We start from the raw sequence: 128,287 nt of genomic DNA, 5'->3' as shown, positions 1-128,287 counted from the left end.
CTGGTCGTATCATGACGTGATGGATTTGTGTTTCATGAAAAGTAAGGTTAGATAACGGATTTGATTAGGGGAGTTTAGCTGCTAGCATTAAGCTTTCTAATGCTTGCACAACAGTTTCCCTTCAATCAGAGTTCGACAATCTATTTTGGACTGTCTCCTGCAGTAACACATACATTTCACATGGTGACCCATGCACACAAGCATCCACCTGTATCAAACAATATTAAAATTTTCATTAAATGATACTTGCCCTTACTATGTATAATGTATACTGATATTTTCTATTCTGTCAAATTTTTTGAAATCTACTAAACTGATTTTACAACTTGCGAATGGGTCAAAATCTATCTGAAGATCTGTGTAAGAAATAATTTTTGTGTGGTTTCTGTGATGTTTAATCTTACCTATCAACTTGACTGGGCTAAGGGGTGCCCAGATACCTGGGAAAATATTGTTTCTGGGTATGTCCCTGTGGGAATTTTGGGAAGAGATTAGCATTTGAATCAGCAAACCGAGTAAAGAACATCTGCCCTCACCAACATGGGCAGGCACTGTCCAATCCACTGAGAACCTGAACAGAACACAAACAGGGCAGAAGGGAAGTTGTGCTCTTTCTTCTTGAACTGGGACATCCATCATCTCCTGCCCTTGGATATCAGAACTCCCTGTCCTCAGGCCTTCGGGTTTGGACTGAAAACCAACCACCAGATTTCCTGGGCCTCCAGCCTGCAGGTGGCAGATCAGGGGACTTCTCAGCTCCCATAATGGTGTGAGCCAATCCCTCATCACCATTCTTTTCCTGTATCTCTCTATGTATCCTGTTGGTCCTGTCTGTCTGTAGAACCTGGATTTACACAGATTCCTTGTCCAAAACTTGTCATCGCCTTTGCCTTTATTCATCTAACTCTTCTCCACTTTCTGTAAGTCCCTCCCTTCCACGACCCCCCAGGCTACTGCTTCCTCAGCATGGTCACCAGGTCTGAGTTCTGGCAGAGCCACAGGTCTGTCCTGCGTGATGATGGTGCATCTTGCACCATTTTCCTCATGGCTGCTGTTTCAGAAGCATCCCTACTATTTGCACAGCACCATGCCCAGCACATAGCAGATGTGAGACAGGTTCTTTTGAATTGATCTTGGAACAGGAATCATAACCTATAGTTTTTCGCTCAGGTTCTGTAAGTGGTAGGCAGTTAGCTATTGTGAGATGGTGTGTAATATGTTATTGTTGATGATGATGCAATTTAAGTGTCAGCGGGCAGAGATTTGACCAGCATCTCTTCTTCCGGTGTTTTCAGCAAACATATACACCACTGTAATTCCTCACCTCCGTCTTAATGCTTATCTTTCTTGAAAGCTGTTTTCACTTTGTAACAATAAGGTTATTTAAAATCAAAATCCAGAAAATACCTCCCAATTAAAGGTTGCTCTGCCCGTTGCTGCCTGCTGGCTTTGTGGGGCTTTTTTGTAGCTGCTCATTATAAATAATGACCCCAGGACACATTTTGTTACTAGTACCATTAACCACCACGCCATTCTGCTCACATGAAATAAGCCACGCATCTGCTAAGGTGACTCGGGAGACGGTTTTCTTTTCCTGCCATTTTTTATGCTACAGAAAGTGGAAATTTTACGGAAATGTAAATTAGAGCTGCAGCTGATCTTTTGGGCTTTTTTTGGCTTATAGTTTAAAACATTTTTGTCTGCTCTTGGGGCTGCTGTATCAATAAGAGTGCGTTTGCACGTGGTGTCCCATCTTAATCCCATGGCCTCAGATGAAGTGAGTTACCTTCTCTTCAAGAGTAACATTGCGATGGGTAGAGAATGGTTTTTGGTGTCCCACAGACTCGGGTGTTGAACCTTGGATCTGTTTTTTATTAGATGACGAATCAGATGAAAGTTCCTTTAACTCTCTGAGGCCTCGGTTCCCTCATCTGTAAGGTAGGGGTAATAATACATCCCTCGGGGTCACAGTACTAGATTAGAGCTCAGGAAACTCAAAGTGGCCAGAAACCATTCCTCATTCCTTTAAGTGACACCTTGGTCCAGGATGTTCTGTCTTCCTGACTGAAATTGAAGAGGTCGGGACTGATGGCTGAGAAAAAGCAGACCCTGGGAATAGTGATTTTGCTGTGGCCTAACTAGAAAGTCACTAGTGATGAAGGGGCCCAATCATTTAATTAAAAAAAAATTTATTCAAAGAAATTATTACCATAAAAACTCAGATAGTAGGTATGGCAAACAGAACAATGGCCCCCAAAGATGTCTTTTTGTCATTGTGTGTTAGGAATTCTCTATATATTCAGGATATTAAATCTTTATCAAATATATGGATTCCCAATTATTTTCTCTCATTCTGTAGGCTGTCTTTTTACTTTCTTAATAATGCCCTTAGGTGCAAAAATAAGTTTTTAAAATTTTATGGAGTCCAATTTATCTATTTTTTTTTTTTTGCTCAAGCTTTAGGTCTGAGTCTGAGGAGATGCAACAACAGAAGCAGAGAGATTAGAGTGACACCAATCCTAGGAAAGAACTGTGAGCCAAGGCCTCCAGAAACCAGAAAAGGCCACACACCAATTCTCCCCTAAGAATTCAGTGTCAGTGGCCAGGCGCAGTGGCTCGTGTCTGTAATCCTAGCACTCTGAGAGGCCAAGGCAGGTGGATTGCTTGGGGTCAGGAGTTCAAAACCAGCCTAAGCAAGAGTGAGACTCTGTCAGCAAGAGTGAGACCCTGCCTCTACTAAAAACAGAAAAATTAGTGAGGCATAGTGGCAGGTACCTGTAGTCCCAGCTACTTGGGAGGCTGAGACAAGAGGATCACTTGAAACCAAGAGTTTGAGGTTGCTGAGAGCTACGATGTCATGGCACTGTATCCAAGGATGACTAAGACTCTGTCTTAAAAAAAGAAAAAAAAAGAAAAGAATCCAGTGTCAAATCCCAAGTTCTGAAGAATTAGCCCTGTGTTTTCTAAGAATTTTTTATAGTTTTATTTCTTATATTTAGATCATTGATCCATTTTGAAACAATTTTTCTATATTGATTTGAAATGAACTAAGGGGTCTGTCCAAGTTCATTCTTTTGAAAACGAAAATCCAGTTGTCCAATTTGCTGAAGAGACTGCTTTCCCCCCATCAAGTGGACTTGGCATCCTTATCAAAACTCAGTTGGCCATACAAGTATGGGCTTATTTCTGGACTCTCAATTCTATTCCATTGGTCTATGTCAGTGTTTTTCAACCTTTTAAAAAATCTCACGGCACACTTGAACCTATAGTAAAACTTCCATGGCACACTTAAATTACGTTGATAAAAAGGAGTAAAAAATAGAATATACTTACTGTGCTTTGAACTCTTTAGAAAATGACTTAATTAGTGACCTTTAAAACTTTTTGTGGCACACCTAAAACACAGTACAACAGTTGAAAACCACTGATCTATGTGTTTGTCCTTATGTCAGTGCCACACTGTTTTATTACTATAGTTTTATAGGACGTTTTGAAATCAGAAACTGTGAGTCTTTCGATTTTTTTTTTTTTTCAAGATTGTTTTGCTATTTGGAGTCCCTTGCAATTACATGTGAATATGAGAATTGGCTTTTCCATTTCTGAATAAAAGGCTGTTGGTATTTTGATAAGGAGTGTGTGGAATCTGAACATTGCTTTGGGTAGTATTGGGATCTTGACAATATTGTCTTTCTATCTAAAATATAAGGTGTCTTTATATTTATTTATATCTTTCTCCTTTGAACATGTTTTGTGGTTTTCAGTGTATACGTCTTTCACATCCTTGGTTAAATTTATTTCTAGGTATGTTATTCTTTTAGATATTATTATAAATGGAACTGTTTTCTAAATTTCCTTTTTGTATTATTCATTGAATGTATACAGAAACAACTGATTTTTGTGTGCTGATCTTCTACCATGAAACTTCTGGATTTATTTATTAGATCTAGTAGCTTCTATGTGGAGTTTTTGAGATTTTTTTCTAAATATCGGATCATGTTATCAGAAAATAGACTTTTACTTCTTCCTTTGCAGTCTGGATGCTTTTTATTCCATGAATAATTAGGTCAACATGTTTAGCAGTTGATGCCATCCTCACGTTTTTGTCATTGGCCTGTGGGGTAAAAGATGCAGTGAGGATGGCCAAATGGAAACCTCTGAAACTGCTCACCCAAGCAACATAGTCAATCCTAAGCAATCCTGCATGGAGTGGTGGGATTGCAGACATGGATGCAACTTGTAAGGATGTAAAGAATGCAGGAATGGTCCTCTCTATCATACCTCCTTCCAATCAGCGGTTAGACTGCAGGCTCAATCAAGTTGCATCAGGCTGATTCCAAGTGCTGCACTAGTTGTGGTAGCCTTACTAAAGCAAGGTGGTTGTTTTAGCCTCGTCATGCTGCTATACGAAAATACTTTAGACTGGGTAGCTTGTAAAGACAGAAATTTATTTCTCACAGTTGAGAAGTTTAAGATCAAAGCCCTGGCAGATTTGGTGTCTGATCAGGGCTTCCTTTCTGTATTATTGATGTCACCTTCTCACTGTGTTCTCACATGGGGAGAGCAGATAGGATCTCTCTCAGGTTCTTTTATAAGGGCACAAATTCCATTCATGAGGGCTTCCCCCTCCTAACCTAATCACCTCCCAATGGGCTTGCATCCTAATACCCTCACTTTGGGTGTTAGGATTTCAAAACATGAGATTTGGGGGAGAACCAAACCTTCAGACCACAGCAGCGATACCGCCTGAAGGTCATGCTATGAAGCCATTGGTTTAGCAAATACATTCTTTTCCATCACAGTTAGAAAAAAAGAATCAGAACTACTTTGCTTTCACATGAAACACAATAATATACATATGCAGTTCCCCATGGTTATGTAAACTCAGTCATCCTTTTTGCAATGTTATCTGCAGGTATTTGGACTGTCTGGACAATGTACATCAATCCATTAGGTAGATGATGTTGACTAGGCTGGACAAGCCAGAAGTGGCTAGGACACTGGAGGCCTTGGTAAAGTGCATGTGCTCCAGCAGGTGGGAGATACACGCCTACAACAATTCAACACATCGGTATGATTTTTAGGGGTTCTGTGAATAAGAGTGAGCCGGGACATCTCCAAAATGAACAGCAAATCATTCCGTCTTGCATCTCTAATAATGAAGATGGAAGCCCCATATGTAGTGGACCTCTTCAGTTTTCTGAGAGATCTATGCCACAGCATTTCCATTTTATTCCTGCCTATATATGAGGTGACAGAAGTGTCTTCTGGCTTTGAGTGGGGCCTGGATTAAGAAAGGGCTCTGTGGTGGGTCTGGGCAAGCATTCATGCCATTTGGACCATGCTATTGGAATTGAATATACAGAAAGATGATGGTGTGTGGGGTTTGGGACAAGTCCCAGTGGAGAAATCAAGTTACAAGATCCTGAAGTTCTACAGTGATGCAGTGATATCTGCAGTGAATAATTGCACAGCTGTTGAAAAACAAGTTCAGGAGCAATCCTTTGTAAGATGTTAAATTAATGTGTTCAAGATTGAGCATGACCAGGACCAGAGGGCCAACAAGCTGCATGAGCAGGTGTCTTAGACCTCGAAGGCACCTACCTCTGTTTTATCAGTTCCTCTAATCTCATCCTACATCTATGGCTGTGTGTGTGTGTGTGTGTGTGTGTTACAACCAAAAGAAAGAGGAAGAGAAAGCCTGAGCTGGGTCTACAGACAAGTCAGTTTGGAATGTAGATGAAAACAAATAAACTACAGCAAACACACTACTTTCGAGGGTGACCTTAAGAGACAATGGCAAGAGAAAAATCTTCCTAAAGGTCAGAGCTTTCAGCAGTGTACCAATCATTAACATTAATAAGGGAAGTGGCACAGGTTAGATTATATATGGACTCATGGGCAATGACAAATTGCCTGGATGGCTAGTCAGAAGCAAAGGAGTAAAATTAAAAGACAAAGGTCTGGGGTAAAGTCTTATGGATGGATGCGTGGAAGTGATTGTAAAGAGTGGAGAGAATGGTAAAACCTGTTATGGTCCACAAGATTGCATCCACCTTGGAAGAGGCTTTACTCTGTTCATATTATTGATATTTGAGGCCATGTAATTCTTTGCTGTGAGAGACTGTCCTGGGTATTGTAGAATGTTTAGCCGCATCTTTGGTCTCTGACAACTACCTGTCACTAGCACCCTCCCACTTGTGACAACCAAAAATATCTTCAGGCATTACCAAATGTCTCCAGTATGGCCCTGCTCCCCAAAGACTCCCATTGCTCAGGTGATGGGAAGACAATTACATGGGACTTATTTCTTTCTGGAAGAATCAATGAATTGTTTTCACAGGAAAAATACACTTACTCCTTCTGAATATGGGTTTGCTATTCTTGTTCTTGTGGCATCAGCATCACCATCCAAAGGCTTACATAATGTTTGATTCACTGGTATACATCTCTGTATTAAGCACCTGTCTTTTTATTCTGATGTTTTGTCATCCCTTTGCTGACCCTAGGGAAACTGCCCCTCTTAGGGCTAGTCACTTCCTACAGATAGCACCAGCCCAGAGTCCAGCAGCCCCACCTCACATACTCCAGGACAATATTTCCCTGCTTGAATGACCATAACAATAGATAGCCTCTATACTCCATAGCCTGCTGAAATTATTCTAACTAGCCAGTCCTAAACCTGTTTACTACACTTCTCAATTCCTTCCTGTATGAACCCAATAAAGGCTCTTGTCTCTGTTCCCCACCATCCCCCGCCCCCGCCCCACTGACCCTCCTGCTTCCCTGAGGGCCCTCTCACCCACCATGGCCTGGCACTCACCCTCCTCTTTTCCATGGCAGTTGTCTCCTGATCTGTTCACCTCACCATACCTGAACAATAATAAAAGCTGCCTTTTAAATAGCAGATCTCACATAGCATCAGACTAGAGAACTTACTTGATAGCAGAAGAGCAGCGGTTCTCAACCTGTGGGTCACGACCCCTTTGTAACAATGAAAATACATCACGGCATTAGGAAGGTTGAGAACCACTGCAGGAGAGGCGTGTGGAGTGAGTCTGCACTCCTGGGAACCACTGGTTGTATCACAGATGAGTTTTGTTTGAAAGAGAGAGGCCCCAGGATCCCGAAGGAGCCACAGAGATCTGAGCAGGGAATGGGGTGCATGGTGATAGACACTGGAACGTGCTTCTCCCTCCAAGGCAGGGCCCTGCCCAGTGGAGGCAGGGTGGGCCACAGGCAGGGTCCTCTGCAGCTGCCCTCACACAGGGGCAGCCACATCTGCTGACTGAGTGAGGAAGAGGAGGGAGGTACAGCTGTTCTCACTCCAGTGCCCACCTCCCGCCAGATTGGCTACAGCTCTATGGCATTCAACTTCCCTCTCTGCCACTGTCTCTCTACTCTTCCCCTGCCCAGGTCTTTACTTCTGAATTAGTCAGCTTAGGCTCCATACAAAGTACCACAGAATGGAGGGCTTAAACAACAGACATTTATTTTCTCACAGTTCTGGAGGCTGGAAGTCCCAGATCAAGGTGTTAGCACCCTGATTTCTCCTGAGACCTCTCCTGGGCCCCCACATGGTCTCTCCTTTGTGTATGTCTGTGTCTAATCCCCTTTTCTTATAACTTCACTGGTCATAGGGTGAATACCCATCCTAATGACCTTGTTTATCCTTAATTACTGCTTTAAAGACCCCGTCTCCAAATACAGTCACATTCTGAGGTACTGGGGTTAGGACTTCAACATATGAATGTTGGGGGACACAATTCAGCTGATTAAAATCTCAATGAGCATCTTGCACCCCAAGCTCCTTTTTAGTATCTGCCCAGAAAACTCAGGCAGGGACTCCCAGCCACCACGGTAACAGGCCTAGCGCCATCTAGCCTTACATTCTTCCCCATTGGCCCATGACCCTCACGGCGTCCGCCTTCCCTGCTCCTCTTCCTTCAATCAGGGGAAAAGCTGTCTCCTCCTGGAGCTTACAACTGAGGGGGAAGCCTTAATATCTTCCCATGAATGTCTAAATATTTCTTTGTGTCTTTTCTGTTCCACTGCACCTGACGTAGTTAAATTCGCTGTCCCCCTTCGCTGGGCTCTTGCACCAGCACCCTCAATGGCCGCACGGTCTCCCGTCTTGCTGGTGTTTAACTCGTGCCCTGGGCGGCCGCCTGAGGGATCTTTCTGAAAAGCTCTGCAGGCGTTCATTATGTATTTGTGATATTAGACTACTGTGTTTTCCTTTCTTGTAGCTGATGGAGGCTCTGCTAGCATTCAGTCAGTGGCTGTCTGAGATTTCAAGGGAAGCTGCAAATGCCCTGCTCACGTTTGCGTGACAAACCGGCTATTTTTAGTCCATGGCAGGAATGCTTTCTTGTAAACCTGTCCGCCCTGAGAAAGAAAAGGTTTCTTTTTTATTTCCTTCTGTGTTTCCAGAGCCTTCCTTTGCACATCAGGAGCCAAGTGCAAAGTCCGGGAGCAGTTTGCTGAGGCCCCAAGGCCAGACACGAGATGTCACACTGAGAGGACCCAGGCGCGCCCTCTGGAGTTGAGAGGAGGAACTTCAGGAGATAGGGCGGGGCAGGATTCAGATGAGAGGATGCCCCACCCCCACCGGAAACTTCCAGACAACAGGGAGAGGAGAGTTTTGCCTCTATCCCTTGAGCAGAGCCTTTTGAACTGCAGGATCCCTCTTCCTCTTCCTTCCTCCCTCTCTCCTTCCCTCTCTTCCTCCTTCCTTCATTCCTCCTCTTCCCTGCCCCTTCCTTGCTTCTTTCCTCTCATACTTTAGTTTTCATGTATAGAATTGAGCCCTCTGCAGTGTACATTTGATCATGCTACTTTCCTGCCCATAGCGTTCAGTTCTCTCCTACAGGTAACAAACCCAGCATAACCTGAGGGGCAGGGAAGCCAGGAAGGCCTGTGTGGGGGGTGGGGGGAGTGTCTGCGCTTGGTGCTGGGTTATCCCTTCTGAAGGTTGACCAGCCAGGGGAGGGGAAGCACAGAGAGGTGACCTTTCCACAGACTGCTTCAAAATTGTTTGCTTTTTACATCTGTTTGGTTTAACCCATGTGCACATTCTGGCAGACACATGGGTTACAAATGCAGTTATGGTGATGGAAGGACTCCCCATGTCCCCTGATAACTGACACTCAGGATTGGCTGGGAAGGAAAGAGTAGAAAAAGCAGTATCTGGACCCACAAGAAGTAATTGTCCCGAGGGCGAAGATCCCTTCCCAAATATTAGCAGCACATAACGATCCTCGTACCTAAGGTGATGAGCAGGATTTAGGGTGCACAGAGGCCCCAGGATGCCCTGGGAAGTGCTGGCTTCCCTCACCGCAGGAAAGAGGACAAGAAGCTGGTGAGGTTAGAGGAGACATTTTAGTCTCCCCTCTGCTGAGGGGTCAGCAGAGCCCTGGGGCTAGGTGTGAACTGAGGACTGAGGTTCAGAAAACAGGATAGTGTTTCAGGCTTTTCCTAGGTAGATTCTTATCCCGTGATCTGGTTATTTTGTCTGAATTGAATCCCTGGAGTATTAAACATATGCATAATCAAATGTAAGTACAAACCCACATTTGAAAGTCAAATATAAAAGGTTCCTGGATTTGTATGATTTTGCATTATCCAGGCTTCTGCTTTTCATCCATGAGAATGAATAAATAAGAGTTGTCTGAGACCAAAATAATTTTCTGGGCAGAGCAGAATAAATGTGTTAAAATGAAGAAGAAGAAGAAGAAAAATAAACCTCTGGAGATGAAAAGGTTTTCACCCAAGATTGAGCTTGGAGAGTTGGAATCTGCCTGTTATTTTCAATTTTTATCATCTGGCCTTTTATTATAAAGGTAATGAGAGGGGAGGGAAGACGTTGTGAAAGGAAGAAAGGACGCAAAAGGAAACTCACGTTCTCATCAATTAGCCCTGAGCAGTCGCTGCTGGAGCCCCTGACGCCAACCTCTGAGCACATTAGACTCCAATCAGTTCTCCTCAAGGTCCTCATCAAATTCCTTTCTCATGAAAATCAAATTTCTTTGGATAACTTAATATTTTCAGAGGGAGCTTGAGAAAGCAACCCACTTAAGATCCGAAGTTAGCTGGGTGTTAATTCAAATGAAGAAGACTCCATTTCACTTCTTCTTTCCATTTTTGGAAAAGAGTAGACATTCTGTGGCTTGAGGAATTTCCGAAGACTCCTAAAATGAGAGCGCATTCATTATAAAGTCATTTCTCTTCTGTCTCATTTTGAGTTCTCTAAGAAGGCCTATCTGTGGTTTTAAAAATGGCTTTCTTGATAACATTTATGCAAGAATTAGTTCTATTTTTAATTACACATACATCTCCCCTTGTCAAATTTAATAGATGCTTAGATTAGACAGATGGAATCAATGGATTGAAATAGTATTTTGAAAAGGACCACTTGGATTTTTGCTTCTTCTCTGAACATGGAGTGTGCGTTTTTTGTTTGTTTTTTTTTTTTTCTTTTCTTGAAACAGAGTCTTGCTCTGTTGCCCCAGGTAGACTGCAGTGGCATCAGAGCTCACTGCAACCTCAAACTCCGGAGGTCAAGCCCTCCTGCCCCAGCCTTCCCAGTAGCTGGGGCTATAGGCACCCACCACCACTAGAAGCTAAATTTCTTCTATCTTTAGTGGAGATGGAATCTCGCTCTTGCTCAGGCTGATCTCAAACTCCTGAGCTCAAGCACTCCACCCACCTCAGTCTCCCAGAGTGCTAGGGTTGCAGGTGTGACCCACTGTGCCCAGCCATGGGAGCTTTTTATTGTGAAATAACACACATACAGACACGTGCACTTTATCAAATAGTTCTAAAGTGAACACCAGATACAATCACTACGTAGATCAAGAAATAGAACATAACCAGCTCTCCAAACCCCCACCCACACCCCCTGACTTCACTGATAATCATCTCTTGCTTCTCTATCCATGTTTACTTCCTAAATATGGACCCCTAAATAAAGACAAGCTTCTCTCTCTCACCCTCTCTCCCTCTGTCACTCATCACCGGGGTCCCCTACAGGTTTATTTATTCTTACTTTAAAGCCATCATTCTTTTGGATGTTCCAGTTGTCCCAGTTTGACCAGAAGAAGCTCTTCAAGGTGGCTTCTGTGTCCTTCTGATTCCCTTCTTTAGTCTTTAAAAAAAAAATCAACTCAGCTGCAAAAAATAAAATGTGCCCATTCTAACTCTAGAGGTCCTAAGTGTTGACAAAAGTGTTCGCCAGCATGACCACCACCCCTTGTCGAGGCAGAGGATTTCCATCATCCCTCCAAGTTTTCTTGTGCCCTTTGTGGTGAGTCCCCCACCCTGGCAACATGATCTGTTTTCATCACCGTTGATTATTTTGTCTTTCTCAGCTTTGGGGGTGAAATCGTACAGTCCATGTTCTTTAATGACTATGTTATTTTTACAGTTGGCATCCCATTTTTGAGATGTAGCCTCACTGTTGGGTGGGTCTGCGATGGGTTCCTCATGATTTCTGAGTAGCGCTGCTTTCTGGTACAAACCACATTTGTCCACCTGTCGTTGGACATCAGGGTTGTTTCCCCTTTGGGGTAGTGAGAATAAAGCTACTATAAAATTTGTGTACAAACAAGTGGTTGTGTAGATGTAGTTTTCATTTTTCTTGGGTAGAAACCCAGGTATGAGATTTCTGGGTCATATGGTAAGTGTGTGGTTAACTTTTTAAGACACTAGCACATAAAGGCCCCAAGTTCATCTTGCACATGCCCTGCCCTGGACAAACCTGCCATTTCTCCAAGAGACTGAGTTCTTTTTAAATAAGGAGTCGAACTTAGAAATTGAAGTCAGGTGCTTGGTTTGCCCATTTCTACAATTGTATTAGCAGGTAGAAAAATTAACCTTACACAACTAAAATTAATTGAAAATATATCATGGGGCTGGGTACCCGTAGCTCAGTGGTTAGGGTGTCGGCCACATGCTCTAGGGCTGGTGGGTTCGAACAAACAAACAAAAATAGCTGGGCGTTGTGACAAGTGCTTGTAGCCCCAGCTACTAGGGAGGCTGAGGCAAGAGAATCACTTGAGTCCAAGAGTTTGAGGTTGCTGTGAGCTATGATGCCAGGGCACTCTACTGAGGGTGACAAACTGAGACTCCATCTCAATTAAAAATAAAAATGAAGGGAGTTCTGCGGGTCATGTGGCTGCTCAAAGCTGGTGGAGATGACCAAAGCCACATAATGTCTATAGTTCATTCTTCCGTTCATGCCAAATGGATCATGGGGAAGGTGATTGGGACAGCAATGCAAAAAACTGCTAAAGTGAGAGTGACCAGGCTTGTTCTGGATCCCTATTTATTGAAGTATTTTAATAAGCGGAAAACCTACTTTGCTCATGATGCTCTTCAGCAGTGCACAGTTGGGGATATCGTGCTTCTCAAAGCTTTACCTGTTCTACAAATGAAGAATGTGAAACATGAACTGGCTGAGATCATTTTCAAAGTTGGAAGAGTCATAGATCCAGTGACAGGAAAACCCTGTGCAGGAACTACCTACCTGGAGAGTCCAGTCAGTTTGGAAACAAAAATCTAGAAGAACTCAATACCTCTTCCTCACAGTGAAGGAGGATTATAGGAAGAAGCCAAAGGGAAAAATTTACATGTTTCCTTTATGGAAAAGAAATTTTTCTAAGTTTCATCACAAACCGTCCAGTTTCTCTTGTAGTGTTTATGAAGTAGCTAAAGGCAAAGGGCTCGTCATAATTTTTCATAAGATTTATGGCCACATTTCAAATCTTCTTTTCAGTGGACTTACTTTCACACTGCACTAAGTATGCCCAGCAATCTGCTGCATTTTTTGTAAGCTCACTGTTTTAGAAGTTATAGTGGTTTTCTTTTTTTCACTCAAAAAATGTTTCCTGAGCCTTTATTTTGGGGGAAGAAAGCTTTTTTGTATAAACAGATAAGGCCACAGTAAGTGAATATTTTTGATGGTATATATTTAAAATAAATTTAAATATTTTTGTCTGATTTCACCAATTTCATAGGCAAATTAGTCAACATGCTTGTGGCCAGACTTTTTTCAGATTAAGCTATGTTAATAATGTTGTCATGTAGAAAGTAAAATCTTAAAATTCTGTGTCACTTCTCTTCTAGGCTAGATTAAAAAAGAATGAGTTCCTAAAACCTAAAAAAAATAAATAAATAAAAATGAAAACGTATCATGGGCTTTTAGAAGTGCAAAATGTCAAACTAGGAACCTTTTAGAAAAAAATAGGAGAATATCTTCTGGACCTAGATCTAGGAGTTGGAACTTGTAGACTTGAAAGGGAAAGCACCACCTATAAAAGAAAATCAACCTTGTTGAAATGGAAAACTTTTGCTCTGGTGAGAGGATAAAAATTCCAGCTGCAGAGTGGGAGGAAGTATTTGCAAACCCGTGTCTAATAAAGGACTAGTACTGAGAATACATAAAAGACTTTCAAAACTCAACAGTAGCAAAACAAACAATTCGGGTAGAGAATGGGTAGAAGACCCGGGCAGAGGCATGGCAGGTCTTCACCAAGGACACACAGGTGGCCAGAGAGCACAGCGGGAGATACTGAGCATCGGTCCCCACGAGGGAAATGCAAGTTAGAATACAATGAGGTATCAGGACACGCCTGTGAGGGTGACACACCAGAGGCTGGTGAGGATGCTGGGAAGTGGGATCACTCATACTCTGCTGGGGGAAGGTAAAATGGCACAACCAAGTTGGGAACCAGTTTGGCAGGTTCTTCACAATCCTAACCAGGCAAACACCACATGACCCTGCGATTGCACCGTGGAGCAGTTATTCCGGAAAACGAACACCTATCCTCACCCCAAAACATGGACGCAGATGTTCATGGCAGCTTTATTTATTCCTAAATTGGTATACAATGCATTTTATGTGAGAGAGAAAAAAATTAAAGCCATATGCATCAGCACTGACAAAAACACCTCCCAGAGACACACGCTTAAACTTTTTTAAAAATGCCATTGATACAGTTCTCTCCTGCTTTGTCTAGAGCACAAATCGGTGGGTACATCGAGAAAAGTTCTTATATGACAAAAAGATAGTTTTTCTATTTATTAATATTCCAAGAATATTTTCTAACATACGAAATGGCCTTTTGAGAAATCTCTCGGGTTGAAGTCCAGAGGCGCTGCCAGGCCGCAGCCAGAGCAGCACGCTCCCGCGCTAACACCGTCCTCACCGTCCTCACGCCTCTCATTGTTTAAAGGAATCGTCAGAGATGACCACCCTGCTTCATTTCTTGACTCTCATCAGAAAAACTCACAAACTTTACATTCGACGTATGCTAACGTTTTGAAACATCTTGCTGTCTTATGTGCATAATATCAAAATATTGTTTGAAATTTAACATTCATGTATCTTGGTTTGTTCCAGGAACAGAGGTACATGGACACTGAGATGAACTAGGACCTCCTGTGACCTCCAGACTCCTCCAGTGGGTCAAGCCTGGGTCTGTAAGAGCGACACACAGGTATTTTTGTCATCCTTGCTGCAGGGCAATGCCAACCATGCTGAGAGAAGGGCCTCCAGGAGACCAGCCTGCGTGTTCCTTCCTCCCAAACTGGAGGTATTTCTCCTGCAATTCGGTGCTGCATCAAAGACTTCCATGCAACTTGCTATGAACACACAGTTCATTTTATGAAAGTGGAATTTACAGTGAGGCCGTCTCGATGCATTCTGCCGCACAAAGTGTCTTTGTAGAGGCATTCATCATCCGTTTCAGAGATCCTGGTGTGAACATTTTAGGAGAAAAGCTGCAGCCCAAATGGCTTTTCCCTGAAGTCCATCCAGTTCAGCTTTGCAATTTCTGGGATGAAAGTTTTGCTTTTTATCTTTACAGGTGATTCAAGTCGGGGGAAAAGAGAAGTTGCCTCTTTTTTTTTTGTTTGTTTTCAGTTAACAGGGGTGTGAGGACAGGGAACTTCCCAGCACTCACGCTTAGCCCCTGGTTCGTTCCTGTTGTTAGGGACTGAGCTGTGTTGGAGTCACCAAAGAGCCCGAACACACTGGCCATGTAAGAAATGACGCTTAGCATTCTTTGGTGAGTAGCTCTTCCATTTCCTTGCTTACAGCCGAATTTAAGGTAACAGCTGTGGTTGTTGCCCCACTTCTGAAGAGAGAATATATAGGGGAATCAGATTATTCTTACTTGTGACTTTTGCCCAATTTTCTCTTGAGACAGCTTCATCTAAACCAGTCTTCCTGGCAAGGGAGCAGCCGGGATGGCCCCTCGGGCTGCCATCAGCGTCAGAGATGTTTTCACAATGAAACAAGCAGCTGTGAGGACCAGAAGCCCTCTCTTGTCATCATCGTCATCACTTTCCGTGCCACCAGGCAGATCTTTCTGAAAGATCTTTACAATCATGTCCTGCTCAAAACTCTTTGGCACAGATATCTGTACCCCTGTGTTCACAGCATTATTCACCACAGCTGAGAGTGAAACAACGCAGCTGGGACTGGAGAATAATTATTATAATTAGCCTTTAGAGAAATTGAAAACTACAGTTTATGCCATAGGCAAGGTACATGGTGAGACAAAGGAATGTGTCTGGCCTCTTCAGCTCTTGTCCTGAGAAGAGATTCCTTTCTTCATTTCCTCAGTCGCTGAATGTGTGCTGATTTTTGACTCTCTGTCGTGAAGTGGGCTGGGTGAACTCTCAGCCCTGTAAGGGATGGGCACAGTCAAGACCTGCCGCTGTGCCCATGGCTCTGCCTAGAGCTGCAGTCGGGTCAGGCTTCCCAGAGGAGGTTTCCAGGGGGAGGGGGGAGCCAGGCAATAGCTGAGTGCTGCCCAAGTTCATGGCCCCGGAGACCACAGAGGCCTCCTGTGACAGCCACTTGGGGAACAGCAGAGACTAAGGCCTGAGAGCCACGTGGAGACAGATCCTCCAGGCCTTGGGCACATGCTGTGGCCCCTTGATTGTATGTATAGCTAATGTGGAGACACTGAAGGGATTTTGTTTAAATTGAATTCTTCTTATTGTGATTTAAAAAACCCCACATAACAAAATTTACCCTTTCTAACATTTGAAGGGTTGAGTTCAGTGACACTGTTACGCCACCGTCACCAGCCTCCGTTAAATGACACCTCCCCGTGCCCCTGTCCCTAACCCCCATTCTACTTTCGGTCTCTATAACTTGATGACTCTGGGTACCTCACATAAGTGGAATCGCACAGTACTTGTCCTCTTGTGACTGGCTTAGTGTCCTCAAGGTTCACCACACTGTAGCATGTGTCAGAATTTCCTTCCTCTTCCAGGCGGGGTAATCTGCCGTTGTGTGGATACGCGCTGCTTGTTTACCCACTCATCCCTCAGCGGCCAGCTGGGTTGTTTCACCTTCAATTACTGTGATTAATGCTATGAACGTGGTGAACAGACGTCTGCACCAAAGGGTTTTGAGCGGGATAGCCATTGGAAAGACCCTTTAGGAAGATCTCCTTGGTGGTGCAGAAGGTGATGACGAGGATGATGATGACACAGCTGACATTCAGTGAGTGCTGAATATGTGCTCTCCTAAGTGCTAGGCATGCATTGATTCATTTGATCCTGGCACCTGCCCCATGCTCACACTCACCCCATCCTTACACTGACCCCTTGAGGTCAACGCTGCCATCATCTCCATCAGAGTTATGAGCATAGGGAGCCACAGTGCAGCTAACGAATGTGCCTGGGTCTGCAGACAGCAGGAGGCCGGGCCAGAGTGGAGCCCACACAGTCTGCCTGCGGAGCCTCCCCATGCACCATGTGCCTCTCCTGGTGGAGGAGGCTGGAGGCCATGGGCTGGGTCCCTGGAAGAGCCCAGACAGGAGCTGGCCAGTGCTGTACAGGGAGCTCAGGGAGCAGTGCAGAGTGCATGGGAGAGCCTTGAGAGTTTTGAGAGGGGTGAAGTGACCACCGGTGTGAGGATGGGAAAGGGGCCTGTGAGGATGGACGGCTTGGGAGCTTGATTGTGTAGGCAGGGAGTGCGCCAGTCGCCGAGAGGACATACTGATTCTGTTCAGTAGCAGCTGAAGCTGAGATCCAGCAGGACGTTCACAGACTTGAGTCCACTGCAATAGGAAGATCTTGTTGGAGACACAGATCCCACTGTGCAGTGTCACCTGGCGATGACTGGAGAGTCAGGAGTGTAGAAGAGAGTGTTAGACTCTGTGGAAGCCGATGAGCTTCTGTGTAGAGTGAACGGAAGAGGTCGAAATGGAAGCCAGGAACCGGGGAGGTGCCAAGCCAGGACAGAGGGCAAGTTAGAGTTTGTAAATTTTAGAACCGACATGACAGCACACGAGTCCCCACTCTGTCACACCACCATTTTCCTCCACTGTGCCCCTCTTTTTTTTTTTTTTGTAGAGACAGAGTCTCACTTTATGGCCCTCGGTAGAGTGCCGTGGCCTCACACAGCTCACAGCAACCTCCAGCTCTTGGGCTTAAGCGGTTGTCTTGCCTCAGCCTCCTGAGCAGCTGGGACTACAGGCGCCCGCCACAACGCCCGGCTATTTTTTGGTTGCAGTTCAGCCGGGGCTGGGTTTGAACCCGCCACCCTCGGTATATGGGACCGGTGCCTTACTGACTGAGCCACAGGTGCCGCCCACTGTGCCCCTCTTCTGAGAACCCTGAGAGCTGGGGGGCTTGGGTCAGCAGGGAAGGGATGGCATGTATTGGGAGGGATGTGTCAGGAGGGCAGCAGGACATAGAAGCCAAGGTGGAGAAGTCTCTGGAAGGATGGTGTTGAATGCCTCCTCTAGATCAAATGAATCATGTTCAAAAGGTGACCACTGAATGTTGCAGACACCATCATTGGTGACCCCAGAAAGAGCCATTCTGTGCCGTGGGTGGGACTGAGAGCCAGGTTGCCCTGGACTGAGGCAGGAGGAGAGTGAGGAGCACACACGTGGAGGTCAGAAGCGTGCTGGGGGCTGGGGGGTGACAGGGGGACACAGGGCAGTAGCAGAGAGGGCCTGGCTGCTGGAGGCTGAGGGGCAGGTAGAACAGGAATGGGGCAGAGGGTGGTGGCCCTGGGGCCCAGGCCTGAAGGGCAGAGATTGGGTGTGTGTGGTGAGGATTTGCTTTTAGTAGAGGAGGGTCACTAAGGACAGAGAAAAGAGGGGCTGTTGGGACCTTGTGAACACACAGGTGCTCAGTGATGACCACGACACAGGGAGGCTGGGACACTCTGTAGAAATGGCAAAGTGCTTATGGGAAATCATTTGGCAATGGAGATGAACCATTGCTGGTACCCATTGACTCAGTAAAGTGAGTTTCAGGAATTTAGCCTAAGGACAAATGAAAGAAAAGGCAAACATACAAAATATGCTCGTGGCACATTATTCCCCATATTATTTTTAAAAAGCACATGTGGCTAATGGTATGGAAACTAGTTAAGTAAATTATAGAACATATGCTCAATGAATGGACTATTATGCGGTCATTAAAATTATAATTATGAAGCTTATAGCTATGCAGAAACATGGTTATGATAGTAAATGGAAGATTAGTTTTAAAAGTGTATGTATACTCGAATTGCAACTGTGTTGAAATATGCTTTGAGGTGGGACTGAAGAGGAAGGCTAACTTGACAGCAACGCTTCTTTCTTGGCTAGTCACCGGCCCCTGCCCAAGAATGCCTGTGTATATGTAGCCTCTGCAAAGAGGTCATTCTTCCGGAGTCCAGAGGGGCCGCCTGATCTTCTGAGAACTCAGGAAGAGCTGTCCCAGCCATGAGCCCCTGCGGGAACCTGCTGGGGGGCAAGTGGCCTGGAGTCCTCACTCTCCTCCAGCTGCTCCGGAGGGAGAGGTGAGCGTGAGCAGGCAGCCCGCAGCCAGAGGTGCCGGGAGCCCTGGGCCCCGGGCCTGTCATGGTGGCCGTCTGCAGCCAGCTTGAGGCACTCCCGGATGGGTTTGCAGCTGAGCCTATTTGTCTGGCGTGGGAAGAAGATGGGGAGTTACTTATCAGTCCCTGCTTACGTCACCTCCAGAGACCCCTTTCGGTGTTCAGAATGCCAGGATTCCCTCACCAACTGGTACTACGAGAAGGATGGGAAGCTCTACTGCCACGAGGACTACTGGGGAAAGTTTGGGGAGTTCTGCCATGGGTGCTCCTTGCTGATGACAGGGCCCGTCATGGTGGCCGGGGAGTTCAAGTACCACCCAGAATGCTTTGTCTGTATGAGCTGCAGGGCGATCATTGAAGATGGGGATGCTTATGCCCTGGTACAGCACGCTACCCTCTACTGTGGGAAGTGCCACAATGAGGTGGTACTGGCACCCATGTTTGAGAGGCTATCTATGGAGCCTGCTCAGGACCAGTTGCCCTACCCTGTCACACTCATCTCCTTGCCAGCCACCACTGAAAGCACTCAGGGCTTCACCATGTCTGTGGAGAGTACCTGCTCCAACTACGCCACCACTGTGCAAGTAAAAGAGGTCAACAGGATGCACATCAGTCCCAACAACCGCAAGGCCATCCACCCTGGGGACCGCATCCTAGAGATCAACGGGACCCCCGTCCGTACACTCCGACTAGAGGAGGTGGAGGATGCCATTAACCAGACGAGCCGGACGCTTCAGCTATTGATTGAACATGACCCTGTCTCTCAGCATCTGGACCAGTTGTGGCTAGATGCCCAGCTTTCTCCCCACATGCAGAATGCTGGACACTCCCACACCCTCAGAACCCTGGATACCAAGGAGAATCTGGAGGGGACCCTGAGGAGACGCTCCCTGAGGTGCAGTAACAGCATCTCTAAGTCCCCTGGCCCCAGCTCCCCAAAGGAGCCCCTGCTGCTCCGCCGTGACATCAGCCGCTCAGAATCCCTTCGTTGTTCCAGCAGCTACTCACAGCAGATCTTCCGGCCCTGTGACCTAATCCATGGAGAGGTCCTTGGGAAGGGCTTCTTTGGGCAGGCCATCAAGGTGACACATAAAGCAACAGGCAAAGTGATGGTCATGAAGGAGTTAATTCGATGTGATGAGAAGACCCAGAAGACTTTTCTAACAGAGGTGAAAGTGATGCGCAGCCTGGACCATCCCAATGTGCTCAAGTTCATTGGCGTACTATACAAGGACAAGAAGCTGAACTTGCTGACGGAGTACATTGAGGGGGGCACGCTGAAGGACTTTCTGCACAGTGTGGACCCATTCCCCTGGCAGCAGAAGGTCAGATTTGCCAAAGGTATCGCTTCTGGAATGGCCTATTTACACTCCATGTGCATCATCCACCAGGATCTGAACTCACACAACTGCCTCATTAAGTTGGACAAGACTGTGGTGGTGGCAGACTTTGGGCTGTCACAGCTCATAGTGGAAGAGAGGAAAAGGCCGCCACTGGAAAAGGCCACCACCGAGAAACGTACCTTGCGTAAGAATGACCGCAAGAAGCGCTACACAGTGGTGGGAAACCCCTACTGGCTGGCCCCTGAGATGCTGAATGGAAAGAGCTACGATGAGGCGGTGGATGTTTTCTCTTTTGGGATCGTTCTCTGTGAGATCATTGGGCAGGTGTATGCAGATCCTGATTGCCTACCCCGAACACTGGACTTTGGCCTCAACGTGAAGCTTTTCTGGGAGAAGTTTGTCCCCACAGACTGCCCCCCAGCCTTCTTCCCCCTGGCCACCATCTGCTGCTGGTCTGCTGGAGCCTGAGAGCAGACCAGCATTCTCAAAACTGGAGGACTCCTTTGAGGCCCTCTCCCTGTACCTGGGGGAGCTGGCCATCCCACTGCCTGCAGAGCTGGAGGAGTTGGACCACACTGTGAGCATGCAGTATGGCCTCACCCGGGACTCACCTCCCTAGCCCTGGCCCAGCCCCCTGCAGGGGGGGTGTTCCACAACCAGCATTGCCCCTCTGCGCCCCATCCCTGCTGTGAGCAGGGCTGTCTGGGCTTCCTGTGGATTGATGGCTTGTTTTGAAGCAGAATAAGCCATCCCTACTACCTCTCCAGGAGGTGAGCAGGTGCAGCACCAGGGAAACATATCTCCACAGTTTTGGGGGCCTGGTTACCGTCTGTAAATCTAACACTCGCCTGAAAGCTGTGAAGAAGATTAAAAAAAAAAACCTGGCCTTAGGGCCGGGAGGAATCTTACTTGGATCCACTGCGCTGTTGCTTACACTAATCAGCATAACCTGGGCCTGCAGGGCAGGATCCCAGGCTAACCCTGCCTGTGAGCTCTGAAGTCTCTAGTCCAGCTGGGTACATAAGGACATCAAGTGAGAATGTGAACAAGAAAAAAACTGATGGCCAGATGGCACTCAGTGTGACATGACAGTGGTGCTCCCCCTTCCATCACAGCCAGATCCTGAGCAGAGATTGAGGGAATAGGTTTTGAAGAGTCCCTTAGTCCATATTGGTGGAACAGCCAAGAGTCAGGAAAAGGGCTGGCTTCTGTTCACTTGCTAGGGGCTCTAGCCAGCCCAGGGACCACATCAATGTGAAGGAAGCTTCTACCTCATGTTCTCCAACTTACTATTGGAGATTGGCGAAGAACTTCTGGGCACCATCCTTTCTGCAACAGTCACCCACCAGCACAGGAAGAGGCTGGGGGCTAGAAGGAAAGAGGCTCTGCCCTCTAGACGTCCCATAACCTGGCTGTTACTCATATCCTGGTGGGCTCCTAAGATATTTGCCTAAAGGTAGATGGGTTCTGGAGGATAGTATGGCTTGTCACAGTCCTAGGGTCTGAGACCAGGGGAGTGGGCGTCTCAGCATTCTCTCAGCCTTGGCCTTGTGGCACCCATTTCTTACCCTTCAACATACCTGTTCAGGCAGCAACTTGGGCTGGGAAGAGGTGGTGGCAGAATCCCAGAGCTGAGATGCCGAGAGAAAAAGCTCCCTGGGCTGGGCCATCTGGCTTCTACCTCCCTTGTTTGGCCCAGCTCTTAGCTCCTGGCAGCAGCCTCATGAGCCACAGCATTGGGCACCCTCTATCTTGGCTCCCAGAGCACCAGGGATTCTTCAGCACAACTAGATTTGCCTCCTAAGTGTTTGTGAGCTTACACCATATTTAACAAATTAGGAATGGGTTTAGGGTATTAATGCAACGTGTGGTGGTTGTATTGGGGTAGAGGCAGTGATCCAGGAGAGTGGTTGCTGTTGATATTATCTTGTTATATCAATTGGGTGATATATGAAATATTGTATATAGATCTGTTGAGTTGTGGAATCAGATGTCATCTCTCATCAGAGTTTACTTGCTGCATAGACTGTACTTCTGTGTGAAGTTTGCAAATTTGCTGTAGGGTTAAGCCCTGGACTCCCAGTAGCAGCAGCACAGTTCAGCATCAGCATCGTGTGGCTGGCTGTACCTCAACTGTCCCCAGCAAGTGTGGGAGTGGTGGGCCTGAACTGGGCCATTGAGCAGACTAAATAAATTAAGCAGTTAACGTAACTGACAAAAAAAAAAAGAAATATGCTTTGAAGTGCAAGTATGCTACAAGAGAATCTCTGAACCAATACTAGCTGTCAGCTGGGGATAGTGGTAAGGTTATGGATGATTTTTTTTTTTCTTTCTCCATTTGGAAAGCTCATTTTGAATATTGCAATTCTGGTTAGAAGAACAATGTAGTCTTGAATCTTATCAGTTATCACCTTATTTAAAACAGAATATCACTGCATTTTCCCCTCTATACCTGAGAGTACCACGGTCTAATAAGATGGATTTTGTGCAGTGTAGCAATTCCATTAGAATCTTCTCACCTTCAATGTTGAGAATGATTGTTGAAAGTAATGGGTGTCTTCACTTTGCAGTTAACAGCTTACTTGGATGCTTTTGATAGAAAAAATATTGGCTAAATCTTAACATCATTCCCAGCCCAGGCATCATTGGCCAGACAGGCTGTGGGTGGGAGGTAAGGGCAGGAAGAGATGTTCTTGTTAGTCCTGGGCTCAGCAGAGGGGCACATAGCTCTCGTCTTACTGGGCAAGTCCCTGGAGGAGCCCACCAGTGTGTTGCCACATGACCTCCACATCCCTTTACCCATCTCCGGATGGACTGCAGTCCCAAGCGTCATGTTCTCGAGTCTCAGTCTCCATCTATTTTGCCTTAAATTCTCTCTGTTTTACTCTTTTTGTGCTACACTAACATTTGGAGAGCTTATAAATAGTTCCAAACATTGCTACCAATAGGCATTTTGAAGTGGTGCCTTGAAGTCACATCTAGCCGTTCTAGATTGGGGACAGGGCAGCTTGAGGTGGGGCAGGTTGCACATGGGCCCTCCATCTGCAAGAATTTCCTTTCGTTAGAAGAGACGCCAAGCACCCTAGCTCTGGTTTCTAGTCTTGTCTAATAATTTACTTCTTTCATTGAATGGAATCAATTTGATGGGTAAGATAATTGTAGGTTCAAATGTAAGCATAAGAAAAATAAATCAGAATTTAGAGATTCATCTGCAATAGATGAATTTAAAAAGATAATTAATACACCTGATGTTTTCAAGAGGCATTAAAATGCGCATGAATCACCCAGATTAAATTCAGGAAGGGGGAAGGAATCTCACCCTGCTTCCTCCTGCCTCTGGGCATTCTGCTGCTTATTCTGTTGTCAACTGCTCCATCTTGTGGTTAAACACAGGTACTAATGCCTAGCGATCGGCATGCTCTTACTTTTCACAGGGAAAAATCACTGTATTTTCTCTTCTTGAAAATCATGAATGAGCTTTTAAAAATTCCAATCACACCTAAAGAAAGAAAGAAGAAAGTAAAAATTGTCCATGATCTCATTGTCTAGCGATAGCTGCACACTTCAAAGGTCAAATACAGGCATCTACTATGCAGTAACGTGCATACTCTTTCAGATAAGAGGAATAGCTATGGTGTGCCTTTTTTCACTTCAGATGAATCATGGTTTCAAAACAATTCAGGAATGAGAGCTGGTCACCACTGGCTCAAATCAGCAGGTTGAACTTTCTAGTTGCTATGATATTTTCACAGCAGTTAGGGTAACCACAGCCTTCTCAGGTCTGGGCTTCCTGGTCTGTGAAAGGGGGGTGGGGGCAGATGGCAGAGGTCACATAGCTGTGGGGCCTTTAATCCTGCCCCAGACCCCCTGGCTTCAACGTGCCCCTCCCTGGTCTTACACTGCTTAGGTTGCAGGCCTGGGGAGCATTTGGCTTGTGACAGTGGGATTAAATGCTCCCTAAAAAATGAAACATTTCGTGATGCTGTTTCTAGCCTGAGAATGCTTCACCAGCCAGAGCAGTGGTTCTCAAAGTGGGGTCCCTGGACCAGCAGCATCCACCTCAACTGGGACCTGGTTAGAAAAGTGGGTGCTTGGGCCTTCCCTTGGTTATCTCAGGGTGGGGGGCAGCCGTGTGTCTCAAACCCTCAGGTGACTCCAGGACTTTGCTTACTTTTGAGAGCCACCAACAGAGAACATCAGGAGGGCAAAGTCCCAGTCTTTGCCAGTCACATGTCTTTCATCCTCTCATTACTAATTTTCCCAGTCCTCCCTCCATACCCCTTGGGCTGTTGTAGTCTAGCCGATCATGGTACAGGTTATAATAGCCACCAAATGGGCAGTTGCCAGCAATCTTGATCAAGTAACAGGATGGAGATAACATACACTTTAATAAACCAAGAATCACTTTCATTTCATTTTGGAATTGGCTTTCAAACTGACAGAGTCAGACCCCTTCCCTGCCCCCGTCCCGCCCCATGCAAGCACAGTGGTCCAGGCCACGACCATCTGTCACCTGACCCGATGCAGCAGCCTCCTACCCAGCCTCGTTGGTCCCATCTCAACCCTAGTAGTTATCTCTGCTCAGAGTGCTCCCATGAGACCCCTCATCCTGAGACACACCACTGCCTGCAATAACAGTGAAGGTCCTCCAGTTTGCCCTCAGCCTCTCAGATGTCATTTCCTACTATTCCTCCTTCTCCCTCTGCCCTACACATTTGCCCCTGCCTCTTCCTTGTTCTACCACAGGGCCTTTGCATCACTAAGCCCTTTGCCAATGCCCTCTGGCCCAGGTGTCTGCAGTGCTCAACCATCGAGGCAGTGAGGTCTGCGTCCCATTTAAGTTGTATCTCTCCACCCCCACCCTTTGCTGCTTCACAGCACTGCCTACCAGGTGGAACTCCCAGTATGTGACTTAGTTTAATGTTTGCCTCCCTGGCTGGAATGTGAGCCCCGTGAGGTCTGGACTTCTGTCCTGCTCTCCTGAACATCCTCAACACCTACCATAGGGCTGCAGAGAATAGTGACTCGTAAATATTTGCTAGAAAAAGACAGATGCTTATTAAGGGACCATGCACCCTGATGTGGAAGGAGGCCCTGTCAGGGGTCCTCAAACTGCGGCCCACGGGCCACATGAGGCGGTGTGATTGTATTTGTTCCCATTTTTTTTTTTTACTTCAAAATAAGATATGTGCAGTGTGCATAGGAATTTGTTCATAGTTTGTTTGTTTGTTTGTTTTTTAACTATAGTCTGCCCCTCCAATGGTCTGAGGGACAGTGAACTGGCCCCTGTTTAAAAAGTTTGAGGACCTCTGCCGGATGGTTCTCACCCTGCCACACTACCTGTGAGTGACCAAACCACTGAGAATGGGCCCTGGAGAGGCTCCTGCAGCCCTGCTCCACCCTCCTGGACCTGGTGGCTACCTTGGGTCCAGCAGGGCTCTTTCCTGCCTAGTGGAGCTTGGGTTCTGAACCCCCTCCTTCCCCCTCTCCTACCCCCCTCCCCCCCCCGCCCAGTACAAAGGTCCAGGCTGCCATGCCTAGCAGACACATCTGTGAACAAGGCCCAAGACTGGCCAGAGAGATGCATAGGCAAAGACAAGTTTGTATTGGGTTTGTATTTGGAACATCTCTCGGCCCCCCTGCCAGGCACTCTGACTTCTCTCACTAGCCTGATCTCATTCCTTTTGTAATGGCTGAAACACAAAACCACCAGTCTCCATCCTCTGGTATAAAAGTAACAACAATCTGTACCTGACAAACATCTGTATTACTTGTCCATGGCTGATGAAAGAAATTACCACAAACGCAGGGGCTGGGAAGCAACACAAATGTATTATCTTATGGCACTGTGAACTTAGCCTCGCTGGGCTAAAAGCAAGGTGTGAGAGGCCATGCTTTCCTTCTGGAAGCTCATAGCATCCAAAGATTTCCTTCGGGGGGCTCCAAGCACCTTAATATGGTGACTAGGGATTCATTTTAATGGTTAGGTCAAAACCATTGAAGAGCCTGAAGTAGACTCATGGCTAAATTTTTTTAATTTGATTTTTCCATTTTAAAGGGAATAAACAGATTCATGGAGCCACAAGCAAATTATTGTTATTCTGTTTATTGTACACACAAGTTAACGGAAAAGCCTCAGATCAACGTGAAAGACTTCAGGGCTCTAATGTAACAGGTCACAGCCGTACACCAGGTTGTGCTAGAATTACCCTGTGCTTCATCGTGAGCCGCTCTTGTCTGGTTACCCCCTGGGTCCCACAGGCCTGGAGCCACACTCCCTGCATAGCAAGGCCTCAAGACTTCCATTTTCATGGGGCCTTGAAGGCTCCATTTTGTGCGGGCAGCTAAGTTTGCAAGTTCAAGATTGGCTTTTGCATTTTGGGTGGCCTGTTACGGGTTTGCAGATTCTCCCACCACATTCTCTGAGACCCAAGAAATCTGAGACAGGGTGATCTCTCAGAAGCAGTAAGGGCAGGACTGCACAGGTGGGCTGCCCCCTTACCCAGCAGCCACCCTTTTCCCCTCCAGGTCTGCGTGCTGGGGGCAGGCTGAGAGAGCCAGTGGAGGCAGAGCCCTCAGATGGGGGGACCGCACCATTGCATGCCATGAGATCGTACCTGGGGCTGAGGTTCAGCAAAGTTACGCACAAAGATAAAAATTAATACACTGTGCTTTTTAAGGAAGTGAGTATTTTAAAGTCAGGGTGAGAGAAATCAGAAATTAAATAAGTTGTGATAAAATTTGACTATACAATTTTGACTGCATCCTACCCTAGGAGTGAGCCGAATGGGAGATTTTACCCCGGTGCTGTGCAGAACCCCTAGATGGACGTTTAGGGGACCATGAGCCCGTGGACGTGACTTCACAGTCTTGCTCAGATAAGCCATTTTCCAGGGTGAAGGGCCTTTGCTTTCATCTGATTTCATTACTGCAACATGGCTTAATGGAATGTGGGGTTGTTGAAAGACAAAAGTGCTGACAGGGAGCACGATGGCCTGCAGCTTGGGTGGTCTTAGTTTGTGAAGATGTCTGTGGAGAAAGGCCCCCTAACCTGCATGCTGGGCCACAGCCACCTCACCCAAGACATGCTGTGTGAGAGGGGCAGGGGACAGGACCTGCAGGCCCCAGGCAGAGACGAGGTCAGTGGGAAACCAGACAAGCTGGCGAGCTAACCAGTTTCCACGTGGAGAAATAACCATGATGCGGACGAGACCCAGTAAGAGATCAGGGTTAATACTGTTTTCTGATTGGTTCTTACGAGGAAAAGGCCCAGGAAGAGCCGAAGCAGGAGCCCTTGGAAAGAGTCAAGGTAAGCACCAATGTCACTCTCCTGTGGGTCAGGTTCCTTTCCCTGGAGGCAGTTTTGGCCAATGCTGGGCACACAATTTACCTGTGGCCCACCCTGTGTCAGAAACTCACTGGTCTTGCACTTACAACCCTGGGTGGTCCACAGAAACTTGAGAGAAGGGATTTTTGTCCCTATTTTTGACAGGGAAGTGAAGGCTGCGCAGGCTCAGGGAGTTGTGTCCTGGCACCTGTGATGAGCGTGGGCCCTGCGAGGTTGTCACCTACTCCCAGACCACAGGTGAGGCTGTGCCCCCACCACACGGGGACCACCCCTCGGCCTGAGTGATTACGCTGCACTCGCAGCACCTCACAGCCAGAACTTAATTGCCTGCTAATTGTTTTCTCTGTGTTTGTTGCTTTCTCTAATTAGACTCCAAGCTCTGAGGACAAAAACTCTTTTTCTTTTTTGTAACCTCTTACTCTTTGGCCCAAAGGAGTTACTGGTAAATATGGATTGACTGATAGAAGAATCCAGACTGCTCAAGGCAGCTGGACGGGCAGATCTCCCAATTCTAAATTACTGGAATGTTTTTACGAGGTATCTGTCATGAGGTTGTCCTTCAACTATTAGGCAAATACTTATTTTCTGTGCTTTCTGTGTACTAGGCCCTGGGGATGAAGAGCAGAGCACTGTCCCCGCCTTTGTCGAGCTCCCAGTCTGAGTAGAGAACACAGAAGTGACTGTCTGGTGGGACGAGCGTCCAGATAGTGTTTGTGACAGGTGCTGCGGGTGCAGGGCAGGGGGAGGGAAGAATGGGGCCAGGACTGCCTACGGGAGGACGGAGAGCATGGTCTGGTGCAGTCGGAGCCCTTAGAAGAGGCAAAATTTAGCCACCCCCTACTGGGTGGGTAAGGATAGGTTACCTAGTGTTCGTACAATGCTGAGGGGCTGTCACAGTTAGCCCGTCAGACAGGGCCATTATAAGGACAACACGTGGCCAGATGACCGGGTGAGGGGTAGGAACAGCTCCGAAATGCCAGAGTAAGTGACTGTGCCACAGTATGACCCCACCCAGTTCCCCCTCTGACTCCCAAGAGTCCATGTCCTGATTTGAATAAGACATCACACATGGTTACTCTGGCCTTTGAAGGTCTGTGAAACATTGAAATGGTTGTCAAAGTGCTCTGTGCATGTGTTTTGTTTCTGGGCCATTGCTCTCGGAAGATGCCCAAAGGGGTCCAGCCCTACTGCCTTACAGAGTCTTTTCTTTTCCGTAGGAGTCTGGCCTTGTGTGCAGCACAGTGCCTGCAGGGTGTGGGAGCAGCCTGCAAGGCCCCGGCACAGAGGCTTGGTGGTGATCTTTATCCAAAGCTGGGATGTGGGCACGAGCATCCACTATGTTATACCTCCCAGAGGTGACTCATGTGCTTCTTATGACGGACAGTTGTATGATGCAAGCAAATAAGAAACCACCCAAGGCAGCACATTGGTGGTTTGTAACTCAGGTGCTGGAGTTCCTGTGTGCCTCTGGACAGGCTGGCCTCCTTCAGCCTCCAAGGCTCGTTCGTGAAGTGGGGAGAATAGCGAATTCTCCAAGGATTTCAAGGTAAAATCCACGTGAGTCACTTAGCCCATAAGAAGAGCTGTATAAATGTTAGTTTTCAAAACATTCCCTTCTCAATATTGTTATGTGGTTACGTATCAGTGCACAGTGATCCAAGAGTTCGTAAGAGGGAAGGAGAGGGGTGACGGTTCACATATAAGTAAGCGGTTGCCTTGAAAATGACAAAGTCATTTGGCACGGTTTTCCTCTGTTTTTAGCATGAAGCTCATTGACCCGACTACTCAGAGGCAACAGAAACATGATGGTGTAGATGTTGGAGCAATTTGACGTTCGAGTCAAGGTGTTTCCATTGCCAGTCTAAATACGGAGGCTGGTCTGCATTCAGGCAACCCCGCGGATGTGGGGTGTGTTCAGCTTCTCCATGGTTCAGAGCCACCTATATGGTGGCTCCCTCAAAGAACTCCCAAAGATTTGTAAGGAAGGATTTGTGTGCTGTATTTTGCAAATATTGAAGTTTAATAGGCTGTAACACAGTCTCCAAAATTAAGAGGCAAGCAACAATAATAATCTCAACAAAAACGATTGTCACATTGTCTGGTGGACAGCTTTGTAGGCTACACAAAGTTTTCTTCTTATTTTCAGTCTTTGGTTAAAACACTTCTTACACAATGAACCCATTAAAATTCAAAGTAATCTTTAACCACTAAGCTGAAATAACTACTGAACTTCATACAAAAGCAAAATCTTAACAAAGGATTTTTTTCTTTCATTTCACACAAAATATAAATTACCCCTGAGGTACAAAATATATGAAAAAAATATTTTAAAAGGGAAATTCAGCTTGTCAACAGCTAGCTAAGTTCCTTCTAGGAAATTTTTCAAAAAGGAGGAGAGAAGACCCTGTTTTTAGAGTGATAAATCTGTATTATTAATACCATTTGTTAAATCATTGCTACTTAAGCCTTAACAAGTTAGGATAACTTTTGGAACTCCTGTGAGAACTCTTCAGGAGAACATCAAATTTCTTCCTTTTTCATTTTCCCAGGATTTGATTGTACTTCTCGCCCAAAGATTGAAAGCTGTCGGTGGAGCTGGCCTCAGTGAGGTCTTTGCCTCCGCCTGGGGAATGGAAGATGGATCAGAGCAAATGGCCTGATGCTTTCACACTTTCTTACCTGTCAAGGGCAGCAGGGTTGGTGGGATTCGGATTTGATGTGAGGAAACTGAGCCCGGCAGGGGGCACCGTGACTTGCCAGGTCTCACGCTGGTGCCTCCTCCAGATCTGGATCCTCATCTCCCTGTGGCCCTGACTCTATTGTCACTGGTTTCCCTTCCTCCTGTCACTCCTCCTTCCTTTGGTCTTTAAACTTGAAAGGTGTTTCTCCAGAGCTGAGCTTGGTAGGTTCCTCCTTGCTGACTCCAGCCCTCGTTCCCAATCCCCGTTCTACATGACAGCCTCCCAGATCCATCAGTGACTTGACCTGTGCTCTGAGTCACAGCCCTGTCTCCAGCTGTGTGCCACACTATTCCACGTAGGTGGCCCTAACACCTGAAACTCAAGAAATCCAAGTGGACCCTGAGCGGCACCGTGTGCTCATTCTTTTGCATTCCTGGCAGCCTGCTCCGTCTCGCATTTCACACCTGCCCCTGCAGGTCAGTCCCCACCACACCGTGTCCAGGGGAGCTGACATCACCTCTCCCCACACCCCTTTCTGTTCTCCACAGTGTGCCTGTTCATGTCACAACAGTCTCTCCAACAGGCTTCCTCCTGACCCCCTGCTCCCGCAGGGGCCAGGAGATGTTTCTGAAGCAGACGTTTGTGAAGCCTTTGCCCCGGAGCTCTGGGTTCTTGGACATGCCTCACAAAAAGGTGGGACCTAACAAAGGCCGAGTGTTTTTGTTACATTATGTACAGTGACCCCACTTAACATTTGTTTAAAAAGGGTCCTGTTGATAAAGCTTGAAACCGTCATTCTGATCTCAACTGTTACTGCAGTTCTAACAAAGGAGGGAAAAAAAGGTTTAGTGATTCCCCATTGGCCTTCCATGCCCTCCACAAGCCCACCTCAGCCTCATTCCCAGCCAGTCCTGTTACCCACAGGGGTGAGCTCTGTGCCCAGTGCTGTGCTGTTCTTCCTCCTGCCTCCCTGCCCGGGCCTCCATCTCAGCTCCCAGGGCCTCTTCATCAAAGTGGTAGCATATATTCTTCAGCCCCCTGCTGGGTTTTCTGTGACAGCATGCAGAAGCAGCTGGTGTGGGAGCAGAAAGCATCCTCTGCAGTCAGCTCGGCACTGGCTCCGAGGGCAGTGGCACGGTAGAGCTCAGCTAGCTGCATGGGCGAAATGCCCACACAGCCCCACCATCCACGCTGCAGGGAGAAACCACTGGTTGCTTTTCCCTTGTCAAAGTGGTAAAAAGCACACCTCAACAGACAACAGGCTAAATCAGTGCTAGCAACCCAAACCTGATGGTGTGATCTCACTACAGAATGACACAGAATCATGTTATTTTACTTGATAAGGATTTAATATACATGTCTCAGTATATGCAAGACTTTTAAAAAACAGAATTCATTTTGAAATTAGCGATATACAATTTCTGCATAAAAGAAAATTGAGCATTGAGGGTCTAATTCTTGAAGCAGTATCTTAATTAAACTTTTAACAATTGCACTGAAATGGGTTTTAGTATACCCTTGTCACCAATTGTCCTTTCCCCACGTCAAAAACCTACTGCAAAATTGCACTAAAATGAAAATGCCCATGTTTCTTCACGTAAAGGACTTTAGGAGTCAGTCCTGCAGCAAACTCAATTTAACACTTACCTAAGACTGAGGATAGCTCCTGACCAAACAGCTATGTGTGACCTTTCAGGTCTTTGTCAGTGACAGAGACTGTGCCTGGTGGGCCTCACCGGGGCCAAACTGCTCTTCCCACACCTGACTGGTGCAGCGAGTCCATGCTGGGCTCCGGGGGCTGCAGTCAGGGACTCAGCCCACCGCCTGCTGCCCACGCTCTTCCAAAGTGTCTCTGCACTCCTGGCAGGTGCCTTTTCCAGAGGCCTCCATATCTGTTCCCCTTGGCCAAGTCCTTCCTCAGGCACCTCAGCTGAGATCCTCTAGGGAAGGGGCAGCTTAAAGACACCTTTCTCCATATCTGTGCTGATCCAAAATGAAATCCAAAATTGATCAAATAAACTGTGGCACATGTACAATATAGCCCTGAAAAAGGAAACTCTGACAATTGCCTCAATGTGGGTGAACTTGGAGAACACGACACTAAGTGAAATAAGCCAGGCACAGAAAGACAAATAACACATGATTTCAACAAGCTGTGGGGTTTTAAAACAGCAAACTCACAGACAATAGAATGGTGGTTACTGGGTGGGGGGGTTGGGCTAGGGGAAGTGAGATGGTCACAACATAAGAAGTTGCACTTACATAGGATGAGTAAGTCTAGAGATCTAATGAGTAGCCTGTGAAATATATTGATTGTATTGTACACTGGGAATTTGCTGAGAGAACACTTTGGTGCTTTTCCACACACATAGAGGCATCTGTGGCACATGATAACTAGGTAACATGACAAATATGTTAATTTATTTGACTGTAGTAATCACTTCACACTCTGTGTATCAAAATATACTGTTGACTAGCCTGAGCAAGGGCAAGACCCCACCTCTACTAAAAATAGAAAAATTAGCTGGGTGTTGTGGTGGGCGCCTGAAGTCCCAGCTACTCGGGACACTGAGGCAGGAAGATCACTTGAGCCCAGGAGCTAGGCTGATGCCACAGCACTCTAACCTGGGGCAACAGAAGGCAAAAAAATCTTGTTATACACCTTAAATATATCAAATAAAACAATTTTTTTTAAAGGATCCAAACAGGGGCTTGGGCACTGCCCCCCCGTGTGAGCGTGCCCAACTAAGGCAGTGAGCAGTCACAGCCCAGCAACATCTGTCTGCACCAGCCACTCCCAGCTCTAGCAGCTCAGCTTCCTCCCACTCGGCTGAGCCTCTGACACAGATGCACACTGCACTGGGTTCTTCTGAATAAGCACTCTCACTTCTTACTCTGAAAAAGATGTTGTGGGTAAACAACAGAATCAAGAGAAATGAGTTCTAGTCTAGCTGGAGCATTAAATTAGCAGGATTCTGGTTCAGGTTGCTTTGCATAATCTTTGGAGCTTAGTCTTCTCATATGCAAAAGGAGGTAACTCCACTATAATTTGCTGAATGTTCCTCATATCTCTAATATGCCACGGTTCTATGAATTATGCTCCTAAAACTATCTAAACCATCTTCTGAAAAGGTTTGAAAAATAAAGCAGCAGGACTGGGTGCAGTGGCTCTTGCCTGTAATCTTAGCACTCTGGGAGGCCGAGGCAGATGGATTGCCTGAGCTCAGGAGTTGGAGTCCAGCCTGAACAAGAGTGAGACCTTATCTCTAAAATTAGCTGGGTGTTACAGCAGGCGCCTGTACTCCCAATGCCTCGGGAGGCTGAGGCAAGAGGATTGCTTGAGCCCAAGAGTTTGAGGTTGTTATGAGCTATGACATCAAGCTCAACAAAGTGAGACTATCTCAAAAGAAAACGAAAAAATAAATAGGGCGGTGCCTGTGGCTCAGTGAGTAGGGCACTGGCCCCATATATGGAGGGTGGCAGGTTCGAATCCAGCCCCAGCCAAACTGCAATTAAAAAAATAGCTGGGCATTGTGGTGGGCGCCTGTGGTTCCAGCTACTTGGGAGGCTGAGGCAAGAGGATCGCCTAAGTCCAAGAGCTGGAGGTTTCTGTGAGCCATGATAGCACGGCATTCTACCAAGGATGACAAAATAAATAAATAAATAAAAATAAAAAGTAAAACAGCAGAATAAAGAATAAAGTTAATTTTTTTTTTGGCTTATAAATTGTGCTTTGGTGTTTACAATCAGATATAATGCAGTGAGATACAAGTATAAACTTTCATTGTGCAGCTAGAAAATATATAGTACATTTGTCCAGATTTAGCCCAATAGCTTATTCCCTTACAAAGAAAGAGTCTGAAATTTTCTCCACATTTTTAAAATGGATATTTATTCATGGAGTATTAAGTACAATTTTGTTACGTGGATGCAGGGCATGTGGTGCAGTCGGGACCTTCAGTGCATCCACTGCTGAGAGGGCACACTGCACCCACCTGCCACTATCCCCACTCTCACCTCTCTGAGTTTTCAGTGTCCAACATTCCATACTCCGCTTCCATGTGTACATGTTTCTTTTTTCATTTTTGAAAGGTCACTTTTACAAAGCAGCATTTAAAAATAAATCTTCTCACAACCCCAAACAATCTCTGACAGTGCTCCCCTCACATCGGTCAGCCACTTTTTCACTGCATGTCTGTCACAGGCCAGGCACACACACAGCTCTTCCCTCTTCCTGTGAAAGCACCCTCAGCGCTTCTTCCAGGTAAACTTTCTACGGGCTCCCTCCTGGCCTGGCTTCTTCCGTTCTCTGACTCGGGGGTCAGTAGTCAGCAGTCCAGCTGGGGCAGGGAAAGAGAAGCTGTTAGGAATGATGGAAAATGCATGCTGCCAAGCAGAAAAGCAGGTAAAGCTCATGAACTTATTATAGGTGCTGTTGTCAGAGAAAAAAAACTGGAAGAAAGCAAGCAGATCTACTGTAATTTACCAGCCTGGGGTAAATCTTGGGACAGCAGTTTACTTCCACTGTCTTAGGATATTTTTCCAACTTCTGAGACAAGTACCAGTGACAACCACTGAATCTGTTTTCCTTACCCTGTAGGAGTATGACTCCTTTTTGGTTTTTAAACTTGTTCAGCTTAAGAGCAAGCTGCTCTAGTGTGGGTAGTCACTATTCACTGGTTAAAAAAACTCACTCTGCATCCTTATTATTGCAGAGATGAGAGTTTTAATGGAGACGAGAAGATGAAAACTTACTATAGGATGCAGGAAGAGGAGGTACAGACCCTGTATGTTAAGTGTACACACACATGCACACACACACAAATGTGACTTGTCAGACATATGTGAGAAAAGAAACTTTAATTATTCTAATTTGTATAACAATACTATTCCTTGGTATTTTGTTTCAGAATTTAAAAAACAAGTTTTAGAGTTATATTCTCAGCATGAGCAGCTTTTTCTAGAACAATGACTTTCAACTGGTGTACCTCTCACACTGTGAAAAAAATATGCATCCATGTAACAAAATTGTACCATATATCTTAGCTATGCTGTGAAAATTTTTAAAGGTCATTAATTAAATTATTTTCAAAAAAAGCTCAATGCACACTAAGTATGTTCTTTTTTTTAACTTAAAAAAAAATCAACATAATTTAATTGTGCTCTGGAAGTTTAACCATAGGTTTAAGTGTGCCATGAGATAAAAAAGCTTAAAAAACACTGATCCAGAATAAAGTCAGTTGAAAGTGGCAATTTCCACTCTCCTAATGGGCAGAAGCAACTGTGTTTCTAGGCAGTGCTGAGTTAAGTAAGATTAGCACACAGTCCACAGGAGAGCACCCCCCAGAGGCTGGAGCCATGGCAGGTTAGTACGGACCACAGACTCCAAGAACACTGCTGACGAGAAACCTCTTAAATTGCTTTTATAAATAAATAAGTAGACCATAGTTTGTCCTTGTCTTTTTACTCTAATGTAGTCCTTCTCTTCACTGTACACAAGGCTAGAGTATTTTACTGGGGGTCATTTAAAGGCCACACAGCAAAGGAAACCTTCAGTCACCTATTATATACCATAAGCTTTTGCACTTACCTAAAGGGCATGCATGGAAGGAAAAAACAGTATTTTGGACAAAATACAGACAAGTCTTGTCTAAATCCTAGTTTAAGTTATAAGTAATAGTGCCTTTTTCCTTTCATATGTGTACAGTAGCTGAATCTAATAGAATTGTTTGGTAAGGTCCTAGAAAATTATTTTAATGACTAGGTATAGCAAATCAAATGGATTTTTTTTTTTTTTTTGTAGAGACAGAGTTTCACTTTATGGCCCTCGGTAGAGTGCCATGGCGTCACACAGCTCACAGCAACCTCCAACTCCTGGGCCTAGGTGATTCTCCTGCCTCAGCCTCCCGAGTAGCTGGGACTACAGGCGCCCGCCACAACGCCCGGCTATTTTTTTGTTGCAGTTTGGCCGGGGCCGGGTTTGAACCCGCCACCCTCGGTATATGGGGCCGGCGCCCTGCTCACTGAGCCACAGGCGCCACCCCAAATGGATTTTTAAAAGGCTAAAAACATTAGTAGTGTAAACCATAGGTAGTGCTTATTCTGAACCTCAGTGGCTCATACTGTGGGGGAGCACACAGACCGTCTTACTTGGCCAGAGAGGAACTTTCGAGCAGAGGTGTTAAGTGATGTGTCCAGGGCCACCCACCTGGGTTGCAGCACACACAGCACTTTCTTCCTTTCATAAGTAGCACAAAGACAATCTTCAACTTCAGTCTGCCTGATTTATTATAAATGTTAAAGCAACGCCCTAATTTAAGAATCAACTGCATGTTCTTTTCCATTCCATGCAGGAACTGCTGTATACACATCCATGTTGTGGTGACCCCCAATCATAAAATTATTTTCATTGCTAAAGTAGCAGCATTAGGAAGGTTGAGAACCATTGAGCTAAGAGCTTTGTTAAGCCAGACAAAAGAGCTTTGTTAAGCCAGACAAAAGGCTAAAAGAAACTTAGCCTGCCCTGACACTGAACATTTTAGCAGGACCCAAATACTCATTGCTGGAAGTGCCCTGCTTTCCTTTTTCTTATTCTAGTTTTCTTTGTAGAAATCAAACCTGAAAAATACTGTTATCGTTCTGTAGTGTGAAAGATGCAGCCAGAACACTGTAAATTCTACTACGTATGTAACTTAGCACTCTCTAAATTCAGGTTAGTTACTGTGCGGCTAGTGTCCAGCAACCACACCTCCCCGCTGCTCATACCTTGTCTCATCCACTCCACCTCATCCTCAGAGACAAAGCTGCACAGGGCTTTGGCCATTGCCAAGCGGATGGCTCCAGCCTGTGCTGACCTCCCACCCCCAGAGACTGTGCAGGTCACGTCGTGTTTTCCAAGTCGGTCAAGGAAGTGAAAAGGGAACATCAGCTGTTCTCTAAAGCATAACACAAGAAAATGCGGTTATATTTACTGTAAAGGTACACGGTTTTATAAAGAGTTGACATTCTGAATATTTATAAAAGCCATATTCTGCATGCCAATGTTATAGTGTTCATACTTCTCAATCCATTAAACCAAGACATAGAAACGCTGATGTTTCTGACATTTGGAACACTTTGTTGAGAGCTGTAAGGTTTCTCTTTTTCTTGGGTATAGCAATAAACATATACAGAGTATAGCAACATACTTGACCTTACTGTTTGTTAATCCCCTTTCTCTCACAAGAACCTCGCCAGGCTTAAAAACAACCTTGTAAAGAAATCTTAAGGTTGGAAAACTCCATTAATCAACTATATCTAACGTCTCTGGATTCAATGATCAGATACAAAATTAACAGATCTTCCCAAACAATTGCCAAATGCCATTTGGATTCACCGAAGAAAGTATGTGGCTGTGAATATACAATGGTCAACTTAAAATAGTTTTTAAGGTCACTAAAACTATGTTCAACATCCTCCCCCCCAACACAAATTCCTATTTAGCTCTCTACGCTGCAGGGTCCTGCTCCCTGCCTGGGGCCAGGTGATACCCTGACGACCTCAGTCGGCCTACTCGCTCAGGGTCAGTAGTGCCCCCGGACCCAGGCAGGTACTGGAGAAGGCACCACAGACACAGCCTGGCCCTGGGCCTTCTTTCACTCAGCTGAATAAGTATTTGTCGAGCACCCATTTTTCACCATTACCTTTGTCAAGCACCTTGATTTTGCCTTAATATCTATCTCTGCTAAACTTTGACTTAGATATTTCATCCCTTGTGGTAGTGTCTCCCTCTAGCTTTTCCTAAGTAAAATAAGAGTTTCCTCCATCCCTTTCCCTGAGAGAATAATAGCAGAATTAGTTTAATTCATCTTAAATAGAGTTAAGAGTAAGCTACTTCTTGACACAGGCACATGTACACAAAAACAAACATACATTTACTAAAATGTTTACTGTGGCCAGAAGCTTATACTGTGTTAGAAGGGGCCTCTTTGCCTTACATAAGTGTTGGGATCAGAACAGTTCGGGCTCTATTAACCTTAAATACCATAACACATTCAGGAAACAGAAGGATTAAGAAAGGAGGACCTCTTCATATAGTAACTGCTGGAAAAAAATGTAAGTGTCTCAAGAAGAGGCCTTTATATAGAGAGAGACTCAGAGAGATTTAAGATGAATATATTTAGAGGATTAGAAGAGCTGTGGTATCTATTTATGATTAATGTCTATTTCTCCATGGGATACAAAGTTTAAAAAGTAAAACTGCTGTATTTAGCCCTGGGAACTAAGCAAAGTGTGATGAGCTCTTATCTTAACCCATAAATGCCTGGTCTCTCTGCTTGCTCAGTATAGACACAATCAAGCTTCTCTGAATAGAAAAAACCCAAAATGATAAGGCAGACCTTTACTAATATTTATGATCAGGAAAACAAAAACCACAAGAAATCCACTCATACTTTTCATTACTTAGTAGCTTGAGTCATGAAAGCTAAGGTTAGTTTCTGTGGTAGTGGTTTTGCTTTCTGTACACCCACTTCTAAACCAGAAGGTGGGAACCTACTTTTCTTACACTTTGGCATAGTCTGCATGTTAGAACGTCAGGTATATTTAAGAATACTCAAATTCCAGTAGGATCTGATGAGGAAGTGTCAATTAATGAAGAATTCTAGAGATTTTAAAAAACATCTATAGGCTACATAAAAAAAAAGCAATAGCTTCCATTTAGCTACTTTTACACGTTACACTGGTAAAGAGAAAGAATTGTCCTAACAAATAGAAACAGAAAATTATAAGCCATCTTAATTGATCATGATGTATTACCAAGTGTATTTCATTTAAAAATCAAAATCAAAGCCAACACCAAAAAACGAACCTGTCCTGTGTGACTGGGAAGTACAGCAGATAGTCAATTCCATTCACATTTATTTTCCCACTTCCACGTTCATAAACAATGGCTTCTGCTTTTGCACTCTTTCTTTTACCTTTAAAAATATAAAATTTGTACTAGTAAAAATCTTAAAGACCAGGTTTTTACCTGTCTCTTCTTTTGAGACAGGTAAAACCACCCTAAAATTTGTTTTCCCAGAATATACAACACTCTTCCTAGGAAAGTTCTGTAATTCTCACAAGTCAAACAAAGATAAAACAGGTAAACTATATACCACGACAGACATAATAAAGCTTACTGTGAGACAATTTTGTTCTTCAGTTCCATTTCAGAAACATATAGTGATTTTAAATCGGTTTTAATAACCAACAAAGTAATTCATATTCATTTACTTTACTTGAAAAAAACACACAACCAATTTACATAGTGTTTTTTATAATCGATAAGAATATATCTAATAATATAACCTTTACAAATATATGAATAATATGAAATACAATGGGCAGAAATGAAAGAGGAAAGATCACATTTCTTTGAAAACCCTATAGTCATTAAAAATGACAAAAGAATGATATTAAATTTTTTGAGTTGCAAATGTATCACTTAATAGGTAAATTCTTTTTTTTTTTTTTATTAAATCATAGCTGTGTACATTAACGCGATCATGGGGCACCATGCACTGGTTTTATATATAATTTGATAACAGGTCAATTCTTAAAAGCCAGACTATGTCTAAAAGCCAGAATGTCTCTGAACACACACAAGGAGAATGCGGACTGAGGACCTGATGTTTTCACATGTTCCATCTGACACGCAGATTCATTGAGCATTTTTGTTTTTTGAGATGAAACCTTTATTACATATATTTTATGAATTCTACCAGTTTAAAGTGTGAAAATAAAAACACTTAATATAGGTGTATAAAAATAAGTGTTAATAAGATCGTATGGATATGCACTCTCATCTTTTTCTTGGGACAATTTAAAGTTCAGTTCTCAAAATTTTTCAATGATACCTTAAAAATTAGGAAATCCAATGTGTAGTTAGTAGCACACATAAATAGATAAATAGAAAAACTAAATAGGTACCAGAGAGCAATAGCAAATAAAAATAATTGTAGTTTTTCAATCTTCCCTAAGTTTATTTTCTGACCACGGAATGTCATTACCTTCACTTGTGCTGAAGGCCATTCCCTGCTCGTCATACTGCACGGGTTCAATCAGCTGTTTTTTTGATTGAATAGTTACACTTCTGCGAAACCTCTGTACAAATTCTTCCTCAGCAGCACCACACTGCAATGTCAGTAACTTTTCTAGCAGCTGAATGAAGTGCATATACTGCAAACAATAAAAATTCATTAGAAGACGCAAGTGTAATTGCATTTGCTAAACTTTTTCTATTTTTGCCTACTTGATCTTTCCAATGTTGCTTTTCTTGATGAATTTTGACAGGATGACACTTCCGCATCTTCATGCTGCTTTTAAAACAGCATGCAGATGCGTCACTTTTCCTGTGTATCTTCAGTGCAAAATCTTTTCTTTCAAGAAACAAAGAGATTTATCATTCAAAGAAAAATCAATTTCTGTGTATTATGATTATGAAATTGAGATTTAAATTCATTTTCAAAGAGTATTTAAGATGATCTTCAAGTGTAATTTCCACTTTTATTAAAACTGCATCAAGAGGAACTTTGCAAATAATTTCCAGTAAGTTATGTATAGTAAAATGGAAAGGGTTTGATTTTGAGAAAATGTACCTCTTAAATAATATTTCATAGTACATTTGGCAAATATATCTTTGGCTGTTCAAGCTGTGTTACTTTAATGTTTATGATTTCCTTTAAAACCGAACAATCAAGCTATTTAAAAATTCAAGAGATACTTGACTTAAAGGGCAACCTCTTGAAATAAATTATCCTTGCTCCTCTGTGCATTTTTTTTAATAGTTCTTGAACATGTGATTAGAAAGTAAACAACTTAGAATTAACCCCTTAAAATTAGAAGCCAGAATAATCATTCTAAAGTGTTTATGGAGAAGGAAACAACTAATACTTGAGGTCTTCAGTTAATATGCATTGTGAAACCCAGTTTTCCTTATGTTTTTTTGCTAACCCTAAAAATTATACTCATCTTAGTCGCCACTGCCTTAGTAAAGACCACGCCACTCTCAGTAAAGATCTGACATAAGTAGCTGGAAATATTTAAAATATCAACAATAAGATTAATATCTTAAAAACTGCTTCAAATACAGCTTTCTGTGATATAATAATAAAAGGGAAGGCAATTTTCTAAGGAAGGGTTGAACACGTGGCCACCTACAGTGCTGGGCTAACAGCTCCTTGTGTCCCCTCCAGTCACTTGCTCAGGCGCTCTGCGCTTAGCGATTCTCTCACGGCCACCTCACACACTCTCAGTGATGACTGTTGTATCTACAAAGGGGCCTACAGGTAGGCCGTAGCCTTGCTTGTGAACTAAGTTGGAAACTTAAGAAGCCAATATTCACCACTACCTCCTGCATCTTGATACCAGCAATAAATGCCAGGATTTCTTCTGATACCCACTACCCTAAATACAGAAGATTATCATGTATAATTTGTTTTGTTTTCATAGCTGCATGCCCATATTAAAGTCCCTGGGATATTTCCAAAGTAGGGGGGTAAAAAAAACCCACAACGGGACATGCGTTATAAAGATCACAGAGCAAACAAAATGGCACATTCAGGGAACAAGCAAAGAAATCTCTCAGATAGATGAATGTGCAGCAATACTTAGCAGTTAGGGTTAGAAACTAACTCCAGATCTACCACGAACCAAATGCTTGATACCTTGTTTAAGCAAATAGCAACTTTTCCAAATCATTAATTTCTCTAATATGTTAAATGAGAAAAAAGAGCAACTGACGTGCATGCATCAAAATCTCTATGGTGGCAAGGCACTAATGATGTTAACCACTGCCACAGGAGAAACGTTCCTTCCTGAACATTCGGTGAAATTTATCAAGATTACACTCTAACTTCAAGAGCAATCTGCTTAGAACATCAACATATTTAAAATATCAAATTTCCATTGATAATATTGGGGTATATTAGAACATTTAACAAAGTAAGAACCGAGAGAAGACCTAAAGCAAGGGTTACAAACTTTACTGGGCATGAGAGTCATCTGGAAAGTTGGTTAAAAAGATGGATTCTCCTTTGGAGGCCAAGGTCAGTGGACTGCTTGAGCTCAGTTCAAGATCACCTGAGCAAGAGTGAGACCCTGTCTCTAAAAAACAGTTGGGTGTTTTGGCCACCACCTGTAGTCCCGGCTATTTGGGAAGCTGAAGCAAGAGGATCACTTGAGCTCAAGAATCTGAGATTTCTGTGAGCTATGATACCATAGCACTCAATCCCAGGGCAACTGAGTCAGACTCTCTCATTTAAAAAAAAAAAAAAAAAAGATGGATTTGGGGGAGGCATAAGACACAGAAATTAGTAATGAGCATTCCAAGCAATTCTGATGCAACTGGCTTCCACATCCCAAGATGAAACCACTGACCTTACAGATGGCATACAAGGCAAGGCAGGAAGCAGTGCATAGCATGAAGGTAACCACATGCTGCCTCCCTTTTCCACGTAACCTCTAATGGTTCTTACACTTACCATTAACTTGTAAAATTAGCTATTGGCCTTACTGAAGGAGATGAAAAATGACATCTGCTATGCTCCCCTAAAACAACTGGCAGAGGATGTGAGGGTACTTGTAAAAGGGAGATCTGGAGACTTGACGAATCACCTTCGTGAGCTCAGAGAAGGTCTTCCCATGGCAAAAATCAACAATGAGAGGAAGGAAGGAGGGAAGGTGGAAAGGCAGGATGGAAGGAGGAAGGGAAGGGGGGAAGGGGGGAAGGGGGGAAGACTGTTTTAGGAGCAGCTGCCACTGAGGAACATTACTATTAAGATCCTAAATACAGCAATTGTCTGCATGCTTATGGCACAGGTCCCCTTAAATTAAAAAGATTAATTACTCACATCTTGATCTGACAGTTTTTCCACTAACATTTCTTCTAGTTCCTCCTTAATCAGCCATCTGCTGCCAATCAGGTCTCTGTTAAAATATTACATATATTCTCTTTGTAATTAACCGTGCAATTAGTTATATCACAAAAGATCCCACATATAGTAGCAATTGAAGATTTGAAAACAAGTTTTTATTTTATATAGCAGTAATTTCATCCATGTAACCTATTTTTGAGAAATATTCCATTTTCTGTATCTACTTTAGAATAAAGACACCTACTCTAACAAATGTTTTGTTCGAAGAGTTAAGTACGCTGCTATAGAACTCACTTGAAATTAAAAGCCACCAGGTTTCATGAAGATTAAAATTTTGCCTGTATAATTTATTTCAAAGGAGATGTTATGTGCAAAGTTAACCTGTCAATGGACTGAAGTAACAGGACTAGGAGTGCATTTACAACTTAAACCAGGTGCACTAAAAGATGTGTGTCTTTCGCATAAGAGGCAATATCTGAGTCAGTCAGCCACGATTGAACACTGATTGCTCTGGTTGATGGATCTGATCTATCAGTGTTTGCCAAGTGGGAGCAGAAGCCTTGAAATATTTAATACAAAAAAAAATTAAAGCATGTACCTATATACGTAAAAATTCCAAGGACATCATATCCAAATATAGTAAGTCAGTATCATGTAATAATACATCAATCTGGGATAAAGTAACATAAAAATGACCTGAATATTTGCCTCCTCCTAAACAAAAACCACTTACTGTTTTAAACATTAACTTTAATGATTAATGCTAAAATATAAAACAATTTTAGACTTCAAGTATGCCTTTACAAATACCAATCAGTAGCATGTTTTTGATCTCAATTTTTATACATAAGAGCTTACTTGGTTTCATTTTTTTCTGGCAGGAGATCTTTGGCTTGCAATTGATTTTGATGTTTTTCCATTTTGAGTAACTTTCCATATACATCCTAAGGAAAATACACAGTACATGCTAAAATAAGAGAGACAGCACATTCTAAGTCATGATATAATCTGTAGTTTTCCTGAGAGTGCTCCTTATTTCTAACGTGGCCTCTTCAGAGAATCCAGCTGCAGTGTAAATAAAGCTGAAAATGGTTTTAATAATACTATTTCTTATTCAAACTAAAGGATGATGGAGTAATTTTAATGAGAAGTTTGTATCATACATCATTGCACATTTAACTGATTTTAAAGTAACTCTACAACTCTACTTCTGTGAGGCTGGTTAAAAAACAAAACTAAAAATAACCCCTATAAGCTATTTGCCTTAGAGTTTTACATACAGGATAAAAAATATTCCTTAAGGAAAACTGTAATGTATATGGCAATGTACAGTTTAAACTTAGAAAAATATCTAGTAAAATTTATGGTATTTATAGGTGAACTCATCTAACATTTTATTATTTATATAATCTGTAAGCTTTCACCATGAAGTATGTATCTTAAAGCATTTCAATTGCATTTATTTTTTATTATTGGACTTCTTTCTGTTAATTTTCCTTCTAACAAAATCTGTGAATGTGTGTCACTTGTTAAATTGCAATGAAAGTAGGAGAAAGTCTGTACATTTGTTAGGAATTATAAAAAACAATAATATAGCAATAAGGGTTACAATAAAATATATTTTGGGGGCAATGGGTTTATAACAAGCAGAATAATGCAATAATCTTCCAATATTTTTGACTGAGGGGTTTTTGAGAACACCTAGTATCTCTGTATTTATTCATTTATAATTGATACATAACCTACTGTACTAATACCTTTATCTGGTAATCATGATAACTTCATACCATTAATGTCAGAAGGAACAGCTTGTTACTGATAGAGATGTCAATCCATAACTCAACAGTCTTTAATTTTTTTTTTTTTTTTTTTGAGACAGAGTCTCACTCAGTCACCCTGGGTGGAGTGCCATGGTGTTGGAGCGCATAGCAACCTACCTCAAACTCTTGTGCTCAAGTGATCCTCCTCCTTAGCCTCCTGAGTAGCTGGGATTATAGGAGCCCACCACAATGCCAGGCTAGTTTTTCTGTTTTTAGTGGAGACAGTGTCTTGGCTTTTGCTCAGGCTGGTCTCAAACTCCTGAGCTCAGGTGATCCACCTGCCTTGGCCTTCCAGAGAGCTAGGATTACAGGCAGAAGCCACCAGGGCCCACCTCAGATAGCTTAATAATTTCAAGCCCACCTTCTTGTGGGGGCTGGCTAGCCATAGTACAGCATAATGCTGTCAATAAAGTTTGTTCTAAGAAGAGAAATGTCCCTTTGTTACCATCACTGTATTTGCTAGTGCTTGCATTTTTGTACTATCTTTATTTTGCAACCTTTTTGCAGGGATCCATTTCTCTTATGGGGAAAAAGAATGGAAAAGAAAAGAGAGATGGGAAAAGAAAGGAAGCAAAAAGACTGAGACTTTCAGTTTCTGCAACATAAATATACGGGAGAAAAGCTGAGATTATACTCAAAGGGTAGGACTTCTCAATGTATAAAGGTGTAAAAGTTCATTTGGCTGGGGAGACTCATAAGAGTGTTTTTTTGTTTGTTTTGCTTTTCATTAAAGAAAGTAGACTGCTAGTTTAGAAGAGAAAAAAAAAGCAGAGAGAAAAAGAAGGAAAGTAACACTTCTAAGTTATCAAACTGGAGGTGAGCTAGACTAACAGTGGGCATGAGTACCTCAAACTGAAAGTGAGTCCATCACTCTATCTCAGCAGTTCTAAAGGCGCAGTCCCCAGACCAGCAACACCCTAGACTGGCTGGAAATTCAAATTCTCATACCTGCTCCAGACTTCCTGATGGGGTAGCGCCCAAGGACCTGTTTGAACAGTGCCTCAGAGTGAAATGCACTGAAGCTTGAACATGATGGAGAATCCAGTTCAACACAACAGCAAAGGGCAAAAGGAAGGTAATGTAATCCTTCCTAGTATCCATATTAAGTGTCACCGCCCCTACAGCTACATCCCAAATACAAATGTATCACCTGTAGAATCTGACAATATAAAACAAAACCCCATTCCAGCCTAAAATAAGGAAGCACTAACATGAATCACCATCTATAGAATATATACCTGTTATTCAACTTAAAGTGAGATTTTACAACTTGCCTCTCAAGAATTGCTAGCCTCATCAATTGTTGTTAGGGTATTTTTAACTTATTTTGAAAGGCTAAAATACTGAGCTGTGACTCCAATTGGCTAATATGCAGAACATTTTTTATGCTCCTGTTTCTAGGAAGCAATTCTCACGTGCTCCAAACTAGTAAAACAAAGAACCCTTTCCCAAATGAATCCTCCCCACCTGTATAAAGTGGACAGAAATGGGCAGACAGCATGTCACTGTTGAACTCTCCACCAACAACAGAAATACGGTATCTTCCTCTACTAATAAGTGCTTATATACTTTTATGGAATATCCAAGTCAACTGTAGTAACAATAAGTGACCTGCCTTGTATATAAGTTTTACATTAAAGTACAGGCTGCTAATTAACCATCATTTTCCAATGACTTTTGATCAATTTTTTCTTTAAGTCTGTTTTGTTGAAATATTCTTCCACTATGCCATTTCCTTCCAGTGCTATACTTAGATCCATATTAATTTATCAATTGTACAATAATCAGAAAAAATGTGGAAAAGGAGAAAACCCATGAAAAGTACATGTCAGATTTCAAACAGTAAATTCTATTTAACAAAAATGCTTACAGGTGCTAGACTCTAGTGCTTGCACATCCCCTCCAGCCTCTGTCAAGAACTGGTGGCTGCTGAGACCCTTCCGAATCCTTGGTCTCCAGTGTGGACCTCTGTAAGAGATGTGCTGTGACCTGCGACCCGTGATCAGTGCCTGCCTGGATGACCTCTGTAAGAGCTGCGCCATGACCCGCCACCCGTGCCACCCTTCCTGACCAGGAACTCCAGAAGCTGTGCAATCCCACGTCCTCCCTCCTGTACCCTCCCTGCCTCCACACAGGCCTGCTCATCTGGCCAGGGACTTGGGTAGCCGCGTGCCCTCCAAAGCCCTCCCTGCCTCTGCGCAGAGACCTTCTCCTGGCCAGAGATTGCAGGAACCTTGGGCTCTCTGTGCCAAAGTCACTGGGTGCCAGACACTCCCAGAACCGTGTACACCGCCCCTCGCCCTGTTGCTGGATCTGGGTGTGTCACACTCCGGAGCTGCTCCCACAACCAGAACTCCCTGGCTGGCGCAGCCCCAGAGGAGCTACACAGGGTCACTCCCTAAAAAGATCCAGCAACAATAGAGTGATCCCGCTGGGGTCTAATCTTGGAGAGACACTTCCCCAACTCTGAGGATGGCCAGAGGCAACGGTGAAAAACAATCATGAGGTGAAAACAGTCATGAGGCGAAATCAACGGAAATACTCTGGCAATATGAATAATCAGAATAGATCAACTCCCCCAAGGAACAATGGGGCAAGACACAGCACAAGATCCCATGCACAAACAAATAGCTGAGATGTCAGAAATCGAATTCAGAATCTGGATGGCAAATAAGATCGAATTAGAATTCCAAGCAGTAACCCAAAAGATGTCTCAAGAATTCAAAGAATTCAGAGACCAAATGACCAAAGATTTTGACACACTGAGACAAGAAGTTGCAGCCCTCAAAAATCTGGGAAACACAGTAGAAGCCCTCAGTAACAGAATGGAGCAAGCAGAAGAAAGGATTTCTGACATTGAAGACAAAGCTTTCGAACACTCCCAAACTCTCAGAGAGGAAGAGAAATGGAGTGCAAAAACAGATCACTCTCTCAGAGAGCTCTGGGATAATTCGAATAAAATCAATATTCGTGTTATAGGGATCCCCAAAAGCGACGAAGTGGCTTCACAAGGCACAGAGTCTCTTCTCCATGAGATTATGAAGGAGAACTTTCCAGACATGCCAAGAGATTCTGAAATTCAGATAGCAGACAGTTTCAGAACTCCAGCACAACTCAACCCCAATAAGACATCCCCCAGACACATCACAATCAATTTCACTAAAGTTAATATGAAGGAGAAAATTCTGAAAGCAGCCAGACGAAAGAAAACCATCACCTACAAGGGCAAGAATATTAGAATAACTGCAGATCTCTCTGCTGAAACCTTTCAAGCTAGAAGAGGATGGTCATCGACTTTAAATCTCCTAAAACAAAATAACTTTCAACCCAGGATCCTGTACCCAGCTAAATTAAGTTTAATTTATGACGGAGAAATTAAATACTTCAATGACATTCACACGTTGAGGAAATTTTCCATAACTAAACCAGCTCTCCAGGATATTCTCAGACCTATCCTTCATAAAGACCAGTGTAATCCTCCACCACAAAAGTAAACCCACACAAAAAATTTTGATCAAATTCCAACTTCCACAGTCGCAAAAGGATTAAATGTCCATTGGACTCTTGAAAGGCTTATCAATACTCTCAACTAATGTGAATGGTTTAAATTGTTCTCTAAAGAGGCACAGGTTGGCTGACTGGATACAAAAACTCAAGCCAGATACCTGGTGCATACCAGAATCTCATCTTATATTAAAAGACAAATATAGACTCAAGGTGAAGGGATGGTCATCTATACTCCAGGCAAATGGAAAGCAGAAAAAAGCAGGCATTGCAATCCTATAAGCAGATGCAACAGGCTTTAAACAAACCAAAATAAGGAAGGATAAGCATGGAGACTTCATATTTGTTAAAGGTAATACTCAATATGATGAGATTTCAATTATTAATATTTATGCACCCAACCAGAATGCACCTCAATTTATAAGAGAAACTCTAACAGACATGAGCAACTTGATTTCCTCCAGTTCCATAGTAGTTGGAGATTTTAACACCCCTTTAGCACTGCTGGATAGATCCTTCAAAAAGAAGCTAAGCAAAAAAATTTCAGATTTAAACTTAACCATTCAACATCTGGACTTAACAGACATCTACAGAACATTTCATCACAACAAAACTGAATACACATTCTTCTCATCAGCCCACGGAACATACTCCAAATCGACCACATCCTACGCCACAAATCTAACCTCAGCAAATTTAAAAAAATAGAAATTATTCCTTGCATCTTCTCAGACTATCATGGAATAAAAGTTGAAGTCAATAACAACAGGAATCTGCATACTCATACAAAAACATGGAAGCTAAACAACCTTATGCTGAAGTATAGGTGGGTTATAGATGAGATTAAAAAGGAAATCACCAAATTTTTGGAACAAAACAAAAATGAAGACATGAATTATCAGAACCTCTGGGATACCGCAGAGGCAGTCCTAAGAGGGAAATTTATAGCACTGCAAGCCTTCCTCAAGAAAACAGAAAGAGAGGAAGTTAATAACTTAATGGGACATCTGAAGCAACTGGAGAAGGAAGAACATTCCAACCCCAAACCCAGCAGAAGAAATAACCAAAATCAGAGCAGAATTAAATGAAATTGAAAATAAAAGAATTATACAACAGATCAATAAATCCAAAAATTGGTTTTTTGAAAAGATAAATAAAATAGTTAAACCTTTGGCCAACCTAATCAGGAAAAAAAGAGTAAAATCTCTAATCTCATCAATCAGAAATGGTAAAGATGAAATAACAACAGACCCCCTCAGAAACTCAAAAAATCCTTAACAAATATTACAAAAAACTTTACTCTCAGAAATATGAAAATCTGAATGAAATTGACCAATACTTGGAAGTACGCCACCTTCCAAGACTTAGCCAGAATGAAGTGGAAATGTTGAACAGGCCTATATCAAGTTGTGAAATAGCATCGACTATACTAAATCTCCCTAAAAAGAAAAGCCCAGGACCAGATGGCTTTACGTCAGAATTCTACCAAACCTTTAAAGAAGAACTAGTACCTATATTACTAAACCTCTTCCAAAATATAGAAAAAGAAGGAATATTACCCAACACATTCTACGAAGCAAACATCACCTTGATCCCTAAACCAGAGGAAGACATAAGAAAAGAAAATTATAGACCAATATCACTAATGAATATTGATGCTAAAATACTCAATAATATCCTAACAAACAGAATCCAACAACACATCAAAAAAATTATACACCATGACCAAGTGGGATTTATCCCAGGGTCTCAAGGCTGGTTCAATATACGTAAATCTATAAATGTAATTCAACACATAAACAAACTAAAGACCACATGATTCTCTCAATTGATGCAGAAAAAGCTTTTGATAATATCCAGCATCCTTCATGATCAGAACACTTAAGAAAATTGGTATAGAAGGGACCTTTCTTAAACTAATAGAGGCAACCTACAGCAAACATCATATTGAATGGAGTTAAATTGAAATCATTTCCACTTAGATCAGGAACCAGGCAAGGTTGCCCATGGTCTCCATTGCTCTTTAACATTGTAATGGAAGTTTTAGCCATTGCAATTAGGGAAGAAAAGGTGATCAAGGGTATCCACATAGGTTCAGAAGAGATCAAACTTTCACTCTTCGCAGATGACATGATTGTATATCTGGAAAACACTAGGGATTCTACCAGAAAAGTTTTAGAAGTGATCCAGGAATACAGCCATGTCTCAGGCTACAAAAGCAACACCCATAAATCTGTAGCTTTTATATATACCAACAATAGCCAAGCTGAAAAAACGGTCAAGAACTCTATTCCTTTCACAGTAGTGCCGAAGAAGATGAAATATTTGGGAGTTTATCTAACAAAGGACATGAAAGATCTCTATAAAGAGAACTATAAAGCTTTAAGAAAAGAAATAGCTGAAGATGTTAACAAATGGAAAAACATAGCATGCTCACGGCTGGGAAGAATCAACATTGTTAAAATGTTTATACTATCCAAAGCAATATATAATTTTAATGCAATTCCTATTAAACCTCCATTGTCACATTTTAAAGATCTTGAAAAAATAATACTTCATTTTATATGGAATCAGAAAAAACTTCAAATAGCCAAAATACTACTCAGAAATAAAAACACAGCAGGAGGAATCACGCTACCAGACCCGAGACTACTATAAATCGATAGTGATCAAAACAACATGGTACTGGGACAAAAAACAGAGAAGTAGATGTCTGGAACAGAATAGCGAACCAAGAGGTGAATCCAGCTACTTACCGTTCTTTGATCTTTGACAAGCCAATTAAAAACATTCAGTGGGGAAAAGATGCCCTATTTAACATATGGTGCTGGGTGAACTGGCTGGAAATCTGTAGAAGACTGAAACTAGACCCACACCTTTCACCATTAATTAAGATAGACTCTCACTGGATTAAAGACTTAAACTTAAGACATGAAACTATAAAAATACTTGAAGAAAGTGCAGGGAAAACTCTTGAAGGAATCGGCCTGGGTGAGTATTTTATGAGGAGGACTCCCCAGGCAATTGAAGCAGTATCAAATATATATTACTGGGTCCTGATCAAACTAAAAAGCTTCTGCACAGCCAAGAACATAGTAAGTAAAGCAAGCAGACAGCCCTGAGAATGGGAGAAAATATTTGCAGGTTATACCTCCGATAAAGGTTTAATAACCAGAATCCACAGTGAACTCAAACATATTAGCAAGAAAAGAACAAGTGATCCCATTTCAGGGAGGGCAAAGGACTTGAAGAGAAACTTCTCTAAAGACAGACACATGATCTACAAACACATGAAAAAAAAGCTCATCATCCTTAATCATCAGAGAAATGCAAATCAAAACGCTTTGAGATATCACCTAACCCCAGTAAGAGTACATAATAAAATCCCAAAACCAGAGATGTTGGCGTGGATGTGTAGAAAAGGACACACTTCTACACTGCTGGTGGAAATGCAGACTAATACTTTCCTTCTGGAAGGATGTTTGGAGAATACTCAGAGATCTAAAAATAGACCTGCCATTCGATCCTATAATTCCTTTACTAGGTATATACCCAGAAAACCAAAAATCACAATATAACAAAGACATCTGTACCAGAATGTTTATTGCAGCCCAATTCATAATTGCTAAGTCATGGAAGAGGCCCAGATGCCCATCTACCCACGAATGGACTAGCAAATTGTGGTACATGAATACCATGGAATATTATGTGCAGCCTTAAAGAAAGATGGAGACTTTACTTCTTTTATGTTTACATGGATGGAGCTGAACATATTCTTCTTAGCAAAGTATCTCAAGAATGGAAGAAAAAGTATCCAATGTACTCAGCCATACTATGAAGCTAATTTATAGCTTTCATATGAAGGCTATAACCCAACTACAGCACAAGACTATGGGGAAAGGGCCAAGGAAGGGGAAGGGAAGGGGGAGGTTAAGGTGCAGGGAGGGTAATGGGTGGGGCCACACCTACAGTACATCTTAGAATGGGTACAGGAGAAACTTACTAAATGCAGAATACAAATGTCTACATACAATAACTAAGAAAATGCCATGAAGGCTACGTTGAACAGTTTGATGAGAATATTTTAATTGTATATGAAACCAGCACATTGTACCCCTTGATTGCACTAATGCACACAGCTATGGTTTAACAATAAAAAAAAAGAAAAATGCTTACAATCTAATGATTGTAATCCATCAAATCACATAATGCTCGTTAAGCCACACCATACACTTTTTAAAATAGAAAAATATATGTAAAGTGCGGACTTAGCACAGTGCATGACTTATGGTAATGATCAAGAATGATAGCAGGGGTGAGGTATGGCTTTCAGGAGTCAAACAAAACAATTTTACTGGTGCCCCATTTCTATTTATTCTTTTTCTTTTGCATAATAAAATCACTCTTGAGATTCTACCTTGGTTAGTTAGAGACAACAATATTCTGGAAAGTAGATTCTATAGCTTCAACTCCCTGAAGAGATGTGTACTAATTTACATCAAAAAATCCTTGAGGGTAAAAATATGCCAGGAACTGTCAACATCACGGATTATCACTGGTAGCTTCAGTTATATTGTTAAGTTTCCACTTAATTTTTAAGGGACACTAGAGAATTAGTATGACCCACCCACACTAAGTTTATATACTGTATTTAATAGTGTAATTTTCAAATATGACAGGAATAACCCAGATGTGAAATGCTGAATCATTAATCATAGCCATGATTAATATTTCATAAAATCAAAGCAAGCCTATCCACCCCTCGTGTCATCAGATTTCCATAATGTATGAGTCAAATTTAGAAGGTGCCTAATTTGAAAATACCAGATGCTCAGGTTGCAGGAAAGAAATGCTTAAACTAAACCTTTTCAAGAACATGAGCAGTCTGATTTTTAGTATCTTTCTAAACTCTGTTTTGTTTATATTAATCATGTGGAAATTCCAATATAGGAAGGGTAAACAAGTAATGTTTCACGGGGCAGGGTTGGTATAGAAAAAGTCAATTGTATAAATAGTAACACTATTAATTGCCATCTTAGATGCTAGTTCAGTGACAATAAAGTAACTGCAAATTTGTGTTTGTTAAAGAAATCAAAGAAAATCAATTTTTAAAATAATCTTCTTGGCAGCACCTATGGCTCAAGGAGTAGGGTGCTGGTTCCATATGCTGGAGGTGGCGGGTTCAAACCTAGCCCTGGCCAAAAATAAATAAATAAATAAAATAAAATAATCTTCTCCATTTTATGGCCACTGGCATATACAAAATCAAATCAAATAAATATAATTCATTTATCACTAAGAGAGGTTCTGCTATATATCTATGGTTCCTAGTGACACAGTCCTTTTGTAGATCCCTGCTATTACTTTGTGAATACCATAGGCTATATAGTTTATACATCAAGTAACACTATTTAACTATTTCCAAAGAGGAAATTAAAAAAAAAAAAAGGAGGAAATAATCTCATGGACAGGTCATATGAAAAAGGACTCTGAGGAAATTCACACCCAGAAGTTATGATCTGAAAGTGTTTGTAATACAGATACCATATATTCTTACTACTCGAATTAACACCTCATCATATATTATAATGATACCATTACAAAAGAAGCAACCTAATTAAAATCAACAGAGAAACAATAAGTTGAATCCGTTTAAAAAAATAATTTTCCTAACTGGTACACTTGGAGCCTACCAGAAATACAATGGTAATTATTCATATGGGAGGAAAATGGACATTAAAGAGACCTCTAGAACAGCAATTTCTACCACTGAATTAATTAATGAATTAACTCCTGCTGTCCAGAAAAGTCTTAAAACAGCATGCAGACATATTCCAGCACTGGTCTATACCTTTTTAAAAATAAGCACTTTACATGGCTGCAAAAGTTACTTAACAATGCCTCCCTGTGAGAAGGGTCACTATTTTAATTCCATTTTTAAAGATAAGAGCCCTACATCCAAGAATTTTAAATATTCCCCACAGGTCACAAAGAGGATCTAGAAGCATCTGAACTAAGTAAGAATTTCATGATCTTCAGTCCCCAGGACTTTTGCTTATTGAGTCGGGAATCTCCACATAATGAAGCAGCAGACTTCTGGGGCTGCTGTGCTCACGCTTTAAGAACTCAGAAGGTTACTTAAGTCATTTAAAATGAACTGGGGAATCTCTAAATAAGCCAGGAGCTTCTTTCACAAGGCAAATTAACCCTGTTTATTCATAACTTGCAAGAATTAGAATTACCTAGTTTTCTTTCACATTTTAAACTTTTTTTTCTAATTCAGAGCACTTTAATTATATAATGAACTACTTATCTCTTCATTATACATAATTTTCTTCGTATAAACTTCATCCGTGGCCATGCAATTCCTTCAATGTAAAGAAATATTTTGAATATACTCCCTTGTCTACCGTAAAACTAGTCCTAAAACATAAACAAAGTTCTTAAATGGTGCTAAATTCCCAGTGAGGTTTTTACAGCTGCATACCTCCCTCATCTTAAAGATTGGGGTGAGGTAAGCTTTTGTAAAATTCCAATAAATGCTTAAGCTGTTGGGGCTGATACCAATCCTTGAAGTGGTAAGACTTTATTAACCTGCATTGAGAAAAATCTGTTTAAAATGAGGAGTGCCTACAATGACAACTTAGAAAGCATTTTCAGTATTCTGTACTATAGCCTTCCCCAAGACCTGGTATCACGGGCATTAAACAGTATTCTGGGGAGAAAGGGGTCTGGGTTTATTCCGCTTGAGCAGCAGAGGGTTAAAGCAGTGTGTTTACTTATGGATGTCACAGAGCTTTGATCCTGCTAAGTTTCACTGTATTTACAATTCCCCAGGACACACTATGCAACATTCCAAAACTAACATTACTTCAAAGCTCCTTTCTTGGAGAATATTTCATAACCTGTGTTCTGCAGAAAGCACTTTGGGAAAAGCTCCACTGCAGACACCCCTTGATTTAAACGAATCAGATTTTACACAAAGGTTCCCACTTCGAAGTCAAATAATCATCTCCCATAAAGAGTTTTAAAAGAGTTTCAACTTCCTTTCAGTGAATTAATTTTACTTTTCCTGAAACATATGTAGTGGTATAAACAGTAGACCTGAATTAACATTTTTCTTAAAGTTAAAAGACCTATACAAACTAAACTGCGACTGCTAAGCTCACAAATGTCTACTTGCTCATGAAGACAGTGCACTGTTCCCTTTGCCCTGGACAGGCTCAAGCTGCTATAGGCAAGGGGCAGCCATGGCAGGTTATGCCATGGACCCCAAGGGCAGCCCAGCCTCTGACTGGGTCCTTTACCGCACTTCCTTTGATTGTGCACCAGGGTCTTCTCCCTAGACCAACCCAAGGCCAGTCACACCTCAGGACCTGCCGTGCAGCATTTCCTTTCCAGATCTCCATCTTCCTTACAAGTCTTCCCTTTCCTTACTCCTTTGCTCAGTTATTTCGGGAAAACTTCTTTTATTCTTTCATCCTTCTGTTCCAGAAACCTAAAGCCTTAAATCATGTCTGAAAAGCATACAGGTTCTACTGGTTAAATGTCTTCTAAGGAGATGGGAAGCCACCCACTGTGGGCAGAATAAGCTGGCCGTGCCAGTGCCACCAAGCAGGGGACCCCTGTTATGTGCTCAGCAGTGCTCTGAGAAAGTCAGGAAGTCTCTTATTCTTACTTAAGCTCCTTTTTTTACTTAAGAAATTATTTGTTATTACTGTCTTATACTTTTTTATTCTAGTATGTGTATGTTCATCTTCTTAGTGACACTATAAGATAAACGGGATTTTACTGACTTTCCCAAGAAGCTAAAGATTGGTGGATCCATATCCATAGGAGAACGGGAGTCCTGACTACCCTGGACACAGAACAAGCCTCTGGAGTGTGAAGCATGTGCAGAGTGAGATGGACCAGCCTGGTGTCTTCACTTTGTCCCTTCCTAAACGCATCTAGGCAGGGACAATAAACGGCATCTTTTGGCTTGCTGGCCTTTTCCTTCAAAAAACTCCCCACTTCTCCACAAAAATTAGATGGGCTAAACATAGGTTAGTTGGAAAAGGTAGTCATTAAAGCACTACATATTGCCCTTGACTGCAAGCTGTGCCAGGACTGTATTTCATCAGTTGCAAGGAAGTAATACAGAAGCTTAATATGCAAACAGTCACTACATATGAAAAAGAAGACTTGGCATCATTACAGATGATAAGAAAGGTTAATCGACATCAGAAGGGTCTCCTCACACAACTGCACATGGGCTCGAGATGTGTTTTCTTGTCATAAAGCTTGGCCAATGGCAGCTAGGCCTTGAACAATTTTAGTTGGCCGACGAAGTGGGAAAAACAGTTTGGCTTAGTGTCTGATATCCTGTCATACAGGGAAAATAATTATATCAACCAAAATAAACAGGAGAAACAAGGATGTATTTCCAAGTCTTAAAAGCCTGCCGCAGTCTTCTAGGGGCCACTTCCCATACCACAGAATTGAGAGTATCACAGCGAGAAGGGGACAGCTATCCCCCAACACACACACACACACACACACACACACTAAGAAAAGGCAGAACAAAGGCAAGAGCAAACACACTAAGGCTCCAAGTTTGACAGCTGGACTTTATATGCAGTGACCGACTTAGCTACAAAAGTGCTTCTGTGAGTTGAACAGTGACTATTTAGTCACTATTTCAAAGTAACAGATCTCAGCTGGAAGATGGTGATTTGCGTCATCTAGCAAATGAGACTGGGGTGACTACAGTTGTAATTGGTGTCATTTGCCATACTGAAATGTATGAAATATATACATGAGGTATATATTTAGGAGTTACTGAGTTGAACTAAGACATTAAAGCCCCCAAACCCTTTAATACCTAACAAAATCTAAATTATTCAAAAAGAGAGAATGTTTATGAATCAGCAACAATTTGACATTTTAGCCACAGAGTATGGCTGGCAAAATTTTATCCACTGAGAAAAGAGATCAGTTTCCTGAGCAATACCTTTTAAAACACATACAAAAACTGAAAACTAAAGTTAGGCTTCCTATACAATGTATAATTTCTTCATTATGATGGAATGCAACAAAATATCTTGCCCTTGGGTTGCTCAGTTTCAGCCAAAACAAATGCAAATGGCTTGTCAGATGACAGCTGTTTGATAAGGCTCTTCTACAAGACCTGCATACTTTACTTTTTTCCGTGAAACTTGGGATGAAAGGCAGAAGGCAGGAAGGGAATTAATGTAGCATACAGTCTAAAGGCAATGCTACAACCGTGATTAAGTAGAAAAGTTAAAAGGCACAGATTTTCCACAGCTTCGCTGCGTGCAACCCATCCGTGTAACAAGTTGACAGGCCTAGCGCATCAGCTCCATCATCCCCTCCGACAGCTAAAACGCAGCATTGCATCCCTTTTCAGAGAAAATTTGCGTCTGCACCATGAAGCGTTGTACATTATTTCTTAGCACTGCAGGGGGCTCAAGTCCATATGGAACCTTCACAAATATTACCACAGATCAAACCAGCGGCGTTTGGAGGCAGATTTGACATACCTATTTAAATGAACAGCAGGGGTCCTCGGGCAGCCTTGGGCTGTGTGGGAGAGAACCTCCATGGCAGCCTGAGCCTCAGCTCCATTACTCAGCAAAGACACACTCTACATTTATCATTCATTTCATTTCTGCCAGGGCAAGAAGCTCATTTGCCCAAGGTCAACAAAAAGCGAAAAGAAGGTTTTCTTTTTTTTTTTCCCCCTCAAGAAATAAATGTACCTGACAAGTGGAGATTTTTGTCCTTTGGGTTTGTGGAGCACAAATAAACACCTGATAATTCTGAAAAGAAGAGTAAAATGTGTGCATTGATTTAAGCCGGTGGTTGGGAGATGCCCCATAAATAATTCTAAAACTTATAAAAAAATAGAATGAATAAAATAGAACTTGAATCATGTTCTAAAAATAAAAACAAGACACTGGCATACAGCCTTTTTTCTATAGTAGTTCTGGAGAACGCTCTCAAATGTGCACACTATAAAACACTTATAGCTCTGAAAACAGGACTGTTCAGAGTACCCTCAAATGCAGCTGGAAGTCAAAGTTGAACAATCATTTGTTAGGCTGTTTTGGAGCTCAAATCCTAGATTCACATACTACATTAACCTGTGAACAGCAAAAATTGTATATAAATAACAAAACTCTAAGTAGAGAGAGCTATTTTTTTCTCTCAAGGTAAAGGCTTCCATAGCCCCTCATAGCATCACACACGTGGCCTTGGATGTGGTGACACATACTGTTATTGAAGTGAACACCTTTCTCCTAACTTGATTTTAATTTCCAAGTAAAAGCATTTTAAGGAAACCATATTGATATAGATGCTATAAACTGCCTTTAGCAAAAGTGAATTAATAAAATATAAAAAGCCTTTCATCAACATACTATCTTACCCCTAGAAGTCTTATTTTCAAGCATTATAAAATACTAGGTAAATTCTGAAGCTGAGAAAAGTCTCTAGTACAATTAGTTTTGTAGCTTATAGTTCATATTATTTATCATAAATGTAATATACTTACATGCATTAATGAATAATAGGATTGTTTGCCAGTATAGAAGAGAAAATGAAACGGGCGGCCATCTTCTCCCCACTGGATTGCTAATAAAAAGGAAGATGAAAACAAAACAAATGCAATTACATACAGAGACAGAACAAATATCTGTATTTAAGGCAGTTAGGAGACATACTTATAGCTCTAATTAACTTTTAAAATAACAAAAATATTAATATTTAGAATTTTAATATTTAGTTCAGCATTTTAACATGCAAACATTTAAGATATTTACTCTTTTATACCCATTAACATAAAACAATATTTCTATTTAATAAAATATTTTTAAATATTTCACCATGAGCATCTTTGTAATTTATTTCAAGGAAAAACTCAGAGCCAAAATTATCTTGTTAGAACACACAAAAAAATTAGGTTTAGTTAGAAATACAGTGTCTTCCTATATTTTTAAAAAGGAAAACTGTTGAGAGTCAACGACACTGGACACCCGGAGAATTCACAACAGGAAAACACAGCAAAGAAAAGCACTAAAGAACCTATTTTTCTATGCCCCATCACTTGTTTCAACTCTGTGGTCATCCACCTCTGAGGGTTTAAAATGTCTGTAACATTTAAAGAAGGGGCCTCCAAGAGGTGCTCCGTGTAATTCCTTTTGAAATACAGATGGTCATTCACATCTAACCACCACCAAATAAACCAAGAAATGGAGTCCCTATAGTAAACAAACCAAATGCTAACTCCATAGCCTTCGCCCATAATATTTTTATTGTTTCTCTGTTAACCATTTGTAGGAACTGCTGTACATAAAGATTATTATACTCCATGGACCATTCCATAAGTTCTAAGTCTTTCCTCTCAGTCTGCCACTGTCTTTTAGTTTTCTTTATGGCAACTTTCAAAATCAAGAAGTTTAAAATATGTATATAGTCTAGTCTGTCATTTTTCCTAGTCTATGGCATGTTTCTCAACTTTTTTTTTTTCAATTACTACCCCTAAGAAAGCCTTTTCTAAGTATTTTTTTTCCTTAATTGCGCCCAGTCTCATGAAATTTTAATACCACAGGCCTCTGAAGGGCCACAAACTACTGTCACAATTATGAACCAACCTTCACCCCCACTGAGAAAGCATGCTAGAAAGCTTTGGGCTCCTGTAACTATATTTTCCTCTAGAATTTTTATAAGTTTTCATGTTTATATATCTACTCTACCTGGAAGTAATGTTTGTGAGGCAGAAATCTAAGAATTATTTTGTCTTTATTCTTTATCCTTCTACAGTTTTTTGAATAGTATACTCTTTTCTATTGAAATACTACCTTTATTGTTTACAGGATATATTTCTTTTCTGAGGATAATTAGCATTAGACAGACCACTTTAAGTGAGGTGGATTAAAAATGAAGATCAAAATTTCATAATAAGTGGTGACAAAAAATTCTGATTAGGCAGTTAGCTTGAAAGATAAAACCAGATTCTTTTATTTACTAATGGTTTATGATGATTCAAATACTTTTCCAACATCATCTTCACAGACTTCATAAAATCCTACAAATTTCCCAGTATTTTCACCTTTAATATGCAACGGATTTTCACTGCGTTGGTGAAGTACCCAGAAAGTGATAAAAAAGACAAGCATCAGGAGGCTGAGGCAAGAGAATCGCCTAGGCCCAGGAGTTGGAGGTTGCTGTGAGCTGTAAACGGCACTCTACTCAGGGCGACAGGGCGATAAAGTGAGACTCTGTCTTTACAAAAAAAAAGACGAGCATTATGGTTGCAGACAAGACACTGTTACGTTTGGAGAGATGCTGCAGTTGGGTCTCATACCCTGGAACTGATTTAATAATGTATGTGTGCACACATACCTACACACAGGACTTCACTGAATCTAAGGTATCATAGATTTTACGTTTAGTTAGAAATACAATGTCTTCCTATATTCTTAAAAAGGAAAACTGTCAGAACAAAAACTGTGCAACAATGGACAGTTTATAGCATAGTTTATAATAATGGTAAAGTGTATCCTGTTGTCAAAAATGTTAAAATTCGAGAAAACATGCCTTAGAATTCACAAAATATGGCATGAACACATGCTGCCGCCGAACACTCCACTCTGTCCAATGGTCTGCCTACTCGGACGGCCAGTACGGCCATTTTAACCAGCTAATTTTGATGCGTTTTCAAGTATGTATGGTAAGCTCCCTTCTTTATTCCTTTTAAAAATTTCTTGCCACTTCTTGTGCAATTCAACATGACAAGTTTCCCCCAAAAGTTGTACCAAGATGTTAATTGAAATCATGTTAAATTTACTAAATAATTTAAAAAGTAGCAGCTTTGAAGTACTGTCTTCCCTTAAAGGAACAGGGAATCGTTTTTCTTTTTTTTTTTTGTGGTTTTTGGCCGGGGCTGGGTTTGAACCCGCCACCTCTGGCATATGGGACCAGCGCCCTACTCCTTGAGCCACAGGCGCCGCCTAGGGAATCGTTTTTCTAACCATTCAGGTTTTCGCCTACGATCTTTGATCTGTAAGATGCATTATTTTCTATATTAATTTCATATATTTTGCAAGTTTAACTAGTAAGTATCTTAGTTTTTGTTGGTTTTGACAATGCCCCCCCAATTCAGTTATCTACAAAATTAACTTTACACAAGTAATATGTACTTCTTATAAAGGTTATATATTAGAATTCCTTTGTCCGAGGCAAGGTGAGAGTTTGTTCACTGTGTAGGTAAAGCATGGACTCTTGCTGTGTATTTACACATATACACCTGCATGAAATAGATTGGAGCCACACAGTATGCTTTGTGTGGCTCCAATCTGATGGGTAATAACAGTCTCTTATTGCTTTAGAGGATATTATTTCTGATCTGTATGTTTACTGGCCATTTTTAATTTCTTCTTCTATGAATTGCTTACTTTTCCTTTGCTCATTTCTCTATTTAGTTGGTTTTCTCTCTTATTTTGAACTCCTGACCTCAAGTGATCCTCCCATCTTGGCCTCCTAGAGTGCCAGGATTACAGGTATGAGCCACCATGTCCGGTTGTTTTCTTATTAATTTGTAAGTAATTTATTCTAGTTATCAGGTCTCTGTCTTGCTTTAAATTTTCTAGTGTCTCTTTTTCAAAAAGAAGTTTTTAGTTACAAAATAGACAATTTATCATCTTTGTCCTTTGCTTTATTTGTGTCTTAAGGGCATAATTTCAGTTATTTGAAAAATACTGAAAACTGTACATTTATTCTTCTATCAGCTACTTTATTTAATTCTGTTCTAGAGTTTGGATTTCTTAATTCCAAAAGCACCTACTATTTTTTTAAGTCTTAACTCTGGACACAATCTATTTTTACAACACTCTATTAAATAAATTAAGAAACAGGTGGTATACATGGTACTGGCACAAAAACAGAGTAGATGTCTGGAACAGAATAGAGAACCAAGACACGAACCCAGCTACTTACTGTTATTTGATCTTTGACAAGCCAGTTAAAAACATTCAGTGGGGAAAAGATTCCCTATTTAACAAATGGTGCTGGGTGAACTGGCTGGCAACCTGAAGAAGATTGAAACTGGACCCACACCTTTCACCATTAACTAAGATAGACTCTCACTGGATTAAAGATTTAAACTTAAGACATGAAACTATAAAAATACTTGAAGAGAGTGCAGGGAAAACTCTTGAAGAAATCGGTTGGGCGAGTATTTTATGAGGGGGACCCCCCAGGCAATTGAAGCAGCTTCAAAAATGCACTACTGGGACCTAATCAAACTAAAAAGCCTCTGCACAGCCAAGAACACAGTAAGTAAAGCAAGCAAACAGCCCTCAGAATGGGAGAAGATATTTGCAGGTTATGTCTCTGACAAACGTTTAATAACCAGAATCCACAGAGAACTCAAACGCATCAGCAAGAAAAAAACAAGGGATCCATTGCAGGCTGGGCAAGGAACTTGAAGAGAAACTTCTCTGAAGAAGACAGGCGCACGGCCTACAGACATATGAAAAAATGCTCATCATCTTTAATCATCAGAGAAATGCAAATCAAAACTACCTTGAGATACCATCTAACTCCAGTAAAATTAGCCCAAATCACAAAGTCCCAAGACCAAAGATGTTGGCATGGATGTGGAGAAAAGGGATCACTTCTACAATGCTGGTGGGAATGCAAATTAATACATTCCTTTTGGAAAGATGTTTGGAGAACACTTAGAGATCTAAAAATAGATCTGTCATTCAATCCTATAATTCCTCTACTAGGTATATACCCAGAAGACCAAAAGTCACATTATAACAAAGATATTTGTACCAGAATGTTTATTGCAGCCCAATTCATAATTGCTAAGTTATGGAAAAAGCCCAAGTGCCCATCGATCCACGAATGGATTAATAAATTGTGCTATATGTACAACATGGAATATTATGCAGCCTTAAAGAAAGATGGAGACTTTACCTCTTTCATATTTACATGGATGGAGCTGGAACATATTCTTCTTAGTAAAGCATCTCAAGAATGGAAGAAAAAGTATCCAATGCACTCAGCCCTACTATGAAACTAATTTATGGCTTTCACATGAAAGCTATAACCTAGTTACAACCTAAGAATAGGGGGAAAGGTGAGAGGGTGCGGAGGGAGGGTGATTGGCGGGATTACACCTGCGGTCCATCTTACAAGGGTACATGGGAAACTTAGTAAATGTAGAATATAAATGTCTTTTTTTTAATTATTATTTTTCTTGCAGTTTTTGGCCTGGGCTGGGTTTGAACCCGCCACCTCCGGCATATGGGACCAGCACCCTACTCCTTTGAGCCACAGGCGCCACCCAGAATATAAATGTCTTAACGCAATAACTAAGAAAATGCCAGGAAGGCTATGTTAACCAGTGTGATGAAAATGTGTCAAATGGTCTATAAAACCAGTGTATGGTGCCCCATGATCACATTAATGTACACAGCTATGATTTAATGAAAAAAAAAAAAAAGGAACAGGTGGTAGAGACACATATATATTTATGTACTTGTCTATATGTACATGCAGGTAAATATTTGTACTGTGGGAATGATGTTTGTAAAATAAATAGTTCTTGTCTGCCAAAATATACAAAAGTAGAGAAAGACTGCAATGCATTGATTATTTCGGAGACAGAGTCTCACTATGTTGCCCTCAGTAGAGTGCTGTAATGTCATAGCTCACAGCAACCTCAAACTCTTGCCTCAGCCACCCAAGTAGCGGGGGCTACAGGAGCCCACCACAATGCCCAGCTGTGCAATGCACTGATTAACAATAAGACAACGATGACACTCAATCACCCTTATGATCCACTCCACCCTGGTTTCTCCGTGTGTGGATCTGGCCACCATAATGTTATCAATTGGCAGGTGCTCATGTGGTCTCTGCATTAGCAGCATTTCACTCTTTACCTCTATTGTGGGATATTTTTATAAAAGGGTATCACTAAAAGAAAATTCAGAATAATTCAAATGTTTTGAATTCAGATACTCAAAAAACAATATTCCTCTGACATTCTAACATAGTTCAGTTTTCCATTTTCTAAGTGGGAAATCATATATCTATGAATAATAATCAATTTTCCTAACTTCTTTGGGGTTTTTATCCATACATTTTTATCCACATTTTAAAAAAGGTATGCTGGTTAAAACTTCCAAAACAACAATGCTGAATAACAGAAGTAAGTGAAGGCTTACCTGTCTTATTCCTGAACTTAGTGGAATCTAATAATATATTTCTAAGTTGACATTGATGTTTCTTGTGATAGTCCTTCTCTTAACTAAGAAAATTTCTTTTTATCTCTATATTAACTTTTTAACAATGACAAAAGAAGAGAATGCTTAATTTTATTAATTAACTTTATTATTTATCTATGGAATTATTTTGCCCTTAAATTCCCAAACTTTAACCCATCCTTACATTCCTGGGGGAGAAAAAAGGTTATCTGGTATATCCTCTTAATATAATGCTTTACTTGGTTTGCTAGCATCTTATTTAGTGAGAAAAGACTACAGGTTTCTTTTTTATGCAATTTGTGTCCAGATTGTGTGACCCTTCAGTGAATTTGGAAAACCTCCTTCTTTTTTCTCCTCTGTTTATAAGTTACCTGCTTTCCTTGGAGGTAAATGCTATAATACCCTGACGGTGGCTCTGGGGCCGTGCCTCTTTCACTAGACCTTTGATGACCTTTGACTTCCTCTCCAGGTTTTAGTTTAACTAGCAATCTCCTGATTCTAACAACTGTGGCAATGACAGTAGAGTCTAGTGGTCACATACATGTGCTCTAGATCACAGCCGGATGAGCCTCCCTGTGTTCTGGCTCAGCTCTTCCTGGCTGCATGTCCTTAGTAAGGTTAAGCTCACTGTGCTTTAATATCCACATCTGTAAAATGTAGAAAAGGTCTATTCAGCAAAAATGTTGTGAAGATTCTGAGTTAATACATGAGAAGCACTGAGAACACTGCCTGGCCTACTCTGTTCCAATAAATGCTAACTATTATAATTCAGGAGATTTTCCCAAATAATTAGAATAAAGTTACCTACGACAACCTTATGCTATAAAATTATCCTTTGAATGCTATTATTTAAAATTCTTAATACTGTCCTCTGTGTTTCCTTTTGTCCTTGCCCGGACTGGCCAGGAGCTGACTGATTTCACTGGCTTTTTCAAAGCACTGCTTGGTTTTGTTTACCATGCCTCCCTCTTTTAAATTTCTTCACTATGCTCATTAATTTAGTTTTTCTTTTTCTGGCTTCCTGAACTGGATACTTAGGTTATTTATTTTCAGTCTTCTTTAATTTCTAATAAATGTATGTTTCTCTTTGCATAATACAATGTCCATTCCACAGAATTTGACAGGAACTGCTCTCACTGTCACACATTTCTAAATAGTCTGTAATCTCAATTTTGATTTCCAACAGTGATATGGTTCTATTGATTTTAAGTCAGGAAAATCTAATTGGTATAATTTTTACTATTTGAAAGTCGTCAGATTTTCCCTATTACCTATTACATCATAATTATATTACTATTCCATAGGCAGCGGCTTAGAAAACATATTCTCTGTATTTGTACCTGTAGCTATAAAATTATACTGCGTTATTCAAATTCTTTATAGGCACAGTTAACAGCTTTTGTTTTAAACATTTTAATGCTAAATGATTGGTACAAAAAGGTTCATAACCATCAAATCCAATTAATGGAGATTAGGTTTTATCAATATAAATTAACATTTTGTCTCACGGAGCCATTCTCCACCCTCCTTGAATTCCATTTTATCTAATATCAGATGCTACTCCTTTCTCCCACCATCAACCCAGTATATAGCTTTGTTTTTCTGAATATTGTTTTCACTTGCTTTAAGCAGTACAGAGCAGGATTCTTCTGTTAACTCAATCTATAAGCTTTCATCTTTTAATGAGAAGTGGTCGTATATTACTACAAGTGTTATCATCTATCCAAATCTAAACTTCACTAATTTTTGTTTTAGTTTTTTATTTTTTGAGACTGGGTCTCTCTGTGTCACCTGACTACAGTACACTGATGTCACTGTAGCTCATTGCAAACTCAAACTCCTGGGCTTAAGTGATCCTCTGCCTCAGCCTCCTTAGCAGCTAGGATTACTGGTGCTCACCATCATATCCAGATAAATTTTTTAAAAAAGGTTTGTAGCGGGCAGCACCTGGGGCTCGAAGGAGTAGGGCGCCGGCCACATATACTGGAGGTGGCGGGTTCAAACCCAGCCCTGGCCAAAAACTGCAGGGAAAAAAAAAAAAAAAAAAGGTTTGTAGCAACAAGGTCTCACTATTGCCTAGGCTGGTCTTGAACTCCTGGGCTCAGGTAATCCTTCTGTGTTGCCTTTCAAAGTGCTAAGAATACAGGCATGAGCCATTGTGCCCAGCTTGATTTTTTTTTAAACACACAAAATGTCAGTTTGTCTTATATTTACAAAGTACAACAAAACTGAGAGGGAGGTAGCAGCAAAAAATATTTTACTAATTCTGAATTCAGGAGTACTGCTTATGTAGTTATATATAGTTAACTGCATATCTAACTGCATATAGTTGGCAGGATTTAAGATAATCCTACAAACGCTCGGATTTTCAGCATTTTGCAGGGATGTACAGAAATTTCAGTTGTTAGAGAAGTTGATATGATTAGAAAGACTAAACCAGTCTTAGATGGGAAGATGTATAAGAGATATAACTAGTAGACATATAAAGAATAAAGAAAGGGAGAGACTTACATGGGGAGGCTGACAGAAAGAAGTGAGTAAAAATCAAGAAAAGGAATCACTGTCATTACAAATACAGAAAAGCCACTAGGTATAAGTTACTGTGTCTTGCGCATAGCTTACTTTTATAACCCTGCACTGTATCTTAAAATTGACACGTACTTCTAATGCGGCTTTCATTTACAACCTCCCCAAAAGCTATTATTAAATTGATGCCATATTTTATAATCAACTATGTCCAAGAATTGAGAAAATATGAAACACAGAAAATATTTACAAAAAGATTCAAAACATTTATAACATTAAAATGAAAGTTATCATTTCAAAGAATGAAGTGGAGCAGCAGAATATTAGAATATGATGCTTTGAACAGGGGAAGCATTAGCAGAGATATTACAGCAAAACAAGTTAAGTTTTCTATGAAAATATCTGCTGTTACAATCTCTATCTCATTAACCCTAAAACATACTAATCATGCTACCTGCATACTGATCATGCTACCTGCATACCTCCAAACCTATTTATTACTAATGATCAATTGCATTTACTCCCAAACATATTAACATTCATTACAGTTTACTTATTATTTCTATAATTACATAATAGATAAAATATTAATGTGAGTCAAAGAGAAAAGATAGTTGCTATGTCTATAAAAATTAAGTTGAATCTAAGACTCAATGCCAACTTGCTCAAAAAAGGTTGTGTTCAACTTCAGTGTGGTTGAGGGAAAAATTCATGGAAATATAAAATCATTCTGTGCCCAGATTTCTTAGGAAACTTCTTTAAGTTCTTTGCTCCACTGTAAGGAAACCAAAACTGAAAAACTTTGATGACACATCAGTGACAGGATTATACAAAAGAAACAGGAAGGAACAGGCACATATTCCTCTCCACCCTCCCTGCAGAAAGTCCTCTTTTGGGTTATAGTGAAAGTGTGATGAATAAATGTAAGTTTATATCTTAAGTGCTTTTAAATTAACAATGTCTGGCTTTAATACTTTTTATTTATTTTTATTTTTTATTTATTTATTTAATTAATTATTATTATTATTTTTTTTTTTGGTAGAGACAGAGGTAGAGTGCCTTGGTGTCACACAGCTCACAGAAACCTCCAACTCCTGGGCTTAGGCAATTCTCTTGCCTCAGCCTCCCGAGTAGCTGGGACTACAGGCACCCACCACAATGCCCGGCTATTTTTTGGTTGCAGTTCAGCCGGGGCCGGGTTTGAACCTGCCACCCTCGGTATATGGGGCCAGCACCTTACCGATGGAGCCACAGGCGCCACCCGCTTTAATGCTTTTTAAATTAACTGATATCTACTACTAGTCCACATTGGAAGCTTCAAATGTATGGTAAATATATTATTCAACTGGGGGACAAATTTAAAGCTTATTTATATTTTCTTCAAGATTTGTTTTTACACATTTAAAAGATAAAGTCTTAAAAGAAGCCAGAGAAAACAGGAGACTTAATTAGAATGAGGGCCAACTGATCATCAGAAACAATGCAAGATAAGACAATGGAATTACATCATTAAAGCTCTGAAAGAACAAATAGAAAATCTACAGGCAATGAAAATAGGCTTCCAAAATAAAACGAAATTAAAAATTTCCACATAAACAGAGTTGAATTAGTTACTAGTATATCTGCACCAAACTCTTCCTTTTAAAAAGGCATACTGGAATCCTAAATAACTAGTGATATCAGCATACACATAAACTCTATGCTGATCTAACTTTAGTATCATTTAATTAAAAACAAGTACTTTGCAACCCCCAATTATTGATTATTGAAATAATATTTTTCACCTACTGCACAACTACCATAAACAGGAGAGTAACAACGGTATATGAGCAATGCTGATACATTATAACCTACCATGGTAGTGAAGAAAAAATTGTTTATTTAATTCTTGAGTAAACTTACCTCTTTGTTTTGGAAAAATCTGTTCAGGATGCTGCAAAATAAATTTAAAAGTATATTATATAATTACTATAACATAAAACTATGTGAAATTTAAAAAAATAGTAATTAAGAAAACTACCTTCATCACTGGCCTGGCTCGCTTCTCAAACAAACCACTTGGAAAAAGGTAAGCAATAGCTCTCTGAAAATACACACAAAGGTTAATTAGCAACTGTTACAAAAACAAGTTAAAGTTATAGTTATGGAATGGTTACTATGTGCCACACATTAGAGTTTCATCTGCATTATCTCACTTCATAATCTTTAAAATGGGATAACAAAATTGCTATACACACCCCCCAAAAGAAAAAAAATGGTAACTAATAAACTAATTCTTGACAATTTTCAAGTGCTGGCTTTAAATGTTTCATTTCTTGAATGTGATACCACAAATAATCTATTTTAAAAGGAAAACAAGAGGTGCTCCTATACCACTTCCATGGTAATGTGCTCATGAAAATCATTCCAACTCCCAGTTGGTCATGTAAATATCAAAGAGCAGGCTGAAAAGAGCACCCTTTAAGTTCTGAAAAAACTGAAAAGAGCAGGCTCTAAGTTTCACCCACTATGACACCCCTGATGTTTTTAGATGCTCTTTCAACTTTTCCCAGAGTTTTTAAACTACAGTCTTTTCAAACAAGTTCCAAGTGTCTGTTTTCCAGTAGGGATGCTATGGGCATCTGGGCATGCCAGCCCTGGCATGGGCACCCTTCCTCCATGTGAGCCATGAAACATTCCTCCCAGGAACACTGCAGTGCTTAGGACAAATCTCACACTCACACCTTCCAAATAACTCCACCTCCCAAGGGCAGCACTGGCTCCCGCGTGAGGGTAATTGCTTAAGCCTTCACAGGGCCTTCTCTAGCATCCTACCCACAAAGGAGAACAGCAAGGCAATGTGCACCGTCCTTCCTGCTGAACAGTGTCAGGTGAAAAGTCCACGGCCTGGGATCTGGTGGAGCATTTAAACACTGCTCTTTAGAGAGCCTGTTCTCAGGATGGGCCTTCTTTGCCCATCCACACAGTAAGTGTGATGGATCAGATTCAGCTCCTGAAAGGAGGGGCCTATAATTTTGGAGCATAAATTCAATTATATTAGGGAGCCTAATTGCGTCTACAGATCAAGTTTTATTCTTTCATTCAGCCTTTCCACAATAAAACTTGACACTTAGATCAAACATCAGCATGCTCAGCCAACAAACTTTCTCTTAAACCAGGCCTTCCCTACTTCCTTCACTGCAGGAGAAAAGGTACGCTTCTTAATAAGTGATACTGAGACAACTGACTGCCATTTCATCAGAGATATAAAACTGGATTCAAACCTCACACCACATAGCAGAGAATACTCCAATTAAGTCAGAGAGCTAAACATTCAGAATAAAACCAAACAAGGACTATCATACAACATGGGTGAATTCCTTTATATAACTAAGATATGAGAAAGTATTTCTTAACTATAACTCAAAACTCAGAAGCAATTAAAAAAAAAAAGACTGAACAATTAAACTATATAAAAAAAACAGAAAGAAAAATAAGGCTCACATGTACTCACAATGAGAGAAGTGCAACTTAAAACTAGTTGAGAATACTTCTTATCTAACAAGACTAGCAGAAGTTCAAAAGCTTGACAGCACACTGTTGGTGAGGCTATAAAGAAACACTCTGCCACATTGCTGGTGGGAGTGCCAAATGCTACAACCTCTTCAGTGGGAAGCTTGGCAGTCTCTAACAAAACTACGTATACTTTTCCCCTAGCAATTGGATGTCTATGAATTTACCCAGAAGATACGCCCCCACAGATACCAAACAACATAAGCAGAGTCTATTCATTGAATTATAAGAACGAAATATCAGAAACAACCAAATCTCCACACGTAAGAGTGTGGCTGAGTAAATGACGGCACGGCAGTGCAATCAAATACTACATAGCTGCAGAACAGAGACAAGCTGTATGCGAGAGAAATGGACCTTGAATGCTGCTTTGGTGTCAGAAAGAGACTTGAAACAGAATGTACATCTAGGTAGAGGGACAAAATACACATCAGCTGCTTTTTGTGAACACAAACATAAGGATAAAGCAGAAACTAATAAAAATCATTATCTCTTAAGGGCTAGACAGGAGCAGAGTGAGGGACACAGGGATGAGGGCAAACTCCTCTGGGCATATGGCTAAGCTTTGAAGCATGAAACTGTTTTTACATCCTAAACAAAATTTTCAAAAGAAACTCAAAATACAAACAGAAACAAATAAATCTAATTTCTGAAACCAAAATAAAATAAAATGGTAATGAAATCTTCAACTTTACTTGGTAGGCTAATAGCCTTAATGCTGATATTATAATTCTGACATATTTTGTGAATAATGTAGCCTACTGCAAATAAGTAAATGCATTAATTTCATAGGGACCAGAATTTTATTGTAGAAGAGATACAAATATAAGGGAAGAAAAGGGAAAACCCTATAATGTTAAATAATATAAATTCATAATCTTTAAAAAATATTATCTCCTAGTTCGGTCCCTGAAAAAGCATAAATGCAGGGAACCCCAGGAGCAATGGGTGTGCCAATTGGTTTCTAGATACAGTTTCCCAGTATAAGGAACCAAACACCAGGGAGAATTGGCTGACTCTGGGCCAACGGCAGAGAAAGTACAAAATGAGCCTGAGCATCTTCCTGTGCCAGAAATCCAGGAAGTGCTCAAAAGGATGCAGAAGCCAACATTAAGTGGCTCCCGCTGGCCAAATGTGGGACAATTTGAGCACCAAAAAGAACAATGACACACTCATTGTGGGTCACAGATACGTTTAAGTGTATGTGTGGGAGGCTTGTGTGTGCACATGCACACACATTCTCAAGGGGAAGGGCAAGGAGAAAGAGAAAGCTTTATGCTTTCATATCAGCTGTAAAAGTAGAAGGAATGACAGAAGTAGATAATTACTGGTTTATAACTTCTAAGTTAATCATTAATTTCAGGCCAGGATCATGAACGGATGCTAAAATTACTGGCTGAAAGGTTACTGGAAAACAGAGAATTCACATGGACTCAAAACATTCCTTACTAGTTACTAGTTACAAAGAGAAAAAGCGACTTTTGTAATAAAGAGGTCTAGTGGTTACTTAGTTCTGTCCCCTGAAATAATATCTTAATCAAAGAAGGCATCAGTCACATCATCACCAACTGTGGGACAAACTGACATCTTAATCAGCGCCTCCTAGAGGATGCAATGAGAAGCACACATATCACTTTAGTATCTTTCCTACCTAACCTTCCTAAACCTGACCACGAAGAAGCAATCAGAAAGGCAGAATGTGGGACAATCATGCAAGACAAGCAGCCTTGATTCTACAAAACAACTAGTTAGCCATAAAGACAATGGGGGAAAACTGAGGAAGTTTAAAAATAGTTTATATAACACATGGCATTACAGAATTATTATAATTGTTATCAGATATGAAAATGATATTGTGGGAGATAATGGTATGAAGATAACGGTATGTATTCAGGGATTAACTTAAGTACATGCTATTTAGGGGTTAAGTTTACGGCATCTGGAATTTTCAATGGATCAATAAGAATTGTTTTATACATGTAGAAAGACAAAATTGGTAAAATATTACAGATTGGCAAATTAAAAAAAAAGATTGGCAAATCTATGTGAAATGTGTGTAGTTATATTCACGAATAGTCCAATTTTCTGGAAATTTGAAAAGCTTCAAAATATAAAGGTAGGGAAAAAATTAGAATTTTAAAAATAATGAATAAGATCTTCCCAAACCTAGCCTGTCTCAGCATGGCCTCAGTAGCCTGCAGTACCTGTGGGTCACCTTGACTGCAGGCCCCCTTCTCAGTCATGAAGGACAGCCTAAGGCTGGCCATCCTTTAGCAAAGGAGCTACTGAATACAAGGTCTGGTACAGAACATTAGATCACATGGAAGACGGAGCAAAACCCCTCAACTTTGGGCAAACTCCCATGATCACAAAGGAGACAATCCAAATGATTCTCAAATGAGTGTTAGGCCGTCACTGGCATAATTTTCAAATAAGAAAATTATTGTTAACTTAGGCGACCACTGAATAGAATCCTATAGGGAAGTAACAGTTTGAAGAATTCCATCCTATAGTTGGATTTCTCACAAATCTAGGACTTAGAAAAGTCATAAAGAAGTTAGTTGGCAGAACCTGAAAATAAAGCATCGACTACCGAGGATGTCTAGGACTTACAAATAATCTCTGCTTTAAAAAAATGAAAATAAGCAAAAAGAATTTGCTGGAAGTCTTCTGAAATTCAACTGAGTCAGGAAATGTGGCTTTCCCTTTAAGAAAAATCTCATCTAAAAGTAAATTAACACACATTTATTAATTTATAATCCCTCCCTACATTAGGTATCATAGTATTGGGTTTTGTACCAAATACAATGAAAAAGATCCACGAAACAAATGTCAGATAAAAAGCAATCTGGCAAATTCGGTAAAAACAATGAAAAACAAAAGATGGAAGAGAAAGGAACAAAAGAGGTAACAGTAAATAAAAGAAGCCAGTTGTTTTTAGACCAAATAACAAAACATACAAAACAGAAAAAGCTACCTTCCCAGCATGCTGTCTGCCATCTGTTTAGTATGCATGGAACAGTACGAACATGACCTAACCTATTACTTCCATTTATCTCCTATGGGCATTTTACACAGATTCTGAAGCAAACAAAGGACTACCTGGCTTTTCTGAAAAAAATAATTTTGTTGCTTTCTGTGTCTGTTTAACTCCCAGTTAACAAGCAGTTGTTAAAATGCAAGTCGATGAACGCCCTTTTGAGATGAATAGTGAATATTTATAAGAACAAGGGAATTCTGAGTGTGAGTACTGAGTTAAACAGCCTATAGATGTGTTTTGGGCAGAGCATTACATGCCATACAAGAGGAATACTTTCACTTTTACTACACTGCAGAATTCTGAAGAAAGGGGAGATAAACATGAAAATAGGATAAAGGTGTAAATAAGATTATTATTTAATCTTTATCGTGTCTTAACTATAATCACAATAATATGTTTCAAATCACTCCCAGTGATTCTGATTTATAAGGACATCAACTGTACCTGGTTGTTGTGAGGAGTGAAAAAGATTCATAAAAGTACAGTACAAAGCAGGCAGGCAGCAAATGTTAATTAACTATATAAAAATTTTCAGTTTTGTAAAGCACATTATTTTACATATTATTTTGTTTTAAGCTTTATAAAAGTTACGAATTTATCCCCTCTATTTTACAGACAAAGAAACAACACTTAAGTAGCCAGCTCAAGATCACACTGAAATAAATGACAAAGCCAGAACTTGAACCTTACGGAATTTAATTTTGTATTGTGCTCTTCTTTGTCTATGAGAGAACCAATTTAGTTCTCTCAGCTAACAGATTTACTTCTTCACTGACATCAAGGACATCCAGTTATTCAGTAGTAAAATTAGGAGAAAAAGCCAAAGGCACTTCATTTACTTTAATGAATTTTATTAAATAAATATTTATCCCTCCTGAGTTCTAGGCACTCTGCTAATTTAGAAAAGATGAGTAAGATTTGGCTTCTGACCTCATTCCGTCAGTGGAGGCAGATGCATATGTAATCGTAACACAAGGGCTACCATAAAATCATATATAAAATAATATGGCACAATAAAACAACATACACAGGACCTACAACAGAACTACATACAAGTTACATGAAGGGTATGAAGGAGGGTGGCCAGCTACCTTTCTCAGGGTTACTTCTCATCTGTCTTTTCTTACCACTCATTTCTTCCTTTCTAAACAAGTACCTTTACAGATTGTTTTGTCTGCCTGAATTCTGCTGCTGTGCTTCTCTACTCAACACCTGTTTGCCTTTCATGACCTAGATCAAAGGCAGCCTTGCCTGGGAAGCCCTCCCACTCCTCTGGGCTCTCAGCTGCTCATCTTCGTTTATACCCTATAGCAGTGATCTCCAAACAGGAGAACAATCCTCTTCCAAGGTCCACCCCATCTGACCGTTCCATTCTCTCCCAATCCTCATCAATGCCTTCAACTTACGCATCACCCACAGCAATCACAAAGGGCTGATGCTCACCTTTACTCCGTTAAATACCGACTCTTGCATGTTTGTGAGCAACCTCAAGGACCACAAGCCATCTAAACAAGATTGTGTGAGACTCCTGGCATGGTTCAGGCCAATGAATAACTTTCAATTCCCCTTCCTGTCTTTAGAAGCATTTGCCCACTCACTCAAGTACCCTCTTCTTCCTTCCATAATTCTGGTCCTGTAATTGCTTTGTCAGGGGTCACTCATGTCTCCTTTCAAATGCTATGACCTACTTTCAGGTCTCATCCATATGAGGTTGCTGTCTCCCTACTCCCTGGCAGCTACGTCCCCCTCTTACCTCTCTGCAAAGCCCTTCTTGGTCTCTTCTAAACACACCTCTGCTCCTCCTGTAAATGCTGTTCCGTCAAGAGTTCCGTCTTTGAACCTCTTTTTCTCAAATTTATGTAGAGAGACACCAAAGCTATTTCTGCAGCTCCAAACTATTTGTCAAATGCCTTTAGGATTTTTCTGTTTAAGTATCCAAATAGCACATCCAAAGCTGTTCTTGAAATAACTTATTTTGCTTTCTTCCAGTTCTTCTTTCTCCAATGCTACCAAATCTTTCATTCTACCATGGTCATATCTACTGGTGTGTTTTTGAAGGCAAAGAACTATGTCTTAGTCATTAATTTCTCACTATGAAACTAGAACACAGCAGATACTCAAAGGATAAATCAACAACCAAAAGGATTTCAGAGCCTTTGAGTAACCCAACTATAAAAGACATTTTGTAGACAACTAGGGAAAGGTAAATATAAAACTCATGTATAAACATTCCTACTCCTGCTATAGACCAGACTCAAATTAATTTTGTTAGATGTGATAATCATATTGTGGTTATATAGGAAAATATTCTAATTTTTTGAAGAGGTATATACTCAAGTATTTAGGGGTAAAGTATGATGTTTGTAACTCACTTTGTATTTTACTGTAAAATAAAATGGGTTAGCCAGAAATCATCCAGTTGAAACAAATATAGCAAAATGTTAAAAGTTAATTTAGCACTTGAGTATGCATTGTACAATTTCTCTTTTTCTGTATGGGTATGCATTGTATAATTTATCTTTTTCTGTATGCCTGAAAATTTTCAGTATTTACTGTTATTGTTAACTAGAATGTTCCATCATTCCATCTAATAGGCATACATAAATGTTTTTTATATTATTTTATCGTATATGTATACCGTGTATATTATTTTATTGTGCCATATTATTTTATGTATGATATTATGGTAGTCCTTGAGAAGATTATGTATGCGTCTGCCTCCACTGATAGAATGTATTCGTATATACACAAGTCATATGAATCTTTTGCCGTTTTATAATTTGCAGTTTTAAACAAACCTTTGGGTTTTTGTTTGTTTGTGGAGAGAGGGTATCACTGTGTTGCCCAGGTTGGGGTGCAGTGGCTGTTGACAGGTGCGATCACAGTGCACTACAGCCTCAAATTCCTGGGCTCCTGCTCTCTCCAGCCTCAGCCTCCCAAGTACTGAGACAATAGGCATGTGCTACTGTGCCCACTCCCTTTGCTGTTTTACTCCAATAAAAACAACCATTCCCTACATTTCTCAAGTGCTATTTACTCTTTTGTAATATTTTTTAACTCTTTCAAAACCAAGTCTTCAAGTATTTTAGATTGTTTCAGTGAAAGACAATATAAAAACAAAACTGCAGATGAATATTACCTATACTTCTAAGTATTCTCTTTGAAATAACACAAAGCAAAACCCCCAAATTTTTATTGGGAAAAAAATGAAGGAGCAATTCTCTAAATCAACATGCACAGCAGAACTTCGTCTGATGACAAAAATATTCTACAACCTGTGTTGTCCAATGTTACAGTCAAGTAGCTCATGTGGCTACTATGTGCTTGACATGCAGTTAGTGGGACTGAGAAAGTAAATTTTATTTATGATTAATTTTAATTAAAACAATCACAGATGGCGGTGTCTGTGGTTCAAAGGAGTAGGGCACCAGCCCCCTATGGTAGAGGTGGTGAGTTCAAACCCAGCCCTGGCCAAAAAAAAAAAAAAAAAATTCACAGATAGTTAGCAGTAGCCATGCAGCTCTAGGCTATTGTTAAGTGAAGCTCTCATACAGGACAGTGCTGTACTGACGTTACCCAGGTGCATTTCAGCAAGGTATTTAAACTTCATTAAATGGTTACGAAGTTAAAGTCCATATTTTAATTTTATGGATCTAAATTAACGAACTAATATCCACTGTTACAAGAGAGTATTAACAGAGCAGTGTCTGAATAGAGGGTTTCTACTCGTAGCCAGTCACAGTGCCCATTCATTCTGAGTGTCTCTGTCGCGCGGCAGCATGTTCATGCTGCTGCTCTATGACTTAACTTTTTCAAGGCTTCACTGGTAACTCAGTATCACAACAATCATCTGTAAGGACATCTCTCTTGGTATGCAGAGGTCCTCTACTAATCAGAACAGCCAGACTTTGTATAAGGCAAGAGAACTTGGTCTTCACACCCCATTTTGGCATGGATTTCATAGCTGAGGAATATATATACAGAAAATGATAGGAAAATGTGACTGTGTGCGTGCACATGTATGTATACCAGAAATGTGTGTTAAGGATGAAAATGAGATAACATCATTAAAGACTCTACTATCCCACTCAGTCATCTTTAGTTGGTATTAATTCAGAGATCCTAACTGGACCAACTCCAGTTGTCTCCCTACCCTCTGTTACTCTTTTCTGTAATCTTAACTAGGTTACAGCAAGGAAAAGATATAAATATTCAATTGTGACAAACACTTGAAAACTCTGCTTTTGATTGTAGCTCCTTCCTCCTAAATACAAAGCATAAGAAAAAAACAACAAAATAAAATGATGCCAAATAACAAGCACATACCTTGATCCTCTGTCCTAGGAAGGTCCACCTAGAGAACCATGCCCTCTTCCAGCACCCACAGGGCAGTGCTTTATGAGCAACATGCCCTCCAGTGAGCACCCACAGGGCAGTGCCTTATATGTGATGTGCCCTCCAGTGAGTACCCACAGGGTGGTGCCTTATATGTGATGTGCCCTCCAGTGAGCACCCACAGGGTGGTGCCTTATATGTGATGTGCCCTCCAGTGAGTACCCACAGGGCAGTGCCTTATATGTGATGTGCCCTCCAGTGAGTACCCACAGGGCAGTGCCTTATGTGCAACATGCCCTCCAGGGAGCACCCACAGGGCGGTGCCTTATATGTGATGTGCCCTCCAGTGAGTACCCACAGGGCAGTGCCTTATGTGCAACATGCCCTCCAGTGAGCACCCACAGGGCAGTGCCTTATATGTGATGTGCCCTCCAGTGAGCACCCACAGTGCAGTGCCTTATGTGTGATGTGCCCTCCAGGGAGCACCCGCAGGGCAGTGCCTTATGTGTGATGTGCCCTCCAGTGAGTACCCACAGGGAAGTGCCTTATGTGCAACATGCCCTCCAGGGAGCACCCACAGGGCAGTGCCTTATATGTGATGTGCCCTCCAAGGAGCACCCACAGGGCAGTGCCTTATATGTGATGTGCCCTCCAGGGAGCACCCACAGGGCAGTGCCTTATATATGATGTGCCCTCCAGGGAGCACCCACAGGGCAGTGCCTTATGTGCAACATGCCCTCCAGGGAGCACCCAAAGGGCAGTGCCTTATATGTGATGTGCCCTCCAGGGAGCACCCACAGGGCAGTGCCTTATATGTGATGTGCCCTCCAGTGAGTACCCACAGGGTGGTGCCTTATATGTGATGTGCCCTCCAGTGAGCACCCACAGGGTGGTGCCTTATATGTGATGTGCCCTCCAGTGAGTACCCACAGGGCAGTGCCTTATATGTGATGTGCCCTCCAGTGAGTACCCACAGGGCAGTGCCTTATGTGCAACATGCCCTCCAGGGAGCACCCACAGGGCGGTGCCTTATATGTGATGTGCCCTCCAGTGAGTACCCACAGGGCAGTGCCTTATGTGCAACATGCCCTCCAGTGAGCACCCACAGGGCAGTGCCTTATATGTGATGTGCCCTCCAGTGAGCACCCACAGTGCAGTGCCTTATGTGTGATGTGCCCTCCAGGGAGCACCCGCAGGGCAGTGCCTTATGTGTGATGTGCCCTCCAGTGAGTACCCACAGGGAAGTGCCTTATGTGCAACATGCCCTCCAGGGAGCACCCACAGGGCAGTGCCTTATATGTGATGTGCCCTCCAGGGAGCACCCACAGGGCAGTGCCTTATATGTGATGTGCCCTCCAGGGAGCACCCGCAGGGCAGTGCCTTATGTGTGATGTGCCCTCCAGTGAGTACCCACAGGGCAGTGCCTTATGTGCAACATGCCCTCCAGGGAGCACCCTTCCCACCGCTCCGCTTCGCAGTCCATGGTGGGGAGGGAGTAGGTCCACTGATATCTTTTTCTCTAAAACCTGCTGCTGGGAGTGATGCTATTATTGGAAATTCTACATGTCTGAAAAGCATCAAAACGTACCTGCCACAGCCTGCCTCTCAGTGCCAGGAATAATCCTCCCCGCACTGTCTTGCCAAAGTTACTGCTGTCTCTTGTCATTAGAGGCTTGTCTCAGGCACGAGACGGAGTTGTCCCTACCTTACCTCTGCAATGGGAGCAAGTCCCATTGGGGGAGCACGACAGCTTTCTAGCTTTCTTCCTCTCAGCTCGCTTCTCCCCAGCAAGCCCCAAAGTTAAAATTCCACCTTCCTGAACCAGAATTACATACATCTAACTCAAAGCTGGGCTAGGAGACAGTAGCTCTGTAGCACACACCCTACTTACTATATTAGTTTTGTCTGCCCCTAAGCTGGTCTATTGTGACTTGATGTTTATTTCAATAGAAAGAGATTTGTTCCAGTTAAATACAGTATTTAACTTACCTTCTTTACTCTTACCATCCCTATCCCCTAAGTTTTGCCCCTTGGCTTCCTCAATTTCTCTCAAAATCCAAAGGATCCAGAGACTGCCCCAAGCTCTTCCTGAATATGGTAGACAACTTCATTCCCCTCAAACTTGACAGACAGCCTTTGCCCCACAAAGGGAAAACACTTCACTGAAGATCAGACTTCCCTGGGCTGATCTCCCGAATCCTTGGCACTTCCCCAAATGCGTAATAAGTCATTTTCCAATCCAAAGTAAAGCATTAAATTTAATCAATAAAATTCACACTAAGGAAAGTATTTCAAATAAGATAATTATTATAAAGAAAGAATAACAAAAATGGCTCAGGGTAAAAGGGCTATTTTGCATAAAATTTTAGATTAGGGTAATGATTTAGTTGGGAAAGGTTTAGACACACAAAAGAAAATGAGAAACATGAAGGCACAGAAAATGTTACAATATTTCAGTATTTCTTAGCAGTTTTCCTGGTATGTTATTCAGAAAAACCATCTCTACCAGCATAAGGAATTCAAAATGAAAATATTATGTAAAATGTAAATATTATGGCTGGTGAAATTAATTCAACCAGAAAGCCCGTGGAGGAAGGTACTGAGGGACGTATTCTGTTAATGTTAACCTATCTGCTGGCTGTTAATGTTCTTCGGCCCCAGTGTGCACGTGGTACGTACTAGGCACTACAGAAAAAGCAAGTGGTTTAGACTCCAAAGTATCTTAAAATTAGAGGGAAATTGGCATTTCACATCCGAATTATTGGCTCACCTGGATAAAATTTACCAACTATGCCAGAATTAATAGAAATTTCATAATCATCTAAAATATTCTACTTCTAAACAACCTGCATAAAAAATTATTCAATGGGCGGTGCCCCGTGGCTCAATGAGTAGGGCGCTGGCCCCACATACCAAGGGTGGTGGGTTTGAACAGGCGCCGGCCCAACTGCAACAAAAAAAAAGCCAGGCATCATGGTGGACGCCTATAGTCCCAGCTACTCAGGATGCTGAGGTAAGAGAATCACCTAAGCCCAAGAGCTGGAGGTTGCTGTTAGCTGTGATGTCACAGCACTCTACCCAGGGTGGAAAAATGAGACTCTGTCTCTAAAAAAAAAGAAAAATTATTCAAACTAAGAAATACCCAAAGCTTCCATGAAAACAAAAAAATGAAAATACATATATCAGTTGGGACTCAATTAATGATTTTTCAAGAAGCTTCAAAACAAAATAGCTAGCCAAGTATTTCTGTTTATTTGCTTAGCATTTGTGTCTTAAGAAACCTTTTCTCTCCTAAGAACCAGACTTTGGATTCGCCGATAGTAATCACACTGGTATTCAAACATCCTTACCATTCATGTCCACATCTCTGAACTAAACACAAAAATCACTGCCTTACTCTCGGGTTTAAGCCTGCTGAATGCTTTAATCTTTCAGTTTTAAATTCACTCAGAAGAAAACGTAAGCCACAGGAACAGAAAACAAAGGGCATTTTCCTACAGTAAGTTCTAGCTTAATATTTTCTTTGTTAAGTTCTAAAACTGGTAGGGAATTTAACTTAGGAAAGTTCTTAGGTATTCTAAACCAATGTCACATTTTAAGAAATTGTTACACATAATAGTTTAGGTTCAATGGATCTTTGCTCATAACAAAACAAAAAAACTCATTTCTCCCCCCAACAAAAGAGCATACATTTAGTAAGCATAGAACCCCTCAGCGGTTCTCAGTCTGGGAGTTGAACGACCCTTTCACAGGGGTTGCCTAAGACCATCCTGCATATCAGATATTTACATTACGATTCATAACAGTAGCAAAATTACAGTTATGAAGTAGCAACGAAAATAATTTTATAGTTGGGGGTCACCACAACATGAGGAACTGTATTAAAGAGTCATGGCATTAGGAAGGTTGAGAACCACTGCTTTAGAAACTTATTAAACAACAGCATGCCATGTATGTTAATCTAAAACCAAAACCAGTGCTGCCAAACAACAACAACAAAAAAGAACAAGAATGTAAATTTTAAAAATTTACTTCAATAAGAAATGGCATGAGTAGACATGTTTCTTGTACTTTTAGGTTTTTAAGTAGAATACTGGTAAATTTAACAGTTCCCTAAAATGAAGGCAAAAGTCCTTGACTATATTCTTAGGCTTAAGTCAAAGTATGAAAGGACTATAGACTCAACCCAGGAAAAGCACTGGGTCAGGAATGCAATCTCTATTAATTAGGTATCCCAGCTGGGCAGTGGGTTTGCAGCTGTTAACTTGATCAATGACTTACCTAAATGTCATCTCTACTGATTCGCTTATAAATTACCAGCAAGTGAGACTAATGTACAGGTGCTAATTTATTTAAACTGTTCTCTACATTTCTACATAGCTTTATAAACTGCATCTGGCACCTAATGTTAGCTGTCAGTTGTATTTAGACATGCCTGTCCTAACGACTCTGTTCATTAGAAGTGAGCACAAATTATGAAATATTGTGAAAAATGATACATCAAATGGAATGGGCACAGCAAATCAATTAGAGAAACTTCATACAGCATATTCACACTTAGGAGAATAAAACATTCTGGTTTCAGAATGAGGTCTATAATACCAATTAAAAAGTAATTGGTAGACTTCGGCAGTGTTATACATCAATTTGCTGGCTTTTTTCCTGAAATTCCATAGTAATGTAGAACTTAACTTTTAATTCTCAAATAAAGACATTAGTAAATGCAAGTATGTAGTTAGAATAGTTAATGTAACTGAAAGGTCTCCAACTAAACTTTAAAACTACTACAAGCTTAATTCAAAAGGGAAAATGCAAATTATCAGTGGTCCTCAACTTTCTGGTATTTATAGCACAATTCTGAGTTAAAGAATTTTTGGATGGGTAGAGGGAGGGTAACTGGTGGGACCACACCTATGGTGTATCTTAGAAGGGTACAGGTTAAGCTTTATAAATGTCTGAACACAATAACTAAGAAAATGCCACAAAGTCTATGTTAACCAGTTTGATGGAAATATTTCAAATTGTATATAAAACCAGCACATTGTACCCCATGATTGCATTAATGTACACAGCTATGATTTAATAAAAAAAAAAAAAGAATTTTTGATGGTATACATGAAAGGATTAAGAAACTTCACTAAATAGAGTACCCTACCTCTGCTCTAGTGCAACAGGGAGTTATAAGGTCTATGAAATTCCACACTTATCTACATGCTTCGCCTGATGGTCATCTTTTAGCCTTGGGGTCAATGAGGAAAATTGCTCTGTCCTCCTCAATCCTCTGTTACACACTCATGAGTTTAGTCTTACATAGTTTCTATACACACAGAATCTTCTTTTTTAACTGCTTTACCCTGATTGACAAAACCCACTCAGCTCAATGCTCCATCTGACAGACACCTCAACAGTAATGTACACTGTTACAACCAAACATAATTTGTACACACTGATCAACACGTGGTAGTATCCTGTGAAAGATTTATGAAACAAGAATTGAGAACCACAGCATTAGGGTCTATTTTCATACTATACTTTAAAGTTTTAGCATAACACCATTATATACTCCTAGTTAGAGACTACTTATTTTCCTCCTGTTAGATCTTTTGAAGGTTATTAATAATGCCAAAGTGGTTCAGTGGGTAAGAGACATAAGTAGTTTATAACTCTGCAATATAATTTAAGAAATCAGGCAAATATTAAACTATTTTGAATTATGGAGAAAATCTATGCCTGCCAATGACTAATTTCTTTTTAGATACAGTAACTTGCTATTTTACCAACTAAAAATAATATTTTTATCACATAAATTTAACAAAAATATTGAGCATTATAGCAAATTAATTTTAAAAAATCAGATATGTAATCCTGTAGCCTTAGTAATAAGCCTTTTAAATGATATAACTTTAAACTAAATATCAATGGTGACAAGCAGAATTATTTTTATTCAAAAACTATATCTGTTATTTTTCTATTTTACCAATTCACACTATACTTTTTATTTTTAATAAGCCTTATTAAATTAAGGAAATACTAGCACATAAAATTAGCCAGGTCTAACTTTTGCACATAAATTATACATGCTGTATTTGGTGACACCAAATTTGTATTTAAATTCAACCCTATGAAGCAAAGTTGTAAACCTAGAAATCAATGCAAAAAATCTGGAAGAGCTGAAGGGCATACAGATCCTCATTCAGCCTCCAATGGCTATCAGTTTTAATTCACAGTCTAACAAGTTTAGTTATGCTAGAAGGCTGACAGACAGTGAAGGCATCTAGAGGCAGACACACAGACGCGAGACGTCTTGGCAGCAAGGGAGATGACAAGGTCAGGAATACAGCACAGCCAAGCCTCGCAGTACAGGGACAGACGCACACTACAGGCCAGTCAGGGGCTAACAACCACACTGAAGAGGAAAATCCAAAAGCTTTGTAAGGCTACATTATACTCACTATATCCTGCCAAATAAGGTTGGGAAGAATGCTATTTGTTTTGGAAAGTGTTATCCAAAATATTATCTTCAAAATTATGGAAAAAACACAGAAGGATACAGAAAGAACTTGTACAGCTGTGGTATCACCAACAATTAATAAAAAAAACAGATACCTACTCCAAGAGGTTTTTACAAAGATTAAAATGTAAGAACATTTATCTGGTTCTTAGATACCATCTCCTGCACACACAAGAAGCTTTCGGGATACCGTAATAGTTTTCTTATAAATAACACTTAAAAATAGTGTTTCCTTATCTGGAAAATGTACTTTTGTGGAGGATCATATTTCCTGATACATTAAATAAGAGAAAAGCTACTGTACCTGCTTTTAATTTATATATTAAAAGCCAAGCATATTAAAAAGCATTTTAAATATCTAACAGCAATATATTTGCTTATTATATAACACCGCTGAAGTCTACCAATGAAATAAAAGCTTAAAATATTTTCCTTATTTTGGACAAGTTATTTATTTTTGTCTTAGAAATAAGATATTCTTCTTTCAGCATGGAAATGCTGACTTATCAGCCATACTGTCTTCTTTTCAGTTTATATGCATTACTGAACCTTTAAAAAAATAGTTTCAAAAACATAAATGAAAACAGAAACTGTATGGGTATGTGATTTTAATTCTTTGGTAACACTTAGCTGTCACTGTCCTCTTTTGTTTTTAAATCTACTCAGCTGCCAAAGGGGACCCACTAAATTTAGTAAGATGCAATGCCAAAGGGGGTCCGCTAGATTTAATAAAGTGCCAAAAGAGTTAATTGATATAAAATGTGAGACTCAGTGAAGCCGATCAATCATTTGCAGCAAAGTCGAGTGCAGCAGAATTATGTCACCGGTGTCAAGGAAAATGGTTAACGCTTACTTTCACGTGGGCTTTTAGATCCCGAGCAAGGTGAGACAGTATCAACCTACAGGAGATAAGGCTATCTCCGCTTTAAATCAATCAGTGATAAATCTATGTGCTCTACACTATTTCAGATGATTCTGCCCCACATTCAGTCTCAGGTGGCATGGAAGATTTGTGTGACAAAGCAAATTAGAGAACTAGGGGATGATTCCAATTATGGTAGACCATATTGAGAAAAATAACACATTGCATTAATCACCTGCTTCCAAGCTATATTCTGGAAGTAGGCAAGCCAGGTATTATTATTTTAGGGATAAGAAAATCAAGTGACAGAGAGCTATGACTTGCTTGTCATTACAAGGCTAGTCTGTGACACTGCAAGGAATCTCCTAATCCCAGGTCCTGCATCCTTCTACAAGATGACTTTAACTATGTGGAATTTATCAAAAGAAAAAGAATCAGTGTAATAACAAGGTTCTACACATTCTGCATTTGTACTCCTCCCAACACAAGAATAATTCAACTTTATTTTATAAGAGGCTACATACTTTAACGCAATTGAATGTTTTTTCCTATTTTTTTATTAAGAATGTTTTTTCATATTAATTCATCATTTCATTACTTCCTTTGCAGTCTTCTGCTCTACCAACTGAGCTATCAAAGGATTCACCATGATTTAATTACTTAATTGGCTAAATCTAAAGGAAGATTTTTTTTATAATACTTTGTTAGCACATCCACATAAAATGATATCAAATTACTTTTCCATACATACACAGTTTTAAATGTACAGAGTACTTGCCATAGCTCACAGTTATATAATGATGATAAATATTTCTCCTATGGAAAATAATTCTGTATTTTGGGGCCAACTAAGTATATTGTTAAAATTTGCATCTGTCGGGCGGCGCCTGTGGCTCAGTGAGTAGGGCGCCGGCCCCATATACTGAGGGTGGCGGGTTCAAACCCAGCCCCGGCCAAACTGCAATAAAAAAATAGCCGGGCGTTGTGGCGGGCGCCTGTAGTCCCAGCTGCTTGGGAGACTGAGGCAAGAGAATCGCGTGAGCCCAAGAGTTAGAGGTTGCTGTGAGCCGTGTGACGCCACGGCACTCTACCCGAGGGTGGTACAGTGAGACTCTGTCTCTACAAAAAAAAAAAAAAAAAAAAAAAAAATTTCTAGAAAAACTCAAAAAAAAAAAAAAAATTTGCATCTGTCTGCTTGAATGACAATATATTCACTTAGCTATAGGATCCTTTTAGATTTCTCTCAATAATATTAAGGAGTCACAAATACGTGTCTGTTGTAAACACCTTAACCTTAACCTTTTTTTAAAAGAATTGTTTTAAATGTTAAATTTTGTGCTTAAATGTACTTCATAAGTGATTTTGGCTATCATTATTCAGCAACTGGATAACTAGTATGAAAAAACTAGTTTCTAACTATATAAAATAACTGAAAATTGAATCTGAATACAATGGTGCCTCATTTATCATGTAAAAATTAGAGTCAGAAAACAATTTTAACTAGGTAATTGGGTTAAATTAGGCCATGTCTACTCTGTATAACTTAAATCCTCATGAAAATAATTTTAACATCCCAAACTCATATTCTGAGTAAACATCCAAGCAATGAACTCACTAGTCCAAACAACATGATTCACTTTTACTACTTACAGTGTGAAAATTCTTACGCCTTTAGATAGAATTATAAAACTGTTGAATGATTCTGCCTCTCTCAATAAGCTAAATGTGCCCCATGTATATTCAAGAAGGTAAAGAGCTTCTCGAAAACACCTTAAATTCAGTTGGCCAGTGAGCAGCTCTTGCTGAGATCATTTACTCAGGGACACACAGGCCACAGGGAGAGAGACAGGGGCATTTTAACAGCAAACAATAAAAACAAACAACAACAAAAAAAGAAAACTAAACTACTCACAAAGAAAAGTACAGCCCCCAGACAGCCTCACAACTAAACATTTGAGGATACTATGAAACTAATTTAGGGTTTTCACATGAAATCTCTAACCCAGTTACAACCTAAGAATAGGGGGAAGGGGGAAAGGGAGGGGAGGGAAGGAGGAGGTGGGTAGAGGGAAGGGGATTGGTGGGATTACACCTGCCGTGCATCTTACAAGGGTATATGTGAAACTTGGTAAACGGTCTGTGAAGCTAGTGAATGATGCCCCATGATTATTTCAATGTACACAGCTATGATTTAATAAAAAAAAAAACAAAAACAAAAACATTTGAGGAATGATTAATATGAATTCTTCACAAACTCTTCCAAAACTAGAAGAGGAGAGAACACTTCCCAACTCATTCTATGAAGCCATTATTGCTTCTGTATTAATATCAGACAGCTATTATAAGAAAAGATAACTATAAATAAATTTTCAACTTAGAGATAAAAATCCTCAACAAAATGCTAGTAAACCAAACCCAGAAACATATAGAAAGGATTGTACATATTGATGAAGTGGGGTTTAACCCATGAATGCAAGGTAGGTTTAATATCTGAAAATCAAGTAATGGGATATACCATACCAATATATCAAAAAGCAGGAAAAACACTGGACAGTATCTAACAACTTTTTACCATAAAAACATCAGCAACAAAAACAACGAAAAAGTTCAACAAACTAAGTATGTAAAAGAATTTACCAAACCTGATAGGACATCTATGAAAAACCCATGCCAGCAGCGTATTTGATGGTGAAAGACTGAATGCTTTCCTGTAGAATCAGAAAGACAAGGATGAGCACTCCTGCCACTTCTACACACTGTTGGAGGTTCTAGCCAAGATATTTAGGTAAGAAAAAGACACAAAAGATATACAGATTACGAAAAAAAAAAAAGTGGAACTATTTTAATTTGTAGGTGACAATACCCTATATATAGAAAATACCAAAGAATCCACTAAAGAACTGTGAGGATTATTAAATGAGTTCAGCAAGGTTGAAGATTCAAAGGCAATATACAGAAAAATACAAAATATGTATAAAAGTCAATCATATACAACTGCAATAAAAATATCGTAAAATAAAATCAAGAAAATAATTCTATTTGCAATGGAAATTTTAAACAAGAAATTAATGCTTAGGAATAAATTTAATAAAAGACGCACCAAACTACGACTCTGAAAAATATATAACCCTAACCCTAACATCATTGAGAGAAATTAAGAAGATCTAAATAAACAGAATAGTCCACGTTCAGAGATGAGAAGACTTAACATCAGGATGGCAATACTCCAAAAATTGATCTAGGCTCAGACTCACCATTATCCCTATCAAAATCCTAGCTGTTTTTTTTTTTTTTTTTGTAGAGACAGAGTCTCACTTTACGGTCCTCGGTAGAGTGCTGTGGCCTAACACAGCTCACAGCAACCTCGAACTCCTGGGCTTAAGCGATTCACCTGCCTCAGCCTCCCGAGTAGCTGGGACTACAGGCGCCCGCCACAACACCCGGCTATTTTTTGGTTGCAGTTTGGCTGGGGCCGGGTTTGAACCTGCCACCCTCGGTATATGAGGCCGGCGCCTTACCGACTGAGCCACAGGCGCCGCCCAAAATCCTAGCTGTTTTTTTTGCAGGAATTGACAAGTCAATCCTAAAATTTCATATGACAATTCAAGGAGAATAGAATAGCCAAAACGATCTTGAAAAGAAGGAACATAGGTGTCCTTGCACTTCCCGATTTCAAAACTTACTACAAAAGCGATAGCAATCAAGACAGAATAGTATTGGCTTAAGGATAAACTATCAGATCAATGGAATAACATTGACAGTCCGGAAATAAACCCTCACTTTTACAGTCAATTGATTTTCAGTAAGGGCGACAAAAGGATTCAATGGGAAAACAATAGTCTTTCCAATAAATGATGCTTGGACAAATAAATGTCCACACGTAAAAGAACAAAGCTGGATTCTTACATCACATCACATACGAAAAATTTACCTCAAAATGAACCAAAAAGTGTTATGAAAATACAGATTTCTTAATCTCCCAATGCTATCCAGATTACCAAGAGATTTATAAAGAGGCCAGCAAATTCAAGGTCCCTAACTCTAAATCAACTACCTAGATGGGCAATAAGAAATCCTTTTGGCTGAGACAAAAATGTTGGTCTGGGGCCTTAAAGGTGACGCTTTAGTACTACTTACAAATAGGAAAGGGATACAAAAAGATGGGAATTAAGCTAAAATGCCTAAAATGATTAAAAAATGATAATATATTTTAAATAACATAAAAATGTTAAATCTACATGAAGATGCTATTCTTCAGTTTAAATACAAAATATCATGGAATGTTAGATGTTACTCTAAATAATCAGAACAAGCTTCAGTGTTGTTAAATGTTATGTTCCTCTGCTATTTACCTTGGGACATCTAGCAAAAAAGTATTATTGAGCTTTATTATTTTTATCAGAAATATAATTCAAGAATGATTCTGATCCTAATTCTCAAATAACTCAGAACATGCCCTCATTTTGAAAATTCAAATATAGCCTGGGCACAGTGGCTCATGCCTGTAAATCCTAGCACTATGGGAGGCCAGGGCAGGTGACCTGCTTGAGTTCAGGAGTTTCAGACCAGCTGAGCAAGAGGGAGACCCCTCATCTCTACTAAAACTAGAAAAACTAGCTGGGTGTTGGGGTGGGTGCCTATAGTCCCAGCTACTTGAGAGGGTGAGGCAAGAGGATTTCTTCTTTTCTTTCCTGAAACAGAGTCTCACTTGTGGCATCACAGCTCACAGTAACCTCAAACCTCTGGGCTTAAGTGTTTCTCTTGCCATCAGACTCCCAAGTAGCTGGGATTACAGGCACCCGCTACAATGCCCAGCTACTTTTTTTTTCTTTTTTTAAAGATGAGGTCTCACTCTGGCTCAGGCTGGTCTCCAACTCACGTGGCTCAGGCAATCCACCCACCTTGGTCTCCCAGGCAATCCACTCCCACCTTGTGAGCCACTGCGCCTGGCCACAAGAGGATCTCTTGACCCCAAAAGATTGCCGGTGCTGTGAGCTATGATGATGCCATGGCACTCTACTTAGAGGAATAGAATGAGACTCTGTCTCAAAAAAAAAAAAAAAAAAATTCAAACACTGAGCCAAGGTATATTTATGGGACTTCCTATAAACTTGACTATTCCATTGCCATCTGTTTCTTTCATCATTTTGTAAGAAAGCTGAGTATAAGACTACACAACACGATTAACAGTTTCCATTAGAGTAGAAGCATTCACACTAGCTCTTATGACCTTGAATCCCAAAAAAGTAGCAATTTCCAGTTAAAATCAAAAACTCACCATACTTCGTAGTGCTTCTAATACAGTGAATCTCTCATGGAAACCATGGCTACAACTTGCAATGTATAGTAACATTTTATCCTTATTCTGACGGTTTGATTAAAACTTACACAGTGCTAAGGGGCTCACACTGAAGAAAAGTATTTTCAATAGCTAAAACTCTAGAGCCAGGCGTCCTCAAACTGCGCCCTGCAGGCCACATGAAGCAGTGTGAATGGTATTTGTTCCCGTTTTGTTTTTTACTTCAAAATAAGACATGTGCAGTGTGCATAGGAATTTGTTCATTTTTTTTTTTTAAACTATAGTCTGGCCCTCCCACAGTCTGAGGGACAGTGAATTGACCCCCTGTTTAAAAAGTTTGAGGACGCCTACTCTAGAGCAATTACTTCTAAAACAGAGTAACTGTACTTACATCAATATCCTCTTGGGTAAATTTTTCTGGATCTTCTCCCATCATGTTGGCTAAATGTCTCTTCCCTATGTTGAACTCTTCAATCTGCTTTTTAATAAAATCCTCTGTGTAAGTTTCATGTCTTACAGTTGCAACCTTTTTCTTTGTCGTTACAACAGTGGCATTTCTTTGCCTTAATATCTAACAAATAAATGGAAAGAAAAGAAAATATTTTAAATTAAACATTGATCTTGCATGCCATTGTCTCTAAATAAAATAGGATACAGGCAGTTTCCAGGTTACGAATGAGATAGGTTCCAAGGATTTGTTCTTAAGTTGAATTTGTATGTAAGCTGAAACAGGTACATTTACCTATTGCCTGTAATAGATTCCATTTGTAACTGTGAGTCATACATTAGTTGTGTCTTTGTAACCAGGGGACACACTGTAATAGCCTTCATTTGTAAGTATAAGTTAGATGTAAAATGGATATCTGTAACTCAGGGACTGCCTATATTCAAGTAGTTGTCTTTTTTATTATGGTTCGGTTCGTGGTTGACAGGAGTCCAGAAACAAAGTAAAAGGCTAGTTCAAAGAGTTGTGAAGAATTTCTGCTGTACTGAAAAACTTCATTACAAAGTAGTTTAAACCACTAGCATTTCAACACACTAAAACCAAAAATACCTGTAAGTGGTTTGGTACCATCTTATCTATTTTAAACATCCAAATTTAATGATTGTGATATTTAACACACATGGAATAGAGTAAAATGCCACTTCCTTAAACAGAAACAAATGCAACTGCAGCCAGAAACCAGCAAGCAGACCAGGGAGCCAACAGGCATATACTTGGGCATGCATCTTGTTTAAGGGTAAAAATACAGCCTATCTCTAATGTCTTAAAGGAATAAGTTTAGCTTGGCTTGAGACTTTATTCCACGGTTTTACTGACAAAATAAAAAAAAAGGTTTCACTAAACACTGAGGGTTTTTTATCATTAATTTCTTTCAACACACTAAATGTAAAAATAAGGGCTTTTATATCTTTTTAAAGCATCAGTAACTACATCACATTTCTACTGCTTGTCCTTTTACGCTGTGGCATTAGGAATTTCCTTCCAAGGCAATAATATTTCACCTTCAATACAAGGTGCTGAAGAACCAGAAAAATGTTTTCAAATGACATTTAGCTGTATTCAGTAACTACAACAGCTCCTTCTGGTCCTGGCTTTTCTTAAGATCTTATATCTGTGGTTCTTAAGATTTTATATCTGTGGTTCTAGACCTTCATCCCTGTGCCAACAATTCTAGATACTCTTCAAGCAATATTCAGACTTCAAAACTACAATCCTAGTCAGTCAATTATTTCTCTTTTCATAAACATAAAAATCTCTCTTACACACACTTCATCTGCCAGCACATTTGAGAATCCTAAAATTCAGAAGACTATAGAAATTTGTCCCCATCATTACAACATAAAATACAAGAAATATAGGACAAATATTACAGTACCCAATTAATGGTAAAGATTATGTTCTTAAACTCGTCCAAATAGTTTATAGAAAAAATAGTTTCTTCCTACTCTTTAATAGGTAAGAGAGGAAAATTTAAAATTCTTTGAAACTTTACAGTTTATTTTCCTCAGAAGGGCAAAGAGAGTTTCTCCTTTTAAATTATCAATCAACAATTATATTTTGGGGTGGCGTCTGTGGCTCAGTGGGTAGGATGCCGGCTCCATATACCAAGGGTGGAGGGTTTGAACCCAGCCCCGGCCAAACCGCAACAAAAAAACAGCCGGACGCTGTGGCAGATGCCTGTACTCCCAGCTACTCGGGAGGCCGAGGCAAGAGAATTGCCTAAGCCCAAGAGCTGAGGTTGCTTTGAGCTGTGACGCCACAGCACTCTACTGAGGACGACAAAGTGAGACTCTGTTTCTAAAAATAAAACAAAACAGGGGTGGTGCCTATGGCTCAAAGGGGTAGGACATCAGCCCCATATGCCGGAGGTGGTGGGTTCAAACCCAGCCCTGGCCAAAAACAGAACAATTATATTTTCTTACGATGCTTTGCCAAGAAGTGTTGTTGTCAATGAGTAAAAGATTGAGCACAGCTTGCTTATGTGTAGTTGTTGCCTCTTTTCTGGACACAGCCTGTTTTCATTTCCCTGCTCCCTCTGCTCACAGCCAAGCACCGCCAACAACTCTCCACCCTAGGAATTTTATTCTCTTATGCTTTTTACTGTTTTTATTTTTTATTTTTTAAGAGACAGGGTGTTGCCCTGTCACACAGGCAGGGAGATTATCATAGCTCACTGTAGGACTAGAGGGATACACCACCATGCTTCACTATTATTTTAAAAGTATTTTGTGGAGATGGCACAAGCTATGTTGCCCAGGCTGGTCTGAAACTCTTGGGCCCAAGTGATCCTCCCACTTCAGTCTCTCAAAGTGCTGGGACTACAGGTGTCAGCTACTGCACCCAATCTAAATTGTCTTTTTTTGAGCAATGGAGAACATTGCTGCTCATATTCAAAATGAAGAGAAAATGCCTTTCTGCCCCAAGAATCACGGCAAAGGCATGAATTTGGGGCAAAAAAGTCACAGAGTAGAGGGGATTCTCCCCAATGTTACATTGCTAAAAGGATGAATACATTGCTGGTTTTATAAATAAAAATAACAAAACGCTTTTTGTTCACAAGCCAAAGTAGCATAATTCAGGTGAGCTCACAATTCAAACAAAATCTTAAAGATATTCTTTTAGGTTAACTACCACAATGCTTTTCACCACTCACCACCCACAGCCCTCCGGAGGAAAAATGAACCTCCTAGTGAATATGGCTCCATTTACTGAAGGAAGGAATTCTGAGGAAGAGCAAGAGCAGGGAGAAGAGGGGGGAATTCAGTGTGGGGAATGCTGAGTTTGAAATGTTTGATGGACATCCAGGAAACACATGTCCAGGAGGCAGATGGCTCTCGGGAGCGTGCACAGGGGAAAAGTGAACTTGAGAGACAAGTCTGTTAATAACCCACATGAGACAGGATGTTGACACCATTAGCGTAGCTAGGGAAATGGCAAGCATCAGTGTTTAGTAGGAGAAATGACTCCTAATACTGTGGAAAGAAACAGTTCACAGGTGAGGTAGGGTAGAGGCAGAAAGATAAGGTTACTTATGTTTTCTCTGTGAAAAAGGAGATGAGATAGATAGTCTACTGAGGGCAAGGTTTCACAGACTGAATACTTCACATTCAAAAAGCAAGGATATGGGGGTTATAAAGTATAAACAGAAAACTAAAAGAAAATATTCCTGAAAAATTTTAAAGTATCCATTCGTGCTGGATTTGAGCCAGGGGAATCTGCATTCATATAATATCTGTAATATTTTCCTTGTCAATTATCTCCTCTTTTCCTGTAGATTTCCTTTGTATGATTCAATGGTACTTTCAATGCACTGTTTACTTCCAGAGTAACATCTTAGAGCAGATTGTCCCATTCAGCATTACAGAGTTTTCCGTCCCCATATACTTCTATCTTGAATTCAGTTCTGCTGAATCACAGTATTGCAACCCTTTCAACCTTCCCTTTACATTTCCCTGGGATATCATTGACCATCTTTTTTCATTTAAATTTTAGGCTATTTTAGGGTTTTTTTCTTTTTTACTCAATCTGAGTTTTTAATAGATGAGAACATCCCATTTAAACAGGCTTTAATAGTTATTCTGTCTTGTAAGTCATCTTATTTTATCTTTATTTTTATCTTTCCTTCCTATCTTCCTTCTTTTGCTTTATGGAAAAGATTTGTTTCATTTTTAAAAAATTTGTCCTTAAATCTGGCAATTTAGATAGTATATAGCCCACTCTTATTTTGCTAGTAACTGTATATCTCTGAACAAAATGTTTAAATGTATTTCTCCTATGAACTTCAGAAATAAAACAATACCCACTGAATTCTAAGACCTACTCTGCTCTCTTCTCCAGTCATGGCAATTACTGTTCTTCTACTATCCACAGTACACATCAGCTTCTTGTGGTCTTATGCCTTATCCCCTGTTTCTACATTTTAAATGATTTTTAAATCTTTACTCCATGTTTTTTCCCCTCTTTCTGTAGTGTCCATTCTGCTTTACTACAGATAATCTAATTTTTTTTGCTTTTTATATTGTTGGTGTATTTTAAAAAGTCTTACCTTGGCTGGGCACGGTGGCTCATGCCTATAATCCTAGCACTCTGGAAAGCTGAGGAGGGTGGATCATCTAAGCTCAGGAGTTCAAGACCAGCCTGAACAAGAGAGGCCCCATCTCTACTAAAATAGAGAAACTAGCCAGGAGTCACGGTGGGCACCTGTAGTCCCAGCTACTTGAGAGGCTGAGACAAGAGGAAGCTTCAGCCCAAAAGTTTGAGTTTTGATGGTTTCAGCCCAAGAGTTATGAGCTATGATGACATAGCACTCAACCCCAGGGTGACTGAGGAAAACTCTTGTTTCAAAAAAAAAAAAAATTCTCACCTCAACAGTTTGTTTTAATCTATCTTTTCACCTTATCTTACCTTATCTTTTCACCCTTCACCAAACCATTTTTTTAAAACATCCCTGACAATGTGAAGTAGTTGTGGTAAAAATAATTCTTCCATTTTGTTGAGTATATATCCCTTTGCATTTTTGAAATTTATTTCTTCTACGTTGTTCCTTTTCTTCTTTTGTTCCTACATTTTAGCATGTTCTCAAGCAAAAGAGATTAGTGGCTTGAAGACTCATTTCTTCATTTGATTTAAAATTTTGTATCGGTCTCTATCTTCTAGAGTTTGTGACGTGAGGTGGCAGCTTTCCTTGTTAAACATATTTATAAATAGTTTTATTGTTCATTTAGAAAAAATGTGCTTAATGTGCTATTTTTCATAAAAATCTCTTTCGGATCTTTTTCAAAGATATTCTATACATTGCGTAAGAATATGACATTCTGGAAATTCATAATATTTGTTAAATTCACAAAGTTATTACAGCATCATTATCAGGCTAATGAATATATTTATTAAATATTCAGAATCATTTCAGCAATAAATTCATACAAAAATGTTTACATTCAAAGGAATCCATCATTAACTGGTACAATCCATTAAGTAAGGTGTGGCAAACAGCGTGAGAAAACTGTATCTTCAGCTAAAAACACTAAGAATTCCTGGAGAGAATTTACTTTGCCCACTGGTAAAAACAATTTGCAACGTGATTTTTCTACAGATTCTATTTCCAACTGAAAAGGTGACAAAAGAATTTTCCTCAGACTTTGTGTTTACAGAATAGTATGGATATAACTTGTTAGATTTGTTTCGTTTTCTAGGTAGTCAATGGGTCAGACAACTATAGTTTCAATCAAGCAGGCTGTTCAAGAAGCAGACACATTCTGAAAGAGCCATGATGTACCAAATTTGGCCCAATGCCAGTGTTACACTACCTTGACGGTATTATAGCAGTATGAGTTTCCTTTTAGATTAGGATAAAAAGGGAACAATGATGGAACATGATGCTAATCCGACTAGAAAAGAAAAAAATATTTTGAGGAATAAAAAAGTTAAAGACTAAAGTCAGATTATAGAACATGTGAATAGAAACAACATAAGGACTCCCAAGAGAAGGATTATGGTAACCTTTTTGAACAGTTATATTGCTATCAATCTCTGGATGGAAGCAAAAGAAACTGACTGTTTTACCTGAGCAAAAGGGACAATTCTTAGAAGGCTATTAAGAGTTCACAGAACTATATTTGAAAGCAGGCAGAGCCACAGGAATCTCTGGTAGCTAAAAAACAGGAATTCCAATGATCCACAACACATTCAATCAGAATGTGGCCGTTAAGATAAAATGGTATTCCAACAGTCTTGTCTCTATGCTCAGGATTTTAGGAACAGAAACCTCTGATAGGGATACCTTGGGTCAGGTACCCCAGATTATTCTAGACTATAAGTCTTCTGGGAAAGACCTAATTCCTGAGCAAACTGGAGTGCTGCTCATGAAGGGGAAATAGATGCTAGGTTAAATAAACAAGAAAATCCACCATATTATTTCAGCAAAATCTAACATTTATATTCATTCCATAATTTACTATAAATGAAGAGACTTAACATACATACCAACCAAATAAAATGTAAGGACTTTACTTGAATATCAATTAAAATAAATCAACTATAAAAACTTAACTGGGGCAGGCTGGGCGTGGTGACTCAGGCCTGTAATCCTAGCACTCTGGGAGACTGAGGCAGGTGGATTGCCTGAACTCAGGAGTTCAACATCAGTCTAAGCAAGAGCGAGACTCCGTCTCTACTAAAAACAGAAAAACCAGCCGTGCATTGTCGCAGGTGCAGGTAGTCCCATCTATTCAGGAGGCTAAGGTAAGAGGATCTCTTGAGCCCAAGAGTTTGAGGTTACTGTGAGCTATGACACCATTGGCACTCTACCTAGGGCGCCAAAGTGAGACTCTGTCTCAAAAAATAACAACCTCCTTCCCCCAAAACAGTTACTGGGACAATCAGGGAAATTTGAACATGAAATAGGTAATAGATGGTATTAAGAAATTATTGTTTGGCTGGGTGCAGTGGCTCATGCCTGTAATCCCAGGACCCTGGGAGGCTGAGGTATGAAGACAGCTTGAGCTCAGGAGTTCAAAAAGAGACTGAGCAAGAGCGAGACCCCATCTCCACTAAAAAAATAGGAGTAGGTACCTGTAGTCCCAGCTACTTGGGAAGCGGAGGCAAGGGGATCACTTGAGCCCAAGAGTTTGAGGTTGTTGTGAGATATGATGCCATGGCACTCTATCCAGGGCAACAGAGCAAGGGAAGGTGGGAGGAAGGGAGAAAGGAAGGAGAGAGAAAGAAAGAAATATTGTTCGTTCTATTAGATATGGTGGTGGCATGAAAGCTATTTTTTTTTAAATCTTTATCAGTTGTAGATGCATATTCAAGTATCTATAGATAGAATGTCTGAGATTTATATTAAATGATTTGAGGGGAAGAGAAATGAAACAAGAATGGCAAAACATTCATAATTGTCAAAGGTGGTTGATAGACCCATGAAGTTAATTCTATTATTCTATTTTTGTATAAACCTGATTTCTCATAACAAAATTCTAAAAAGCAAATTATTATATAAGTTCAGTTAACAAATTTGAATAACTACTATGGACCAGGCTCTATACTAAATTTTATCAGAAATAATTGCAAAGCAGAATTGAGTGAGGTTAAAATGAGAATGTGGCAATAATGAGATAAGGAAACAAAACATGGTAAAGATAGATATAGTTTTAAGTTACTAATTCTATCTGACAAAAAGAATAACATAGCAGGTGTTCACATGTGCACACTTGTGCATACATGTCTGCACCCACACTTGCCCATATAAGAACTCTTCACATGTTTAATTCAAGAAACAAGTTTAAGTCAAGAAACCAAGTTCGTAAGTATCTATGGACTATTTGCAGGTACTATCCTAGGCACCACAGTGAGGATAGCAAAGTTTATGTCATTTTTCTCCACAAGAGGTTTTACAAACCAATTGTAGGGGAAAGATCTAAACATGTGAAACACGGAGATAATAACAAAACAAGTAGATGTGGGTCTTGCATGGGTGTAAGCTCCCTGAGATTCTGCCTGGTGTTCAATCCCTCCCCTGAGGGAAGGCTGGACCTAATGACTTGCTTTTGGTGAGTAGATCACCTTAGAAATTAGATTACAAAAAGACTGGTTTTCCCTCTTGCTCACCTTCTCTAGATCAACCTGATGCTAGATGTGATGAACTTCCCTACAGAGATGGCCATGCTGCAGGGTGAGGGAATACTCTGGCCAACAGCCAGCATAGAACTGGGCCCTTAGACCTATAGCCTGTGAAGCTCTAAATCCTGCTAACAGCCAGACTGAGTGAGCTTGAAAGAAGATTTTCCCCCTTCAGTCCTTGAGATGACTGCACCCCAGCCAACACTTAAGACTGCTGCCTTATGGGAGGCGGAGCAAGATGGCAGCCGAGTAACAGCTTCCTTGCATCTGGGCACCGTGAGTCTGGGGAGATAGGACTCCAGGCGTCTCTGGCTGGTGGGAACTGCCTATCATCACTCCTATGAGGATACAGGGAGTCAGCGAGAGACTTCTGGACCCCAAGAGGAGGACTAAATCCGTGGAAAACCGGCAAGTGGTCGCGTGTGTTCAATCCGTCTAAACCCGCCCACAACTGTAAGTTCAGTAGCAGCGAGACTGCAAACCAGAAAGGCCTTACCTGTGAACTGTTTTGATGTCCTTGGACTTGGCACTGAGTTGAACTGCCTTGGGGAAGGCCTGAGCGGGAGTGCGAGAACTTTGGCCGTTGTCTAGGGCCCCAGTCTGAGCCGCTGAGCCAGACGGAGCTAATAGTGTTTGGCGGTGGGTCACACGGATCCATTGTCAGCGATCTGCCCTGGCAAGCTCCGCCCTCAGGGTCGCAGAGCTAGAAACGGGTGGGAGCTGGTAACCCAGCAACCAAGTAGCCTAAGGGTGGGGTCTGAGCCGCCTTGCAGCCCTAACCCTCAGGGGCAGAGTGAGACCGGTTTTGGCACACTGAGTAAGTGGATAGCCACTTCAGCAGCGATTCCAGCAAGAAAGCTGGGAAAGCTTCTGCTCAACAAGTTTACAACTTCGAAGTGCCTTTTAAGTAGGCTGAAGAGAGATTCAGGGTGTCTACCTGCTGGGGTTTGAGTAATCAGCAGCCTCCAGTCGTATCTGAACTGTGACTAACATCTCATACCCCAGAAGACCACGTGTTGCCCAGACAATATTCAATAACATATACAAACTGCTTTGTTTTTGGTTGTGTATTTTTTTCTTTCTTTTTTTGCTTGGTTGTTTTTTTTGTTTGTTTATTTTGACGTTGCTGATATTCTTTTGTTTTTTTAATTTCAATCTTTTCCACACAGATCCCTTTTTCTTTCTCAATTTTCCTAGTTTAATTATAATTTCCCATTGCTGCTTTTTTTAATAACTTCAACTTCATTTTTGCTAGTGTTTCTACCGATATAATTTGGTTTTTCACCCAATTTTATCCCTGTAAAGTTTTCTGTTTGCTTCTTTTGGTTTGATTTATAGCATTTTTGTCTTTCCTCTCTACTTGGTGGAGGTGGGGTACTGTGTCTGATCAGGTTAGCAAAGAGCTGCTGACCTCAAGGGAACCACGCAACTGGGCACCCCCAGAAGGTGGGGTTTTTTAAGGTTGTGTCAAAGTACCCTACTGTACACCTATATTGCCCTGTCTGCCTCTTTCTGTGCCTCTCGTCTTTTTGTCAATATTCCTTATACCCACCCCCTCTCCTTTCTCTATCTTTCTTTTTTTCTTATCACTCGGTCCTCCTTTCTTTCATCCCCTTTTTTTTTGCTCTTCAACCTTCTCACACTTCTGGTCCTGTAACCTTTAGTCCACAGGCACAAGAACTTAAAGAGCAAGAGGAAGTGAAAGGAAAATTAGGGCAAGCAAACAGATAAAAGAAATCACTCATGAGGAAGAATCAGCAGAAAACTCCAGGCAACATGAAGAACCAGTCTAGAACAACCCCACCAAGGGACCATGAGGTAGCTACTGCAGATGATTCCACCAGTATAGAAATGTTAGGAATGACAGAAAGGGAATTTAGAATACACATGTTGAAAACAATGAAAGAAATGATGGAAACAATGAAGGAAACTGCTAATAAAGTGGAAAATAACCAAAAGGAAATCCAAAAACAGAATCAAATAAGAGATGAACGATATGAAGAATATAAAAAGGATATAGCAGACCTGAAGGAACTGAAACAGTCAATTAGGGAACTTAAAGATGCAATGGAAAGTATCAGCAACAGGTTAGACCATGCAGAAGAAAGAATTTCAGAGGTAGAAGACAAAGTTCTTGAGATAACTCAGACAGTAAAAGAGGCAGAAAAGAAGAGAGAGAAAGCAGAACATTCACTGTCAGAATTATGGGACTTTATGAAGCGTTCCAACATACGAGTTATAGGAATTCCAGAAGGGGAAGAAGAATGCCCCAGAGGAATGGAAGCCATACTAGAGAATATTATAAAAGAAAATTTCCCAAACATCACCAAAGATTCTGACACACTGCTTTCAGAGGGATATCGGACCCCGGGTCGCCTCAACTCTAACCGAGCTTCTCCAAGACACATTGTGATGAACCTGTCCAAAGTCAAGACAAAAGAAAAGATTCTGCAAGCTGCCAGGAGTAAGCGCCAGTTGACCTACAGGGGCAAATCCATCAGAGTTACCACAGACTTCTCTAATGAAACTTTCCAAGCAAGAAGACAATGGTCATCTACCTTTAATCTACTTAAACAGAACAATTTTCAGCCCAGAATTCTGTACCCTGCTAAGCTAAGCTTCAAAATTGACGGAGAAATCAAATCATTTACAGATATACAAACATTGAGGAAATTCGCCACAACAAGACCAGCTCTACAGGAAATACTTCAACCTGTTCTGCACACTGACCACCACAATGGATCAGCAGCAAAGTAAGAACTCAGAAATCAAAGGACAGAACCTAACCTCCACACTGATGCAAAAGATAAAACTAAGCAATGGACTCTCACCAAATAAGATGAATAGAATACTACCACACTTATCCATTATCTCAATAAATGTTAATGGCTTGAATTCCCCACTGAAGAGACATAGATTGGCTGACTGGATTAAAAAACACAAGCCATCCATTTGCTGTCTGCAAGAAACACACCTGGCTTCAAAAGACAAATTAAAGCTCCGAGTCAAGGGTTGGAAGACAATTTTTCAGGCAAATGGAATTCAGAAGAAAAGAGGAGTTGCAATCTTATTTTCAGATACATGTGGATTTAAAGCAACTAAAGTCAAAAAAGACAAAGATGGTCACTTTATATTGGTCAAGGGAAAACTACAACAAGAAGACATTTCAATTCTAAATATTTATGCACCCAATTTAAATGCTCCCAGATTCTTGAAGCAGACCTTACTCAGTCTGAGCAATATGATATCTGATAATATCATCATAACAGGGGACTTTAACACACCTCTTACAGAGCTGGACAGATCCTCTAAACAGAAATTAAACAAAGATGTAAGAGATTTAAATGAGACCCTAGACCAACTATGCTTGATAGACGTATATAGAACACTCCACCCCAAAGATAAAGAATATACATTCTTCTCATCACCCCATGGAACATTCTCCAAAATTGATCATATCCTGGGACACAAAACAAATATCAACAGAATCAAAAGAATTGAAATTTTACCTTGTATCTTCTCAGACCATAAGGCACTAAAGATGGAACTCAACTCTAACAAAAATGCTCAACCCCACCCAAAGGCATGGAAATTAAACAATCTTCTGTTGAATAACAGATGGGTGAAGGAAGAAATAAAACAGGAAATCATTTACTTCCTTGAGCATAACAACAATGAAGACACAAGCTACCAAAACCTGTGGGATACTGCAAAAGCAGTTTTGAGAGGAAAATTCATCGCTTTAGATGCCTACATTCGAAAAACAGAAAGAGAGCACATCAACAATCTCACAAGAGATCTTATGGAATTGGAAAAAGAAGAACAATCTAAGCCTAAACCCAGTAGAAGAAAAGAAATATCCAAAATCAAATCAGAGATCAATGAAATTGAAAACAAAAGAATCATTCAGAAAATTAATGAAACAAGGAGTTGGTTTTTTGAAAAAATAAATAAAATAGATAAACCATTGGCCAGACTAACTAGAAATAGAAAAGTAAAATCTCTAATAACCTCAATCAGAAACGATAAAGGGGAAATAACAACTGATCCCACAGAGATACAAGAGATCATCTCTGAATACTACCAGAAACTCTATGCCCAGAAATTTGACAATGTGAAGGAAATGGATCAATATTTGGAATCACACCCTCTCCCTAGACTTCGCCAGGAAGAAATAGACCTCCTGAACAGACCAATTTCAAGCACTGAGATCAAAGAAACAATAAAAAAGCTTCCAACTAAAAAATGCCCTGGTCCAGATGGCTTCACTCCAGAATTCTATCAAACCTTCAAGGAAGAGCTTATTCCTGTACTGCAGAAATTATTCCAAAAAATTGAGGAAGAAGGAATCTTCCCCAACACATTCTATGAAGCAAACATCACCCTGATACCAAAACCAGGAAAAGACCCAAGCAAAAAGGAGAATTTCAGACCAATCTCACTCATGAATATAGATGGAAAAATTCTCAACAAAATCCTAGCCAATAGATTACAGCTTATCATCAAAAAAGCCATTCATCATGATCAAGTAGGCTTCATCCCAGGGATGCAAGGCTGGTTTAATATACGCAAGTCCATAAACGTTATCCACCATATTAACAGAGGCAAAAATAAAGATCACATGATCCTCTCAATAGATGCAGAAAAAGCATTTGATAAAATCCAGCATCCTTTTCTAATTAGAACACTGAAGAGTATAGGCATAGGTGGCACATTTCTAAAACTGATTGAAGCTATCTATGACAAACCCACAGCCAATATTTTACTGAATGGAGTAAAACTGAAAGCTTTTCCTCTTAGAACTGGAACCAGACAAGGTTGTCCTCTGTCACCTTTACTATTCAACATAGTGCTGGAAGTTCTAGCCAATACAATTAGGCAAGACAAGGAAATAAAGGGAATCCAAATGGGAGCAGAGGAGGTCAAACTCTCCCTCTTTGCTGACGACATGATCTTATACTTAGAGAACCCCAAAGAGTCAACCACAAGACTCCTAGAAGTCATCAGAAAATACAGTAATGTTTCAGGATATAAAATCAATGTCCACAAGTCAGTAGCCTTTGTATACACCAATAACAGTGAAGATGAGAAGCTAATTAAGGACACAACTCCCTTCACCATAGTTTCAAAGAAAATGAAATACCTAGGAATATACCTAACGAAGGAGGTGAAGGACCTCTATAAAGAAAACTATGAAATCCTCAGAAAGGAAATAGCAGAGGATATTAACAAATGGAAGAACATACCATGCTCATGGATGGGAAGAATCAACATTGTTAAAATGTCTATACTTCCCAAAGCAATCTACCTATTCAATGCCATTCCTATCAAAGTACCTACATCGTACTTTCAAGATTTGGAAAAAATGATTCTGCGTTTTGTATGGAACCGGAAAAAACCCCGTATAGCTAAGGCAGTTCTTAGTAACAAAAATAAAGCTGGGGGCATCAGCATACCAGATTTTAGTCTGTACTACAAAGCCATAGTGCTCAAGACAGCATGGTACTGGCACAAAAACAGAGACATAGACACTTGGAATCGAATTGAACACCAAGAAATGAAACTAACATCTTACAACCACCTAATCTTTGATAAACCAAACAAGAACTTACCTTGGGGGAAAGACTCCCTATTCAATAAATGGTGTTGGGAGAACTGGATGTCTACATGTAAAAGACTGAAACTGGACCCACACCTTTCCCCACTCACAAAAATTGATTCAAGATGGATAAAGGACTTAAATTTAAGGCATGAAACAATAAAAATCCTCAAAGAAAGCATAGGAAAAACACTGGAAGATATTGGCCTGGGGAAAGACTTCATGAAGAAGACTGCCATGACAATGGCAACAACAACAAAAATAAACAAATGGGACTTCATTAAACTGAAAAGCTTCTGTACAGCTAAGGAGACAATAACCAAAGCAAAGAGACAACCTATACAATGGGAAAGGATATTTGCATATTTTCAATCAGACAAAAGCTTGATAACCAGGATCTATAGAGAACTCAAATTAATCCACATGAAAAAAGCCAACAATCCCTTATATCAATGGGCAAGAGACATGAATAGAACTTTCTCTAAAGACGACAGACGAATGGCTAACAAACACATGGAAAAAAGTTCATCATCTCTATATATTAGAGAAATGCAAATCAAAACAACCCTGAGATATCATCTAACCCCAGTGAGAATGGCCCACATCACAAAATCTCAAAACTGCAGATGCTGGCATGGATGTGGAGAGAAGGGAACACTTTTACACTGCTGGTGGGACTGCAAACTAGTACAACCTTTCTGGAAGGAAGTATGGAGAAACCTCAAAGCACTCAACCTAGACCTCCCATTCGATCCTGCAATCCCATTACTGGGCATCTACCCAGAAGGAAAAAAATCCTTTTATCATAAGGACACTTGTACTAGACTGTTTATTGCAGCTCAATTTACCATTGCCAAAATGTGGAAACAGCCTAAATGCCCACCAACCCAGGAATGGATTAACAAGCTGTGGTATATGTATCCCATGGAATACTATTCAGCCATTAAAAAAAATGGAGACTTTACATCCTTTGTATTAACCTGGATGGAAGTGGAAGACATTATTCTTAGTAAAGCATCACAAAAATGGAGAAGCATGAATCCTATGTACTCAATCTTGATATGAGGACAATTAATGACAATTAAGGTTATGGGGGGGGGAAGCAGAAAGAAGGATGGAGGGAGGAGGGTGGGGCCTTAGTGTGTGTCACATTTTATGGGGGCAAGACATGATTGCAAGAGGGACTTTACCTAACAATTGCAATCAGTGTAACTGGCTTATTGTACCCTCAATGAATCCCCAACAATAAAAAAGAAAAAAAAAAAAAAAAAAAAAAAAAAAAAGACTGCTGCCTTATGAGATCAGGACCAAAAGGACCCAGAAAAGTTTGCCTAGGAACATGACCTATAAAAACCATGAGACACTGCTCTTACATGCTTATTTATTGCAGCACAATTCACAATTGCAAAGAAGCAGAATCAACTTAAGTGCCCATATGATGAGCAGATAAAGAAAATGTGGTATATGTACACCGTGGAGTACTACTCAGCTATAGGAAAGAATGAAATAATGTCTTTTGCAACAAGTTGGATGAACTGGAGGCGATTATTCTAAGTTAAGTAACTCAGAAAGTATACTACATACTACTCAGGTGATAGGGACACCAAAAGCCCAGACTTCGCCACTATACAATATATAGAGTGGACATAAAGTTCGTGTTCATAAAATCACACATGAACTTTATGGACACTCTGTATACATGTAACAGAATTCAACTTGTACCCCCTAATTCTATTAAAATTTAAAAAAAACTTGAGATAACAAAGGTCTGTTGTTTGGGGATAATTTGCTATACAGCAATAAATAACTAATACAGTCATCATCCTTATTACAACAATGAAGCACAGTATAACAAAGTTTACTGCTTTCTAAGGAAAACAGGTTGAAATGATAGTAGCATCTATTATCAAGCTCTCTTTACACAAGAAAATTTTTAATTTGCTACATAAACACAAATTTTAATGTAGACATATTTTCCATAATTAAACCAATGAGGAACACATTAAATTCTATCCTAACAAGGACCGGATTAGATCTTAAAGGGAACTTACCCTACCAAACAGAGATTACAATATATATTCAAAAATTATTGGAGAGGCATAAGTAATTTATAGAGCTGTATAAAGCATCTGATAAAAATGCAAGTCAATTTTAAAATTTGTTTTTCAGGGGTGGTACCTGTGGCTCAAAGGAGTAGGGCACTGGCCCCATATGCTGGAGGTGGTGGGTTCAACCCAGCCCCAGCCAAAAACTGCAAAAAAAAAAAAAGAAATTAGTTTTTCAAAGTGGTTTTCCTCATTTACCAACCACATTTATTAAGACACTATTGTACACCAATGGAATGCTGTGATAAATATGGTATATTATAACCTCCAGGAATCCATGAGAGATAAATAGAACATATACTTTCTTTTTAAAGAAAGAAACAGGAATGTGTTTACAGTCAAACCAAAACATGTAGAATTTAGGCTATCAAATGTTAAGTGTCATTGAAATGTTAAATGTTAAGTTCTGGCTGACATAAAGGCATATTAGGTCAGTAAAAACTGAACACTTAAGCACTAAGAAAGTGCTTAGTAAAAAATAAAAATTAGGAAGACATCCTGTTTTGTGGCAGTATTTTTCAAAATAGCAACTGGCCTACTTTTTTTTTAATGAAAATCATAAATGTTACAGAAAGCTAAACTAGTATTCCTATATTAAGTTATACTGATAGAGGATTTAAGAATTCATGGGTAACCTTTGTAGTACACCATGGAAGGGAACCGTCAACTGCTCATAATAACGTCAACACTATTTTTCACTGGTGACAGATAAAAAAATTCAACTACCTTAGCATACCAAAACAGATCATACTCTGACCCCTGCAAAACTTTCTAGCCTGTTTTTCACCACTCTCTCGCCCAAATCCTATGGTACAACCAATTATTTATTGTTGCCTATTACCCCCAATTACATTTCTATATCTTTATGTACTTGTTACATCTTTCAAGAACATAATACCTCTCTTTTTTCATATTAACTCCTAATTGCTGCTGAAAATTGCTCTTTGCTATTATCTTCTCTGGGAAGCTGCGCGTGGCCATGACTCCAGCCTTTATCACTCTAGTCTGAATTAGGCATTGCACTCCGTTTTTCTGTATTTCCCTCTGTAAATTTCACAGTACGCTGACATCCATAAATATACAATCTGAAAAGTCTGGCCATGCACGAGTAAGACTACTCCTTTGCCCCTAACTTGAAACAACAGACATGTGCAATTGTATCAATGTATTAATATGCAACATGCATACTACAAGATTGGCATGCAGGCGAAAGCAAACTAGTAAGGGTCGCTACTGAGAACCCAAAAATCGCTTAAAAAGACTTCTTTTGCCCTGTTGCATTAGTGTTTCTGCAAAAACCGAGAAAGAACCCCTGAAGTGGCCTCTGAATGCCAAAACCCACCACTACACTCCCAACCTCAGAAAACTACTAAATACCTAAGACCCCTCCTCAGGACACAGGAAATATCGAGGGAAGGTGGCGGTGCCGGCTTTACCTCCCAGCACTACAGAGACCTCTACTTCCAATTTTCCTGGGCCTTACCCGGGGTCCGGTACATGTCTGAAACTCAGCTACCGCGATTTTCCAGAATCCGTGGTTCCGGGCAAGGCTAATCTTACCCCCAAGAAAGAGTCGGTAGGAAACTGCTCCGCCATAAGACACACAGGGAGCCGCCATGTTGACTATGGGAAAACCCGGCCAGAGAGGGAGAGGGGGCGGAGCCCGGGGACTGCGCAGGCGCTGACAGCCGCCGGGTCCCTGAGGCTGTCGGGAGCAAAAGCTTTAGGACCAGGGCACCGCCTGCGGCCTGGGTAAGATTGTGGCTGATTGGGTACGTTCGTGGAGCCCGCGGGACTTTATTGGACTGCAGCTCCTGGTGTTAACCCCCGAGGGAGCAGAGTTGTTGGTCTTCAGTGTATTTCTTCTTTTTCTAGTCTTGGGTTCTGTTGTTCTAGGCGCCTTGGTACTCACTCCCACGTGACTCTTTAACCACCCCTTCCTTTGCGTGCCCCCGGCTGCACCTCTGTTGGGCTGTTCCGGAACCTTGGCTGCGCAGCTGGCCGCGTCTCCCTACCTCCTCTTCGGACATCTGGATTCTCCAACAACAACGCTCACCTCCGGCGGGTCCTCTCTCATGCTCCAAGCCTTGGTTTTCTCCTAACTTTCCACAATTTTTTGGATCCAGGTCAAGATCCTTCTCTGAGAGCTGCCAAACCGCGCTAGGTTCCCTGGCACTGAACGCTTGTGTCGTTCCTTAACTGTATAATGCACAGGCTAAACCGTACCAAAGAGGACGAACGCTGCATTGCTCACGTGTTTGTGGTGATGCCGGTATAGACAAAACTACTGCATCGCTTGTGTTGTAAAAGTCCAGCACATACAATTATGTATAGTACATAATACTTGACATTGATAATAAATAACTTTTACTGGTTCATGTATTTACGTACTATACTTTTAACGTTATTCTAGAACATGCTACTTACAAAAAAAAAGTTAACTGTGAAAGAGCCTCAGGCAGGTCCTTCAGGAGTTATCTCAAAGGAGTTATCAGTTATCAGTTGTCATAGGAGATGACAGTTCATGCGTGTTTTTGCCCCTATAGACCTTCCAGTGGGAACAGATGTCTGCACGCAGATGTGGAACACAGTGATAGTGATGACGATAGCTCTGGTAGGCTTAGGCATAGTTGTGTGTTTGCATCTTCATTTTTACAAACAAGTTGAAAAAGTAAAAAATAAAAATAAAATTTAAATAAAAAAGCTTAGAGTGTAAGATATAAAGAAAATATTTATGTACAGTTGCACAATGTGTGTTTTAAGCTAAGAGTTACTATAAAAGAGTCCAAAAGTTAAAAAAAAATTAAAAGTTTATCAAGCAAAAAAGGTACAGTGTGCTAAGGTTAACTGATTATTAAAGAAATTGTTTTTTTAAATTTAGTGTAGCCTAGTACACAGTATTTTTAAGCCCAGAGTCATGCCTAGTAGCACACTAGGTCTTCACATTCTCTCGCTACTCACTCACAGACTCACTAGAGCAATTTCCAGTCCTTTAAGCTCTATTCATAGTACCTTACACAGGTGTACCTTTTTAAAATCTTTTCTGTCATATTGTTATAGTACCTTTTCTGTGTTAAGGTACACAAGTACCCCTGTGTTATAACTGCCTACAGTACTCTGTACAATAACATGCTGAACAGGTTTGTGGCCTAGGAGCAACAGGCTATATAGCCTAGGTGTATACAACTAGGTTTGCTGTGGTAAGTACACTGTATGATGGGTATACTTACACACCACTTCTCCACCTTTGGCTAAGATCAAGTGTATGGCGTGCACTATGACAAACGCTGCCCTATGACACACAGTGACAAAATCACATATGGACAGGTTTCTCAGAATATATCCTTATTTAATGCAAATTTAGTACATGTTCCACCCCTCGAGGCAACATTACTGCCCTAAATTTCTTGGATAGCCTTTGAGTTTGGGAACAAATATTCTGCTATCGGTTGACACTCCATAACTTGGAGACAGAATGAAAAATTGGAATGTGCCGATAATCATTTAAAATATGGAAAAACATCTGTAGTTTACCGAATGGCCAAAGTGTAGATTCCTTTCCTTTTTTTTTTTTCTCATTTATTGGGCACCTATTAAGTGATAGACATCAGGCATCCTAGGGTGGGGAGTAATGTGGGGGTTTGGTTCTCAAGTCAGCTTGTAAGATAAACTTCAGGAGAGTGAAAATGTTGGATTAATACCGAGTGTTGTTGAGATCTGGAGTAGCAAGAACTGATAGATGTTACTGACAGAAGTGCAGATTGGTTACAACCCTCATGAAATTAAACAACTTATCAATGACCTATAGATACATTCATCCACAATCTATCAGTTATATTCCTAGGTATATACCTTGCAGAAAGTCTTGCACAGTACACCAGGAGACATTTCTAGGAATGTTCCTAGCAAGATGTTTTTTTTTTGATAACAACAAAAATAACCTATCTGTTAATAGGAGGACGGACGGATGGTCAAGAGAGTAGCACACGGCAATGGCAATGAATGAGTCTCAGCTCCACGTGAATATGTATGAGTTTCCCCAGGGGAGCAAAGAATGGAAAGCCACAGATGCCTAGACACATTTGCATTAAGTTCAAAACTGGGCAAAACTAAGTAGGATATTGTTTAAGAGTTTATTCTAAAAAAAAAGTTTATCGTATGTAGTAAAACCATAAAGAAAAGCAAGAGAATGATAAATACAAAATTGAGAATAGTAAATACTCTTGAGAGGAAGGAGAGAGATGCTGAGAACATCCCAGTATTCTTTATCTCTAGGTGACTGGTGGATCATAGCTGTGCATTTTGTTATCATTCTTGAAATGCTACAAATATATGCAGGTACATCTAACAGGAAGGGTTTATTTTTATCTTCCATCTTACTCTGACTTGCACTGAAAGTTGTGGCAGAGTGTAAATTGGCATGATTGTTATTTCTTTTTCCTATGTTGTTCGTATTTCTTTCTATAGTCCTGTTTCTTTTATCACTTTCTCTCTCTCTCTTCCCCCTCCAGTGTGTATAGCTTAAATTCTGAATGATGTAGGTCCTAGAAAATTGATCCCCCTTCCTCCACTTTTAAGGGATTCTTATAAAACATACCTGGAACTGCAGAACTTGGTGGATCAATATGAAACTTTTAGCTTGGGAAAAACACAAAGCTTAATGCATCCCACAGATAATAGATCTTCAGGGAACTTTGGATCAAAGATGGCTGAACCCTGGGTGGTTTATCAAAAGTGCATTAACTAGATCTGGTCCGGGTTTGGCTGGGGGTCCGGGGCCCCAGCAGCAGTGACAACCGCTGGCACAACTAGTGGGCCCTGCTCAGAGCGGACTTCTGCAGCAACAGGACTTAGATCCTGTGCAGCGTTATAAGATGCTCATCCCGCAGTTGAAAGAGAGTCTACAGACTTTGATGAAGGTTGCAGCCCAGAACTTGATTCAGAACACTACTATTGACAACGGACAAAAAAGCAGTGATGGACCCATACAACGCTTTGACAAGTGCCTGGAGGAGTTCTATGCACTCTGTGACCAGCTGGAGCTCTGCCTGCGCCTGGCACATGAGTGCCTGTCACAGAGTTGTGACAGCGCCAAGCATTCTCTGACGCTGGTGCCCACAGCCACCAAACCAGACGCAGTGCAACCTGACAGCCTACCCTACCCACAGTACCTGGCAGTCATCAAAACCCAGATTGCCTGTGCCAAGGACATTCACACCGCCCTGCTGGACTGTGCTAACAAGGTCACGGGCAAGACACCTGCACCACCTACTGGCCCCAGGGGCACCCTCTGAAGTAGTGGGGCAGGAGGTTGGGGCAGGGCCTAAGAGAGAATGAAGCGCTTAACCCCCCTCCCCCCAAAAAAGTGCATTAACTAGCTGGGCATGGTGGCTCATGCCTATAATCATAGCGCTCTGGGAGGCAAGATGGGTGGATTGCTTGAGCTCATGAGTTCGAGACCCCATCTTTACTAAAAATAGAAAAACTGAGGCAAGACAGGCTTGAGCCCAAGAGCTTGACATTGACTCTAAGCTATGATTCCACAGCACTCTACCGGGGTGACAGAGTGAGACTCTTGTGTCAGAAAAATAAAAAATTAATAAAACTTTAAAAATAAAGTGCATTAACTGTGGATCAAGCAATCAGGGTTCTCACCAGGCCCTGCCACAGACTCTCTCTCTCTGACAATGGTGGTTTCTTTCTTTTCTTATTTTTTGGAGGCACAGTCTCACTTTGTCACCCTCGGTAGAGTGCCATGGCATCGTAGCACACAGCAACCTCAAACTCTTGGGCTCAAGCGATTCTCTTGCCTCAGGCTCCCGAATGGGACTACAGGCACCCGCCACAACACCCAGCCATCTTTAGAGACGAGGTCTCGCGCTGGCTCATGCTGGTCTTGAACCTGTGAGCTTAGGCAGTGCACTGGCCTCGGCCTTCCACAGTGCTAGGATTACAGGTGTGAGCCACTGTGCCTGGCCTGGTGGTCTGTTTAGCTCATAGAATACTACATGTATCATCATCATAAGCAGGGAGCAGATCAGACCAGAATCAGAGCATCCTGCACTGGCCTCGGCCTCCCAGAATGCTAGGATGACAGGTGTGAGCCACTGTGCCTGGCCTGGTGGTCTGTTTAGCTCATAGAATACTACATGTATCATCATCATAAGCAGGGAGCAGATCAGACCAGAATCAGAGCATCCTGCACTGGCCTCGGCCTCCCAGAATGCTAGGATGACAGGTGTGAGCCACTGTGCCTGGCCTAGTGGTCTGTTTAGCTCATAGAATACTACATGTATCATCATCATAAGCAGGGAGCAGATCAGACCAGAATCAGAGCATACCTGTTGAATTGTGTCCCACAAAAAGACGTTACAGTCCTACCCACTCCCCCACATCTCCTAATGTGACCTCACTTAGAAATAGTCTTACGGAGGTAACCACGTTAAATTAAGGTCATTAGCACTGGCCCTAATCCAATACAACACTCATCCTTATAGAAACAGGAAATTTGGACACAGAGTCAGACACATGGAGAAAGAAAACAATGTGAAGACTCAGGCAGAAGGTGGCTATTTTCAAACCTAGGGTTGCCTGAGGCTACTAGAAGCTATAAAAGAGGCCTGGAACAAATCCTCTCCCACAGGCCTCAGAAGAAACCAACCTTGCTGACACCTTGATCTTGGACTTACTTCCCCTCTACAAATGTGAGACAATATATCCCTGTTGTTTAAACCACCTAGTGTATGGTACTTTGTTACAGCCTTCTCAGGAACACATCTAGTATATGGGATTTAAATGCTTGCGATTTTATTAGCTACTTTTCCCTTCAAAAGTTGGAGCCCCTGCCCTTGAGTGTGAACTGGATGGAATGACCTCTGAAGAATGGACTAGAGTGGAAGTCTTGGTGTATAGTGTTGGATACTTGTCACAGAAGGAGCTGTGGCTTCCTGCTTGCTCTCTTTCTCTCCCAAAGAGCCCACTCCAGGAGGACAGGAATGCCATGCCCCAAGACAACCATATGAGAGGCCCACACAGTGAGGAACTGAGTTTTTTGCTAACTGCCATTTGAACGAGCCAAACTTTTCTAAGATTGCAGCCTCTGTCAATATCCTGACTGCTACATCATGACATGAAAGACCCTGAGCCGAAACTGCTGATTTTGAGCTCTTGGACAACGCAAACTGTGAGATAAAGAATATCATTTTAGTCATCACCACCATACAACTCATTCATGTAACAAAAAACCACTTGTCCCTCCTAAATTTGTTGAAATAAAAAATACACACATATATAGGTCTACTAGTGAGTGTGAAGTGGCATCTTATTATAGTATGGATTTATGTTTTCCTGATGACAGATGATATTGGGCATATTTCATGTGCTTTCTGGCCATTTGTATATTTTCTATATAGTAATGTATGTTCAAATTGTTTGCTCTTTTTAAATTGAATTACTTTTATCTCTTTTTTTTTTTTTTCTGAGAGAGAGCCTCAAGCTGTCGCCCTGGGTAGAGTGCTGTGGCATCACCGCCCACAGCAACCTCTAACTCCTGGGTTTAAGCGATTCTCTTGCCTCAGCCTCCCAAGTAGCTGGTGTCCGCCACAACACCTGGCTATTTTGTGGTTGCAGCTGTCATTGTTTAGTGGGCCCGGGTTGGATTCAAACCCATCAGCTCAGGTGTATGTGGCTGGCGCCTTAGCCGTTTGAGCCACAGGTGCCGAGCCATATTTTTCTCTTTTTATTAATGATTTATGAGTTCTTTATGTATTCTTTATTCTAGACAATTACCAAATGTATACAGAGGGTGCCAAAAAATGTATACATGTTTTAAGAGATCTTGGCAGAAGTAAAATTGATCATTTCCCAAAGTGTATAAATTTCAGTAAAATGGCTGTGTGTAGCATGTCTCGGTACCCTTGACAAATAATGGTATCTTCAATTTAACTTTGGAAAATAGTACATAAATAACATCTCTTAAAATGTATATACTTTTGTTGGCACACTCTGTATATTTGCAGATGTTTTTTACCATTCTGTGGATTGCTTTTCAATTTTTTTTTTTTCTTTAGACAAGAGTCTCACTATGTGTCACCCTGGGTAGAGTGCTGTGGCGTCACAGCTCACAGCAACCTCAAGCTCTTGGACTTAGGCGATTCTCTTGCCTCAGCCTCCCAAGTAGCTGGGACTACAGGCGCCTGCCACATAACCTGGCTATTTTTTTTGTTGTAGTTGTCATTGTTGGCAGGCCCGGGCTGGATTCGAATCTGCCAGCTCTGGTGTATGTGGCTGGGGCCCTAGCTGCTGAGCTACAGACGCTGAGCCTGCTTTTCAATTTTTTTTTTTTTTGGCCGGGTCTGGGTTTGAATTTGCCACCTCTGGCATATGGGGCCGGCGCCCTACTCCATTGAGCCACAGGTGCTGCCCGCTTTTCAATTTCTTAATAGAGTCCTTTCATGCTTAATGAATTTTAGTTTTGATGAGGTACAATTTGTCTATTTTTTCTTTTGTTTCAGTGTTTTAAATGTCATATCTAAGAAATTATTGCCTAATTCAAGTTCACATGGATTTATACATCTGTTTTCTATTAGGATTTTTATGGTCTAAGTATTTATATTTTACTCATTGATTCATTTTGGATTAATTTTTGTACCAGGTGTCAAGTTGACATCCATCTTCATTCCTTTGTATGTGGACACCCAGTTATTTCTGAACCCTCATTTCTGCTCTTAAAAAAATTAATATTTGAAGCCATTAGTGTGGGGCGATTTTTTATGCAGCAATAGATAATGGATACACCTAGGAATTTGTTAAAAATGCAGATTCTTGTGTTCAATCCAAACCTGTTATATCTATCTGGGTATGAGACCCAGCATAAAAACCCTCAAATAATTTAGGATTTTTTGTTTTAGACAGAGTCTTGCTCAGTCACCCTGGGTAGAGTGCAGTGGTGTTATCATAGCCTACTGCAACCTCAAGCTCTTAGGCTCAGGCAATCCTTCTGTCTCAGCCTCCCAAATAGTTAATTTTTTCATTATTAATAGAGATGGAGTCTCGCTTTTTCTCAGGCTGGTCTTAAACTCCGGAGCCCAAGAGATCCTTCTGCCTCAGCCTCCCAGAGTGCTACGATTGCAGGTGTTACAGGTATGAGCCACCATACCTAGCCTAGGATTCTTGTTTTGTTTTTTTTAGTTTATAATAAGTTATATGGTAGTAGGTCAGAATCCATTACATTACTGGCAATGAATTTATCCATCTCATTCATATGGCAGATTCCTATACATCTTTTGTTAATTATTGTGATAAAAATATGTAACATAAAATTTACCATTGTAACCATTTTTAAGTCTGCAGTTCAGGGGCCCTAAGTACATTTACATTGTTGTGTAACCATCACTACCAACCATCTCCAGAACTTTTTTATCACCCCAAAATCCTGTCTCCTGGCAACAACAATTCTGTCTCTATGAGTTTGACTGTTACAGGTACTTCACATAAGTGGAATCATACAGAATTTGTTCTTTTGTATCTGGCTTGTTTCATTTAGCATCACGTTTTCAAGGTTCATTTACATTGTAGCATGTGAATTTTCTTCCTTCTAAAGGTGGAATAGTATTCTACCCTATGGCTACACCACATTTGTTTACCCATTCATCCATTGATAAGCACTGAGGTTGTTTCTACCTTTTGGCCATTGTGAATAATGCTGCCATGAATATGAGTGTACAAGTATCTGTTCACGTCCCAGTTCTCAGTTCTTTGGGATACATACCTAGAAATGAAATTGTAGGATTCTTGTTGTTAATGTAGCCAGATTAATTTAACCCACACAGGTTGTTGCCCATAAAAGATAGATTGAATAGTATTTAAGTCTGCAAATTGAAAAGTCTCCAATTATGTAGACGACTCCCAGCTAAATAAACATATGCACAGGGTAAGAAAGCAAGTAATGTAAATTTCACTAAAATTTAAAAATATTTGTAAGAGGTAATTTAAGTACAAAACTGCTATACATCAAACTTCTATATCAATTTAAAAATGAAATCTGTCTCAGCCTACAAGTAAATCTACTACTCTCCCAAGATGCATGTATTTTACTTTATTAATTGAATTTTAATAAATAACAAATAGGATAAATATCTTCTTTGATTTTTTTTTTTTGCTGTGTTCATTGTGATCCAAATCCATCAACATATGCAGCTCTTTACCTGCAAGCTGTCAATTATGTTTGTTATTAAAGAGACAACATGCAGGGAGCTGTCATTCAATGCTGTTGTGATGCTTCAAGCATCACTTCTCCAGGCTTAGTTATCAAAAATAAAACAAATTTGCATGGAACTTAAAGGTGGATGGAGCACATCATTTGCTGAGCATTGAACATGTCTTCAAACATACACAAATTTGGGGATAGTGTGCTCAGGGCCAGCATGTCCTTGGCCATGTTTGTAATTAGTTTGCATAGATTTTGTCAAAAAAAGGTGCAAGCCAGGCACGGTGGCGCATCAATAGGCCCAGCTACTTGGGAGGCTATGGCAGGAGGGTCAGAGACTAGCCTGCCCGACAGACATCGTGAGACCAAGACAACCAAAATAACATCATGATAGGGTAATAGAATTCTAAATGGTTTCATGATTTGAAATAATAGTGTGCAGAAAATGGTCTAGCACTGTGGGTATTTCTCAATATAGGACTCAGTATATAGGACTTGGACTTAATATAGGACTATTTTGTGGTGAAGGCTAAGTGGAGGTCAAGAAGTTCTAGCGAAAGAGAACTAAATGATGATGGTTGTAGACAGGATTTATTCAGGATACCAGGGATTTCCAAATGAAAAACATGAGTGTGAAGAAACAATATAATTGAAATCAATAAAATCACCAAGGGCATGGTGAGAAGAAATACAGATTTAATCAAATTCCAAAAAACTAAAACAAAAATGAAATTCTTTCAGGCATAAGAGAAACTATTTCAGGACGAATAGAGGAAGTACCACTTTAAACAGCAGGGAGCAACTGGAAGAGTGCAGAGTGCATTGCTCCTATGACACTGACGCGCCCAAAGTGATCCAGATCTGAAAAGCAGGAAACGTTCGGAAGTGTTACTTTTCATTCTTAATCTTTTGAAGAAGCAAAGGCAAGAGCAATCTATCTCTTCTGTCTCTAGCAGAGAAAAGGTGCAGATGGAGATGGAACAAGGGATACGGTTTTAAGGAATGTAAATGAGAATAACGTAAATTAAAATATATATGCACATAAACACATGCACACATCATATATAACAGAAATCTTAAAGTACTGTATATAACTTTATATGCCATTAATATGGCATTATCCTAAGCACCCTAAAGGTTTTTATCTCATTTAATCTCGAGACCATCTCTATGTGTAAGGTACTAGTAGTGTCCTCGCATGAGACCAAAAGGAGGCTGAGGCATGGGGATGTTTAATAACTTACACGAGTCCCCAAAATAAGAAAGGGGTGGAGCCAGGCCACGTGGCACTGGAGGGCACACACCTAACCACTTCTCTCTGGTCCTAGGCCCTCAGTCTCCCCCCCGTATTGATGCCATCTGCTCACCGTTAGCCTTCTCTGAACGAATGTAGTTCACTTGTCCTAGATCAGCACCAGTTAACTCTGCTCATTGGTCTCCCTGTTAGCACCCATCCCATCTCCTGTGTAGGGACAGGCAATTCTGTTTGTCTACATTGCTTTTCAGAGGTCAAAAACTGGCTACATGTCAGGTGGGGTTTGGAGTGTTTTGGCCTGCTCCGTGTTGGGGGGTGTGAAATTTAAATGTGGATGCTTTTGGTTGATCACACACTGCCTCTTCACCACACCCCCACTGTGCTAGGCATCCTACTGCAGGCTGTTCCTATGTTCATGGGAGGACATCCTTACTTTCCATATCACCTACCATAAGTGCTATACATATGCACTTAACAAATGCCTCCTGATAAAAATGCAAGGCTCAAAACTGTTCAGACTTTACCTACTTAAAGAGATCTTGGAATACTGGGGCTCTAACAACTTAAAGGATTCTCCTAGAAAGACGAGCCAGGGAGCTGGATTTAGAGACATGAATAATCCTGCCCAACATCCTGGTTTTGCTGCCTAGCTGGAAAGTAGGATTTCTGTACTTTAAGAGTTAAAAGTAAGAATTTAATCTACATGCAGACGATTTTATCTTTGTCAACAAATATTCATTGATAATGCTTTCCAAGGCTTTGTTGACAGGAACCATCTAGGTATTAAGATGATACCTACTTTTCACAGGCTTATAAGCTTACAGGGGGAAAAAAGATAATTTACATGAATGCAATAATTCCGGGAAGACCATGATTCAATCTTGAAAGAACTGCAAAGTAATTTAGGAGTTCAAGAAGGAAAACATTACTTCTTGCCAAATGGATCAAGATGGTTTTATTTCCTAAATATTTTAGAGTTGCAAATCAAAAATAAAGAAACCATCTAATTCATTTAATTACTCTTATGCAAAACCAGTTCTAAACTCTTCATGAAGGCTGTTAACCTACCCCATGTCATAATACCTCCAAAGCAAAATTTTCTATCTCAATTTATTAAATTACATGATTAAAAAGTTTTCTTCAGAGCAGGTTGGGTGGCTTACAACTGTAATCCTAGCATGCTTAGAGGCTGAGGTGGGAGGACTGCCTTGAGCTCAGGAGTTCCAGACCAGTCTGAGCAAGAGTGAGACCCTGTCTCTACTAAAAACAGAAAAATTAGCCAGATGTTGTGTGTGGTGGATGCTTGTAGTCTCAGGTACTTAAGAGGCTGAGGCAGGTGGATCACTGGAGGCCAGGAGTTTCAGGTTGCTGTAAGCTATGGCACCATAGCACTCTGGCTTAGGGCAACAGAGTAAGACTCTAAAAAAAAAAAAAAAAATATATATATATATATATATATATATATATTCTTCAGTATCCTCAAAAGATACTTAAGCATTTGCATGTCACCTTTCCTATTTTCACTGAAGAAACATTTCTAGCAATTTTCAAAGTGTTTTCCAAAATCAAGTATCATATCTGATATTTGAAATTGTGTCCAATTTCAATGAGGATATCACAGCCTGGTATGTGATTAAACTATCTCATCTCTTTATGAATAGAGTTTGCTGTGATTAAATTATAAACACCTGCATGATGCTATTTTGACCTTAGACTCAAAGGAACATTTTATCCTGGGAAATAAAGATTTTTGCATCAGTTTTCCAACCAGGCTATTAGTGCTACAATCTTAATGACCTTTGAAACTTAGAAATATCTACACTGATATGATAAATCCATATTTTCCGGTCATCTAAATTGTGTATCCAGTGTCATTTAGATATAGATTGCTGATCTCTTGTCAAATATCTGTATTCTTTATAGCTTCTTATCCAATGAGGGCCTCTTTATGTTGTCAAAATCAAGAGTTCAATTTAGAAATTCAATAAGCTTGGGCAGTTGGTAGCAGGGAAGATAAAACTGATAGTACAAATCAAAATAACTTCTAGATTTTTAAAAATAAATATGCATTTGGCTGATTGTTGAAAAGAGAGGACCTAGAAAACGATGGAATTTTAGCTTTCATCCTCTCTTGTTCTTAGGGTATATTGTAATCATACTAATAGTAATCAGAATTGTAGATGCACCTTCCCGGCAGCAGAGAGAGAATCCTGCCAGAACAGGCACAAGCATTGGGTTAATAACATCGCACCAGTTTGTGTTAAATTGCAAGCAATGGAAATAACTGGTTGCAGTAGAAAGGGATTTATAGTGGGTGTTACCTAACTTAACAAAATCTTTATAAGGGAAGTTGAACCAAATAGTAGCTGGACTTTGGGAACTCTTCCTGTTCCTAAAACAGCGCTGCCTCTGCTGTGAACTGCACCAGCCAAGTGGCCTCATGTTTTGCCCTTCTATTCCCACTTAATTCTCTTAGAAATTAAAGTCCCATGTGAGTGTCTTTGATCAGGTGCAAGTGAATTGTGTCTAAAACTCTAGCTTGCAAGAGAGTCTTTAACTTTTCACGTTTTTCAGTATAGGAAGGGGATGATTTTTAAACTGTTGTGCTCTCTCCTCCCTTCTTCATGGTTTTCCAAGTAGTAGTCAGTCCCAACAACCCAGAACATAAATGTTTACTGAAGGAAGGAAATTAGAATGGATGGTAAGCAAGCAAATCCACTTTATGCAGCAATCGTGAGTAAGTGGGACACTGCAGAGTGGGCTTAAGTAGCTATTCAATACTAGATGGTTAGATGAGAGGAATTGGAGGCCTTTCAGGACAGGATCCATGTCTGTTTTGCTTATATTGTAACCCCAGCCCAAGACTATCCCTGGCACATACTGGGAAATCAATAAATACTGATACCTAATAGTTGAACGAGTGATATGTATGTTTTCTTTTTCTTCTATCTCCACCATCTTTCAGGAGTGAAAATTCATATACTGATATTCTCAATTTTTTGATGTCATGTAGATAATACCTTTTATAATTTTGTCATTTAGTTTCTTCCCCTAAGTTTAGAATGTGTACAATTGAAAATTTTATGAGTACTTGGGCCGCGTCTGTGGCTCAGTGAGTAGGGTACCAGCCCCATCTACTGAGGGTGGTGGGTTCGAACCCAGCCCCAGCCAAACTACAATAAAAAATAGCCGGGTGTTGTGGCAGGCGCCTGTAGTCCCAGCTACTTGGGAGGCTGAGGTAAGAGAATCGCCTAAGCCCAAGAGCTGGAGGTTGCTGTGAACTGTGACGCCACGGCCCTTTACTGAGGGCGACATAATGAGACACTGCCTCAAAAAAAAAGAAAAAAAAATAGAAAATTTTGTGAGAACCTCTGTGTGGACCTTCTATTTATAATGACAGCTATTTTGATGATTAGTTAACTCAGGGTGGTTACTGTGACTGTCTGGTTGTCTAATGGATTTATCTCTATTGTTATTGCATGGAAAAATATCATTGAAGAGTTTTACTCCCACAGAGGATGGCTTCCTTCAGCTTAGAAAATAGTGTCTTAGCTCTTGCAGCAAAGCAAACGAAACATGATGAATTAGATTATAATGGTCATAATGCTGGCTTTCCAAACAGCATGTCATTGGTGTGGCTTTGTTTCTGTGATATGGGGTGAAGGATAACAAGCAGAACTGCTGGGTGTTTGGCAAATTCCTCCCTCCCACCACTAGGAATAGTTTTGGCTTCTATTTTATTCCTTATAAAGGCTTGATTTTTTCCTTTCCTAAAAAAACATGTTAGTGTCTCATTTTTCCTTTGGATGTTTGTGTACAGACCCAGCATTTATGTATTTCTGTAAACGAATTATTGTAATGATTATTTAATTGAAGTACCCAAAGTTAAGCACCTTTAGGAATTAATTCACATTTATGCACATTGTATACAACTCTATGTTTTATTTTACAGATTTCCACTTTGTAAGATTTTTTCCAAACTTAAGTTTGTAACTATACTTAGAACTAAATTCATACCTTATATTATTTAATAAATTATGTTTTTCAAAGCAGTTTTACACATTTTATTTTTAGGCTCACAACAACCTAATTCAATTTTAAGCATACCAGAAACTAAGTTAAGTTTGGATACACTGGCTTGCATGCTTTAAGTGTTAAAAACTGTTAATAATGGAAAAGTGTTATTTTAACATCCAAAAAAGAACAAACGTATTAATAATAAAATTAAATACTTCCAAGGAAAAATGAAATGTTATCTATTTAGATTATTTCTAAGTAATAGAAATACTTAGAATTTCAAAGAGATGTCCTTTCTATCATTTCCTTGCCATTTTTCTTGATTGACTTATTATTCTATCTCTTAGCTCTTATTTCTTGATAGTAATCTCTTTGCTTTTTTATTTTTTAAAAAATTGTAGTAAAATATATGTAATATAAAATTGACCAAAAATGTATGTAATATAAAATTGACCATCTTAACCATTTTTAGGTGCACAGTTGGGTGGTATTAAGTACATTTATGTTGTCATGCAACCATCATCACCCTCTATCTCTGGAACTCTTTTTGTGTTGCAAAACTGAAACTCTGAGCCTGTTAAACAATAACTCTTCGTTCTCTTCTTCCTTCAACCCCTGGTAACTGGCATTCTACTTTTCCATCTCTTTGAATTTGACGACTCAAAGAACCTTGTGTAAATGGAATCAGATAGTATTAGTCTTTTTGTGACCAGTTTAGTTCGGTTAGCGTTATGGCCTCAACGTTCATCTACATCATGACATGTGCCAGAATTTCCTTCCTTTTTAGGGCTGAGTAATATTCCATTGTATGTATATACCTCATTTGCCTATCCGTTTATGTACTGAGGGATACTCTTTTTGCATGTGTCATGGATTTTGAGATGATGCTGTATCCAGCGGCTCTCAACCTGGGGGTGGCAACCCCTTTTTAACAATGAAAATACATTGCGGCCTTAGGAAGGTTGAAAACCACTGCATGCCAAAGGTTCTTAACATTGGCTACCTGTTGAAGAGACACATTTCTGGTCCCAGGTCCAGACATTCTGATCGATTGGGGTATGATTTGGGATTTCTAGATGTTGCTTCCCAGGTGATTCTAATGGGCATAGGGATCTCTGCTCTATGCCGTCTGTGTTTTCAAGACAGAGCTCATGATTTCTACATGAGTATTTATCCTTTGCAATTCCAGGCATATTGTCACATGCCATACATATTGTGTAAGGACACTATTGGGGCTCAGCCAGGCTCAACTGGATCTCTTTTATTCTTACGCCCCCTCCTTTTGCCTCTGCATGCTTTTGATTTTAACCGTCCATGCCTGTGTCTTTCTTGGAGACCCACCCAAGGTCTCCTGGAGCCACTTTGTACACAGGCATAGAAAATACAAAGTGCCTTGGAGTTTATATCCCCATAGGCCTGCACTTAGACAATGGCCTGTGGACATGTGGTGATAACTTATTGGCAATGATGCAGTTAATAAAAGCCCACCTCTTGCTCCCAGTTGAGATAAACTGAGGCAAAACCTGTAGTCAGATCAGGCTGAATCGTCTCTCCAGGGAGCACTGCCTGAGCTCATACCCTTGCTTGGCTTTGTCCCCTTCCCTGTCTTGCTTTCCTCTCTCCCTGTTGGTTCCTCTTGGGAGTGGTTCTTGAGCACATCACTTGCACACATATCCTTATCACAGGATCTGCTTCTGGGAACCTAAACAAGGCCAGGGCTCCGTGGGGGTCCCATGGAGCAACTAGCCCTAGAAGTAGGTTAGTTAAGGGAGGAAAGAGGAAAACAAATAATGAGGAGTGAAATATTAATTGGAAACAAACAAATAAACTTATTCAGTAATGATTAAAGAAGTCTCAAAGTCAATAAGAGCTTTCTATTTTTAATCTTCACTTGAAAGTTAAAAGATTATTTGGCGAATTTTGAAAAATTGCCCAGGGATATTGGACAATGACTCTTGCTATTTCCATCTATTAGGGAATAGCACTAACAGCAAAATGTGTTTGTGTATTTCATTATTAGAAAACACAGCGTCGTATTTGCAGAGATGAATATATGTGTTGGGCTAGCTTGACTTTACCAGGCATATTTTTCCAAATGTATACACCCTCATTATGTCCTTTGGCTACTGGCATGTGACAAATTATGACTGTCCATGTGGGAACATGGTTCATGAAAAGTAAGAACAGATGAAGTTTTCTTTTATTCTTGCAAGGAAAATACTGGGTTACTTATAAGTAGGTCATGGTGCTTCAAGAAAAATTGGGGGACCACTTGCAGAGAAAAAGACATAGTGGATTCAATCTAATTTCTGACTATGAGGTTCCAGAAAGCACTGCTCCTAACAGGTGCTCATTTGTCCACTTAAGACTGCAAACTTAACCAAGAAGTAAACAATAGTAACCTAAGCTTTCTTTTAAGAAGTAGTCTCTCTAATGCAGAATTGAGGCCAATACCAGCATCAAGGCAGTTCTTTTCTGAAAACATGAATTTGAAGGCTGAATAAAAGGTTTCATTTTCAAGAACTGTCAGTCTGATGCCTTTCTTGACAATTAGATTTACTAAAGAATTTTATAGAGAAAAGAAAGAGAGAAATTAAGCAAAATGTCCAGATGTCATCTGTTAAAAATGTTTTACTGAGACAATGAACAAATAACATCAACAAGTACTAAAATTTTAATTAAAATATGATTTACAATGTTGCTGTATACCACTAGAAGCATCTTAGTGATGGGAAATAAGATTGCTCTGCTTGTATCCTTAGGACACTCAAATACCCCATTTGACTTTGTGGGTCTTCTATGAAAGCCTTATAATATCTTTTCCATGCCCATGAGCATGAAAATTTTCTTCAACGCTTTAAAACACAATGGCAGTATCAATCGTTCCCTTTCATTGCTGGCTACATCACTAAAGAGATGTATATTATGTTCTCTTGCCTTCTGCTCAGAAAAATCTAAGTATTGCATTTCTGTCAATTCGTTGATTGAAAAGCTTCCCCCTCAGAATGTTGACAGCTGTTCCAGACATTTATAAAATATCTTGGATAACAGCTGCAAACGGATTGGCTAAAGAAGATTTGGAACCATGTAATTAGCATTCATCAAATGCACACATTTCCATCGAAAAACCTCTTCAACCTCAAAGTTGACTATCAGGAAGCTGATAATGCTTGCTAAGTCTCCAAACAGGACTTACTAATGCTTAAATCTCCATTAGCTGATTTCAAATGGAGCACATTAATATAGTTACTATTAAATAAGTTAATGTTAAATGTTGTCTGTAACTAATACTGCTTTAATTTTTGCCCTTTATCCATCTAGACAATCATGAGGTAAAAAAATTAAAATGAATATATGCATCACACATGAAAATAAAAAAAAGATGATAGCTCATTGTAGTGGGTGATTCTCTTAATGTACTTGAACAGACATAATTCCCAAGATATAAAGTGGAAATAAACCTAGTCACCTAATTAATAGCATTTATGTACATAAAAATATGCATGGTAGGAAACAAGAATGTATTATGTTTTTTGTAGAGACAGAATCTCACTTTATGGCCCTCAGTAGAGTGCTGTGGCATCACAGCTCACAGCTACCTCCAACTCCTGGACTTAGGTGATTCTCTTGCCTCAGCCTCCCAAGTAGATGGGACTACAGGCGCCCATCACAACGCCCAGCTATTTTTTTGTTGCAGTTCGCCGGGGCCAGGTTTGAACCAGCCACCCTTGGTATATGGGGCCAGCACCCTACTCACTGAGCCACAGGCGCCACCCTGTATTATGTATTTTAATCACCACTACATTAAGGGGTGCGTTAAAATTCTAAAAGTAAGTACCCAAATATTAATAGTGGTTGTTTAATGTGGGAGATTTTCCCTTCTTCCTGTATTTTGTAAATATTTTATTTGAACATGTAATTGAAAAAAGAAACTACATATTAAAATGCTTTGAGTACCTAAAGGAAGCTGCAAGAGTAGCTTCAGAGCCAAGGGGACCACTGGTCTTACTTAACTATCTTGAAAGGACCTTCAGTTTGAAAGGCGCTCCCCAGAGACTAGGTTCCTATAGATATATAAAGAGGTGCTACCATGTTTGTTGCATACACATTTCAGTGCTTATAAAAGGACTGATGTCCTACAAAGAATGAAGGCACTCCAACATAGTTCACATTAAAAAATGAACTATTATATTTGAATAGTATACGAGTGCAAATCTGGATATCCATGGAGCAACACCTAGGAGACTGACCTTGATACAGCTTCCAAACCTATGCATTTGTTCAGATGGTTTAGTCTACCAGGAATTCATTCATTCATCCCCTTCTTTACCATTCTATTTAAATCTTTCAGGGAGCATAAGAGAGTGGCATACTTTCTAGAAAAATAAATCATCTTACACTGAATCTTGAAAGTTATTGTCTTTGAAAATCCAAAAAAAAAAAAAAGAAAGAAAATCCGTGGGCTACTTCATCTCTGGGAAATTTCTTCTGGCTGCTTGTCACCAGTCTCCAAGCTCAGACATTCTCACTCTCCACCACTGTCTTCTCGCCTCCTTCTTTTCTCTCTTTAGTCTTTCTTTTGGAAGCAAGAAGAAATCCCTCCACGTGTTTCAGGTAGACCCATTTAGTGAGTCTCTTTGGGGTTCTTTAAAGCCTCACTGCCGTTTTCTTGGTGCCAACGTTACTGTTAAGACTGACTTTTTTTTTGTTGTTGTTGTTGTCTACTGTGTATCATTTGTTTTTTCTTTCTGCATATTTTAAGAATTTTTAGTTGTTTAAAATTTTTTCTCAAATGCTTCCTCCCCTCTGTTTGTTTTTCCCTCTCCTTTTGGCACTTCTATCATCTGGATGTTGATTTTTTTATTACTTCCTAATGCTTTCTGGAAGGATTCATGGACCTGATTTTTTTTTTTTTTTTTTGAGACAAGAGTCTTACTCTGTTGCTTAGACTAGAGTACCATGGCCTAAGCCTTATAGCAACCTCAAACTTCTATGTTCAAGCCGCCCTCTTGCCTCAGCCTCCAAAGTAGCTGGAATGACAGGCACCTGCCACCACACTTGGCTAATTTTTTTTATTTCTTGTAGAGAAAGGTTCACCACAATGCCCAGGTATTTTTTATTTTTTATTTTTTTAGAAATGGGGTTCTTGCTCTTGCTCAGGCTGGTCCAGAACTCCTGAGCTCAAGCAATCTCTCTGGCTTGGCCTCCCAGAGTGCTGGAATTCATGGAACATTCTTTGTTGGAATACATTCTGAAAGTCCTAACAATTGCCCAAGTTGTTTATTTTAGTAATTGTAGTTTTCAATCAGGATTTCTACTTGTTTTCTAAAATCCTTGCTAAGGATATTAAATAGAACTTAGTAAAACATTTTCAAGAATGAAAGAGGTATGGAAGGCTTTAGATAGGAAGGTCTAAGACCTCAGGCTGAAAGAGTTCACAGGCTAGCTAGATAATAAAATCCTACTTCTCAATGCACTATAGTTAGACTGAAGAACCTCAAAGACAAAGGGAAAATGTATGTACCAATTCTACTGTACTTACTTTAAATGATCATGGTTTATAAATTAATTTTGTAGAGTTGGTTAATGTGTTTTCTTTGTTTTATTCTCAAAAGAGTGAAAATAAGCTGTGGATAGCAGCCATTTTGGACCTATTCTTTATTTATTGGTAATCTTGTAGGTTATTTGTAAAAGTATAACATTGCCTTGGCTGTTGTTTTAAATTCGGTATTCTTTATTATGTCAGAAGATAACACTGTTTTTAGTGTTCTAAGAGCTTTTTTTCGATATAATTAGATGTTCTTTTTTTAATCAAAAACTTTCTCAAACAAAGAAAACCTGTGTATTATAGACTAGTACTATTTGTAAGTACTACCCTGTTTCCCCCAAAATAAGACCTACTTATAGGAAACATAAGACGTCCCCTGAAAATAAGACCTAGCGCATCTTTGGGAGCACACCTTAAAATAAGACACTGTCTTATTTTCAGGGAAACAGGGTAGTGGTACTGATTGCTTACCATGAAAAACTTTGAATTCACGCTCTCATTTACTAATAAATGTCTTGAATTCTCTCAAAATAAAGGACTAGGCCTGGAACCGCCAGCCTGGAACCGCCAAACAACAATGACAACAACAA

The 128,287-nt window shown here is 40.4% G+C and overlaps 4 protein-coding genes across 7 annotated transcripts; 3 read left to right on the top strand and 1 right to left on the bottom strand.

Annotated features, from left to right (window-relative positions):
- Positions 1-12,201: 12,201 nt before the first annotated feature.
- Positions 12,202-12,559, top strand: LOC128584674 (28S ribosomal protein S17, mitochondrial-like). The gene has a single exon (XM_053589774.1). The coding sequence runs from the start codon at positions 12,209-12,211 to the stop codon at positions 12,557-12,559; it is 351 nt and encodes a 116-aa protein (XP_053445749.1). The 5' UTR covers positions 12,202-12,208.
- A 6,061-nt stretch (positions 12,560-18,620) lies between these two features.
- On the top strand, positions 18,621-22,409 carry LOC128584737 (LIM domain kinase 2-like). The gene is given in 2 exon segments (XM_053589877.1): positions 18,621-20,646; positions 20,648-22,409. Coding segments are annotated over 2 exon segments (1,899 nt in total). The 5' UTR covers positions 18,621-18,912; the 3' UTR covers positions 20,813-22,409.
- An 11,686-nt stretch (positions 22,410-34,095) lies between these two features.
- On the bottom strand, positions 34,096-108,572 carry MRPS9 (mitochondrial ribosomal protein S9). Its single transcript, XM_053588557.1, has 11 exons — positions 108,154-108,572; positions 91,236-91,415; positions 69,266-69,328; positions 69,148-69,178; positions 58,998-59,077; positions 43,977-44,062; positions 43,095-43,170; positions 40,254-40,422; positions 39,071-39,179; positions 36,988-37,157; positions 34,096-34,562 (listed from the first exon to the last, which is right to left on the bottom strand). The coding sequence occupies exons 1-11, from the start codon at positions 108,286-108,288 to the stop codon at positions 34,471-34,473; spliced, it is 1,191 nt and encodes a 396-aa protein (XP_053444532.1). The 5' UTR covers positions 108,289-108,572; the 3' UTR covers positions 34,096-34,470.
- Positions 108,359-114,296, top strand: LOC128583905 (mediator of RNA polymerase II transcription subunit 29-like). 4 transcript variants are annotated; one of them, XR_008379581.1, is made up of 2 exons: positions 108,359-108,442; positions 108,567-109,070. XR_008379581.1 is itself a non-coding variant. In XM_053588558.1 (2 exons), exon 1 carries the CDS (start codon positions 111,545-111,547, stop codon positions 111,962-111,964), a length of 420 nt encoding a protein of 139 aa, XP_053444533.1. In that variant the 5' UTR covers positions 111,396-111,544; the 3' UTR covers positions 111,965-111,980; positions 113,504-114,296. The 4 variants fall into 4 exon arrangements, 1 of the variants encoding a protein (XP_053444533.1); XR_008379583.1 differs by lacking the exon at positions 108,567-109,070 and adding an exon at positions 113,504-114,296 and having other exon boundaries at positions 108,361-108,442; XR_008379582.1 differs by having other exon boundaries at positions 108,369-108,422.
- Positions 114,297-128,287: the final 13,991 nt, after the last annotated feature.

Source organism: Nycticebus coucang, chromosome 4, assembly GCF_027406575.1.
Source record: "Nycticebus coucang isolate mNycCou1 chromosome 4, mNycCou1.pri, whole genome shotgun sequence".
Taxonomy (NCBI): Eukaryota; Metazoa; Chordata; class Mammalia; order Primates; family Lorisidae; genus Nycticebus; species Nycticebus coucang.
The sequence above is the reverse complement of the archived record's forward strand: the minus strand, read 5'-3'. Positions and strand labels throughout refer to the sequence as shown.

Coding starts and splice junctions, on each gene's coding strand:
- MRPS9 (XM_053588557.1), bottom strand. CDS start 108,288: ATGGCGGCTCCCTGTGTGTCTTATGGCGGAGCAGTTTCCTACCGACTC. Junction 59,078..69,147: donor GATTTTTCCAAAACAAAGAG/GTAAGTTTACTC, acceptor CCTTTTTATTAG/CAATCCAGTGGGGAGAAGAT. Junction 37,158..39,070: donor TTCCCAGTCACACAGGACAG/GTTCGTTTTTTG, acceptor GTTATGCTTTAG/AGAACAGCTGATGTTCCCTT.
- LOC128583905 (XM_053588558.1), top strand. CDS start 111,545: ATGCTCATCCCGCAGTTGAAAGAGAGTCTACAGACTTTGATGAAGGTT.
- LOC128584674 (XM_053589774.1), top strand. CDS start 12,209: ATGTCTATAGTTCATTCTTCCGTTCATGCCAAATGGATCATGGGGAAG.